Source organism: Natator depressus, chromosome 6, assembly GCF_965152275.1.
Source record: "Natator depressus isolate rNatDep1 chromosome 6, rNatDep2.hap1, whole genome shotgun sequence".
Taxonomy (NCBI): Eukaryota; Metazoa; Chordata; order Testudines; family Cheloniidae; genus Natator; species Natator depressus.
Genome location: NC_134239.1, coordinates 118892829 through 119020214, shown reverse-complemented (window position 1 = coordinate 119020214; position 127386 = coordinate 118892829). Strand labels below are relative to the sequence as shown.

The following is a 127386-nucleotide window of genomic DNA, read 5'->3' as shown; positions in this document are numbered from 1 at the left end:
GAGGGGTGGAGTGGGGGTGGGGGTGGGAGTGGGGGTGGGGCTGGGGCATAGCAGGAGCAGGGGCCATGCGGAAGAGGCGGAGCAGGGGCTGCAGCAGCACACAGCTGTGTAGGGCACCAGGAAACTATAAGGACATTCCTAGAATAGGAATTAAAGGATACAAAATATTCATCTTGAAATAACAGAGATATTTTGCTATCCCCTTTTTATCATTTTGACCGTAATATTTCCCTGTTTTGTTTTCAGAGCTCAGCTGTTCCATATTGGTATCTTTGGGGATGTATACAGTACACGTCTTTCATGTTAGATTCTTGCTACTTGTAAGCATGTGTTTCATTCCTGTTTGACTGTCCATAGGTGCAGATAAGAGGTGTTGGTTTGTTTAACTTAAATGCTAATTAACACATTTCCCCTTAGGGTTGGTCTACGCTTACAGCAGCGTGTAGGGTATGCAGAGTACATACACTGCATGCCCAGCTACCACGGGTAGAAATAGCTGTGTAGATGGTGCGGCAGTGCTTAGGTGAGTAGAGATACCCCAAAGACCTAGAGTGTGTATCCTACACATCACAGTGTGGACATAGTCTGCCTTTTTCTGAGGTGTGTAGCTATACATATACAATATGCTGCCGCAAGTGTAGACAAGGCCTCAGATTTGTTTTTATAAATTTCCATGGAAATGGAAATATTTTATTCAGTAATTTCCTTTCTGCTAGCACTGTCTCCCACAATTCTGATACATATGGGCTATTCCCTTCTGGTCTGCAGTTTCAGGGAGGTAGTTCAAAACTGCAGCACAGCCCATGCTGGCCACGCCCCCTTCTCCAGCTTGCCACCAGATGGTTCATTCCAAAGGTGTGTAAAAACTTGAAGAAAATAATTAGAAACAAAATTGGTCCAGATGGTGGAACAGACTTAGCATGGAAAGTCTCCTGGACGAGAGCAAAGCCCTGATCGCTTTGAAAGATAGGCAGGCTTGGCAGAATTTGATTTGTATTTTTTTTTTTGTAATTTTAATTATTTTTATTGATGTTTACTTTTAAGGTTTTTTCCCTATCTTTAACTATTTTTATTTTTACAGTTGTGGGGGGTCAGCTCAGGATTAGGGCAGTGCTGACAGTGGCGGTGTGGAGGCCTCCCTGTGCAGCCAAGGGGCCCAAGACACCAGGGCACAAAGCAGGGGCAGGCTGCAGTCCTGGTGGGCATAGCAGAGACCCCCCAGTCAGAGCCATGAGGAGGAAGAGTCGTCCCCAGCTGTGGGGGAGACCACCTCACTACTGAATGGCTCCTGGCTGGGGACGGAACCATTCAGCAGCAGGGTGGTCTCCTCCACAACCAGGGATGACAACCTTTCCTCCGTGCACTTTGTGCCTGCAGGGATCCAGTGTCACTGTCCTCAGAGGCACGCAGGGAGCCCTCTGCTGTCATGACCCCACTTGCTCACTCACCAGCCAGGGGTGTGCAAGGTATCCAAGGGCAGGAACCGTTCAGGGGTGGGGTGGCCTGGCCTCCTCTGCAACCGGGGACTCGTCTTCCTTCTTGCAGTCCTGGCCAGGGGTCTTTGCTCCACTGGGCCAGGACGACTGCAGCCTCCTCGCACCTTCTGCTTACAGGCATCCAGTGCCTTCTGCCAAGACCTGAGCCCTCTAGATATGTCTCCTTTGGCACCCTCCCCTGCAGGCTTCCACTCTTCCTGGTCGGGGAACTGGGTCTCATTGCGAGAGCTCCCTAAGGCTGAGAAGGATGGGGTCTAGCTCTCTCCAGAGAGAACTTAGGACTCATTTTAGGACTTGGGAAAGGGGCTGGGAGCCATGTGAGTGTCTCATCTTTGTGATCCTGTATTGCCCCAGGACTTACCCTCCTAGGCCAGCTGAATGAAGTCCTCTTTGTCCTTAGCGCTTTTCCCTGTTCTGCTCTGTGTCTTCTGGATGGGCTTCTCTGGGGTGAGTCGTGGCTTTGTAGGGTTATAGGGGACCCTACATTCCTCTTGGACTCAAAGCTCCATGCCCTAGCAATGTTAGAGTCAGCTGGCTGCGAACAGGCAGGGCATAATTCACCTTCTGCAGCCTGTTACAGGTGCCTTACCATTGGAGCACCTTTCGGACTTAGCCTGGTGCTTGCATAGTTGCTCTGCCATGCCTGAAAGGGCAAATAGGAGCCCAGCAAGGAGGTGCTGCAGCAGGGACTCCAGGTGACTACAGCCACTCTGCTGCTGAATGCCTAGTCCAGGAGGAGAGAGAACAAAGAATGCTGCTTGCTATTGCCTGAAAACTATTTAAAATAACGAAGCAAAGGAAAGGATGGGAGCAAGAACGGCCACTGACTGCTGCCACAGAGACAAGATCAAACTGGAGAAAGGAATAGGGTCAACCTGGCTGTGCTGCAGCTTTAAACCAGAATTGTGGGAGACACTGGGCTGCAGAAAGGTGTGACAGACGTTGACATGTGTTTGGTGAAATTGTATCAAGAAAATATCTAGATATGAATTACAAAACAAAGGCAGTCCTAGCATTTTACAGTTGTAATGACAATGAACAGAAACATCTGGCCTCGCTCTATGGGACTCAGTGTGATTTGACAAAGTAGTAAGGGGCATAAAGTGCTATTCCCTTGTGCCGGTGGGATGCATTGTTGGTCTGTGTGTGGATGCATAGAGCAGCTGATGCTGAGCCACCTGTTCCTCCTCTCACACAGGCCAGCTTTGTGCCCCTCCTACGCACTGACCTGCTGGAGCAGTAGGGGAACCAAGGTGCCTTAGGTATTAGTCCCTGCCCCTGGAGCAAGAGGGAAGCAAGGGCTGAACTGTGACTCTGAATCACAATTCAGCCCAGGGTCTGCTCCTGGAGAAGAACAAGTCTGCACTGCCCTGACACATGGCTCCTGGTAAAGCCACAATCTAGCCCTGAGTAAAATAACTAGTCTGTCCCTCCACTGCATGGGCAAATACCCATTTCATCTCCCTTGTCACCTTTCCTCCTCATTCCTCACTAATAGTGTGAATGCTAATAAAAGTGATTTTAATACGCAGAAGACATATAGGGCAACATTTTCAAGTCTTGAAATTTAGGCATTTAAATCTGTGTTTAAACATCTAAATAAAAGTGAGGTGCCCAACTTCAGGCGGCTGGCGTGGTGTGAAAAGCACCAGGCTCTAAAAGGTATGAAAGTACTATACATTCCTGCCTTCACAAAGACAATCACTGGAATGATGCAACTTCCACACATAAATATACTTTTTCAAGGAGCACATAGCTAAGAACAGTCTATGCTGACTATAAAAGTCGTATAGAAAATATTGTTTATGAACAGTGAATATTTCACAAGCTTTTAACAAGACAGAACTGCAAAATGGAGACTTAGAACATTCTAAAAGTCCTTTTTTCACCCTTTACATGTTTCTATTTTCTGTACCTCGCTAAAGTTTACACCAATCTGTTAATCAGTAACTATAAAGGCTATCTGAGAATCAGCCTAAGAGTAAACCTGGACAGAAAATTTATATGCAGTACAGAATTTCTTAGAGAAACCATACAAAATCTGCAGCCACAGAGAGCTATCCTAAACAACCCGAACACTCATTCTAGTATTCAGGCCTTGTCAGTATTCTTCAGAGGCTGTAATAACATTATAATGGGACTGGTAAACAACACTGTCAAATTCTTTCCAAGACAATCGTCTAGGCTCATCAGCATACACAATCATTCCTTTCATTTCTACAGTAATAGGAAGATTTTAAGCCATATCTTTTGATTGGAGTTGGACTTGAAAAATGACTTAGCTGGGGGCCTTATTTTAAATGCAATGAGACTGAAATGTAAAGTGCAATTTCCCATGCAGTCTCTGCAGAGAATGAGGCACTTGTCCCAGTTCACTTAATTGTCCCTGATTGCTGTTTGTGCAGCACAGTCACTTCTCCATCTTCAAAATCACCTTCAAGGGTTCCAACATTTTTCACTGCTGTTTTAAATCAAGAAGGGCTAAACACCAAATCATTTGACCATTACAGGTCTTTATGTTATTTATGTCTTTATGTCATTAGGCTTTAAAATTCTGTTTATTTAATTGACCTTAAATGGTATTTAAGTAACAGTTTTGAGAACACATCAGAGGTACTCCATGCATGTTGATTACAGTGGGACACAGAAGATGACAGTTAATATTTTGTACCATTTTTTCACAGGATTAGTTACTTTTATGGAAAAGGTGCTAATTTTCTAGAAATATTTAGGGCTTGATGATTATGTTTGTTCTTTATTCACATGGTACCATTATTTTTGACTTGCTCTGTGAGAGATGAGGCAGAGCTATTGTTATGCTTCCAACGCCTTTCTATCTCAGGCCCCAATCATCTAGGCACACAAATAACTTTGATCACATGAGTACACCAGTGACTTCAAGGAGCCTGTTCATGTGAATAAAGTTATAGTTGAGCTTGTGTTTTCTGATTTAGTGTTCTTCCATCTACTCAAGAAAAGTAGCTCGTCTTAAAAAATATAACAAAAGCCATGACTAGCCATGCTGAGCTTGGTGAACAGGAAACATTAAAATCGTGTTCTTGTGTCACTCCAAATCTTTTTCTTAAAAGTAAATTATTTTAGTTCAAAACAGAAGTTCAGTCAGATGGAAGAAATCAAAGAGCGCTCTCCAACTCCTGGGCGAATGAGCTGGGCAGCATGAAGGATTTGGGTAGCTAATGGAGGCAATGCACAGCAGTGGGTGTTTCAAAGACTGGTGCTGTCTGAGGATGCAAGGAGACCACTTTGGTCTCTGAAAAGGGGAGAGCTATTCTGGGTCTACAGTGGAGTGGAGTGCAGAGGCCTGTACTCTAACAAAAGTCCAACTCAGTCTGTTACGTAAAATTGTTCATGAAAGTCAGCAAAAATTGGAGACAGACTGAAATGAAATTAAGTTAAAAAAACCGTGCTAAGTGGTCTTCAAGGCTTCTAGTAAAGTCACAGGTTGATGAGCCAACGAGCAGAAAAATTCTAGAAATGGGAGGAAATGTTCATAATTGAAATCACTGAAGTATGTTTTCTTTGGCTACTTCTAATGGAATGAGGTTGCCACCCCTGCTTGGATATTGTTTAGCTTGGGGTCACTAAATGGGAATAGAGGGGGATGTGTGGACTGGAAAGGAGCAAGCTTTACTATCATGGCTGCTACCCCCACTGTCTCCTGGGACTCCACGATCCACCATGACACCACTGGGTCTTCGTGATCCTGATCCTGAAAGGCAGCCTGACCAGACTGGGCCAGAAAGAGGGGAACTGATAACATCATCCTCTACTGGCTTCAGCTAAATCCTGGACAACGCCAGGCATGTGCATCTTGGGTGCCTGCTGTCATCCACTTCCTTTTGTGTCATTTTCCTTCCTCATCTTATTTATTCTCTCTCCTATTTTTCTCATATTAAATAAAGGCAACCAAAAAAAAGAGCCTGGCTTAATCGCTAAGACAACACCTTTTGCAACACTGCCGGGGCCTGTGATAGCAGGGGCAAGATAAAAGCAATACTTTAAACAGCATGATGCTGGTACAAGTTTGCCAGATCTCAGAGTGGCTGATCAGACCACGTGCTGGGCCTGTGTTTCTCCAGCAGTGAGGTTGCAAATAAAAATCAGCACCAGCCAGAAGCTGCATTTTCTATCTTTGCTATTCTTTTCTCTCCTGCTTTGTGAGTTTGTCCTGTTTTGTCACAAGAAAAACAGGGTCAGACTCCAACAGCAGCCGCTGACCATCTCACTAAATTTTTATGTTTTCCCCTCAAAAGGACAGTCCATATAATCGAAAAATCTGTCAAGCATGACTTTCTCCCTATAAAAGGCTCTATGCAGGAAAAGGAAATAAATTATATTTTTAAAATAAAAACCTTACTTAGAGCACTTTAAAGCTAAAGTATTAACTGTTTTTCTTCTCCCTCCCATTTATTAAAAGTTTAAAGAGATTTTTAATGGTGGTTGGTACAATGCGAATAAGCCAGTGACCATTTGACATGAAACCCTGAACTACACTTAGCTGTTCCTTGTAGCAGTGACCAAGGCTAACTCTGGGCTCACATAGCAGTGTAGAGAGACCCCCCAACTCTTGACTCTAGCAGAGCACTTGGGGTAAGTGAATTCTAAAGGCAAGAACCCCTCGCTGAGGACAGCCTGCGCCCTGGGCTTTGCTGGTTGCAGCTGTCATGGTATCACAGTTGCTGCCATTTCCAAGTGGTTTGAGCACACGGCAGTTCTCCAGTTGTGAGGTGACAAACATATGAGTAACCATGATAAGATTCACATTTGAAAAAAAGGAAAAAACTGTATCGCGAGATGCAAATGACAGGCTCTTCACAACTGTTATGGCCTGAGTATCCAGAAGCAGCTGGAAACCCAATAAGATACACCCCTTCCCCCCAACCCCCACCCCCAGATTGGAGACCTGATCAACGAATAGCAAGCAATCTCCTACTCCATTTGGGGATGCTGATATAATGTTTGATGTTCCCTCCTTCCTCCAAGCATTATCTCCATCTTTTCTTAGTTGAGCCTCATCAGCTAACCCTCGTCCCTACTGCAATTTCCACTGGGTAAGTCACCAAGCTGCACCAGCCAGGATAGGAAGAGATGGGAATATGAAGACTGGAGTTCGACACATGTTTAAAACACTGTAGCCCACACACACTTACTAAAAGGCCCATTTGTACACTGAGCGGGAACAGTGAGAAAATGCCCACAATTTCTGTACAGAATCTTTTGGAAAGAGGGGAGTGGAGCCACTCGAACAGACCCATCTGCCCCTGCGAGTCTTCACAGTCATGCCAGCAATGCCCCATAGTCAACTACATTGGAAGCAGCCAATAGAGCAAATAAAGAAATAAATCAGCGTGGTCCCCTGATCTTCATACAAACCCTAGCCCAGTCTAAAACCTAACTGGCCTGGTTCAAAGAGGCCTGAGATAACTCCAGATTTTGCTAGACGTATCATCCCTAACCCAGGCTCAAGACTAGGCAATATCTGGAGGGATTGCTTGTGGCAAGAGATGGTTTCTGGAATAGGGAGCTGACAATCAGTTCTTTAAGAGAAGTTGGCAGCTTGTACTTCCTTAAAGAAATACTGGCAATCATATGCAACTCAATACCTTCCCACTGGCTTTCACCAGGCACAGGGACCATAGATCTGAGTCACACAACACACTACTCATTTAACATGTGCACACATGTCAACACTGAATAGTTGGTAATGCTGCTGAGGTTGTAATTAAGATTTTGTGCCAAATTGTGAGAGATTACTGTGTTATTTTTAGTGTGGTTTCTTACCTTTTGGAGGCAGAATGTAGTACTTTGCAATGATTCAGAGTCTTAATGTTACTCTCAGTGGGAACATGCTGTTTGGGCATTAGAGTACAGTTAAGAGGTGTCCCATAACTTGGCTTTTCCTTGCTTTTAAGGGTTTATGGTGTGGAGACATTACACTTAACCAACCTTACTTCTTTTCTCAGTGAAGCTTTTGTGTATGGCATTACACTGGGAATGCGTAGGAAACCCTATCAAGAGGCAAGAGCTTCTTCTGGACTGACACATTAGAAAATGTGAATGATGGCACTAAAATAATAGAACCATTGAAATGTAGGACTGGAAGGGCCCTCAAGAGATCACCTAGTCCATCCCCCCATGCTGAGGCAGGACTAGGTATAAAATGGTCCACTGATTTCATTTTTAGTTGTTTATGTTACATGGAACTTTGCTTTAAAAATTTAAATGATTTTCCAGCTACATACACTAAGAATTGTGTTTTTACTTCTGCAGTCCCAAAAGCAAGGCAAGCTTCTGTGACTGAATAAAGTGTGCTCATGTTTTTTGAAATTTTCTGTCCTCAAGAGGGCACTAAAAGACAGTTGGGAAAAAATGGAAAAGATCAACTTTATGTCAGACTAGAAACACTCCTGCAATGAGGATATTCTAGTTACGGTAAATAAAAACAATACCATAGCAATCAGCTCGTCCCTCAATGCTCCTCCCCAAAGAAAAGAGTCTGCAGTTCCCCCTAATTAAAACCTCAGGGACAGATTTGTATTCTGTCAAAATATACTTCCTTCTGTAAAAAGAAAAGGAGGACTTGTGCCACCTTAGAGACTGCTCAGATAAACTGGTTAGTCTCTAAGGTGCCACAAGTCCTTCTTTTCTTTTTGCGGATACAGACTAACACGGCTGCTACTCTTAAACTTCCTTCTGTGTAAGGGTGCATAACAAGAGCATAGTAGAGAGCGTCAGCAGTAAGACTCCTTCTAGGCTCAGCTCCTGGGCACTTCTTCTAGAAGCTGCCCCACATTTCATAGTTTTTTTGGGAGGAAGACAATGTTCAGCCCAACTGTGAATTCACTATCATTTGCAGACTTATGAAAGCATCTCACAAATTGGAATCAGCGGTTACTTGTCACAAGGGAATATGTAATAATATTTGGTTACTCTAGTTACAAGGTAGGAGGGTAGACCTCTAGGTCTTACTTTAGCTGCTCACCAGTTCACCAAGGATGTTACCAAAATTAAATGAAACAGACTTAGGAAAGAATAGTGCATTGAGGTTAATCTGGTGTCCACTTTCTTGGTCTTATTGGCACAGAACATTAATAGAATAATAATACTTTGCACTTACATAGTTTCTTTCATTCAAGGATCTCAAATCACTTTTGCATGCATTAATTAAGCTTCACAAGACCCCTGCAAGGTGGGTATTTTATCTGTTTTACAGATGGGAAAACTACATCACAGAGAGGTTCAGTGTAGAGATAGTCCTTAGCTGCAAGAGTTGGATCTCAATTTTGAATGCTCTCACTCTTAGGAGTGATTTGGGTAATGTTGAACTTTTTTAATAGATGGGGCCTATAGCACCAGAAATTCAGTGATAGAAAAGGACAAGAAAGTAAGATCAAATTATTCCCCTCTCTGATTTTTAGAGTGAGGGGTTTTTTTGTTTACCCAACCATATAACACTTGTGTTATAGCAGTGGTTCTCAACCAGGGGTACACATACCCCTGGGGATAAGCTGAGGTCTTCCGGGGGTACAGCAGCTCATCTAGATATTTGCCTAGTTTTACAACCGGCTACATAAAAACACTAGTGAAGTCAGGACAAACTAAAATGTCATACAGACAATGACTTGTTTATACTGCTCTGTATACTGTACACTGAAATTTAAGTACAATATTTATATTCCAATCAATTTATTTTATAATTATACGGTAAAAATGAGAAAGTAAGCAATTGTTCAATAATAGTGTGCTGTAACACTTCTGTATGTTTGTCTGATTTTGTAAGCAAGTCGTTTTTAAGTGAGGTGGAACTTGGGGCTATGCAAGACAAATCAGCCTCTGGAAAGGGTTACAGTAGTCTGGAAAGGTTCACCAGCATTCCACACATATTTTGCTGGTAGAATGCTGAAAAGCTCCAAGACAGTTGCCAACACAGGGGAACCAAGGTGCTGCATAACAATACGCACATCTGACAGCTCTGAGATTTCCCCTTTTGGTAATGAGGGCGTACTGTTAAGTGGGTTTCATTAATAATCTTGCATTTGCGGCAGAAAACCCAAGAAAGAAGGCCAAGAAATTTTATCTTGAGTGACTGGAAAAGTGAATACAGTACATTCATCTGTTGAAAAAAATATGATGCTGCTGGATAAAAGGAAGGGAGCTGGAGGTTTCTGAAGTAGCCTAAGTTACTTCGGTAAAAACAAAAGTAGCCAGCTGGAGAATTCAGACCTTAGAATGGGCCAAAGGCACAGGCCCTACTGAACTCAATGGCCAAACTCCCATTGACTTCACTGATGGCCAACATTTCACCCCAAATGGCCTTGATGAAGGATTTTGGTTCATCCATTATAAAGCTAAGAAAGCTGGATTCAGGTCGGAGTCCAAAACACCAGTTCTGGGGATTTAGTTCTGAGTCTATCTCTAGTAAAGTGAATACTCCAAGGTAGGTGGCAGAGCTGGGGAAAGAACCTGAGAGCTCTGACTACCATCCACTGCATTAACCACTAAATACCACTCATCCCAAGAGGGACAGATGGCAAGGCAGGGGTAAAGAAGAAGATGGATTCACTAGGCATTTAATAATCTGTTTTATGGAGAGTCGAGTTTATGAGAAATTTCACAGCCTCAGTGTCCCCATATTTAGCATAACCAGAAACACCCAACAGGGATGATGTCGCACTTTCCCACTATTGTTAGATAAGAGTACAGAACCAGTGGGTCCTGGCTGGATGGATGAAAACCCTTATAGAGAGAATATACTTGGTGAGAGTTGGTATGAATTATGTATGCAGAAAATATTTTTATTAAATTAACTATTGCAAGAACAGGATTTTAAGATACAAATGAAAATATAGGAAGTTAAATATCCAGGTCAATGCTTTTTGCAAAGGTTATTCAGCCAGTCATTTTCTTATTTACTTTTGCTATCAAGTCAGATATTTGAGTTTTGAACAGGAACATCCTGCTTTATGACCTGGCTACTCCTGCATGACACTGCAATGAAGTCATATTCCTGGACTTAGGATGGCATGGCATGTTGTCATGGACAGGAGTGTGGTGGCACAAATTCAGAATTATAGTGTCATTGAAGCAGTAACAGGATGGAGCAAACCGTTTTTTCATCAGAAATCTTTAATTATTGCGAAAGAGTCACAGAAAAAAATATTAAAACAACTGAAGATCCATAGACTTTTGCTGAAGTCTAACATAATTAAGACTCTCTTTTGCCCATCCCCAGTCTGGAAGGTTCTCTTTAATTATTTTTTATTAAGGATTCCCTTTAATACTCCAGGTTATTGATCTGAGTAGATTATGAGAGTACTAAAGTTCTTGTTCTGCAATAGGAAACAATCATCGGTCAAACTGGTACCACAGTTGAAAGTGGTTGCTAGAAATTCACCAAGAAATCTGAGGGGAGTAGTGCAGGTTTCTGTTGGAAGGACTTCCAATGTAAATGCTACAGGGGCAGAGTCTGAGGCCAGACACTGGATTTCTTAATGTGGCTCAAGAAATGTCTGGAATGTTACTAATCACAACCAAATAATTGCACATGACAATGACTAGCCCACGTGCTGGGAGTCAGAAAGAACGGTGAGAAGTCTCTGTGCCCCCACTGTGCACCCAACACAAGGGCATGTCACAATTGAAGTCCCTGTGCTCTGGGGAGTATGTGATCCGGTCCATCAATGTGCCCCTGAGGGTTCACATCACTTCCACAGCTCTACCCTTTTCCACAGCAAAGAAAGCAGGTTGCACCATCCTACATGGTGGGGTGACCTGTACATTGCCCAACCCGTGCACTGGGGAAACTCAATCCTTTTCCGACTGATCTCTCCCAGGATTCCACCCACACTGTCCCTAGTGTGTGCCAGTCCTTAACAACGATGCTGTAGCCATCAACATTAACTATTTCACTGCTGGTCATTTTAGCAGAAATATCCAGCTACTCCAGAATTGCGACTGTAGCAGAGAGAGGGGAGAGGACTAAGCAACACTGAGCATGTTTCATTTTTCAAAGCTTTTATGTTGTAGTACCTGAGCCTCTTAGTGCATGAGGAAAGAAGGGTGGTGGAAGAATTGTGCATGGGAAGTTCCTTCCCTCTTCCTTTTTCTGTTTCCTGCTTAGACTGTGAAGGGTCAGTGCAGGGACCTATCTTCCTTTATAGCCACAGATGATTTTGTTGCAAGTCTCAGGTGTTTTTGTTTTTGTTTGGGGGGGGGGGGTCGTAAAGACCCAGCTCCTGTAATATGTTTCAGCTTTCTTTCTTTTTTTAAGTAGATTTTGAGCCCTCATGGTTCCATGGAAAAGCTTGAAAATGTGACCCCTAAAGACTCAAAAAACAGAAGTCAAATAAAAACACAATGTGTTTTTTTAATCTCATAATTTTTAAATCAGTCTGATAATTTTTGGGGATTGACTCATGATTTTTGAACATTTGTGTTTGGGAATACTGCATAAAGCAGATCCTAAAATACATCAAATATATCCTAATGTGCACTTTTGGGCTCTACATAAATAATACCTTGCATACAATTGTGTGCTGTTACAATAACCATAGAAGTTTATTCTTGTATGACAACATGGTAGCATTGACCATTATATAAACATTTCTGTTCATGGTATTTAATGGATTTGATAATAATGCCCATCTGACCCCTACTGTATGTTTGACACTAAATTTTGGGGAAGTTCTATGATCTGTGATATACAGGAGGTCAAACTAGATTATCATAATGGCGGTCCGTGCTGGCCTTAGAATCTATGGAAATAATGAAAGAGATCTGGACACTGAACAATTACTTGTTTTGAATGATTAGCATGAATTTTTAAAAGTGACTAAAATGGTCATTAGAAAAGAGACATTTGGGCCGATATACAACTTTGGGCAGTATTTTGTAGCCTGTAATTGTTTTTCATCTAAGTACTCTATATCTAGCTTCTTTCTATGTTCACATTATATTGCTGCTTTTGTAGTCCATTCCACATGTTAAAATACAGCATGGAAAGGAAGGTCTTTTAAATTCCCTTAGTAAGTTTCACTAAATCCCTTGTTGCTCTTTTGCTTTCTTGTACAGTTTTGCACAACAGATTTCTACTCACATCAGAGTTTTATGCCCCTCAGATTAGGAATATAGCTTGTTTGCTTCACTTATTTGAGAGGATTCTGGGAATCCTAGTATTTAACATTCAACTTCACCAATGCAAGCATAATTTAAGCTCATTGGAACTATTCCATGAGATCCTGATCTAGCAGAGCACTTAAACACATGCTTAACTCTAAGCATGCGAGTAGTCCCATTGCCTTCAATAGGACCAGGCCTTCAGTTAAGGCATCAGTAGGACTTATCATGCTTAAGCTATGCACAGATCTAAGTGTTTCACTGAATTGGTGCCTGAGTGCCTGGCAAACTGTGTGTAGCAACTGGACTAAAATAAACTGCCATTTGTTTTTCAACAACTAAATTTGCTACTTTTGTTATAGCTACAGTATGCAACAGACTCCTGAAACTCAAACCAGAATTTGCCAAAGATGTTGCATGACTAAAATAAATGAGATTTAGAATTACATGGAATTTCAGGTTTATGGTTTTCTGATTAACAAAAACAACTTTAGTTGGGATAGTTGATTTTTATAAAATTACTTGAGATGATCATAGAATCACAGGACTGGAAGGGACCTTGAGAGTTCATCTAATCCAGTCCCCTGCACTCATAGCAGGACTAAGTATTATCTAGACTATCCTGACAACTGTTTGTCTAACCTGCTCTTAAAAATCCCCAATGATGGAGATTCCACAACCTCCTTAGGCAATTTATTCCAGTGCTTAACTACCCTGACAGTTAGGAAGTTTTTCCTAATGTCCAACCTAAACCTTTAAGTGAGAATACTTTAATATGAGGAAAATAGTTGACAGTGAGGATGGGAAAGAAGTGCATTTTGTATGGATAAAAGCAAAATATGAAAAAAACTGCCATCATATTTATATCACAGACAGGCATCAGATATCAAACAGTATTTTTGGAAGGAGCTGGCACACCTTATGAGCATGGATGGTGTTTACACTAGATCTTGTAATGCATAACTGTCAAGAAAGTGAAACAGGCATAGTGCTTATGCCTCACATCATTCTCTACACTTTTTAAACTACATCACTCCAGGGGGCCATTTCCATATTCAGAAGAACCCTAAATACTAAGAGCAATGTCACTACAGTTTTAAAGTTGATGTATACAGAAACCATAGTGAAGCAGCAAATCAGAACAGAATATGGGATAATACTTTGAGAATTACAACCATTAAACCTCACAATAGCCATGCAAAATGGAGACTAAAGGACACGTAGTCTAAGAGACTTGCTCAATATGATACACCATGTTCCTCGAAGAGCTATGAATAGAATTTGAGTCTTGTTTCCCAGTTCCCTGTTCTAGCCATTAGATAATTCTCCCTACACAGCTCCCTTATCCATATCTACCATACTTAACTCAAGAGTGGTATCATCAGCACTGAGACCAAACACAGGCACTAAACTGAAGAACAAAAGCGACAGGTGTCTTGCAGTTAAATATCAGTTTCCCACTATCTCCCCATGCAAATGTGAGGTTTCCCATCAAAATATCACCTCAAAGAGTACAGAGGAAATAGGGAAGATCCTACTACATAATTCTGGCCTGTCACTGCACGTGAACCTAGTTTCACACAAGACATATTCCATGAGGGTGACTGACTAAAACCACCACAGACATTGAGTCATTTTGTGAGTCAAAGCATACTAAAATATTTCTGTAAAATTAGACTTTAATAAGCAAAAAGTACATATAACTACATTTTCAAAAGACTTTTCTGTACTGCAGTGGAAGAAGAAAAGCCTTGGTGGCACAGTAATTAAAGAACATATCACATAATTCCCTTTCAAATGAAGAACTTCAGATTACAAGAAAAAATAAGGCATCACCTATTACCGCCAAGACAGAAAGGAGTATAATTTGTCTTCTAGTTCCATGCTCTTTCTAGAAAGTTAAGAACTCAAGAAGAGAGATGAGCCATACAGAACTAGTTAAGGTACCTGTTCAAGATTATTTGGAAATAGATTGATAAACTTCCCAACTGTTGCATACTTCTGGATGGAAGCTATCTAAAAATCTACTGCGTGAAGTTCTCAATGCACAAGAATTCAATTCAAGATGAAAAGAAGCAGTGTTGGAAGAGATACTGACATTCAAAAGGGGAGGAGAATAAAAGAGGGAGTGAGGTTACATAGGCTCAGACTGCACCATTACTAAAATTAGATCATTCCTTTTGTTCTCCTGAACTTTCTGCTCTATTTGCTGGGAATTGTATTAGCAATAGAAACTGTGAGAATCTGTCCAACCTTATTAGAGAAGTTAGATACAAAGAAATTATGAAAATCCATTTTGAATTCACTCGCACACACAAAAAGGCAGTGTTTTCTAAGCTTTAAAGCGTAGACTAAAAAGAAATCGTGACCCATTTTGGAAAAAACCAATATCAACCTGACAAAGGTTATTTAATCTTATTACAGTACATTAGGCACCAGACCATAACCAACGAGTACTTTATAATTTGTGCACATATATCTTTTTACCATTTAGGCTCCATTGTGCGCAACTATATACAGGGATATTTCCTACATCTCCCCTATAGCAGTCTGCTTACTCAGGAACTTCCTCTCATGTGCAAGCAACCCATCTAATACTACAGTGGCTATCCAGCTGAGATCTAGACAACGTTTTTAATACCTGCAAGCATTTTGATGCTTTGTTCCTCAGTTTCCAGAACAATGACTCACTTCTCCATTCTCTTCCAGTCGCCCTGCCCCATCTTCATCTGTCATATTTTCTAGGTTTTTTTTTTATGATTTTAGCACAGTAAAAAAATATAAGACTTCCTTGTTGCCTGGATGACAAAGCATAGCTCTCTAAGAGTATTTTAGGTGTTATAGCAGAAATGTATTTAGAGAAAGCTGCAGATTTACCAGTCAGTCTAATGGTTTTTAATGCCATGGCAGCAAGTGAAGATTGTGATGGGGATTGGAATGCAATGGTTGATCTGTAAGTGTTCTGGGAATTTTACTTAAGAATTTTTCTAATGAGATCATACCCTTATTCTTCCGCTTGTTTTTGGGATACAATCAGAAGAGGAAGGTAGGTATTAACTATCAATTTAGGGAGAAAAAAACAAACAACTACAGTAGAATCTCAGAGTTATGAACACCAGAGTTATGAACTGACCAGTGAACCACACACCTCATTTGGAACCTGAAGTATGCAGTCAGGCATTAATGGAAACAAACAAAACAAAAACAAAAAAAGGCAAATAAAGTACAGGGCTGTTACACATAAACTACTAAAAAAATAAAGGGAAAGCAGCATTTTTCTTCTGCATAGTAAAGTTTCAAAGCTGTATTAAGTCAATGTTCAGTTGTAAACTTTTGAAAGAACCACCACAACATTTTGTTCAGAGTTACGAACAACCTCCATTCGCAAGGTGTTCGTAACTCTGACGTTCTACTGTATCTATACAATGTGTGTGTGTGTTATGCACACACACATATACTACCTGCCACTAATTATCTTGCACAAGGAAAGTAAAATAGTGTAGAAAAAGGAAGTATCTGATACTATGTGCCTAAATGTGTGCAAGATCAGGACCTTAGAGTGGAGCAGGTCTGCAGCACAGTTTACCCAAAACAAACATATATTAGATTTGTTTGACTTCATTTTGGTTTAAATAAATGATCACTTCTTTACTAATTTTTAGTAACTCACAAAAGCAAACCAATTCAGAGCTATGGTTTCTAATGCTGGTTAGCTAAACCAAACTTGCTGCCAAAAATTTAAAACAACTTAAAACACTTGGAGGAAAACATCAGCCTAGTATGCTGTATGTCAGTTTTAGGCTTCCTGTAGAGCAAACGCTGGTCTCCTTTCCTAGAACATTGAGGCAGGTGGGAAACCCAATCATAAATATGGTAGCTTGGAATGGATCACAGAGTTTGGTAATTTACTAACTAGAGCGTATGTATACTACTGCCCTCTACTGAATGAAGTGCACAAGGGCACGTGATGTAGTAGCTTGCACACAAATAAATACACACTAATACTACTGCTGCAGCTACAAATTGTCCTTAAGTTCTAGTGGTGGGGGTCTGTGTTCTTGGAGCAGAAAGTCTTGCATTCTGTCTTCACTTATATAACCATGAAGTCTATGTGGCCATGGAACAAGGTATAAATGACTACTGTAAAGTCTATGCGGCCACAGAACTGTTACACTCTGTCAGACTAAAGATAAGGAATATACCTGAGTCAATACTGGGTTGTCACTTGTGATTCAAGTAGCACACAGATTAGCAATTTGTAATTCTCTCTGTCCTCAGGTCAGTGATAGCTTTTCAAAATACTGCAATTGAAAGAGCTTTCCAAGACAGGAGAGCCTTTCCCAAAACATTAAATATTTAACTAAACTGCCTCCATAATCTGAGATTTTTGCATTAACTGCAAGCAAGGGAAAGGGGAAAAAAATCTAGCTTACGTAATCAAAAAAATATATCATTTTTCATTTATCCTAAATGAAAACTGAGAAGATGAAAGGAAGATAATTGCAAACTTTTAAGTGGTCCTTTGTCCATTTACAAGTCTATTCTCATTCCACTTGACAATAATAATATTGGTGGTATTGGTTATTACCATCTTTAATAACATCTACAAGACTGTCAAACAATGGGAATGGGTGACGGAGATAGATCACTTGATGATTACCTGTGCTGTTCATTCTCTCTGAAGCACCCCGGCATTAGCCACTGTCCTAGGATAGGATAGGATAGGATCCCAAGATAGGATACTGGGCTAGAAGGACCTTTTGTCTGACCCAGTATGGCCGTTCCTATATTCTTAAAACAAGGTGGGTTTTTTTCCAAAAACTCTCTAGAGCCAAAGGGAAAGGGAACAAAAGATGTTAAAATAAAAGCCTTATTTTTATTTCATATTTTATATTTCAGATGCTTTAACTGTTTTCCTTATTTTGCTGTATCTTTAATAAATGGTTTAAAAGAATTGTTAATGGTGTGTTTTCCACGTTTCTAAGCAGGCTAAGGTCTCTATACACCAAACTCCAAACCTTGTTTAAAACCATTTCATATTGGACAGCTTCAGGGTCAAGTTAACATCTTTGATTCTTGGACCCTTTATTCCATATCAATTAACATACGTACCACATCTTCCTGCTGTCCCAGAGCCAAGTTGTCTACAAGACTTATTTTCAATGCAGTGATAGAGAAGCAGGCGTGAGTGCACCTTTCCAGGATTGTGTATGGCGTGGGCATGACATCTAGAATCAAAAGTCTATGTAAAACGGGAACAAATTAGGGTTGCAACACATCCCTGATTTCACTCAGACACATTAATTTAGAGATTAAAAAATATCTTTTAGTTTGCTTAGGAAAAAAGAGAGAAAAACTTTGACTCCCTGATTCAACCTGCAAGCAACTGCTGGTTCACCCAACATTTATTATCTTTAAGAACAATGGTTATTAATCTTTTCTACAACTGTTGTTCTTCGAAATGTGTTGCACATGTCCATTCTGATTTAGGTGTGTGTGCCCCAAGCACAGCTGGCAGAAATTTTTCCCCTAGTGGTATCTGTCGGCTCGGCTCTGGCGCCCCCTGGTGTCATGCACTCATAGCACTGGTATAAGGGGGCCCTGCCAAGCCTGTGCACTTCAGTTTCTTTTTACCAACCTCTCCGAGAGAGGGGCCGGAGGGTGGGTCTTGGAATGGACATGTGCCACAAATCTCGAAGAACAACAGTTACAGAAAGGTTAGTAATCAGTTTTTCTTCTTCGAGTGCTTGCACATGCCCATTCAGATTTAGGTGACTAACAAGCAGTAGTCTTGGAGGTGGGCTTGGAGATTAAGGACAAGGCAACTGTAGAACCACTCTGCCAAAGCGGGCGCTGTCTCTAGCCTGTTGTGTGATAGCATAGTGCGCCGAGAACATGTGTCCCGAGGATCAGGTTGCTGCCCTGTATATGTCCTGGATCGGGACCTGAGCTAGGAAGGCCTCTGAGGAGGCTTGGGATCTTGTAGAGTGGACCATTAAGTTCGATGGAGGGGAAACGCCTGTGAGGTCGTAGCATGTTCTTATGCAGGTTGTGATCCAAGACGAGATCCTTTGGGCAGAGAGAGGAAGCCCTTTCATTCTCTCGGCAATTGCCATAAAGAGCTGTGGTGACGTACGAAACCGTTTGGTCCTTTCAATGTAAAAGGCTAGAGCACGTGTGACGTCCAGGGAATGCAGGCATTGTTCTTCCCTATTTGCATGAGGGTTGGGGTAAAAGACTGGCAGAAAGATAGGTTGGTTGTAATGGAATTGGGACACAACCTTCGGAAGAAACTTAGGGTTTGGCCAAAGCTGTGCCTTGTCCTTAAAGAAAACCATGTAGGGGGGGCTCCGACATGAGGGCTCGAATCTCTGAAACCCTCCTGGCTGAAGTAATTGCCACCAGGAAGACGGTCTTACATCAAAGATGCAGCAGAAAGCTCGTTGCCATCAGCTCAAAGGGTAGCCCCATTAGTTTCGAGAGGATAAGGTTTAAGTCCCATGGAGGGAGAGGTTCTCTGATCTGCAGAAAAGTCTTTTCTAGGCCTTTGAGGAAACGGATCACCATTTCATGTGAAAACACCGATCTATTGTCTACCTTTGGGTGGAATGCTGAAATGGCTGCCAGGTGGACCTTTAAAGAGGAAAAGGCCATGCCCTGCTCTTTCAATGATAAAAGGTAGTTCAAGATAAGATGGACTGACACTTGCATTGATGGGACCCCATGAGCTGAAGACCAGAGGGAGAACCGCACAATAAGCTGACCTCATGGACGATTTTGCACACCTGTTCTGAATGAGCCGTTCCTTGGGGTTCAGCCACGCAGATTCCAGGCCATCAAATGCAGGGAGCTGAGGTTTTATTGGAGAAACTAACCACGATCTTATGAGATAAAGTCTGAGCACAGAGGAAGCTTGACTGGGGCCTCATGGGAGAGACAGACAAGCAAGGTGTACCAGTGTTGCCTGGGCCATGATGGAGCTATCAACATGATCCGAACCTGATCCTGCTTGATCTTTGCATGTACCTTGTGGATTAGCAGGATGGGCAGAAAGGCGTAGAACAGATGATGAGACCACTTCATCAAGAAGTCATATGTCATGCAGCCAGGGCTGTGACCACTCAAGGAGCACAAATGCTGGCACTTCCTGTTGGACTGTGTGGTGAACAGGTCTATGTGGGGAAAGCCCCATCTGTGGAAGATGCTCATCGCGACATCCGGGCATAGGGACCACTCGTGATGTGTCAAGAAGGACCTGCTGAGCCAGTCTGTAAGCTGGTTCTGTACCCCTGGCAGGTACAAGGCCTTGATCTTGATTGAGTGTTCAATGCAGAATTCCATAGACATGCAGCTTCCCAACACAGGGGAAAGAATGAGCCCCTCCCTGTCTGTTGATGTAGTACATGGCTGATGTATGGTCTGTGAGGGTTGAGACTGCTGTGTTCGCAATATGGGGTAAGAATGCCTGGCATGCCAATCAGGCTGCCCTGAGCTTCCTGACATTGATATGAAGCAATAGGTCCTCCACAGACCAACGACCGTGGGTCCTGAGCATCCCTGGATGAGCTCCCCAGCCCATTCCTGAGGCGTCGGAGACCAGGTGTGCCAATGGCTGAGGTTTTGTGAAGGAAATCCCTTCGCAGATCACTTGAGGATCCAACCTCCATGACAGAGAGCAGAGGATATGAGGTGACACCATGTCTGCCTTGTCCAGGCGATGTCTTCAAGGTGAGTAGACCATATGAACCAGGATTGGAGAGGTCTGAGTCTCAGCCTCATGTGATGAACAACCTATGTGCACAAAGCCATATGACCGAGAAGGTTCAAACAAAGCTTAACCGTGGTGATTGGTTGAGACTGCATCTGACGTATTGACTCTGTGATCGCTTGGAAACAACTCACTGGGAGGAGATGTTGGATCATATTAAAGAAGTTCTGTATTAAAATCACAAATGAGTTTGAATCCCCATAGTTTAAATTCCAGGGTATTACTAATTAAGAGGTCTCTTGGTTTTTGGTACTGTTTCTCTCCATGTGTGAAACTTGCAAGCTGCTAATTGTGTTAGTACATTCTAAGACAGAGTCTGTTCTCAAAGCAATTATTTGTAACAACAACTACTCACAGAGAGAGAGAGAGACTCAAAGCAATACTCTGTAACAACAGAAACAGCACCCAGAGACTCCTCGCCCTTTTGTTGTATTCATCTCACTTTGTTAATTGTGATTAAAATAGAGACAGAGGATGTATGTGGATGGATGCTTGGTGTGGATAATAATTGAATGATTAGGGAGGTGCCAGCCTAAGAATCCAGTGTCCATCGGCTGAAGAAGGCGTCAAGTGGAAATAACCAGAGGACCCCCAGAGGGCAGACTGGAATCCACCCAACAGCCTCAAGAATGGGAGAACCAAAGAACAAGATAACATCTGGCAGCACGGAGCCATCAGGAATGTGCCATCTGCTGATTGATTCAGCAACAGCATGATGAAGCAATCCCCATAGACTGACATAGGAAGAAATTCCTATAAAAATGGACTCTGGAAAGTGAGAAATTTCGGGTCTGATTCCGCAAACCAACTTCCAGGAGCATCAGATGTGCATCTGATGAGGCCCTGCTCCCTCCTCATGCCCAGGCCACCTGGCCAGTGGCTTGGCATGAGCAACTCTAAGGCTGGTAACTATGATAACAACCTTGCAAAACCTGTGTGTGTGTGTGTATGAATGAATGTGTGAATAAATATGAGATTGAATGGAATGTTATAGCTATAGCTAACTGCTTACTATGATTCTTTCTGTATTCACAATAAATGTGGTATTTTGCCTTTTCCCCTTTAATAAGATCCTGCTGGTTTTTAATTTATTGGTATAACAGAGAGCCCTCGCCAGTTCGGAGTCAAGAACCACCCTGATAAATTCTATTCTCTGAATGGGTATCAGGGTTGACTTCTGAATGTTTATGGAAAGGCCCAATGCCTGGAAGGTTGACTGGATGAGGGCAATGACCAACTGCACTTGCACCTCAGACCTGCCCTTGATGAGCCAGTCATCTCTCCTGAGGAAGGCCGCTACCACTGCCATGCATTTGGTGAAGACTCTCAGGGCCATCGAGAGGCCAAACAGCAAGGCCACAAACAGGTAATGTCTTTAGTTTGCCATGAACCTCAGGAATCTTCTGTGTCCTTGGAAGATCAATATATGAAAGTTTGCATCTTTTAAGTTGAGGGCAGCATACCAATCCCCTGGATCCAGTGATGGAATGATCGACTCCAAGGAAACCATGCAAAACTTCAACCTCTTGAGATAACGGTTCAGTCGACACAGGTCTAAAATGGGTCTGAGACCTCCCTTGGCCTTGGGTATTAAAATGTAATGGAAGTAAAACCCTTTTCCCCTTAGATGTAGTGGAACCTCCTCCACTGCTTCCATGCTAAATTTCGGGTCTGATTCTGCAAACTTCTAGGGAAGGAGATTCCACCACCTCCCTAGGTAATGCATTCCCGTGTTTCACCACCCTCATAGTGAAAAAGTTTTTCCTAATATCCAACCTAAATCTCCCCCACTGCAACTTGAGACCATTACTCCTTGTTCTGTCATCTGCTACCATTGAGAACAGTCTAGAGCCATCCTCTTTGGAACCCCCTTTCAGGTAGTTGAAAGCAGCTATCAAATCCCCCCTCATTCTTCTCTTCTGAAGACTAAACAGCCCCAGTTCCCTCAGCCTCTCCTCATAAGTCATGTGTTCCAGTCCCCTAATCATTTTTGTTGCCCTCCGCTGGACTCTTTCCAATTTTTCCACATCCTTCTTGTAGTGTGGGGCCCAAAACTGGACACAGTACTCCAGATGAGGCCTCACCAATGTCGAATAGAGGGGAACAATCACGTCCCTCGATCTGCTAGCAATGCCCCTACTTATACATCCCAAAATGCCATTGGCCTTCTTGGCAACAAGGGCACACTGTTGACTCATATCCAATTTCTCGTCCACTGTAACCCCTAGGTCCTTTTCTGCAGAACTGCTGCCGAGCCATTCGGTCCCTAGTCGTAGCAGTGCATTGGATTCTTCCGTCCTAAGTGCAGGACTCTGCACTTGTCCTTGTTGAACCTCATCAGATTTCTTTTGGCCCAATCCTCCAATTTGTCTAGGTCCCTCTGTATCCTATCCCTGCCCTCCAGCGTATCTACCTCTCCTCCCAGTTTAGTGTCATCTGCAAACTTGCTGAGGGTGCAATCCACACCATCCTCCAGATCATTTAAGAAGATATTGAACAAAACCGGCCCCAGGACCGACCCCTGGGGCACGCCACTTGATACCGGCTGCCAACTAGACATGGAGCCATTGATCACTACCCGTTGATCCCGACAATCTAGCCAGCTTTCTATCCACCTTATAGTCCATTCATCCAGCCCATACTTCTTTAACTTGCTGGCAAGAATACTGTGGGAGACCGTGTCAAAAGCTTTGCTAAAGTCAAGGAACAACACGTCCACTGCTTTCCCTTCATCCACAGAGCCAGTTATCTCGTCATAGAAGGCAATTAGATTAGTCAGGCATGACTTGCCCTTGGTGAATCCATGCTGACTGTTCCTGATCACTTTCCTCTCCTCTAAGTGCTTCAGAATTGATTCCTTGAGGACCTGCTCCATGATTTTTCCAGGGACTGAAGTGAGGCTGACTGGCCTGTAGTTCCCAGGATCCTCCTTCTTCCCTTTTTTAAAGATGGGCACTACATTAGCCTTTTTCCAGTCATCTGGGACCTCCCCCGATCGCCATGAGTTTTCAAAGATAATGGCCAATGGCTCTGCAATCACATCTGCCAACTCCTTTAGCACTCTCGGATGCAACACATCCGGCCCCATGGACTTGTGCTCGTCCAGCTTTTCTAAATAGTTCCGAACCACTTCTTTCTCCACAGAGGGCTGATCACCTTCTCCCCATGCTGTGCTGCCCAGTGCAGTAGTCTGGGAGCTGACCTTGTTAGTGAAAACAGAGGCAAAAAAAGCATTGAGTACATTAGCTTTTTCCACATCCTCTGTCACTAGGTTGCCTCCCTCATTCAGTAAGGGGCCCACACTTTCCTTGGCTTTCTTCTTGTTGCCAACATACCTGAAGAAACCCTTCTTGTTACTCTTGACATCTCTTGCTAGCTGCAGCTCCAGGTGCGATTTGGCCCTCCTTATATCTTTCCTACATGCCCGAGCAATATTTTTATACTCTTCCCTGGTCATATGTCCAATCTTCCACTTCTTGTAAGCTTCTTTTTTGTATTTAAGAGCAGCAAGGATTTCACTGTTAAGCCAAGCTGGTCGCCTGCCATATTTACTATTCTTTCTACACATCGGGATGGTTTGTCCCTGTAACCTCAATAAGGATTCTTTAAAATACAGCCAGCTTTCCTGGACTCCTTTCCCCCTCATGTTATTCTCCCAGGGGATCTTGCCCATCAGTTCCCTGAGGGAGTCAGTGTCTGCTTTTCTGAAGTCCAGGGTCTGTATTCTGCTGCTCTCCTTTCTTCCTTGTGTAAGGATCCTGAACTCGACCATTTCATGGTCACTGCCTCCCAGGTTCCCATCCACTTTTGCTTCCCCTACTAATTCTTCCCAGTTTGTAAGCAGCATAAACACTAACATAAACATATAGCAGCAGGTGTACATATTATTTTTTTTTAATCCACACTGCACGCACTTCTCCTCCTGGGAAACAGGATGAGAGAACAAACACATGACAGCTATTAGTCACATTGCTTAATGCTCTACTGGGAAGCACTCGTCCTAGGGTCATGAGCATAGTACAAGAACCTAGACAACAGAATAGAGGCACTTAGATACAAACTCCTTCCCATTACATAATACTACAATAACTGGCAACTCAGACATTCTCCCCTTTCACAAAAAGGACCCTTTGAATGTAGATCTCTCTTCTAGGATTACTTGTAGATAGATGTTGCTGATAACCCATTTTACCTGATGATGCTGTAGAATTATAATGTTAAGATGTTCCTCATATAATAATTAACAATATATTTGATATTATTATGCTTAGGTTGTTTAAAAATACATTTTTAAAATATTTTAATAAAAAGATGGACTAACATTTACAAATGAAAATCACCTACTAAGGACAACTTTAAATGTGTAGTATAGTATGTAAGGCTGACAATAGCTATATTCCTGTATATGTCTGAACACCCTTTAACACACCCATATATTGAACATTTTTGTCTCATCATCAGCAAAACAATCAACACTCCCCTTGCAGTGACACCAACCTCTCATCTTCGTTTCTTTCATACCTAAGGCCTGATCCACCTAACCCTTATTCATGCGATGAAAGACAGGCAGGAATCAATAGCTTCAGAAGTGCAGACTATGGCTGTCTACATCTTACATTTAGAGAGGCCAATAACAGGGTAAATTTAGAGTAGCCACTAGCCATCTTCTCTTCATCATTTAATTTCATAACTGGCTTAAGAAGTCTGCAGCATACATTTGCAGAATTCTTAAATTTTAAGAAAAAACTGTACCAGTAGATACTGATGTATGAAGCCAGTTACAAGTATATGATTTGTCAAATGGCTAAAACTGATTCTCTTTATGTCAATGTTATAATTTCATGATGTGGGCCTAGGAGGTTTGCATACATAGATACATTAGCTCTGTATGTAGAGATACTTGAATTGTGGATGTCACATCAATTAGATTTGTGGTTAGATACTACACTGATAAGAGCCTTACAAAAACCTATGAAGAGATGAACACATGGAGTCTTAATGACGAATGGAGAATGATGGTCCGTAGTATGCTGCTTGTCTACTAAGGATTTTATATAATATCTATCATGCGGATGGTGGATAGGCGTAAAGAACAGTAGAGTCGGCACATCCACTTTGGAGCTGAAAGAAAAGGACTGACAGGTCAAAAGAAATTGTTCATTATGGATGGATAAAGTTGTTTCAAAGACCCCTCTCCATTCCATCTCCCACTTAATTACTGCTGCAGCAGAGTTACGGTTGTTCTGTTGCATAGTCAAAAATGCCCAGTGTATAGATGTGTATTAATCAATAGTGTGTTATAGTTGGGCAAGAGCTATATAATTAACCTTAGCTAATGAATTCCAGAGTTTAATATTTGCAGCGATGAATAATATTTGAACTTACAAGTCACAACTTAACTGTTAGCTAACTAATGTTTTCTTTGGGAATGCCTCTGGTTTTTGTAGTAGTAACTAATGTATCTGAAAATAGCAACAGTGATTTTTTAAAAATATAAATAACTGGATGGGGTAAGGAGACAGCAGGAGTATGTAGATCAGCAAGGTGTCTCACTGGCCTTCCAATCTGTTTGTATCCATCTGTTGTCTTATCTTATTGTATGCACATTGTGGCAGTGACCATCTTTTGTTATGTGGTTTGTACAGTCCTTAGTACAGGTCTGCTCAGGCCTAATTTTAAAGCCTGACCCAGACCCAGAACAAACCCGAGCACAGGTAATCCAAATTCCACCCAAGAGTAGCAAGTTATTTTCAGATCTGACCTGACCCTGACACTTCCCCCCAAACCTGCTCCCCACACTCATGATACGTCTCTGGCCCCCGCCTGCCCATAAGGCTGGCATGACAGCACCTGCATGGCCCTTCCCTCCCCCCACTGGCCATTGCTGTCACCTCACTGTGGAATGAGAGACGTTGTGACTCACTGGCAAGGTAACTCCACAACGCACACAGCGCAGTGAGATGGCGGTGGCCAGCAAGAGCAGGGCATGCAATTGCCACCACACCAACCTCCTGGGCAGGAAGAGATCAAAGCCAACCTAAGCCTGAGATGGTTGGGTTGTTTTCAGAGCTGACCCAAACCCTATAGTCAGGTTGCAATGCCCTGGTGCAGTGGCTCTCAAACTCTGGGTCAGGACCCTGAAGTGGGTTGCGACCCCGTTTTAATGGGGTTACCAGGGCTGGCTTAGACCTGCTGGAGTCTAGGGCCGAAGCCCAAGCCCCACCACTGGGGCCAAAGCCCAAGGGCTTCAGGGTTCAGGTTACAGCCCTTGGGCTTTAGCTTTGCTCCCCCCTGACCAGGGGCGGTGGGACTCAGGCGTCCTCCCACCCCCAGAGTAGCAGGGCTTGGGCGAGCTCAGGCTTTGGTCCCCCTTTCTGGGATCATGTGGTCATTTCTGTTGTCAGAAGGGGGACGCAGTGCAATGAAGTTTGAGAACCCCTGCTCTAGTGCCTAGCACAATGTGATCCTCACTCATGAGTAGGGCCCCAAGATGCTACCAGTGGGTCTATACAGGGCCTTGCGTGTGAGGGTGGGGTGGGAACAAAGGTATATAGTTCAACTAAGCGTTAAGAGTCACCACGGCTTGGTTAGGACGAGTGCTCTTCATCTGCAGTGAGCCTCAGGGGACATTATGACATAAATAAGGTGAGGAACGGGACTGGCAAAGGCAGGGCAGCAGGCAGTGCCCACCACCCCCATTAACCCGCCCCCCTCAGCGCACAGGTGTCTGTGGGGAGACCCATCCCCCTGCATGGGGCGAACCCAGCCTCAGGCCCCTGCCCGCTGGTGGCCAACCTCAGCAGGCGGAGCAGCAAAGGGGTCGGCCCCGCAAAAACAGCACGAGCGCTAAAACCCACCCAGGGTGCGGAGGCCCCACGAAAACCGCCCGCGCGCGGGAGCTGCTGTTTGTACAGACCCTACGGCCGCGGCCTGGGACTAGCCCCCCGGCCACGAAGGTGCGGCACGTGCAGCAGGCAGCTCGGGGCCCTTTCCGCGGACAGAGGGCTGCCTCCGGCGGGAAAATGGCGGCGGCTGTGAGTGGCGGGAAGGGGACGCAGCTCCCTCCGTCAGCGCGCGGGGCCGGGCGCCCGGGAGCCAGCGCCGCCGCCGCCGAGACAGCGAGAGCGGCCCCTGCCGCCGCGTCTGCGCCTCGCGCCCCCTCTTCGCTGCAGCGGCCTCGGCGGAGTGGGAGGGATCTCGCGCCCGGCGGCGCCCGCTCCGGTTAGGTTCCCTGTGGAAACCAACGGAGGCGCAGCGGGCGGGATTCGGGCCCGCGAGCCGCTGCTGGGGCTCCGCCGCCGCTCAGCCTGGGGCTAGCCCCGCCCGGCGCCGGGCAGCCCGCGCTGGCCCCAGGTACGCGGCTTCCCCAGAGGCGCTGGCCGGCCTGTGCTGCCCCCAAGCCTGCTGCCCTCGGGGCTCAGCGCTGCCCACGCCCGGGCACCCTCAAATGAGCTGTGGGGGGAGACTCTGAGCGCCGTGGGGAGTCAGGCTCGCCAGACCCCCGAGGTCCGAGCTGGGATGGCCGGCCTCAATCTCCACTGGGGCCGAGCCCGGGGGCTGGTTCGAGAGCCTGAAAGTGCCAGGGTTTGTGTGGGTTTGTAGCGGCTGTGTCCCTGCGCTGGGTGGCCACTGCAGACAGTGGTAGGGCACCCAGGCCTGGATGAGGAACCTGTTGCGCTAGGCGCTGTACAAACACCGAACAAAGAGACAGTGCCTTCCCCCAAGGACATTTGGGATGTTGCTGTGGGAGCTGAGAGTGGGATGTGAATGCTGGCCCTAGGACTAAGGTTTTGCTGTACCCCGGGGCCTGGCACTTCAGCTTAAACAAACTTGACCTTATATTTTCTAGTTTTTAGTACAAAGGCTGTTCAACCCTTGTAGGTGACCCTTGATGTGACAAGAGGTTTGTGTGTATGCAGATATGGAGCTGTAGTGTTAGCTGACAATCTTCCAAAATTGTCAGGATCAGTTGCTAATCGAAGCACAAAATCTACTTCTGTTTTTAGGGTTTTATATTGCCTCCTCCTCCTCATGGTATCTGAGCACCTTCTATGAAAATTTCATAGCAGTAATTAAGTCATTAGTGGACTTCTTGAAGTCTCTCAGGCTTAAAACTCTGCTTGGGGGTAAGGGTGTGTTTATTTTTTCTGTATTTTATTTGTTTATGGTTGGTTGATCTTATTGACTCATAGTTTCTTGTGATGAGAGGTGTTGAGTATTGTGGCCTGGCTTGTACTAAGCAGATAGTTACAATTTTAATTTATTGTGAAGATAACTTTTTTAAATAATCCCAAGCCTTATATGATGTAATTTAAAAAATGAAAATTATACAAATATAACTCTATGTTTTGCTGTGAAATATTAGAAGTAGGCATTCATTCACCTCACCCTTTCAGCCTCTCAAAGAAATTTAAAGCTGCACTTAACGGTCTAAGCCCTGTAAAGGAAGGATGACCTCATACATAGGGCACTAGCCTGGGACTTGGGAGATTAGGGTTCATGTCCTGACTCCACCAATAACTTCCTGTGTGACCTTGGTCAAGTCTCTGTGCCTCTGTTCTCCACCTGTAAAATAAGGATAACACACGTCTACCTCAGAGGGATATTGTGAGGATAAACACCTTAAAAGATTTAATGGTGTTCAGATAATGGGGATGATATAAGCAACTGAGAAATATAGGTGTAGAACTACCCTGGTTATGCCCGATTGTTGTTGTTTGGGCTCCTAGGTACTACTAGGATACACTGTGCTAGTACAAACGGAACAAAAAGCTGCAACCCCCCAAAGATCTTGCAATCAAAGTATAAGACAAGGGACAACAGATGGATACAGATTGGGGGAGTACACGGAAACAATGAGACAATATCGATCAGTATGATAGGCAGTGGTGTTAGCACCCCAGTGGCCTACCTATTGTCATTTTTTTTTTTTGTAGGCATTATAGCAGAAGAGGCTAATGAGGTAGCTTGCAGATATTTGCAGGTATTTTGTGGGATACTTCTCCAAGATGAGGGACAGCCTGGGAGAAAACATGACAGTTTAACAAATGACATCATGGGCTGATCAGAGGTGGGAGTTGATGCTTCAGTAATGAAAGAGAGAAAATAGGTAGGCTGGAGTTAGGCCATGAAGGGATTTGAAAGTGGAGAAAGGTAGCTTATGTTTGATGTGACTGTTGTCACCCAGGCCAGCGGGGTAACCAGGCAATGTGGTCAATCTAGAACTGTCCACTTACTTCAGAAATGCAAACTAAGGGCAGACCCTGCAAACAATTACTTTTGCTGGGACTCGTGCAGAGGTAACTATACATATGTAAGCTCCTGTTTGAAAATCTGGCACCAACATATTTATCAACTCAGGTCAGATAGAGGTATTTAAGATTACATGGTTTCCCATATTTGTTGGGCTTAGTCTCTGATTTCTCTTATAAATATGTTTATTGCTTTTTTTTTATCGTGCCTTACAATGCTTCTGTTTTGCATTGCACTCAGGTAGGAGAACTGTCTCATTTATACACATAGATTTTAAATTTTATGCAAGTATGTCTATTATTTATGCAAAACTTGTAGTTTAAATATGTTTATTTAACATTGGTTAATACTTTGTTTATGATTTAGCAAATATATACTTAGAAACAACGCAGACTAAACTTGAAACAAATAACACTGTAGGGAAACAGTAAAATCACAGCTGCCAGGGAAATTTTATTTAAAAAATAAAAAAAGTAAAACTTTACCTTGGTTTATGTTTTTCCTTTTAAAACTGAATTTCTCTCCTTTACATGCCCCCACAATTTTTTACCTATCAAACTCTCTTTAACCTGGCATCATTGCACACACAGCACTTTAAAACATTCTATTTATAAAGTTTCAGTGACTTGTGAGCAAGCTTAGAATGTACTTTTTTTTAGTGTACTTTTAGAACATTTTTACTATGGTGTGTCCGTATTGCATTTACAAACTGTAGAACTGATTGTAATGAATGCCCTATCCAATATCTGTATGATTGGCAGTATTTCCACATTACATTTTAGTTGCTTTCAGATATGATTGCTGTTTTCACCTCAGTTGCATGAGAATGCAAGTAACACAATAACATGCAAAGTTACAATAGAAGAAAGAAACGTACAGTACAATGGAGAGAGTGCTCTGTGTTATAAGGGCAGCAGATCAACAGTACCTCATGGCTCTGCATTTTATTACTGAGTATTATGTGTTGATTTAGCCTAATATCTTTTAGAGAAAATGCAAATTATTGGCCAGTAACACTAATTTAGAGTATCTGGGTGCCTCTCATTTCCATTATTTCTGACGGAATGTTGTGATGCCCAGTGTATGCTTGCAGACCATGTGACTGTTTCCTTGGTGAATGTAAACTATACATTGTGCACTAAAGCACTTACAAGTATTAAATACAGTAGTGAGAGGATACATGTCAGTGGCATTAGCACATTTGTTTTTACTACACCTGTAGTGCTGTTAAAAATGGGGTGCAGTTTACTTGTCAGAAGGTAGCTAATATAAAACACTTTCTGCATTAAATCTTCTAGCTACGCTCACAAGTATCTTTTTTAAAACAAAAATAGTGAGTCGCTACACAGTAGTTTTTTCTGAGTCCTGTTTTCTAACCAGGCCCTCAGACTCAGTACTCCTGTCTGTTGCCTCAAGATCCTTGCTTCTGTGATCAGTAAGATAAATGGTTTCAGAGTAGCAGCCGTGTTAGTCTGTATCCACATTAAGAAAAGGAGGACTTGTGGCACCTTCGAGACTAACAAATTTATTTCAGCATAAGCTTTCTTGAGCTACAGCTCACTTCATCGGATGCATTCAGTGGAAAATACAGTGGGGAGATTTATATACACAGAGAACATGAAACAGTGGGTGTTACCATACACACTGTAAGGAGAGTGATCAGGTAAGGTGAGCTATTACCAGTGGAGGGGGGGGCGACACCTTTTGTAGTGATAATCAAGGTGGGCCATTTGCAGCAGTTGATAAGAACGTCTGAGGAACAGTGGGAGGGTCAGGGGAATAAACATGGGGAAATAGTTTTACTTTGTGTAATGACCCATCCACTCCCAGTCTTTATTCAAGCTTAAGTTAATTGTATCCAGTTTGCAAATTAATTCCTATTCAGCAGTCTCTCGTTGGAGTCTGTTTTTGAAGTTTTTTTTGTTGAAGAATTGCCACATTTAGGTCTGTAATCGAGTGACCAAAGAGATTGAAGTGTTCTCCGACTGGTTTTTGAACATTATAATTCTTGAAGTCTGATTTGTGTCCATTTATTCTTTTACGTAGAGACTGTCCAGTTTGACCAATGTACATGGCAGAGGGGCATTGCTGGCACATGATGGCATATATCACATTGGTAGATGTGCAGGTGAATGAGCCTCTGATAGTGTGGCTGATGTGAACAAAACCCGTTGCCAACTGTGTCCACATATCTATTCAGGGGACACCATCATAGGGCTTAATCACATCAGCCACACTACCCCTGCTCTCCTGCTGGTAATAGCTCACCTTACCTGATCACTCTCATTACAGGTTGTATGGTAACACCCATTGTTTCATGTTCTCTGTGTATATAAATCTCCCCACTGTATTTTCCACGGCATGCATCCGATGAAGTGAGCTGTAACTCACGAAAGCTTATGCTCAAATAAATGTGTTAGTCTCGAAGGTGCCACAAGTACTCCTTTTCTTTTAGTAAGATAAATACGTGTTTTGCTCTCTCATTACGTTTGTAGAGTACAAAGATACTCTCCTTTTGAAAGTTTCCTTACCCTTTGAGTAATAATTCCTTTTGGATGTCTACCTAAATTCACAGTTGGCCCAGAAAAAATCCAAATGGAAGCAACAACCCTGTAAATAGAAAAGGTGCCACAAGTACTCCTTTTCTTTTTGCGAATACAGACTAACACGGCTGCTACTCTGAACCCTGTAAATGGTTTGCTGGCCTTGCTCATTCGTATAATTAACAAGCATATGCTGAATACATGTTGTGCCTGTTACAATTAGGTCTTCAGTTTTTTTCTTTCGCATTGCAGATGGGAAAGAGGGTATGTCAGCCAACGGCATTCATTGTCTACTTATTAAATTTTCAAACAAGCACCTTGTGCTTTCTCCCATGCTGTCCCTTGCTGTTGCATGGAGCTCCCCATAAACATCCACAAAGCGACCTCATTGTACTCCTTAAAACTCTTGTTTGCCATGCCTACGAAAACACTGACAACAATTAGGCTAGTGGTGTGCTGAGGCTACTGCCCATCATGCTGACCAATATTGTCGCACTGTTTTCTTGTACTTCCCCATCTATCTCTTATCTTATACTTTGATCGTAAGCTCTTTGGGCAAGGGCCATCTTTTTGTTCTGTGTTTATGAAGTGCCAAGCACAACTGGATCCCGATCAATGAGTAGGTCTCCTAAGCATCAGGGTAACTGAAAAGGGCTTTGATGCCACTATTTATTTTATTTTATTTTTACAGTTAAGATGTTATATGTTTGATCTAGACAGCCCTAATTTTACAAGGAACTCGATGTGGAACCCCTGCACCCACATGGGTCCTTATTGAGATTGAAGGGGTTCCTCCTGGACATGGGTGGCTTCTCATTTGGAAGTCCTTGGAGGATAGAGGCTTAAATCATAAGCTGGAATGGGGCTAGATGTAAATTTCAATTCTCGACACGTGCTCTGTTGTGAGGGTAAACAATTAATTTTATTAACTCCAAAGAGTAGAGGCCATGTTAAATTAGTCCCATAATTCTTCACATAAGTTCTGCAATGGTCAGTATATTCTGTCTTTAAAAATATGTTGTAAAGTTTTTTCCCATTTTAATAGTTTACTTATAGTCCTTAAAGTTCAGCATATCCTGCAAGTAGGATAGAAGATGTCTACTGAAATTATTAACGTGCAAATTCACTATGATTTTAGAAATGAAAACAGGACAAAACAATTATCTTTATTGCCTACTTGTGAAGTTTTGAATATGGCATTTAGTAACACTATCTTATTTTTCTTTATCTGCTGCTGTTGTGCTACAGGAAAGATGGGACTCATCCAAGATTCCTGAGTAATAAGAATGGGTCCAGATGTACCTCTCCTGAATGATTACAAACAGGAGTTCTTCTTGAAGCGCTTTCCACAGACTGTTTTGGGAGGTCCCCGGTTTAAATTAGGCTATTGTGCGCCTCCTTACATATATGTGAATCAGATCATTCTTTTCCTGACACCATGGGTTTTGGGAGGAATAGGAACACTTTTGTACCAGTTAGACATTATGAAAGACTATTACACTGCAGCACTTTCAGGAGGACTAATGCTTGTTACAGCACTTATTCTCCAGATGACAAATCTGAATGCAAGACAGAAAACAGTGACAGTAGAAAGAATGCAAATTCAGAATACCCTAAGGGATGAAGATGAGTATGAATTTTCCAGCTGTGTGGGTTCAGAGACAGTTAAATTTATTATTTCAGGCAAGAAATATATCGTCAACACTGTATTTCATTCGTTTCTTGCTGGGGTAATGTGTGGGTTGGGAACTTGGTATTTGCTGCCAAACAGAATAACTTTGCTGTATAGTAACATTGGAGGAACTGTTGTGATCTTTGTGTTTGGATGGGTAACTATTTGTATAGGAGAATATTCTTTAATCATAAACACAGCTACAGAGACAGCTACTTTTCAAGCACTGGATACTTATGAAATTACTGCTCTGATGAGACCTTTCTATATTTTTGTCTTTATTGCAGTGGATCTTGCACACAGGTAAACGTCTATAATGTTTATATAACTTTAATGTTGGCTTATGTATGCAGTTTGTTGGTAGATGCTATGAAATAACTCTCCTGAAAGATTTATATTAGAGATGTCAGTCAATTTGAAAAATCCAGAAGAAGCCTAGAAAATTAAACAATAGAACTTAATGCTTTTCTTTTGCTTTTATAGAAAATTAAGAACTTGATAGCTTTCAAGAAAAGTTAGGCGGGAGACTAAGAAGTTATAAGGTTAGCATAGTTAAAATGGTCACCCTCAGTCTTAAATTCAATACTATTGGAAGTAGCTGTTTGCCTCACTGTCCTTTTAAGGATTAGTTATCAAGAAATATATTTTTAGGGCTTTTAAATGTCTTAAAATAATTTGTACCAAATATAGTACTTTTAAATTTGAGATAGGCCTGATTTGGAAGTATAGATCAAAACACTGTGAACTTCAGAAAAATTTAGATACCAATTCGAAATTTGGGCTTCTAGTTGTTGTCAGTCTGATAATGTTCAGGCATTAATTTAAGTATATTTATTTTTGTGTGTGTGTTGTTTTTTTTAAAAAAGTCGAACTATTCTGACATTTGAATATGGGATACATAACTTTTATACTTCTGGATTTATCGTGTGTGTTAAACTTGAAGTAAATCTGTACATACGGTATCTTCCTTTCATAGGAGTCAAATACATTTCCTTTTTCATCCAGGTTTACTGTTAACATGCCAGTTTTAGAACAGACAAACCAGATTTTGCACATCATATTTCTATTTTTGCCATTTTTATGGGCATTGGGGATTCTGCCCCCACTTGATGCACTTTTTCTATGGGGAATGGAACAAGTGTTGGAGTTTGGCCTAGGAGGTTCACCCATGTCAAGTAATACAAGGTAAATTTTATTGACATAATGATCAAATATAACATTGTAGTTTTGTAACCTTTTTTCTTTTCAATCAAATATTTTTGTTTTTTCTCTCCTTCGCAGGTTGTTAGTAATGTTTCTCATTTCTGCTGGAACAGCTATAGCATCATATTTCATTCCCAGCACTGTTGGTGTGGTCCTCTTCATGACTGGATTTGGGTTCATACTCAGTCTTAACCTAAGTGAGATTGGTCTAGCCTTCAAGCACACCATGATCAGCCATTTAGCTTCCAACAAGTCTAAGTGCTCTAAGTCCAGTGATCCTAGGATACACTTTGGATGGAGGGAATTCTTTTTCTATTTGACTGTCTTGACATTGGCTCTTATAGAAGCCAGCTTGCTGCATCACTTTGCTGGTTTTTCAGCATTTTCCAAAGCCAGTCCCCAGGCTATAGTGAGTTACATTCTGATCATATTACTTATAGTTATGTGGATTCTTAGAGAGATTCAGGGAGTGTACTTGTTTGGAATCTTCCGAAACCCTTTTTATCCAAAGGATGTCAGGACTGTGACTGTTTTCATGGAGATGCAAAGAAGGCTTATGAAAGTTGGTGTTGTCAGAAGGATTTTACTAACACTAGGTAGGAATACCTTCTATGTACTATATGTAAGATGATTAAAGGAAGATTAAAACATGGCAATAACATTTCTCTATGTGAGTTAAAATGTATGTGCTAAGAAGATTTAAAGGGCTTAGTTTTCATTCAAGTTTTACTTTTAGCCTTGTATGCACAATTAATGGGTTCAGATTTTCAGAAGTGACTAGTGATCTAGGGTGCATGAATTTTAGGGTGCTCAATTTGAGGGACTGACTTTCAGAGTGTGGGTGCTCAGTGCTTTCTGAAAACCACCCCCCTTTAAGGAGTGTAGGTTTGGAATCCAAAAATTGGAACTAGCCACTTTTGAAAATCTTTGCTGTAACTTTAATAAAATAGTTCTAAAAGAAAATTGAATTGACTCTGGAAGTCCATCAAAATATTTGTTCCTTGCAACTTCCTAATAAAAGGCCTAATCTTACTTCCATTGAAGTCAATAGCATATTTTCCACTCTCTTCAATGGAACCAAAATTTGGCCCAAATTGAGTTTGTGTAGATCTACTAGTTTTGGGACGTAATCTTGGAGTGCTTATTCACATGTTTCACTCATTTGAGTATTCCCATTAACTTCAGAGAGACTAATCGCAAGTTAAGCATGGGCATAAGCGCTTGCAGGAATGGGCCCTTTGTGTGAAAATGCCACCTAATTTTAACTTTTTTTTTTTTTTTTTTTTTTTGAGGGGGAGAGGGAAGTTCACAAAAAAATTACTGGCTTAGTGGTGGCAATTCCCATTCACAAACTAAGATTTCCATTCTGCAATGAGCTCATTGCAGGATCTGGAGCCAATTTATGGACTTTGGTAGACACTGCAAAGAAAAAACATTGATGTTTCTCTCATGTTTTCTTTTTTTTTCTTTTTTTTTTTTTTTTAATTGCAGTGTCTCCATTTGCTATGATAGCATTTCTTTCATTAGACAGTTCCCTACAAGGTCTTCATTCTGTATCTGTTTGCATTGGATTCACCAGAACCTTTAGAATGGTAATTTTAAATTTTTCTAATTTGTTACCTTGTAGAAGAAACTTTTTCCAAAAGAAATAAGAAGTGACTTGGAAGAAATACTCCAGGTCAAGAAGAGGGAGAAAGGGCAGATGCTTGGTACAACAAATAATCAGTCTCTGTTTTAGGTTTGGCAAAATACAGAGAATGCCCTGTTGGAGATGGTGATTGTATCGATAGTGCAGATGTTGCTATTTAATACTGATGTGTGGTGGAACAGAAGCCTTGATACAGGAATCAGACTCTTACTGGTAAACCTAATTTTAATTTTGATTAAGCAGCTAGCTATTGCATCCTATTCTTTTCTTCCCCACTTCTTCCAAAATTAGGGCTCAGGGCTTATGGATATGGAGACTGAAACTCTGTAGGCATGGATTTTCTCTTGGTTTAATAATTAGTTTTATTTAGTGCACTTAACATTATGTAAACCTGAAAGCTCTAACAATGCTGAATGTGACCAGATACCTAAGAAAAATATTTGATTATTGTATGTATCTCAACAGGCTGGTGTCATTCGGGATCGATTACTTCAGTTGATCTCAAAACTGCAGTTTGCTGTAGCTGTTCTCTTGACATCATGGACAGAGAAAAAGCAACGTCGGAAATCTACTGCAACCTTAATAACACTCAACATTGTTTTCTTCCCAATTGTACTGGCCTTCATAGCTGTCTCTGCACTACTTTCTTCCCCCATGCTGCCGCTCTTCACTCTACCAATATTTTTGATTGGGTTTCCTAGACCTATCCGAAGCTGGCCTGGACCTGTGGGTGCAACAGCATGTGTTTGTTCAGATACCATGTACTATCAGCAGGTGGTTCCAAGTCTGGCCACTGCACTGCAGTCTGCACTAGCATCAGGTAGTCTAGGTAGGTAAACTGTAGCTGTATAAAATAATTTGCAGATAATATAGTTAAATGCTTTAATCTGTGTAGCCTCTACTGGAGAACATTGTGATTTGCAACCTCTACGTTAAATAGATGTGCTCACTACCTAGATTAAAACTTAAACAGTGCAGTGTTCCAGGGTTTATTCAGCTAAGTAAAAAATGGGTGGTTTCAGACCTTGCTGCATTCTCTTAATAGAGACTGCTGTGATTTAATACAATGACACAGCGGTGGCAAAACTGTGTTGCACTTGGTATTCCTTATACTGAACAACAGAAGATGTCTTTCTAAAAGATCTACGTAGGCTTAACTAAAATCTATGGGCTTAATACATGAACCACTTTGTCAAATTCTGTGGCCTGTGTTATGTAGGAGATGAGACTAGAGGATCATAATGGTCCCTTCTGGCCTTACAATTTTACAGAAGATTGTGACATATTTATTTTTTTAATGATACTAAAAGAAAACAAAAACCAAGATTTTTTTTTTCTTCGCCAAAGAAAACATAATTGTTGAAATTGCAAGAAATTCTTTTGAGAAACACTTGGCACGCACAACCAGAATAATCAAGAGCAGGTTGCCCCACTGATAAGTTATGAGTATTTACTTTTGCTGTCTTACACTGATGGCTAGTAAGGGAGGCATCTTAGTATTCAAAGGTAATTGAATCTAACTTCAGTCACTCTTTTTCGGAGGAAGAGATAAATGCAGAAACTTTTGTCAGCAGACCTATGCAATGGATTTGGTACAAGGGCTGAAGAAACTTGAAGTAATTGTAGGAAGCGTCCCCACAAAAGGAGAAACCCCACTCGCAGTTCACTCTGCCAGTAAATAAGAGAACATCTTTCTTATTGCTACTATGAAAGTCAGGTGTTGTGGCACTCATGCCTCAGATTCAATATTTTTTTTAAAAATAGAAAAAATTACTTGCTTTTTAAAGGGATAATCTTTGAATGGACATCTCCAAGCAAGAGATCCTGTTAGGATCTTAGATCATTTAAAGATGAAACGATAATGCTCTATGTGCCACTATTTTAATTTAAAAATAAAAAAAATAATCTACAGAGAGGATTTGTAGTAGCTTTGACAGCCCAAATTTAAAAAAAACTTTGCAAAAATGGTAGCAAGAAAGTGCACTTCATTAGCACAGTGGAATATAAGGTTATTTTTAATTTTAACTATAATCTAATGGCTGGTTTTACTGATTGTATTTTACAACGTTCTGAAACTAAAATTCACTGTACAAGTCAAAGATGATTTGAACGTGAGTGAGGATGCAATGTGCTGGCAGCAAACATGCACTGTCCTGTTTTGGAATATCACAGATGTGCTGGAGAAGTGACAGCTGACTGTAATCTAAGGTCTGAATTAAGAAAATCAGTTAGACGGCAAGTTTACCATCACCCTCTTACATCTAAACAGAAAGAGAGTAGAGGAAAGAAATGTGATGTTTCTGTGGGAGGGAGGGCAATCTACTGACTAAAGCAGTGAGCTTGATTTCAGGACTCTAAGTGCTAGCATTGCCATTAACTTGACATGTGCAAGTCATTTATGCCTTAATTTTCAAATGCCTACTAATTTTGGTTGCCTCGGGTTTTTTTGATATCTAGGGCCTGATTTTTCTACCTAGTGGTGCTGAGGAACAGCAAATTCCATTGGATCTGTGGGTGCTTAGTACCTCTGAAAATTAGTCCATTAGATTTTCATGTGGGACATCCAAAAATGGATACACTTGCAAAATTTAGGCCTTAACATCTGCTTAAGTGTCTGTAAAGAAGGCATGATAATACCTCACAGGTGGATTGAGGTTTAATTGATATTTATAAAGCATTTTGAGACCTTAAATAAAAATGCCATAGAAGCATTCCTCCTCCTTCCCCCAGGCCGACCTTGTGCTGCTGGGGGAGTCTCAGAATTCCCTTTTGTATACACATTGATTTTTCACAAAAGCAAGAAAACATAGGACCTTTCTACTGGCTGAGGAATGCTGGATATGACTCCTACAAGAGCTCATTGCTGCTGCAAAAAAATATTGTGAATTCATGAAAAAAGTTGCAAGGCATGCCTTCCTCTGTCTAATCTTCAGGATCATCAGTCCATGCTGATATGGGGAGTAACAGAAGAAACATGATCCTACATTTTAAGAAGTCTGCCCCCTTTCCTATATTTCTCTCTCATCCCATTCCCACCTTCCTTTTGGAGTATTTTAAGTACCTTGCACTCCTTTGCCATTTCTCACTTATTTTATCTGTGGCTCCCTCTGTCTTCATGCCCCACAGTTCTGTTCCTTGCTGTGCCCCAGACACAACTATGTGATGTTGGACCAAGCCACTTACTTCATTTTCCTGTTGTAAAAAGGTTAACATCTCAAGGTTGTCATGAAGCTGAATTAATGTTTGGAAAGCACTTTGAGATGCTCTGCTGAAAGATTCTATAGACATGCATTGTAGTAGTATTCTACAGCTTATGTATATACGTAATCGTGTAGGCAAGAAAATTAACTTGGTTTCCACTAACTTTTCCCAGCTTGCCTCATCATTTCTATTTACACTACCTAAGTGTTTCAGAATGTACTGTAGTCATTGTTCTGGACACAGTATTTGGATCCAGATTTGCACCTTACTTGCTTTGGTTTCTACTCTTGACCTGACACAAAGTAGTGTAATATAAGCAGCAGTCGATAATCTAACTAAAGTTGTAGACGCTAATGCACAAAGGCTCAATCTATACCGAAGAAAGTATGGCAAAAAGCAGTGCTTGGAAAGCTCTCTGTGTACACAAATTCACCAAGTATTTCAAGCTGTTTTACAAGTTCTGGTTGTTCCAGCTGATTGTAATATCCAGGAATAGGTCTCCAGCTCAACCAGTGTAGTCTACAGTAGTTTCTTCATATTGCAAGAGGAAACCACAAGCATTGCAACTGTCCTAGTTCTAACCCCATTCCACCAGGCAATGCCTCATATTGGCAAGTTGCCCCAAAGCTCCAGCTAGTAACAGTTGCGGGCACTCTGGGATATGTACATCAGGAAGCCACTGAAGCAACACCTGTGCTGTGCTAGGCCAACCCAAACTGGTTCTGGCAGGATCAGTGTTGCTGTGTAAATGTCCTTGCAACAGCCTAGCACATCACAGGCCACAAACTTTCATACAAGAGTGTCTTTGCAATGGTTTCCTCAATGTACAGAAGAAACCTTAATCAACAGAATCCAACAGTAAAAGTTAACTTTTTCTGCATCTTTTTTAGGTCTCTCTTTACCTGGATCACACTTCTTGTGCCGTTTTCAGGACAGACTGATGTGGATATTAGTACTAGAAAGAGGCTTCACATACTGCTGTGTTAATATTAAGGTGAATATTTACTGAAAACTTATGTAGTCATGTTTTGGAAACACACATTTGTTTCTGTATAACTTCCTGTAATAGCACAAGTAACACAACTTACGTTACATAAGGTTAACATATTTTGGGTGCGTAACTGATTTAGTTTTGCAACTGATAGGGCCTTTTGTGTTGCACCATTAAGTCTGTAATAATACATTTGAAACAATCTGAAGCACATAAGCAAGTTATGACATAGAAGAAGTTGGGGGTGGGGGGGGAGAACCTACTAGATTAGCAAGTATGGAAGTACAATATCACTCGTCCTGTGGCTACAGACTTTTTTTAAAAAAAACAACCATATACAGTTGATCTGTAAGGGGCAAAGGTAACATGGCAAATAAAATGCAAGGTTCTAAAGAAAGTTCAGATTTATCATGTCTGTATTTAACATCTGTAGTCAATCTTAGATACTATGATGGGTGCTATAAAAAAATCTTCGCTTCAGTGGTGCCAGAAATATTAGAAATGGAAGTGTCTCTTCAATTGCTGGGAATAATTTTTAATAATAAGAAAATAGTATTCGTTAGCATTGCTTGTACAGCCAAAGAGCAAAGATGACTTGTTCCCATTTGTGCTATAGGGGCTAGAATTGCAGGAAACTTCCTGCCACACTGCTGAAGCACACAGAGTGGATGAAGTTTTTGAAATGGCCTTTGAACACCAGGAGCATGCAGAGACTTTCTCTCTCAATCATCATTTTGGAAACATTTTAACCCCTTGTACCACTCTACCTGTGAGACTGTATTCTGATGCCAGGAATGTCTTGTCTGGGATCATTGATTCACATGAGAACTTAAAGCAACTGAAAGATGATTTCCTTAAAGTGCTTGTATGGATACTTGTCCGGTACTGCTATAAAAAATCAAAAATGTGCGAGAAGCTGGACAAAACAACCAAGAACAAAGAAGGGTCATTTCCATTAATCCAGCCCAATGCATTTGACAGTGCAGTAGAAAAGCCCAGGCCCATAAAGGATGAAGATAGCTTTAGTGTAGATACAATTGCGGATTGGACCGATGATAGTGATCTTTTTGATCTTGAGCCCAGCAGAACAAGAAAAAGAAAAGAGACCTTGGTGCAGCTTCCAATGGCTCGAACACTTTTGTCTGTTCCAGGGTCAGTAGAAATGGAGAGCGCAGTTGGTGCTCTGCAGGAGACAGCCCCTGAAGATAAACTCTACAAAGCTGTTGTGCTTGGCCTCCCTGCTGTAGACAAAGGAAAGAAGCAGGAAGTTGTAAACTTGCCTTTAGTTGCATTTAGCTGCTCCTACTCTGAGTTGCTAAGCATACCTGAAGAGTGGAGAACTGCACCCATACCTACTTCCAAACTCAATGAGATGAGGCAGAGGTTTCCAGAAGACTGGTACCATTTTGTTTTGAGTCAACTGGATTTTTTTCATTTGAAAGAAAAACCTTCCAATTTACTTGATGACATAACTAAAGACAAAGCTTTGAAAGAGTTGTACGTCCATGGTGTATTGTCTTGTTGTTTTGGTTTGTTTGGACTAGACAATACAGTTCCTGCTCCTAGTCATGTATTTAGAGCATACACTGGTGGCATCCCCTGGTGTGTTGGTTTGGATTGGCTAACTGGAAAACCAGAGCTGTTCCAACTAGCACTGAAAGCATTCAGGTAAAAAGCCATGCACATTATAAAACATAGCATAACTCTGTCGGAAGAGAGCATTTATGCTTTCAGAGTTGGCTTTAAACTATATGTAGTGAAGAGAGATATGCTAGCTAAGTGACCGTAAGTCACCATATTCATTGCCAAATAGTATAGCAAATTAGTTCTGAAATTAAGTATTTTGCATTTCCCATGATCAATCAATAGTGCCAATGTCTGAGCTAATTGAAACAACTATAACAACCTGTAAGTGGGTTATCATAGCTACACTGCTTTTGATAACTGCTTTGTCCCTCTCTCTGAAGTGTATACTTACTCTAGGCATTCTGTTATACATCTTTCAGGTATACGTTTAAGCTCATGGTTGACAAAGCAAGCCTGGGTCCAGTAGAGAACTTCGAAGAGCTGATTAACTATCTGGAAGAATATGAAAGTGACTGGTACATTGGTTTAGTATCAGATATTGAGTGGCAACAAGCAGTTTTGCAGGAAAAGCCATACCTTTTTTCTTTGGGACATGATCCTAACATGGTAAGGGGGGGAATGCTAGCAAGCAACATTGTGTTTTTTCCACTGCTCATTATTTTAATGTGTGTCTTACTTCCAAGACTTTACAGAGAACTTTACATCCAAAGAACAAATGAATGCTTGACAAAATTTGGCGTTAGTACTGCTGCAAATTGCTAGACAGCTGTTCTGTAAACGCAGCAGCATTTGTTAACTATGACATGGGGATATTCAAGCATTGGGCCATTAAAGATTCAACAGTTCTAGTTAATTATATGCAACAGCATAATATAGAGGCCTATACGCCTTTCATCTTACACTAAATATTGTGAGGGAACCAGGGCATGTGACATTATTTGGTTCAAGGCACTGCAGTGTTGAAAGTCTCACTTACTAAATTGCAGTCTCAACCTGTTGTTGAAATTATGGAAGAGGCAGTTTTAAAAAGACAGTACCCAGAATGATGCTAACTATTCCCTTTATGCTCTGTAACTGAAACATTTTTATTTGTCTGAATTCTATTAGTGTACTGAAAATTAAATGTTTTTTCTTTCAAAGGGAGTTTACACTGGGAGAGTGCTTACCCTTCAGGAATTGTTAGTGCAGGTTGGGAAGCTCAACGACGAAGCTGTCCGAGGTCAATGGGCAAATCTTTCATGGGAGCTGCTGTATGCTACCAATGATGATGAAGAACGCTACAGTATACAAGCTCACCCAATCCTTCTGAGAAACCTTACTGTGCAAGCAGCAGACCCACCGCTTGGCTACCCTGTTTATTCATCTGCATCTCTCCATGTGCCTTTGTTGTAGGCTGTTGATTTGTAAGGTGTGTTTTTTGTATTTCCTATCTGTAAGTAGGAAACCAAACACTAATGCTGCATTTGTACAACTAGAAATATGAAGATCGCATTGGATGGCAGTTGCCAAACCAAGGAAACCTAATTTGCACAGAAAAGGTGCTAGCTGGAGGCAAGAACTTTAGAATCTGTTTTTGCAGTGCTGGAACTTCCTAAACTCCATTCCCTGTGTGGCTGCCACATGTCTTGATCTCCACTTCAGAGAACAGACACTTAGCTCTGGCCACTAACTGGTGGTGGTGCTTTTTTTTTTTTTTAATAGCTTGACGGGTGACTTGCATTTGTAGGCAGGTTACAGCTCATTGTAGTATAGTGAACTGTATTGTTGGTAACCAAAGTGTACATATGAATATTTATATGAAATTTTTATTCTGATTTTATATATTGATGTATTTTGATATTTTAGAACTTGTTATAATGTATAATTTCATATCATTTTTTTAATGTATATTACCTGCTGCCCTTTCACAAAGGAAGCCTTGGAGTGTTTCTATAGAAAGGCACACTAGCTACTCCAGGCTTTCCCCTCCCCCAGTGTAAACAAACCATTATAGGGGCTGTATGCAGGCAGAGGGGTAGTTCAGAATGCAGGGAGAAGGGTAACTAGGGGCTGTGTGCCAGGAGGGCTCCCCCTTGCAGCCCCTGTGTCTCTCCCCCTGCAGCTCCCTCCCAACTCTGCCCCCAGCTTTAGCCCCATAGAGGGCAATAGGGCACTGGACTTCAGACTCCTGGTTGAGAACTGCTACTTTGCTGGACAATCTAGGTGTGTAAAGCTATTTCACTTGAATCTCTTTGACTGCTCAAGCCCTTCAGCAGGGCAGTCAGACTCCTCCACTTTCCTATGTACTAACAGGAAGGAGATCTCCTAGCAGGAGATGCTGACTTGGTGTCCAAGACAGCTGAGACATTTAGAACTATTCACCCTAACTACCTGAGTAGACTACTAAAAGGAGAGAGGGCTCAGCTGACAATTACTTCTCCCTGATGTAGAGAGGGGAAGTGCCTTCCCCTAAACAACGCAGGGCTACGGGGAAAGCCACAAGCCTGCTGCATCCCCTCCTATCCAGACTGATCAGATGTGTGCGCAAGTTATGCAGCCCCTACAAGCAATAAACACTCTTCCCCTTCATGCATTGGTTGATATTGGTCCTGAATGTCAGCCCAGGGTGCAACCAGTGGCTAGGGACTTTTAGGCTCCAGGAAGGGAAGAATCTGGGCTGGTGGGTGGGGTCTGTAAGGTGTGAGAATGGTGGAAACAAGATCAAGTAGCTTATTGGGTAAATTCATGGCAGCAGAAAGATCACAATAGGGTTCCTGTCCTCCTACCATTAGTTTTTTATAAACCTAAAGAATGACTTTATAGAAGGCCCTGCAAAAGTAAAGCAGATATGTTTAGAGACATGCTTTTATTCAATAAATGTTCTTACAATGACATTAGGTTGCAGTTGTCAGATTACATGATAGCAAAAAAAGTAAGGAATAATTAAAAAAGGCCTTAACTTGCAAAGATGAACAGAGGACAGAACACTCCCCCAGCTACAGTTACTAGTTTGGTTTAGTGGGGTTTTGTGCAGGTTTCTCCTCAAGCTTTCTTCTTTTGAGAGTAGGAGACATCAGCATCCTGTAATAATGAGAACACAACACCTTTTAACCAATGTTTTCCTCCATTTTCTATTTCATTTAGATTTGGAAATCCTTCACACAAGACAGAGTTAAAAAAAATCTCATTCTACTTGTATGTGATCAGATACTGACAATACAGTTGTGCAGGAGGACAACTTTAAGTGTGCACATGAAATTTTTGCTGCTTGGCTTTAGAGTGCTTAATACAGGTTTTTCTGCCTAAAATGAGGCTTTTGTCTCAGACACAGCTTAAAGTATGTGACACAAGCCCTACTTGCAAGGAAGTGAGAGATTGTCAGCCTGTCTGAATTTCAAATATATTGCTCAAGTCACTTTAATATTATAGTAGTGACAGAGAATAGTGCAGGCCAGGTCTGTAGCAGCTGCTCAGTATCCAGCTCTGAACCTACATTTCTGCAGTGCAGACTAGATACATTTGAGGTGAAATGTTTTGTCATAAGCATACTAACTTCACTGTTCTGCTGCTTGAACAGCAATAACCCATGGGGCTGTATATTCTCATGTAGTGTACAAATGTGGTACCAAGCAGGGAGGAAGATGAACAGCAGACCCAGAATGCAGCCTACATTGATGGCTAAAGTCTCTCTACAGAGAGAGGAAAGGATATACAAAAACACCTGCTTAGGAATGGCTTACCACTCCACACTTGAAGTTTTGTATTCTTATTTTGCCCATCTTGTTCATAAGCCACCATGCCCAGGTGGGTGCATATTGCCAAAGGTAGCAGACTGCTAGATATGGGTGATCGCTGATCCAGGCTTCTTTCAGATCATTTACCATGCTGACCAATGTAAGCCGAACGCAGCGATCCGTTGGCATTTTGTGGGACTGATCACCGGTGTTTTCTAGTGACTGGGAAGAAAAGAGGAATGATGAAATGCTACAGAACTTTTGCATTGAGAAAATTACTTCGTTCCCCCATCTTTGGATTTCCTGTGTATCCATCATCAGATCATTTAAGCACTATGTACATAATTTAAAACAAAATTTCTACCTCAGTGCTGTTCTCCCTTCTTCCCTCATTTATGCTGCATCCTTAAGGGGGAGTTATACTTTGGTTTTAAATGGATCACAGCTCACTGCATATGTATCCCTAAGGATAATAAAATCAAGTCTCTTGTGGCTTCTGGCAAAGTAGGCTGGCCAGAGGACCAGTCTATTTATTTTAGATGAATAGTGTAGGACTTTGGGTAAATGAAGCCTATATAATGCCCCATGGGCCCAAAGCCCCACCCAAGCAGCTAGATGTGTGTGCTAAGGAGAAGTAATTTTCCTCCAAAGGCTACAGCTGCTCTACCAGGCTACTTCATCCCAACAGCTACCTGGCCCTGTGTCATCCTAATGCATGGCAGTGGGCTGAAAGATGTGCATAGCAACCTTGGGCCTATACCTGCTACTGTCAGAAAAGAGAACGACTGAACTAGGCTCCATGCAGAGTGTATGCACTTGCTACACATTCAGACATTTCAGCCTCTCTTCCACACAGCAGAACCACATGGATTCTGCTGGGGGGGGGGGGTCTGCTCCAGCCCCCTCAAACTAGAATATTATTATTGTATTGATTTCTGAGTGGGAACAGCTTCATTTAAGAGTCATGAATAAGTAAAGCACACTCATCTTTTTTTATGCCATCCCCCTTTATGGTAGCTTTTAAGCTGAGACATTGTGCTCATAAATTAAGCCTCCAATCACTGAGAAGAAGTCAGTTCAGGTGTTAGACAACTTGATATTGCAGGGCTGAATAAAATTGGATTTACTGGTATTGAAGTCAGAGGTCAGCAGTCCCACCACCCTGCAGGCTTGAGGACTAGAATTCTAAAGAAGCTAGTGTGAATTGTGTTGATGTGCCAGTGGAGGCTTCCACTGCTGGCAGGAGCCTTGCCTTACATAGTTTCAGCAAATAGAAAGCAGGAAATGCTCTTGACCAGGATATTATAGCTGTTCTAGTTCATTTAAGATGTGTTGAATCTGGCTGTGATGAAGGTGAAAGATGTGTATTATATGTACACTTGTTTTGAGTGTCCTTTATGAGACCCTCTTAGCCCTAGGCCTACCTTCCCAAAAAGGAACCCCACACCACTGAGCCCCATGTTCACATCAAGGACACTTCCCTGTCAAAAAGCCCAAACAGAATGCTTTGCAATCTTACATGCTAATGCTATGATAAGTATGTAAATTTTACCAGCCTTTGAACCATTCTTTAAAACCCAATTAGGTCCAAAATCTGACATACTTAAACATGGTTTATAATTTGGTATAAGAGCACATACTACATTTTAGAGTGGATATTTAAGTTTACTATACTGCAACTGAGAAATTAAGTACACTGCACCATTAGGTGGTCCACGGCACCAGGCTTTGCTGCAGCAGAAGCTGTTGGTAATAGTCTGCTTTCCGATTCCAGGAGTGAAAAGGACCCTGGGGCAGGCTGCTAAGGAAAACACTCCCTGATTGATTGGTTTTGGAGGGAGGCAGGACCAGACTTCTTTTCCCCAGGCATCTGAGAAATTTTTTATTTTTAAGACTCAAATGAAGGTTTTGCTCTCAGTAGGGTTTTAATAAAATAAATAGCTTTAGACACGTTTTATTTTTTGTGAAAATACAGTTACACAAACACCTGCCAGAACCTGGCTCGAATGTACAAGAGAGGTGGACTGTTCCCCACATGGCATGGAATTACCCTAGGTATTATGTTTGCTAGGTAGTTTGTAGACAACAACAAAAAAAATGTTTACCAATTTCAGTTACTAGGGGTTTTTTTGCTGGATTGTTTAGCTGAAACAGTTTTGAAACTTGAGAGATTTTCCTTGGCTTTCCATAGGAAATAAGAATGAATGCTTTGAAGTTGATGACAGAAGGAGCTTTGCCAATGATTGCATCATAGAGTCAACAGAATAGGGAACTTTGTGTTGAGCAGACAGAAGTTGCCTAGATGGCACCTAATGTATTCTGCATTTCAAAGTTCTGTGGGACTAATCCAGACCCTTCCCTTGCAGCTGCAAAAGGGCTTGTATGCAGGAGAACAGGGTGATTCTGTGAGTAAAAGGTGACTGTACAGGGAGTTTGCAACCACTGGATAGCTGCATAGTGGCAGGTACCAGGTTGCCCAGAATGGGAGAGTGTACACCAAACCAATCACCTACAAAGGAATTAACACACCTGTGCATGTAGGAAAGGGAAGGTTCACCATTTGCAAAGGTGAGTAAGGATGTGATTCTATATGAAGTTAGGGACGAAGGCCCAGATTTTTAAAGGTATTTAGACATGGTGGTGTTCAGTGTTGCAATGACTAACTGATTTAGGAACCTAAAATCCCATTGTCAATGGGATTTTAGGCTCCTAAGTGCCTAAATCACTTATGAAAAATATTTTAGACTCCTAAATCTGTTAGGCATTGCAACGCTGAGCACCACAGTGCCTAAATACCTTTAAAAATCTGGGCCTATATAATGTTCCTTTATTACACTGTAGGTTATTCATCTCTTTACTGCTGGAAGCTTAGTGTTTGCCAGCAGGAAGGAGCTCAGTTCTACATTGAAAAATGATAGTTTTACTGGGCACTAACAGAATTAGCTTCTACTGTAGCAGAGTTTCAGCAGGAAAATATCTGCTCCTTACCTTTGAGAGGTCTTCAGTAAAGACATTGTGTATAATTTTGGATTGGACAGGTCCTGGACAGATGGTGGTAATGATTATCTCTGGGTATTCACCAAGTTCAGGCCGAAGAGAATTAAAGAAACCCTAGAAGAAAGGAAGTTATGTTGTTATTGCCCCATGCCTCAGTTTCCCCATTAATAGAATGAGGATAATGTTTATGTAGTTCACTGTGGTATTGTGAGGTCTCACTTATTTTAATGAGCATTAAGCTCTAACTCTGCTGTAGAAGTTCCAGGTATTGTACTAAATGCGATCACCACCACCAGTCTTCAATCTTTCATGTTCAGTGACCACTTTGAATATTTACTCCTAGTTCAGTCTACAGCTAAAGGGCTTGGATAGTAAGAGATTGTCTGCAGTCACTGATGCCTCTTTCCGTCAGCTCTCAGAAGCACAAGGGTTTCTATACCAGAAGCTTTCCCCACTCTTGCAGCTCTCAGGTCCGCACAATGCCCACCAACAAAGTATTATGGGGCCTGAATTTTAGAGGTACTGAGCATCTCTAGCACCAAGCAAAGTTAATGGCAGCACATAGTGCTCAGCGCCTCAGAGAATCAAGGCTCCTGGTGTTTTGTCAAAGGGAGCTGTGCAGGACTAGGAACTGCAGAATCACAGAAAGGAGTAGACTACTGCAATCAAATGCCTATTGCTTCTCCCAACGCCTATGCAGAGAGTAAAGAATAGTTTCTATCATGTTTTAAGTAAAGGACAAGGATTTTGTGTCACAGGGAGGAGGGTGTGACAGATTGGACCCCCCCATCCAGGATGCCTCCTGATGTGCTAGGGTCCATCCATTCCACCAGCCTGGGTTTCCCCACCCTGTCCTAGCTGTGCCCAGCCCTCAAGCTTTCTCCAGCACACACAGGCAGGGACACACGCATCAAATGGACACAGACATGGAGATCAACTCTGTGTGGGAGGAATCAGCTCCGGGATTCACCCAGTACTCATGTGCACATGCCCTTTGGGGAGTAAACCCAAAATAATATTGTCTTGCGCTGTATAGAAAAATCTGCACAGCGCAAGCTCATAAAAATCACCCTCTCCCTCAATGTGGAAAGAGAGATGCACAGCTTCTTGCCCCTCTCCCCAGCTATGAATTGCACAAACTGGGTTATGTTATGAACAAGAAATAAGTTTATTAACTACAAAAGGTAAATTAAGTCATTATAAGGGATAGCAAACAGAACAAAGCAGATTACTGAGAAAATAAAACAAAACACACAAACTAAGCTTAATACACTCAAGAAACAGGTTACAAAGTGTAATTTCTCACCTTAAATGTTATTTTAGGAGAGTTGCAGAGTTTCCGGAATTTAGAGTTCCGGTTATTTCCCTTTACAGACTGGACCCTGTCTCAGCATGGACTTAACTCTGCCTTTCCCTTCAGGTGTTTTTAGCAGTCTTCCTTCCTGGGAAGGCAATAGAGGACAGTCCAGACTGCCTTGCTTCCCAGCCTTAAATAGAATTTACATAAGGTGGGAAGCCTTTGTTTCTAGTGGAAAAGTACCAGCAGTGCCTAAGGTGGTATTTTGTACCAGGTGACATTATCACATGACCTTGCAGTCTCAGGGCAACCATGAGACAATGTTTAATTGCAAGGTCCACAGGAAGGAATTCTTGGGAAGATGGGGGGGGTCCACATCTTTGAACACTCATTGGCTTTTCCTAATAGCCCATTAAGGCTGATTCTGGTGGGAGTTTCCCCAAGCACATACATAGACAATATTTCTGTGTGGGTAACAATTACAACTAACTTTAGATACAGAAAAAAGACACATGCATACAAATTGGATAAATACATTCAGTAAATGGACCTTTTCTAGGACACCTCACATGCCCCATCTTGCATAAGACATATAATATGAATATGGCACAATTAAGATATTTCTATGAAGAATACGGGGTGTAACGTCACAGAGGGAAACAATGTTCAACAAGATCTTGGACCACGTGCTCTAAGTGTCCAATGCTGCACCACTGAATTCAATAGAGAATTTTGCCCTTGGCTTCACTTGGAGCTGGACTGGGCTCTGACTTGAACACACTGCAGACAAATGCAAGAGCGAAGCTGAGCTTTACAATGTAGACCTACCTCTCGTGTTTGTAATTAATCAGGTGATGTGATGGCAGCATGTGTAGCAAGATCTAGCTGGTTACTCAAGCTAGCTTTGAACAGCAGTACTGAAACCTGACAGCATGGGTGGCAGCCATTCAAAGCACCTACCCAGAGTCCTGAGTGGATGAGGGTAGCCTGTGCTGTCAAGACTTCACTGCTATGGCTACCTGAGCTAGCTTTGATCTAGATCTAGCTTTGATCAAAACTAGCGTGGGTATGTCTATGCTTGCTGCAATCACACCTCCAAAGCGCAGTGTAGACAGAATCTCAGATCCTGAGTCCACTGACCTGGGCTCTGAGACTCGCTGCTGTGGTTTTTACTGGGGGTTTGCAGTGGCTGAGAGTACAGATTAGTGATTTTATAATATTATTGCTATTAAAAGACAAGCACTGTCAAAAAGAAACCTAGATATTAGGATAGGTTTCAAAGAAAGCCCAACATTTGAAAGTATAGAAATACACAGTTAGGCACCCAGCAACCCTAACACTGGCCCCTGGTGACACCCTCACTGGAGTGCATTTGGGGAGTGGAAGGATGGTGTTAGAACAGAAAGTGTTATCCATCCATACGAACTTTCAACTCAATGTCCAAAAACATTAAGATGTTCTGCTCCTAATTGCAGTGCTATTGTGCAAGAACTAGCAGCCTTTATGTCTAGCAAAGGCACCTATTTTAGAAGTTTTTGATTAGGCAGCATGCGAAGACATCACAAATCATTCTTTAGTGCAACTCCATGTGCCACCAATTATACAAATGCCTAATTAGGGTGAATACCGAAGGCTGTCATTGCGCCATTGAGGCACCATGTGCTACCAATTATCAAATTAGGAATTTGTATGAAGAGCATACTGAAGTCCATCATTCTGCATTCTTTATTAAGACTCCATGTGCCACCAATTAAGAATCAACAAATACAAAACAATTACATGTAGACAAACTTCCTAGACCCAGATCATGGCATTAAAGCCACTTCAAAAACCTAAGGTAAGGGTGCTCCTCTGCCATCATGTTAACTAGCATTATACATACAAGTCTTTACAAATACAGTGTCTTCAAATTGAAGGTTTGTGCTTTTAAAGAATACAAACATCTTAAAATGTCTGTGATGTGACAAAAGGAGGATGGTAGTAGGGTGGTCAATGAATCAATACATTGACTCTTACAAGAAGATATCCACTAACCTATCCTGAATTTCTTAAAAGCCTTTGGTAAAAATTAAATAAATAAATACATACTACATCTTGTAGGATAAAGCCCTCTGCTTTGCAACCCTGTGGGAAGCTATATGAATAGCAGTTTGTAGAACCAGGCTCTAGCTGTGAAAGAAACAGAGGAAAGGCGACTTGAGGCTTGTTTTGCTATAGATTAAGGCTGTTGGAGTGCTTTAATTGGTCATTTCCATACTTTCAAATGTTAGATTAAGCTAAGGTTAACTTTCAGTGTCCTGGGGCTTTTTTTTTTTTTTTTTTTTTAAATAAATAGCCCAACCTTACCACCACTTGCAAAGTGCTCTACATCTAGGGACTAGATGACCTCCTGAGGTCTCTTCCAACCCTAATATTTTATGATTCTAGGAATTTAGAGACCCTTGTGTGCACACATAGTGATATACAATGGTTGAATTGTGTTTAGACAAAAAAGCATTCAGAATTGAGTTTACAAGACTACAAGAAACAAGACTACAGAAATGACCCTGGGGGAGGGTGTTCACATTTATATGCTTTTTCTCTCAATGGACTTCCAGATCAGCTCTCCACAGCATAGAAGTCAAAAGCTGACTTCTTAATTGAGAGCTCGAACCTCCACCTAGGATTTCAGTGGTAAGAGTTTTCAGTAACACCTGACAACTGTCTTGTGCCTCCTCAACAGAATTGGCCTCATTCTTTCATAGCTTATTGACGGGCTTATTATGCCAGCCCTTTGCTTTATAGTATTTCATACACTAAACAAATATCTGCTATGTGCACCTTCAAGTCAGGTGTTGAGTAAGGAGGTGCCATTTTATAAAGTCACTGACTAGAACAGTCACTGCAGTTTAAGTTGAAAACAAATCACACTTTAGCAGCAGTTCACAGAATAGTGTGGAAAGCAGATCATATCTAACCCCATAAAGTTATACAAATTCAGATGCAACCCTTACAGACATTGTTTCTTGGTCTATTGCTGTGAGAGCCTTCTACACTGGTGAAGATAAGCATACACATCCCCAATTTGTTGCAAGAAATGGTGAGAATAAAGGGCAAGATGCTGAAAGATACCAGGTACTTCATGAGGTGCCATGAGCCACAGATTCTCTTTGAAAGTCATGAAAGTGCTCAAAATTCAAAGGACTGGGCCCACAATTCCCTCAGTTATTCTAGCCCATAAACATGAATGTCAATTCCCTTCTTCACAAGGAGTTCCCATTGCCACTCATGGCTTTCTCCTTCGGATATATGTATTTCAGCCAGTAAGGCTGTAGGTCTCATATGGGGATTATTTCTATTTCAAAATATAAATAAGGAAACCCCCATATCAAAGTGAACAGAGTGTACAGTAGACCCTCAGAATTACAAACACCTTCGGAACTGAGGTTGTTCATAACCCTTTTATATTCACACCAATATAAAAAAAAGCCTTGCAAGGAAACAGGGCTGTAATATAGTATGTCCTATAGCAACGGTTTCTGGGGTTTTTTTTTGAGGATTTCACTGTGCCCCTTGACATACAGCATTGCCAAAACCTATGATTTTATTAAGCCCCAGCTGCTGGAGTCAAGCAATTATTAGAAATAAATAGTTCTCTGAAACCATAAGGGCCAGAAAAAGCTTGAAAGGGGGCACCCTAAAGGCTCCAAAGCCACAAAGCAAAGAATTTAAAAAAAACAAAACAAACAAACAAACACACACACATACACCCCTCCCCCCAAGTTCTTGTGATGTTTTGACCACTTATGGTTTTGCGCATAGGTGCGGACTTTTGTTTTTGCTAGTGACTGTTTCTGAAGGGGTGTGTGTGTTGGGGGAGGGAGGAAGTGTTCTGCCAGTTTGCGGGCAGGGGAGAGGCTATTTTCAGCCTATTTTAAACACTTCTTTTATATTCTAGTTATTGAATGTGTATTGTTGGTATCTTTACTGTTTTAATAATTAAGTTATGAACTACATAATTACATCATGAATTACAGTATATTAAAATCATTGCAATCACCTACAAGCTGTCTTCACTAACGTTGCAGTTTAAAGACATTACGTCTCACTGTAGCTTTCTGGATGAAACGGTCAGCAATCTTATTTGATATCTAGTTCCCTGATATGGTCTTGATGCACGTTAAGGACAGCTACATTATTCAGTTGCATCTGTCCCATTGATGACTGGAGATAATTTTTAAGTCATTTGAAGCTGGAGAATGAGTGTTCCACAGTTCAGGATCATAGAGGCACAGTGTTTCCAGAGTACTGCAGATTTATGACTCCAAGATCTCTTTCTTGAAGGGCAACAGCTAATTTAGGCCCCATCATTTTATATGTATAGTGGGAATTATATTTTGCCCTGTGCATTACTTTGCATTTAACATGTAATTTCATCTGCCATTTTGTTGCCAAGGCACCCAGTTTTGTGCCATCACTTTGTAACTCTTCAGTCTGCTTTGGACTTAACTATCTGCAAATTTTGCCACCTCACTGTTTACCCCTTGTGACAAAGCTCTGTCCTTGCCTCCGTGGGTCCCACATTTCCTGGCAGATTTCACTAGCCTCAGAGGCTCACTGTGACCCTCCACGTAACCCTTCTCTCTCTAGAGACAAGGGTCACAGTCTACTGAGCCATTTTCATAAGCCAGTGAGGGAAGTCAGGAGAAGTTATCCTGCCTTGCACACAGTCTCTGTTGTCTCCCAGTCTCAGTGATTAATCAGGGAGCTGGGGGGGGGGGGTTGGGAGAGCCCGGGCCCACCCTCTACTCCGGGCTCCAGCCCAGGGACCCTAATAGTATCAGCTATGGTAGCTGACCTTTTAGAAACAGGACATGTACAATTCCCTGGGCTACTTCCCCCACAGCAGCCCGCATTTCCTCAAGCTCCACTTCACTCTTACCTCAGGGCCTCCTTCCTTGTGCCTGATATGGTGTGTACTACTCAGTCTCTCCAACAGCACAACTTCCTCCCACAGCTCCTGACATGCACACCCACCTGACTAACTGGGAGGCTTTTAACTAGTTTCAGCCATCCCCTGATTGGCTTCAGGTGTCCCAATCAACCGAGCCTTCTCCCTGCCTTCTGGAAAGTTCTTAATTGGCCCTAGGTGTCTTAATTGACCTGAAGCAGCTGCCATTTCACTTATCCTGGTACCAGGGATTTGTTTAGCCTGGAGCTAATATCTCTATCTCCCACTACTTTTCTATAGACATCTGGCCTTGCCCTGTCACACCCTTTTAGAGATCATTTATGAATGGGTTGAACAGCACTGGTCCCAGTCCGTGCCCTTGGGGATCACCACTATTTACTTCTCTTCATTCTGAAAATAGACTATTTATTCCTACCCTTTATTTCCTTAACTAGAGTACCTGGCACTGCTTTCAGGATCATCTTATGATCCTTAACAAAAGGCTTATCATTAAATTATCTTAATCACCCTGCCTCTGTTTACAAAAAGCTCCCTGTCCCAAGAGCAGAAGTTGTTAGCAGCATGGAACTCATCACATTCCACACTTAAGCTCTGGCTCATGGGTGCTGAGCACCCCTTATTCTCTCCCCCCGCATCCTCCATGAGTGTTTGAGCCCCAGAGCACCCACAGAGTCGGTGCCTATGATTTTGGGGGCCTAACTCATGGGTTTTGGATCCCAATACTACCATACTATTTCACCTAAAAACCCTGGGAAGACAGACAGGGAAAAAATGGTGATCTTATTTCAGTTGTAAATCTGTTAGACCTACCTGAGGCCCCTGCAGTCCCCACCAGCGAGTTGTTGGCTATCCAAAGAGGAAAGGACGGATGGAAAGGAGACACTTTTCCTGGTCACCAGTTGTGCCCAGGTTTGGGAGGGGAGTGTTGTCTATAGCCAGCCCCTTCTGTTAATTCTGAGGAGCTTTAAAATATTTAGGCAGGGGCCCCACAATAAGCATACACTTCTTCAGCCAAGTCTCTCTCCTTGCTGGATGTTGGTTGGAATAAAAGCTTCAGCAAGGACTAGCTGCTCCAGCAATAAAGCTTCCTGGAGATACAAAGTCACTATGTTCCAAGACTGCTAGTTTAGCGAGCCAGATGGAATTTAGCTTACCTGGAGGGCATGCTTGCTGGCACAATATCCCGTGGCGAGGGGGGCTCCCATGATGCCCATTACACTGCTCACAGTTACAATCTTCCCTTTTTTCCTTTGGACCATGTGATTCAGGACATGTTTAGTTAAGGAGACTGTACCCAGGTAATTAAGTTCCATTATGGCAGCATAGACATCCACCTTCGTATCCACAAACAGTGAGCGCTGGGAACGTCCACCATTGTTCACCAAAACGTCAATCTTCAGAAAAGAAACAAATTAATACAAGTCTTAACCACCAACATTTTTTCCCTGAGGGAGCATGAGTCTTGCCCAGCTTTTCTCTCCCTAATATCGTCTAGCTTTTGTAGCATTGGGTCACTATTAGCTGCTGCAGAAGATGTTTTAGTCACTCTAGTGGCAGAAACCCACAACAATTAAGTCTAAGTTGAGGTTTGGCTAATTTTGGTGCTGGGTTAGCAAAAAAAAAAAAAACTGACAAAAATAGCTCAATGTAACTATGCTGAGCAGTAGACCAGGTCCATTAGAGGAACACTTGTAGATGGAAACCACATAGCAGGATAGTTTAATATAAAAGAAGCCTATAATCTTGTAGCTAGTAACATCTAAGGCCCTGGTCCTGCAAGATGGTCCATGTGGGCTGACTCTTTGGTCTGCCCAGAGTTCCACTGGAGGAGACAGCAATGGGGGGTGGGGAGAGAAAGACAACTACAAAAACAGGACTGTAAAAGCATAAAATGACAAGGGGACTATGGGCACTATATAAAACTTCCCACTTTATTACACTGCCTGGATTTCAGATTATGTTTGAAGGGACAACCACAGAGCCAGGCATCTGGAGCAGAACACCTACGCACAGGAAAATATTTTATTTATTCCCCCCCCCCCTTATTCTTGATATGAACAGTCAGCTTTTGAGTTATGTACATTTCTGTTGTGCACGTTAGCTAGCACAAACAGATATTACTAACACTGCGACATGAAACTCTCTGAATTTGCTTTCTTGTGTTCAACTTTCAGACCAATACACACACAGTTATGGTTATTCCATTTTCAGTATGGATCTAGAAATGAGATTATACAACCACAGATCAGGAACAATCCAAGTAGATTCTTAGCTCCTTACTCAAGTTATTTGCTCATTGTTGCACCTGTGCAGAACCCCCACTGACGTCAATGGCATGCCCACAAGCAAACAATTGTAGGATCAAGGACTTGATATCCACACAAACATGTGTGCATACACACAAAAACATACAAAATGGGTAGGTAACTTTGGTTTTGTTTTTATTTTCATTAATTCAGAAAAGAATAAAGGTGGAGGGATGGGGGTGGTTGTAAACTGGGGGGGGGGGGGAACGACAGCCCAAAAATTCAACTCACTCTGCCAAAATGCTGAAGAACGATTTTAGTTGCAGTTTCATGGAAGCTTCTATCAGTCAAATCAAGGGGCAAAACAAGGATATCTTTACTGCTCAAGTTGGAGATCTCTAAAGTAAAAGAAAGTATTTAAAAAGGAGCATTCCAGCCAAAACACCAATAAGGCACATTTAATTCCTGATATTTTAAAATAAGTAAATCCAACAGCCTCACCACCAACACAGCTTCCAAAAAGGAAATTCCATTAAGTGGGAAGGGAACAGATTTTGTTTTCTCAAACACAGAATCAGCTAATGGAATGCTATCATAACAGTACCAACACAAAGTACTCTTATTAAATGAAATGGGTTTGTGTATCTTGAACATACCAACACACTCTAGTCTACAAGGCATTTACACATTCCTTATAACCACTGCAATATGGCTTTTTAAATTAGGATTTTAACCAAGGCCTTCAGAAGCACAGGGTATCAGGATCCTTCACATTTTGCCTGTAGGTTAAACTGTTCAGCTGTGTGCATTCCTGAGAGCATGCAGGGTATTGTCCTTTCCATGACAGCCAGGGGGCGGTAATGGCCAACCTACATACACAATACCTGAGCCAGAAGCTGGAGAACCTTGAATATGGTTAATGCTATTGGACTACAGAAACAGCTCCTAAAGGCAGAAAAAGGATTAAAATAAAATTTGTATGTGTAGGTACATTATTTGGGTGTTAAACAAATGAAAGATACTAAGCCCTGGTCTACACTATGAGTTTAGGTCGAATTTAGCAGCGTTAAGTCGATTTAACCCTGAACCCGTCCACATGACGAAGCCAGTTTTGTCAACTTAATGGGCTCTTAAAATCTTTTTTGTACTCCTTCCGAGGGGGATTAGCACTAAAAATCGACATTGCTGGGTCAAATTTGGGGTAGTGTGGATGCAATTCTACGGTATTGGCCTCCGGGAGCTATCCCAGAGTGCTCCATTGTGACCGCTCTGGACAGCGCTTTCAACTCAGATGCACTAGTCAGGTACACAGGAAAAGCCCCAGGAGCTTTTGAATTTCATTTTCTGTTTGGCCAGCATGGCAAGCTCATCAGCACAGGTAACCATGCAGTCCCAGAATCGCAAAAGAGCTCCAGCATGGACCGAACAGGAGGAACTGGATCTGATCGCTGTATGGGGAGACGAATCCATGCTACCAGAACTCCGTTCCAAAAGATGTAATGCCAATATATATGCCAAAATCTCCAAGGGCAAATGCGAGGTGTTTACAATGCTCACAACTGCAGCAGTGATCGGAGCTGGCTCCCGCTTCCAGTGCTCTGGCATATGCATGGGTAATCCAGGAAAAAGGGCAAGAAATGTTTGTCTGTTGTTGCTTTCATGGAGGGAGGGAGGGAGGGAATGGTCACTGACGACGTACCCAAAACCACCCGTGGCTACCTTGTCCATTATCTCAATTTTTTTTTTTTAATTAAGAAAGAATGCGTGGTTTCAAAACAATAGTTACTTTATTTCAAAGCAGGGAGGGTGGTTGGCTGACAGGGAATTAAAATCAACAAAGGGGGCAGGTTTGCATCAAGGAGAAATACACAACTGTCACACTGTAGCCTGGCCAGTCATGAAACTGGTTTTCAAAGTCTCTGATGCGCAGCGCGCCTTGCTGTGCTCTTCTAATCAGTGTCTGGCTGCTCAAAATCGGACGCCAGGCGATCTGCCTCAACCTCCCACCCTGCCATAAACGTCTGCCCCTTACTCTCACAGATATTATGGAGCACACAGCAAGCAGCAATAACAATGGGAATGTTGGTTACACTGAGGTCTGACCAACAGCGCCAGCGAGCTTTTAAACGTCCAAAGGCACATTCTACCACCATTCTGCACTTGCTCAGCCTATAGTTGAACTGCTCCTTACTACTGTCCAGGCTTCATGAGCCATGGGAGCAAGGGGTAGGCGCGACTGCGCAGTGCTGCTGGCTGGGAGTGCAGCCTGAGGCAGAAGCCTCCTGCTCGCAGGAGATCAGGATAGCAGAGTTGAGCGGAAGCGGTGGAGCGAGCAAGACACCGTTGATGAGGACGGCTAGCAGTCCTACTGCACTGTCTCCTGCAGAGTTGCAGCAGATCAGGATAGCAGAGTTGCAGCGGAAGTAGTGGAGCCGTTCACCATTGATGCGAAGGCACCCAGGAGCTGCTGCTATGTGGCCAAGGCAAAAGAGCAGGAGCCCTGGAGCTGTTACACGTGGAACGTACGGCTGAAAGATTTCTTCACCAGCGACAAAGGACAGGAATATGATGCACCTAAAAATCTAAAAAGGCCCACACATTTCCCAGAGTCACTACCCTTGATAACAGAACGTCAGTGATTCCACTGGCTACTTGGATCACAGCAGCCCCCACAGTAGTCTTGCCCACAACAGCAGTGGTGACAGTGAGCTGAGCGGGCTCCCACTTGCAGTGCTATGGCGGCTGCATGCTTAATCCAGGAAAAAAGCTGCGAAACGATCCTCTGTGAAAGCAACGGCAGACAGAGGGAGGGAGGGGCGACTGACGACATGTACCCAAAACCACCCGCGACAATGTTTTTGCCCTATCAGGCATTGGGAGCTCAACCCAGAATTCCAATACCCTCAGTGTACCGCTCCGAAAATTGACGCTAGCCACAGTACTGTGGACGCACTCCGCCGACTTACTGCGCTTACTGGGGACACATGCAATCGACCGTATAAAACTGCTTCCAAAAAATCAACTTCTATAAAAATCGACCTAATTTCGTAGTGTAGACATACCCTTAGTGTTCTGTCTTTTTAAGCTGAACATTAATTTTTTTTTTTTTTAAATGTTTTATAGTCATGAAAAATTAAGGCACAGTGGAAAATTCACAAGCGTAACCACTAGAGCGTGCTCATGAGTTTCATAGGGAGTAAGGCCTCATTCACATGGCAAGCTAGTGTACAGCAAGCTGATACACAGTAGATTCACACCTGGGCTTGCCACACGTTAATTTGACATGTGGGCAAGCCCTCAGATATTAAGCGTTACTTCTAAGTTTTACAAAGAGAGAGAGAGACACACAAAAACGAACATTAAGGCCACTTGAGATCAAATCCCAGTAAACTTGTAAGGTTAATTGACAAGAACCAGAGAGTCAGGGAAGGTTAGTGTGACTTCAGTGGCTATTTTTAATGCCCTCTGCCTGGGAAACATGTGAATGATCTTAAGTACTTCCCACAAGAATAAGAAAAGCATCAGAAGGCCATGCAGTGCTCCAAGACATCCTATCACAATCTTATCACTAATGAACCACATAGGCCTTACTGCGAAGGCCATTCAGACAGTATATTTTCTGAAGACAGGTTCTTTTCCTTTCAAAAGGAGAGAAAGGAAGCATGTAAACACAAAAACCTCAACTATTTCTGTAAGAGTTTTAGTTGGCAAACCAAGTACTAAGCAAACGGCATAGACGTTCAGTAACAAACTGGCTTCCCTCTTATACATTAAGACATGGTTCCATCCTCAAAAGTGGTTTTGTTTGTCTCAGTTTCCACAGCAAGTTCACTCAGATTATATAGCTTAAAATCTGTGCTGGCAACTTTCTGCTTTTATTTCAGCAGCAGAAAAATTTAGTGTAAAGCTAGCCAGAGTTTGTTCCATGCCAATCACAGATCCCAAAACTTCTAAGCCCGCCCTGCCATTCTGAGCAGTTTCATCAACTTGAGCCAGAGAATCCACACTCTTCGGGAGAGGGCAGGGGATGGACCCTATAGACACCACCTCTCCTCCTGGACCAATCCCCAGTCCCACACTGTCAAGCTGCCGTTTCTTTTGTTAACAGTACTTTTTTATGGTAAAGCAGAACGCCTGCGTTTGTTAATTTCTTCTTGTTATGAAGAAGGATTTGAGGAGGCTTAAATGCATCTCATAAGATATTTTCACTATTGCATCATATATGTCTGTTTATTACACTGTGTGCTCTTTAGGATGCTTTCAGGCTGATGAATATGTTAGCAAAGCCAAGTGCCATCAATTCCAAGTCTTCATGCTGCATGCATCAGCTTTTCTGTTGTTTTGAACAACTGACCTTTCTCACAGTTGCACTGAGCTTGCTTCCGAAATAGTGGCTTGAGAGTCTTCTTCACACAGCAAAGGCAACAAAATTATTCCCTTCCCCCACATTTTAATGTCTATTTTTGTGTGTTTTAAGTGTTTTTAATTAGAGTCCACCTGGTAACTAATTCTCTTTCATCTTTGATTGTTTCTGGGCCATAACTACATTAATCTCTTTCTCCTTCCATCATCTGCACACTAGAGAGCAAGTAGAGGGCTGCAGCAGGATTTGTTAATGATTACATTTATAGCAATCCAATATATGCAGGCTAGACTGACCTTGTTTCCACAATGCTGGGCAAATACTGTGTTGGACCTTGTCCCTGCCCCCAGCAAGTGTTTTTTCATTAGACCTAACCTTTGCCACAAATAAGGAGTCCCTACTTGTGCACCAGGATGCAGTAACCTCATTTTGTTGAGATTGAAGTCACTGCTGTTGGCATGTCATTCATCAATACCAGTAAAATATTCCGCAGGGTAAACGATTTCCTCAGGGACACCTGTGCAACCTTGCAGTTACCCTGTTCAAACATGTTGAAGGCAGACTGGACCCCTGAATGTTTCTGTTGTTTAGTGAGGCCACGTCTACACAACAGGGACTATAGCAGCATAGTCTCACACCCATCTGTAACAGGGAGTCTGAGCTACTTACACCCACCAAGAAGTTTAGGTGCTATAAACAGGGGCAGGCAAACTTTTTGGCCTGAGGGCCGCATCGGGTTCCTGAAATTGTATGGAGGGGCGGTTAGGGGAGGCTGTGCCTCTCCAAACAGCCAGGCATTGCCCTGCCCCTGCCCCGTCTGACCCTCCTGCTTCTCACCCCCTGATGGTCCCTCCAGGACTCCTGCCCCTCCTGTTCCTTGATGGCTCGCCGGGGACCTGCTCTCGGTCCCCTGACCACCCCCAGGCCCCTCACCCCTAACTGCCCCACCACCCAACCCCTCTTCTCCTTCCTGACTGCCCCCACACAGGACACCCACCCCCATTCCCCACCCTCTGATTGCCCCAACCCCTGTCCAAGCCCCCAACCACCCCCCAAACTCCCCTGTCCAACCCGCTCCCTACCCCCTTACCACGCTGCCTAGAGCACCGGTGGCTGGCAGCATAGCTGCACCAGGACAGGTAGCTGTGCCGCACAGCACAGAGCACGGGGTCAGGCCGAGCTCTGCAGCCCTGCCACCCAGAGCATTGTGCCGCGCAGCGGCATGGCTCCGGGGGAGGGAGGGACAGCCTCCCGGGCCAGGAGCTCAGGGGCTGGGCAGGACGGTCCCACGGGCTGGATGTGGCCCGCAGGCTGTAGTTTGCCCACCTCTGTGCTATAAGATGGTACTGAAGATTACAAACTGCCACAAAGACAAGTTTAGCTGCATATCTTGGATGGCTCAATTATTGCGTAACTTTTACACTAAGAGCCTGCCAGAATTTCCACATGACCCCACCCTGTTGGCACAGTGCCTTGTGTTCCTTTTGAAAATACCCTCTTATTTTCAAGAGAAAAAGGCCCAGACTGTTAAATTGCCTAAAATTGCAGATAAGTGCTTTTGACAATCCCACTAGGTGCCTACGCATGCAACTGCAACTTTAGCACCTAAACATTTTTCATTTACTGCTCCTGTAACATTGCATCCTTCAGCTCGAGCTTTCTAAAAATACACAAAACTCAAAGCAAAGCATCTAGGTTATAATAAATGTAAGTTCATAACTGCCTTTAATTATGAATGTATTCCTGTTGTATGGATTAAGTTTTTTTACAACACTTCTACAATGGCAAAAGCCAGATCAATAATATGGAAGTTACTTTTTTACTTACCAAGACACTTCTGTTTCACCCTTTCCAATTCATTCTCTCTTCTTGCAGAAAGCACAACTAGAGCCCCTATCTTTGCTAGCTGGTAAGCTAACTCTTCTCCAATTCCACTTGAGGCCCCTGTCACCCAGACGACCTTGTCAGGCAGTTCATTTTCTGTTGAAATGACCAAGAAAGCAGTTTATGAATCACTGTTGGCAGCGATTCAAATTTGCACAGTTTATACAGAAACATGGAACCTCACAATAGCATTATTATAAAGTCACTTGTCAGTGTATAACCAGCTATTAAGGTTACATAGATAAGTGCTCAGAAGATCAAGAAGTTCCACAGTTAAAGGCACATGCAACCTTAATTTCACCCTTTTGCACATTACAGTGCAGTCTTTAAGTTATACAATCATACTATTTTTATACATATTTTCCCCTATAGCTTATCCCAACACACCCCAAACTCTGATTTTGTTAGCCATCTTGAGGACACACACACACTCACTCTTCCTCCACCCATCCCAAAAAAAGAAAGCTACATAATTAAATAATATTTGTTGAACCACCAAAGATATTGCATGTGTCCTCTCAGCATAGACACACTTTTGTCCCCTCTTCCCTTTGCTGTTGAAAATTAATCTCCTCTCTCCTACTGGTCAGATTTCCCATCCCCCAGCTATTTAGGACTGATTCACTGCTGAGGTTAAAAAATATATATATATTCCCCTATATTATGGTTGTTACCATGGTCACTGAATAGGCCATACTGAGAATGCTCAATCAGGGCAAACAGCAAAGAATAGGGCAAAGGATCCCCCAAACTGGTGGTTTATTCTAATAATTAGCTCCAATTCCCTCCTTGTCACAATTTTCTACATGGGTAGCGGGTAACAGTCCAATCACCTTCATGCTTTCCTTGTGCGCCCTGGTCATATCAGCCTGATGAAACAAAGTTGTCATATCCTTACCCAACAACAGGCAAGATGGAAGTGTCATAATCACCCGGTCCCTAGTTATGACATTAAACTGGATGCAACCTAGTTATAATGTCATTGCCAATCAGAACACTGGCCGGAAGATGATCTCAATCACCAGGACAGGCATCCTCTGCCCATCTGGAATAGGATGAACTTCACACAGACATTCAAAGATAGACAGAAATTCCTCTATATCCTCAGTATCTTTGTAAACAGGACAAATCCTTTCCAAATTTTTGCTGTTGAGATGAGATCGATTTCCAGGCTGTGGCAGATTCTTTTGTTCTCTCAGGACTTAGAGCTGGAGTGTGGCAGCTTCTACCTGCTTTCTACGTGCCTGTTCCAGCCTCCTTTGAGCAGCTTTTTCAATTTCAGCCTCTGCTAGATGTTGGTAGTAAGCTTTTTTGGCTCTCCTGTCAGCTTCTTCTGTAATCTTTTGCTTTTCCTGCAATCGAAGATCTGCCAGTTTTGCTTCATGCTCTAACTGCCATTTTTTTTTCACTGCTAGTGTTCTAACTGCTTCTATTGCAGCCACTGCATCTGGGACAGATGAAGATGGAGACCCTGCTTTCTGGTTACGGTCTTTTAAACAGATTTTTCAGGTCTTGATCTGAGAACATTTTCCTTAAACAGCCCCTTTTGTGAGCACAATTTTTCAAGGGTTTTTCTGAAAGATCATCATATGAATGTGGCTCACTTGTAATTAATCTTTAACCTCTCAATATCAATTAACTTTTGACAAGTATGTGTTTCTGATCCAAAACCCAATTGACCTGTGGTAATGTATATCCTAACCAGACTACACCAAAGTGATCATGGTCTCTGGAGGGGCCACACTGAGAATGCTCAATCTGGGCAAATTGTGAAGAACAGGGCAGATGATCCCCCAAACTGGTGGTTTGTTCTAATAAATAGATTCACCAAGCCAGTAACAAAACTGCTTCTGTAATACCTAACTGGTCACTATGGAGCCAAAATACAGTTCCCTTTAAGCAATCCAGCCTTTGGCTCCCACCCAGTCAAGCCTACATAGTGAGGGTTATTTAAAGCCTTATTCACCAAGTTCTACCAGTCCCAAGAAATCAGACACCATATCCTCCAGGTCAACTGATATTTCAGATCTCACCTAAATACATGCTTACGGCCAATTCTTATTAACTAAAAGAAGATTTATTAAAAAGAAAAAGTTACCGTGGTTAAAAATTATTATATATACAGACATGAATAAAGTTCTTAGGTCAGTTTCATAGCAGAGATGGTGAACTGCTGATCTGTAAGAGTCCTTCCAAAAGCAGTTCAATAGGTTATAGTCCAATAGGCAGTCCATGTGCACAGTTTGTTCAAATTCTTCCATGAAAAGTTGCAGGGATAATCCAGGACATACACGGAGACCTCAGTCTTGTGGCTTGAGTTTCCCCTGACAAAGTTTAAGCAGATCTGAGATAAAGGATGAGGCTCTAAAGTTTTTATAGCTGAAGCTCAGCTGACAAACCTCTTGGCAGAAAGTGACCACAGCAGGCATTCCTTGGATGATGAATAGGTAATTACATTGTTGCTCTGAAGTAAATCTCTTTCCTAGGCATACACTGATAACCAGTTGCATTGATTAGCATAAGGCAATTAACTTTTGAAAGGTTCATAGGTAGCTTACTACAAACTTCAAAGAGAAATAAAGACAATGATATTATTGCACCACCAGTTTCATCTAATTGTTAATATTCCCTTTTGATCTCTGAATCAATAGAATATAATAATGAAACATTACAGACAGAAACAGAAGTTTAGCATCTAAAAGTTTATTAGATCACATTGTTATACTTCTAACAGATCTAGGTAAACACAAATACAATTAGTATTCTCTTCTAGTTCTCCAACAATACAGAACTCCCATCTATTTAACATGGCTTTGATAACCATCTACAAGGAATGGCCCTGGTTACCATTTCAATACTTTTCTAATGTCTTAAAGGTTGATTTTGGATCACTTAGCCTGCTGGCTGCTTATCCCTCACTGGCTCAGCGTCACAATGGTATTGCATCTTGGCAAGTACATTTGGATCAATTTGGGTGTTGCTCTTCACAGAAGAGCAAGGAATAGAATACTGTTGGAGACCAGTCATAGAACTGATATGTTCCAGTATGTGTTTTTGTTGAGAAGAACTTTTAATGGTTCATTTTTAAATGAGTGTTTTAAAATAAAGAATTACAATAGAATGGTGTTAATGGTTAACTATTGTGCTCTGAGACACAACATGCATGAGAGGTTGTGCAGCATAGCAGTATGTGTCAGCCAGCTAAGAAATCCCTCTGGTGCAGTTTGGACTTTTTCCTGGAGTTTCATAGGTCCTGTATAAACACAAGGCCTTGATTTCATTTCACCAGTGGAAGAGGAGGAGATGGGAGAAATTTAGAGATCTGAATCACCATAGTTTAAGAGAGTGTTCACACTTCCCAGGGTAGGTTAATCAGATGGAATTGTTCTTCATATTTAGACCAAGTGCAACAGTCACCTTAAACTGGCTATACTTATCCACTCTGAGGAGAGCACATTTCCCAATCCATGTTCATTCTCTAGAACAGAGGTGGCCCGTGGGACTGTCCTACCTGGCCCCTGAGCTCCTGGCCTGGGAGGCTAGCCCCCAGCCCCTCCCCTGCTGTTCCCCCTCCCCTGCAGCCACGCCGCACGGGCAGTGCTCTGAATGACGGGGCTACGCGCTCAGGCAGGGCAGTGCAGCAGTGTGTCTGGCTCCAGCCGGGTGGCCCAGCTGCCAGACATGCTGCTCTGAGCAGCATGGTAAGGGGGCGGTTGGATAGGGCAGAGGTTTGGGGCGAGGGGGGGAGGGAGGTGGTTAGGGGCAGGGGTCCCGGGAGGGGGCAGTCAGGGGACAAGGAGCGGGGGTTGGGGGGGTTGGATGGGTGGGGGACCTAAGGGGGGCAATCAGGGGGCGGGAAGTGGGAGGGGTCGGATGGGGGCAGGGGCCAGGCTGTCTGGGGGGGTAAAGCCTTCCCTACCCAGCCCTCCATACAGTTTCGCACCCTGATGTGGCCCTCGGGCCAAAAAGTTTGCCCACCCCTGCTCTAGAACCAGAGCTATCAAGCATTCAGCTACATACATGGGTGACAAACAAATGCCTACAACAGGGACTGGCAACCTTTGGCACACGGCCTGTCAGGGAAATCCGCTGGTGGGCTGGGACAGTTTGTTTATCTGCAGTGTCCACAGGTTCGGCTGATCACAGCTCCCACTGACCGCGGTTTGCTGTTCCAGGCCAATGGGGATGTGGGAAGTGGTGGCCAGCACATCCCTTGGCCCACGCTGCTTCCCACAGCTCCCATTGGCCGGGAACGGCGAACCGCAGCCAGTGGGAGCCATAATCGGCCAAACCTGCGGACGCTGCAGGTAAACAAACCGTCTCGGCCCATCAGCGGATTTCCCTGATGGGCCACGTACCAAAGGTTGCCGATCCCTGGTCTACAGTCTGAGACAAACTCCCCTCATCTGCCAATGATAGAGCTTACAGCCTGACTCCAGATGTAATGTATACCCTGGAACCTTATATTAACTGTTTTACAGCTATTAACCTGCCTTCCCCATTCTTACATGCGTTGTGTATACCCCTCAGATTGCAATCTGTGTTTATTACAAGCAGCAGCACCACTTGGGCCAGATTCTGCAACCTTTACTCAGAGGGTATATCTACATAGCCGTGGGGAAGCAGGATTCCCAGCTCAAGTAGAAGTATATGCCCTAGTTCTGATGGAGCTAGTGCCTAAAAATAGCACTGTACCCATTGCCTATGCTGCTGCAGCTGAGACTGAGCAAGTGCAGACCTAGGGGATTGGGCAGGACTTTGCTTCGGCAGCTAGCCTGAGAAATGGTGGGCAAACTGCTGTTTTTAGGCACTAGCTCAAGCAGAATTAGCATGCGTCTATCTATTTAAGATGGAAATCATACTTCCCAGTGGCTATGTAGATGTATCCAGACTGAGTAGTACCTTCATCTGCAACTATTGCAATCCATGCTATTAAGTGAGAGAAGCGATTACTCAGCATGAGAATGGGTGGCAGAATCTAGAGACCTTTTTACATTAAGCCCAGATGTTAGCCCCTTCGTACAGTACACATCCCTCCTCCCAAAAACACCACAGAGCATGAGCTGTTTAAAAAGTGTCTGTTTAGTTGGTAATAAATCAGAATTGACACGGACTTGTGATTCCTCTGAGAGTCCCTACACGCCACGGTCATATCTTTTTAGAAGCACAGTGACCACCAGAAGGTGATTTTAAATAAGTTTCAGTTATAGATTTCAAATGTGATCAAAATTTAGTTTAGAAAGCACTTATTGCTACAAAAGCACCAAACTGCTGTGCTTAAGACAATTGACCATAGCTTCCACTTAGAAGGCCGCCAGTTTCTAATCCACTGGGATAATATTCCCATGAAGACTTACAACAAGGCTCAGTGATTCCATTTTACTTTGAGAGATCCTTAGCTAAGGCAGTAGTCATCAATGCTCCTTTCCCACATTTGCATTCTGCTTAAGTCAAAGAGGATACCTTTGATGCATTATAAGAAGTTCTACTCAGTTATAATTATCTTTTCCTCAGGTTTGGGGAAAACTCTCCTAGTTTGTTTCAATAGACGAGACGCACCCAAAGGATACACTGCTCTTGCTCTCCTTGTCACATTTATAGCACAGAAAGTTGTTTGACTCTAACTGCTTGGCTTCGATTGCATCCTCAGAATATTGCTATATCCGCTAAAGTATGGTCCAATTCTCAGAAACTGGAGATCCTTTTAAGTAAGCTTTAGTGAAACTGAAGACTACACTCAAAGAAATATTAAGAAAGTCTGAGACCTCTTCTTATTCCTCCCTTACATAGATGATCTCCATTATATTTGTGTTGTATAGCATACACACGTTATGGACAAAGTTCAATACATTTTGTCCTGGGACAGGAGGTGGAAATCTATGTGCACAGTTTTAACCATGTTTGAGTTGGCAGGCTTATCTTGTGTTTTTCTATCACTTGTATCCTCTGATCTTTGGTCCAGGTTTGGTTTTGGTTACGTTTGTTTGTTTGTTTTTAAACATAACTTAATAAATGTTTGCTTAATTGATAAAGTCGTGATGTTCAGTATTTTTAGACACGTGTCCGAAAAAGGTCATCCTACAAATAGCAAATACATCTAAACAATTTCATTTTCTTGCAGTAAGAACATAACTGATAGGGCAGCATGACACAGGTGTTGCCCTGTAATTGGGGGTAAAGTTACCCCAGAATTTGATCAAGCTAATTGCAATCATACTGTGTGCATTCAGCCACCATGAATTAATAAAACAGAACACCATATAGGTAAGGGTTCATTTGAATAAGCAGGGCTTCTGGAGGCAAGGTCAAACGTTGGCTGCAGGCTTGCAGTTTCTTCTAATCAGAAAGAGAGGAGCGGAGAAGAGAGTCAACAAATTGAGACAAAAAAAGTAAGTGGTTGAAGATCTTGAGTTTGGGCACCTTTGATATAGCAGCTTATGACTAAGGCTATGTCTACACTGCACTCCTTACAGTGGCGGAGCTGTGCCCTTACAGCAGAGCTGTTGTAAGGACCACAGTGTAGCTGCTCTTTGTGCCAACAAAATAAAGCCACCCCCAACAAGGGGGCGGTAGCTTTGTCGGCAAGAGAGCGTCTCCCACTGACAAAGCACCATCCACACCAGCACTCTTCATCAGTAAAGCTTTCGTCAGTCAGGGAGGTGGGTTTTTTAATACACTTGACCAACGAAAGTTTTACTGATGTAAGTGCAGTGTAGACATACTCCTAACAATCTTAGGCTGTTTTGTTGGTAAGTAGTTTAGTGAAGTTAGGAGTGGTGATGACCCAGTATGAGCTCTGTATTTTGTAAAAGCTAGTTATAAAAAGACTAGATAATAGAGTGTGCTTTGGAGTAGTTATCTGAAGCTATCCTGAGAGACTTTTTGACACCATACTCCGTGGCAGGAAAGTGACCAGCTATCGCTGACTTGCTGCTAATTATTCAATAACATCTCACAGATTCTAGGTAATTTGGGGTGTTCTAAACCTATTGTTTCTGTCTGTGTGTGCTTAAATCGAATAAACAGTAGTTTCAGATAAGAGCTACTCCTGGGAGAATTTTGCACCACTGCGCATGTACAGAATTCATGTCCCCTGCAGACTTCTTCACTTTCCCGTAGAAAAAGATTACTGACAGGGAAGCAAAGGGAAGCTGCAAGAGCAGTCATGCACCACTCCCTAGCTGTGCAGGTACATTGTTTCAGGTACCCGGAGCAGCCAGCTGGGGTGTCACCGCGGGGCTGGGGACACCCCAGCCTGTGGCTCCTACCCTGAGCCAGGATCAGCTGCTAGTCCCAGCTGGGCTGGAGGCAGGAGAGGATGGGACTTCCTCTTCCCCTGCAAGAAGTGACTGGGGCTGTGTCAGACTCAGACCCACGCCCAGAAACGTCCCCCAGCTGCAGGAAGCACCACATCCTCCCCTGCTTCCTCCCCATTGCTCCTCAGCTGTGGGGGGAGGGGTCACTGTACAGGGATCTGCTCACCCATTCCAACCCCTGTACATCTGGATCACCCATACCCAGACACCCCTGCCAAGCCTCACCCAGTACATCCAGAACCCCCCTACCCCTCCATACCCAAACCCCACCCGACTGAACCTCAATCTGGAGCCCCCCTGCACCCAGAACCCCTGCCTCCCGACCCCCACCCCTGCACCCAGACCACCACCCTGAGCCCCCATATCCACACCCCCAACCAGCTATACCCAGACCCCCACCCCACCAAGCCCCACTTCCCCACCACCAAGACCCCTCTGCTGAGCCCCAACCACCTTCACCTGGAAGCCCCTGCATAGTCCAATTGCCCCTGCACAGTCCAATTTCCCCTGCACTTTGAACACCTCCCCCCCCCCCCACACACACACACACACCACAAGCCTCTGTGCATCCAGATCCCCACACCTAGACCCCCCCCACTGAGCTGCCTGTACCTAGATTGTCCCACACAGAATCCTCTCACCCCACACCTGGATCCCTCCACACTGAGCCCCTCCACACTTGGATCCTACCTGGTTGAGCCTGCCTGCCCCAAACCTGGTGTGCCTGGCACAGAGAGGCAGGGCTCCATGGTGTTTCTGGGGCAGGCCCAGGCCTTGTGCTGTGTCAGGATCAGATGCAGCCTCACCACTGAGCCTGTGTCCCAGGGGCTGGGAGGGCTGCAGGGTGATCTCCCACCTTTGTGCAGCCAGTGGCCTGTGCTCCCCACTGTCATGCTGGAGCCTCTGCATTTATTTATTGACAAATAAAACTTGCAGAATTTTAATATATTGTGCACAGAATTTTTAGGCACGGAATGCCCTCAGGAGTAAAGAGCACACTTACTTGTATCAATATTTCAATCAGCCAGAAGCACTGTGTTTCCACTGATTTATTCCTGACACCGCCTGAAGTAAAACAGTTAAATTACCACTGCTTTGGGTTCTGAAAATCCTGGGTAACACAGGCAGCAGATAACTAACAGATGTTTATGATGGTGATGATAGGCATGCTTCCATCACATAGATGGAACACACACACATGGAAAGACACTTTGGAACTGAACATAAGAACGGCCATACTGGGTCAGACCAAAGGTCCATCCAGCCCAGTATCCTGTCTACTGACAGTGGCCAATGCCAGGTGCCCCAAAGGGAGTGAATCTAACAGGTAATGATCAATGATCTCTCTCCTGCCATTCATCTCCACCCTCTGACAAACAGAGGCTAGGGACACCATTCCTTACCCATCCTGGCTAATAGCCATTAATGGACTTAGCCTCCATGAATTTATCCAGTTCTTTTAAACCCTGTTAATAGCTGACTTCCACCTGTATTTGTATGGCCCTACCAATTTCACTGCAGTGAAAAATGTGTCACGGACCGTGAAATAACACCTTCCATGTGAAATCCCATCTCCCCCCGGTGCTAGGAGAGCCCCAGCCAGGGGGCTCCTAGTTCCAGCTGGACTGGGGAGGGACAGGACTTGTCCATACCCCGCACAGCTGCTGAGACCCACCTCTGGGTGCCTCCCCCTGCTGTAGGATGCTCTGGGACTGGGCAGCAGCCCCAGAGGTTCTTGCAGCTGGAGAAGGCTTGTGGAGTTGGGTCTGATCTTCCCTGTGCTGCTGGGAGTGCCCCAGCATGGGGCTCCTAGCTGGTAGTCCAGGCAGAACTGGGGCAGGACAGGACTTGCTCTTTCCCTGCAGGGCTGTTCTTAGGTATCTCTCCACACCCCTCCTCCCCACTCACTTCCTGTCCCCCTCCCTTTGCAGCTGCCTGGAGAGAGAACATTGTACAGGGAACTGCCCCTGATTCCAGATGCAATTATTAGCTAATTTAAAAAGAGACAGACAGACAGACATACAGATAGATAGAGTCACTTCACAGAATTTTTTGATTGACACTTTACAGCAGCAAATCACACTCAGGGCTCAACTCTCCGATTGGCAGATACGGCATCTGAAATGGTTTTGTAGGGTAGTGATCTCAATGGTAACCTCAAACTTCAGAACCACAGTCTTAAGATAACAAAAACAAGTGTGTGTGGGGGGCGGGCTGGTCTGGTTTCAAAGCTCATCATTAATTGAATGTCAGCATGGAGCATCCAGCAACTGTCTTTCCCTCATTCCCAGTCTCTGTGCTGAAAACACCTTTCCGTGGTTAGACACGGCTGTCTCTGCATCCACAGAGTTTGTTGGATTTGTCAGACAGCGCTGAGCTAGCCTTGCAAGATGGGGGATTCAGCCTTCCACTAAGTTCCAAAACTGTAGCACAGGCAAACTACAGTCCATTTCTTTTGCAGTATTTTTGTAAGCAGGCATCTCCAGCCTACAATTCTTATCAAAGTCAAGAATTATAGTAAGCAAGGTTAAATCCACCTTCTACAGGTGCATTTTTGCAGGGTCAGAAATACGCACTGCTTTTAGGAACCCTGCTTCAGGTTGTTGAAACTTTTGAGCCTTTTTGACAGGTATCAGAGCACTCTGCCATCTTCTAAAAAAGAAGAAATTGTTTGATTTTTGTTTTAAACGTTTCGTTTACCAGCAGTGCACTATCTGCAGCCGTCTTTTATGGGTTTCCGAGTCTAAGAGGTGCTGAACTGTTGCCCAACGTGTGTGATCCAATGAAACACTGCAGCTTGTACAAAATAGTTTGTCACCATCGGCATGTAGAATTTGGCTTCCAAATTCTTTCACACGATCTGCTGCAGTAATTATTTTTGATTTACTTTGGACACTCATTTTACAGTAATCCAGGTGTCTTCTGGTAGGCAATCAATTGAGATCACTACACTACAAAACCTCCCCAATGACCATATCTAACAATCAATGAGTTGAGGTCTTGGTGTGACATGCTGCTGTAAAGTGTCAATCAATAAATCCTGTCAAGTTCACAGGACCTTTATTTTATTGATACAAGCTAATGATTGCATCTAGAAGGGGGGGACACACCCTGTACAGTGACCCCTTCCCCTGCGGCTGCAGAGCGAAGAGCTCAAGAAGTTGGGGGGGGGCATGCAGAGCTATCCGCAGCTGGGAGAGGTACCCAAGAGCAGCCATGCAGAGGAAGAGCAAGTCTTGTCCCTCCCCAGCTGGCAAGGACTAGCAGCTAGGGGACCCGGGCTGGGGCACTCCCAGCAGCACAGGGGAGATCAGACCCCCTCGATGAACCTTCTGAGGCTGCAGGAAGCTCCACAGTTGCTGCCTTTGGAGTCCACCTCTGAAGACAGCACAGAAGCAGGGTGGCAATTCCAATAAACCCCCCCCCAAACAAGTTTGCAACCCCTCTTCCCCCCCCCCCACACACACAATCCCCTTTTGGGTTGTGTGGGACCCCCACAGTTACAACACCGTGAAGTTTCAGATTTAAACATCTGAAAACGTGAAATTTACCAATTTTCAAATCCCATGGCTGTGAAATTGACCATAACCAACTGTGAATCTGGTAGGGTCCTACCTATTTGTAGCTTCATATACTGAATATTAAAAAGATAAGAATGTACAACTTTATATCACTCTGCTTTCATTCAGTATGCATCCGATGAAGTGAGCTGTAGTTCACGAAAGCTTATGCTCAAATAAATTGGTTAGTCTCTAAGGTGCCACAAGTACTCCTTTTCTTTTTGTGACAGATTTTTGGGCTCTATCAATCTAGCATATGCTAAAGTTTTCCTTTTGTTTTTCCAACACCAAGACAAATACTCAACTAGTGTTTACTTCATTAACAACAGCTGACAATTTGACCCGCAATACGCAAGTGGAATGGAAATAGTTTGTCCAAAATGTGAGAGTTTAGCAGTTCAGAAAGCCTTTAGCATGGAACGTTGATCTTATTTATGGTCTAAAGACACCACTGTTATTGTAATGTTTGAAAAAGATCTGTCAATAGCTTTCAGAGTAGCAGCAGTGTTAGTCTGTATCCACAAAAAAAAAAAAAAAGGAGTACTTGTGGCACCTTAGAGACTAACAAATTTATTAGAGCATAAGCTTTCGTGAGCTACAGCTCACTTCGCTGGATGCATACCTCACGAAATCTTATGCTCTAATAAATTTGTTAGTCTCTAAGGTGCCACAAGTACTCCTTTCCTTTTTACGGATACAGGCTAACACAGCTGCTACTCTGAAAATAGAGATTATCATTGTAAGTAACTTGAAGGACCTCAAATGACCATCTCTCACTGAGGGAGGTGTCTCAATCCTCTGAGTTACACTTCTCAGGAGTGAAACAGTCACTCTCAAGGGTCAAACTCCTGAAAGCAGGGATAACACTTTCCCATCACCTGGCGCAAGACTATGGAACACACTTCTGGAAGAGGTATGAATGACCACAAACCTCACTGTCTTCTAAAAGGTGTGCAAGACTTATCTCTTTAGCCTAGCCTTCCCCCAATATGTGCAACCAACCACTAAAAGAGACTGAAGTGGGTAAAGAGAGGCACATGTGTGCATATGTACACACACACGCTACCTAGCAACCACTTAGGGAGGCGGAAGAACGTCAGCTGGTTGGACCCAGCCTTGCCTTGGTCCTTTTTGCAAGGCATCCAGAGACTATCAGCCAACCATCACCATAAAAACCTATGCAGGGAGAGAGAATTTGAAGGTCTGATTGCTGAGCAAAAGCATGTTTAAATTTCACAACTTGCAGCTATTTGTCTCAACACCTTTGGAACAGCCTGTCCTATACACAGTAGGGAATTCCATAGGAGGCAGGCCCCCTTGCAAACTTTTAAGGAGCGATGCAGTTCCTAACATGCTTCAGAGAACGGCTCCCACACACATCTTAAAAGGCATGCTGGAGTCCTCCTTTAATCCTCTGGCACCACAAGAGGTTTGAGCGAAGGAATCAAGCCAAGGAATCCTATGGAGATCTTGCCTCTGCCAAACTGCACATACTAGGTATGTCTAAACTGCAACAAGAGACCTGCAGCATAACCACAGATAGCCCGCAGAAGACTTGGGCTCAAGGGAATGAAGCTGCAGGGCTATAAAATTGAAGGGTAGACACTTAGGCTGAAGCCCAGGCTCTGAGATCTTCCCCAAATGTGGGATCTGGGCTTCCACCCGAGTGTCTACACTGCTATTTTTAGCTCCAGAGCCCAAGCCAAAGTCAGCTGACCCAGGCTCTGACATTCAATGTCACTGTTTTTGTTTTCTTTTAAACTATTGCAGCATGTTTAAATGCAGCGTAAACATACCCTTAATGTTTCAGTCTACAGCTTAAGCACAGCCTTCCTTAGCTATACACCAGTGGTTTTCAACCTTTTTAGGGGTCTGCAAATGAAAAAAAAAAAATTCAAATGGATATGCAATCTTAGGCATAGTCTGGGGACCACTAGGGATCTGCAGACCCCAGGTTGAAAACCATTATCGCCTTAGTGAAAGAGTTACACATAGAATCATAGAATCATAGAATATCAGGGTTGGAAGGGACCCCAGAAGGTCATCTAGTCCAACCCCCTGCTCGAAGCAGGACCAATTCCCAGTTAAATCATCCCAGCCAGGGCTTTGTCAAGCCTGACCTTAAAAACCTCTAAGGAAGGAGATTCTACCACCTCCCTAGGTAACGCATTCCAGTGTTTCACCACCCTCTTAGTGAAAAAGTTTTTCCTAATATCCAATCTAAACCTCCCCCATTGCAACTTGAGACCATTACTCCTCGTTCTGTCATCTGCTACCATTGAGAACAGTCTAGAGCCATCCTCTTTGGAACCCCCTTTCAGGTAGTTGAAAGCAGCTATCAAATCCCCCCTCAATCTTCTCTTCTGCAGACTAAACAATCCCAGCTCCCTCAGCCTCTCTTCATAAGTCATGTGCTCTAGACCCCTAATCATTTTTGTTGCCCTTCGCTGGACTCTCTCCAATTTATCCACATCCTTCTTGTAGTGTGGGGCCCAAAACTGGACACAGTACTCCAGATGAGGCCTCACCAGTGTCGAATAGAGGGGAACGATCACATCCCTCGATCTGCTGGCTATGCCCCTACTTATACATCCCAAAATGCCATTGGCCTTCTTGGCAACAAGGGCACACTGTTGACTCATATCCAGCTTCTCGTCCACTGTCACCCCTAGGTCCTTTTCCGCAGAACTGCTGCCTAGCCATTCGGTCCCTAGTCTGTAGCGGTGCATTGGATTCTTCCGTCCTAAGTGCAGGACCCTGCACTTATCCTTATTGAACCTCATCAGATTTCTTTTGGCCCAATCCTCCAATTTGTCTAGGTCCTTCTGTATCCTATCCCTCCCCTCCAGCGTATCTACCACTCCTCCCAGTTTAGTATCATCTGCAAATTTGCTGAGAGTGCAATCCACACCATCCTCCAGATCATTTATGAAGATATTGAACAAAACCGGCCCCAGGACCGACCCCTGGGGCACTCCACTTGACACCGGCTGCCAACTAGACATGGAGCCATTTATCACTACCCGTTGAGCCCGACAATCTAGCCAGCTTTCTACCCACCTTATAGTGCATTCATCCAGCCCATACTTCTTTATCTTGCTGACAAGAATACTGTGGGAGACCGTGTCAAAAGCTTTGCTAAAGTCAAGAAACAATACATCCACTGCTTTCCCTTCATCCACAGAACCAGTAATCTCATCATAAAAGGCGATTAGATTAGTCAGGCATGACCTTCCCTTGGTGAATCCATGCTGACTGTTCCTGATCACTTTCCTCTCATGTAAGTGCTTCAGGATTGATTCTTTGAGGACCTGCTCCATGATTTTTCCAGGGACTGAGGTGAGGCTGACTGGCCTGTAGTTCCCAGGATCCTCCTTCTTCCCTTTTTTAAAGATTGGCACTACATTAGCCTTTTTCCAGTCATCTGGGACTTCCCCAGTTCGCCACGAGTTTTCAAAGATAATGGCCAAGGGCTCTGCAATCACAGCCGCCAATTCCTTCAGCACTCTCGGATGTAACTCGTCCGGCCCCATGGACTTGTGCACGTCCAGCTTTTCTAAATAGTCCCTAACCACCTCTATCTCCACAGAGGGCTGGCCATCTCTTCCCCATTCTGTGATGCCCAGCGCAGCAGTCTGGGAGCTGACCTTGTTAGTGAAAACAGAGGCAAAAAAAGCATTGAGTACATTAGCTTTTTCCACATCCTCTGTCACTAGGTTGCCTCCCTCATTCAGTAAGGGGCCCACACTTTCCTTGGCTTTCTTCTTGTTGCCAACATACCTGAAGAAACCCTTCTTGTTACTCTTGACATCTCTTGCTAGCTGCAGCTCCAGGTGCGATTTGGCCCTCCTTATATCTTTCCTACATGCCCGAGCAATATTTTTATACTCTTCCCTGGTCATATGTCCAACCTTCCACTTCTTGTAAGCTTCTTTTTTATGTTTAAGATCCGCTAGGATTTCACCATTAAGCCAAGCTGGTCGCTTGCCATGTTTACTATTCTTTCGACTCATCGGGATGGTTTGTCCCTGTAACCTCAACAGGGATTCCTTGAAATACAGCCAGCTCTCCTGGACTCCCTTCCCCTTCATGATAGTCCCCCAGGGGATCCTACCCATCCGTTCCCTGAGGGAGTCGAAGTCTGCTTTCCTGAAGTCCAGGGTCCGTATCCTGCTGCTTACCTTTCTTCCCTGCGTCAGGATCCTGAACTCAACCAACTCATGGTCACTGCCTCCCAGATTCCCATCCACTTTTGCTTCCCCCACTAATTCTACCCGGTTTGTGAGCAGCAGGTCAAGAAAAGCGCCCCCCCTAGTTGGCTCCCCTAGCACTTGCGCCAGAAAATTGTCCCCTACGCTTTCCAAAAACTTCCTGGATTGTCTATGCACCGCTGTATTGCTCTCCCAGCAGATATCAGGAAAATTAAAGTCACCCATGAGAATCAGGGCATGCGATCTAGTAGCTTCCGTGAGTTGCCGGAAGAAAGCCTCATCCACCTCATCCCCCTGGTCCGGTGGTCTATAGCAGACTCCCACCACTACATCACTCTTGTTGCACACACTTCTAAACTTAATCCAGAGACACTCAGGTTTTTCCACAGTTTCGTACCGGAGCTCTGAGCAGTCATACTGCTCCCTTACATACAGTGCTACTCCCCCACCTTTTCTGCCCTGCCTGTCCTTCCTGAACAGTTTATAACCATCCATGACTGTACTCCAGTCATGTGAGCTATCCCACCAAGTCTCTGTTATTCCAATCACGTCATAGTTCCTTGACATCACCAGGACCTCCAGTTCTCCCTGCTTGTTTCCAAGGCTTTGTGCATTTGTATATAAGCACTTGAGATAACCTGTTGATCGCCCCTCATTCCCAGTATGAGGCAGGAGCCCTCCCCTCACAGACATTCCTGCCTGTGCTTCCTCCCGGTATCCCGCTTTCCCACTTACCTCAGGGCTTATACATAATATACTGCACTTGAGCAAAACCTGATTTTCAAAGGCTCACAGTTAAGAACCAGTTCTTACTAGAACACCCAAAGAAATCACTCAGTCTGTTGCAGAACTGGGAAGAATTGCCCTGGTCTTATAATTTCCAGTCCAGGGTCTTAACCATAAGACCACCTTCCTCTTTATATTACAGGTGCTAATCTTTTGTCCAACGTTCTAGTTAAGATGTTATAATCAGCTTTTAGAATGCTGCACTGAGTAGAATAGGAGGAAGGGACCTCAAGAAGTCATAAATAGATTTCTTGGCAGTGCTTAAATAGGGCCTCCCTTTATCCTCAAAGCAGGATTTTAATAGTAGTCTCAGTGAAACTGAAGTCATGAGCAGATTCCACAAAGCTGCCTGTATGTCTATGGCCAGATCATCATTTTGACCTTTCTATTTGCATCTTGTACCCTTATTCTTTGGCCCCAATCCTACAAACCACTTGGAGCAGCTGGACCCTCTGTCCACGTGGAGCCCCATAGGCAGGGATGAGCTGGAGCCGGTTCGCAAGAACCTGTTGTTAAATTTAGAAGCCCTTTTAGAACCAGTTGTTCCGCGAGGGACAACCAGTTCTAAAAGGGCTTCTAAATTTAACCGGCCAAAAGTGGCGCCTTAGGCACCGACTCCACGGGTGCTCCAGCCCTGTGCAGAGCACCCACCAGCAGCTCCCCGCCCCACCCCCGGCCCCAGCTCACCTCTGCTCTGCCTCCTCCCCTGAACGCGCCGCCCCGCTCTGCTTCTCCGCCCCCCCAGGCTTCCCGCGAATCAGCTGTTCGCGTGGGAAGCCAGGGCAGGCTGAGAAGCAAGCAGCGGCTTCCCGCTCAGGCCCAGGGAGGCGGAGGTGAGCTGGGGTGGGGGGTGCGTGAGGAGGGCTGCCTGCGCCACAGCAAGTAACCCGGGCCGGGGGGAGGGGGGGGCGCCGCACAGGGGAACTGCTCCCCGCCCCAGCTCACCTCCGCCACCCTCGGCCTGAGTGGGAAGCTGTGGCCTGTTTCTCAGTCCTCCCAGGCTTCCCGCCTAACAGCTGATTCGCGGGAAGCCAGGGGGTGGGCAGCGCGGAGAAGAAGAGCGGGGTGGTGGGTTCAGGGGAGGGGACGGAGCAGAGGTGAGCTGGGGCGGGACGGGGAGCTGCCGGTGGGTGCTCTGCACCCACCAAATTTTCCCCGTGGGTGCTCCAGCCCCCAAGCACCCAGGGAGTCGGTGCCTAAGGCGCCACTTTTGATGTGATCAGTAGGGGTGCGGCCGCTCTGCTGCCCCTAGGAGCCAGAGGGACCTGCCAGATGCTTCCTGGGAGCTGCCCCAGGTAAGCACCACCGGGACTCCCCACCTCACCCCCCAGCAGGTGCCTCTAGCTCTCAGGGGTGGGGTGGGCACCCACTACGGTGGCCCACGAGACCCTCCCGCCCAGTTCTGGGGGCAGTCAGAGGACAGGGGAGGGAGGTGGATGGCGCAGGGGTCCTGGGGGGGGCAGGGGGGGCAACAACCCCCTCATAGGGTGAGGAGGGAACCTGTTGTTAAGATTTTGGCAGCTCATCACTGCCCACAGGCATAGGGTTTGACCACACAAAGCAGCCTGCAGTATCAAGCCATAGGTTGTCAGCTCTTTGAGTCAGGGACCATGCCTCCTTTATGCTTATACAATGCCCAATATCTTGTGAGCCTTACCAATAAAACAAACCACAAGGCATCCATTTCTGTAGTATCAACATTGCTTTCTACAAGGCCAGTTTTGCTGGCCTATGTCCAATCAAAGAACTGAGAATATGTTGGTTGCATCTGCACCTGAAAACAGGTTACATGTAGCTACTAAAAAATATGGGAACCAAAACAGGACCAAAAATATATATAAGTGGGAGAGGGACTGATGAACAGCTATAAAACAACCTGACAGCACTAAAACAAAATGTAAAACCAAGAAAACTACGTTAGAAAGATCCATCAGATAGTTATAACTGTTATTTAACATTGAACTTTTTAACATTGATGCACATGGCACTGTACAGTGTAAGATACTTGTTATCTACCCTATTGAACTTAAAATCAAAAGGCACAGGTTGTGAAATCCTTCTGATGTCAGGATGTGCTGAAAGGCAATAAAGAAAGGGAAAACTCTTGGGAGGACTTTATACAGAGAGCTTGAAAACACACAATCTGTTCATGTTGTGTGCTTAATTTCCTTATTGGCTTTTTAATTAACAGTTTTTATGAGAGTGGAAACTGAGCGCCTGGGCTGAATTTAATTGATAAAGTAAGACAGTCAGTTCTGAAGAGAGATTTGAAGAGGGGAAGCTAGCCTGATACACAGAGAAGAAAACTTACAGAAGGCCTAAGCAGCTTGCAAATTCAGGAGCAGGAGGGGACAGAGGGAACAGTAACACTTTCTTGTAAACTGTTGCAATCCTTGTCCTATCTCACCCCATCCCCTCATTTTATTTGTTACCCTTATTCATTCTGTTCTTTCTAAATAGTGCAGTCTCTTATTTGTTCTGTAGCAAGCTTGTGATGCTATAAAAGTAACAACATGAACAAATCAGACATAATACTAGAATAAATCTAGAAAGAGAATTATTAGCACTGTATTGGTGGGCATGTATTTAAAACAGACTAAAAACTAGACTGAAACCTCTTACAGAAGTTTCCATAACTATCTCCATTAGATCTTCACGTGTCCACCGATGAGAACTCAGACGCTAGGGAGATGGACAAATCTTGCTGATTAACTTTTCTGCCCTAATGTCAAAATGTTTAAATAGCTGGCCTTTTTCAAAAGGTATGAGTGTGACTTTTTTAATTCCCTGCACATTTGTGAAGCATCTAGCAGTTGGTTGGCACTAATAAGGAATATAGAAATGTTTTCAAGAGACCTCTTCCCCATTTTTTCCACAGCTGTGCAGGGCACAAACATCAGCATTATCTGGTCAGAGGCAGGTTATTGCCAGCCTTCAGTTTCTTTCAAAAGGTAGTATAAATAGGGATGTGGCAGAGACTCCTAAATATCCCACCCCTACCTACACTTTCCTGTGACTATCCCACTCTTACTCCAGGGCTTTTCCTCACTACCATTACACCAGGACCCCCTTCTCCTCCTCTGGCTTCTACACCATGACCACAGCCCTGCAACGATCCCAGCATTCTTCCCATAGCCTTACCCCCCATCCCCACACACTCCTTTGAGTCTACCCCAGAGCTTGTCTACACTGGGGCACTTAGGAAAACAATCCAAATTAACTATAACGTGTGTATCCAAAGTGGATTAGTTAAACTGCATTAAACCCCGGTGTGAACACTCTCTTCACCATCAAAGTGGCAGCGATTCCGTTCAGTTGAATCCAGCCACGTGAATGGTGAATACTAGGGTCCACCAAGGGGTTTAACGTAGTTTAATTAATCCACCCCTTTTTAGCTAAATCGGATTAAAATGAGCGTCCCCGGGGCACAAAAGCCCCACTGAGGCACAGGCTGGCGCTACCCACGCCAGGCTTTACCCCACTGGCTCTTGGATGGGGCCGGGCTCGGCCCCGGCCCCCTGGCGCGGCCCGGGGCACGGCACAACCGGGGGGTTACCTGGCCTCTTGCCCCGCCACTCCGCCCACAGCAGGGTGAGGTCGCCGTCCAAGCCCAGCAGCCAGCGGCCCAGCAGGTAGAGCAACGCGCAGAGCGCCAGTGGCAGCAGGAGGAGCACGGCCCACTCCATGGCCGGAGCGCACTGCCAGGGCCCGCTCAGCCCTGGGGATTTATGAAGGGCCAAGGCCAGCCGCCTCCTGGACGAGCGCCCCCATTCTCCCCGCCCTGCTCCAGTCCCGCCGCGGCGCAAAGCCCGCCCCCGCCGGGGAGTGGCCGCTGCTCGCCTGGCGGGCAGCCGGGGACAGGGCCTGCTGCCCGCGCACGTCGCGGCGGGGTAGGCCGGGGGGAGCCCACCCCAGCGACAAGAGGCGGGGAGCTGGGGCAGCCCCTCTGAAGCGTCCCAGAGACCCGGACCCCTGGTTGTGTCCTCCACTCACCCCGCCCCCCGCGGGAGCTGCCCCCACTCCCCTCCTTCCCCCACGGGAGCTCCCCACTGACCCCCACTCCCCGCCCCGCGGGAGCTGCCCCCCTCCCTACAGACTCCCCGCACGGGAGCTCCCCTCTGCCCCCCGACCCCTGCTTCCCCCCCGCCCCCACTCCCCTCCTCGGGAGCTCCCCTCTGCCCCCCGACCCCTGCTCCCCCCTGACCTCCTTCCCCCCCGACCCCACTCCCCTCCTCCCCCCCTCGGGAGCTCCCCTCTGCCCCCCGACCCCTGCTCCCCACTGACTCCCCTCCCCCACTCCGAAGCTTCCCCACCTCCCCCTTGACTCCTCCTCTCCCCTCCTCCCTTCCCTTGCTCACGACCTAGTCCCTCACTTTATTTTAATTCCAGTATCTGCACTCCCCCCCCCGTAACTCTCCTCTGAGGCCTTTCCACAGTAACCCCAGCCTCGGAATTCTCACACACTGATGCCGGGCTCAGCTTCTGGCCAGCAAGTTGTCCTGCCAACCACCTGGAGGCTGAGCCAGCTGATAAATAGTGGGTGAGAGGTCAGTCGCATGATACAGGATTAGAACTAGGATCAGTAAACGCTAGCCCTGTCCCTGGTGTTAACTTTCCTCTGCCTTGAAGGCTTGCCATAGTGGTAAGTGGAATGGGTCATTTCTATTGTGGGAGAAGGGGGAATTGATTGATATTGTTTACTTGTTCCATAAACAGAAACAGCCTTTGTAAGCCCACAAAGCATGGGGCTGCCTTCCCTCTCCTCCTTGCCCCTGCTCCTGTTTTACACCTGGAAGTGTAAAGGAGCATACCAGCTTCCATTTTTTGTCTTTTAAAAAGTAAAATAGCCTTGCAACTGCACACTGATCACTAGGGTTGGCAAGTTGGCAATATGTTTTCCTGAAGATCACAGGTTATTCACAGTCCTATTACAGACACCTGAGGCTGGCCTTTAGGATCCAGGAAAAACACAATCATGTGTCCCTTGATGCTGGGGAAGAACCCAGCTTGGTTGGCAGCGATAAGGAGCAGGTCCTTCTGGACTACCACTGATAACAGCACTGCCATCACAAGCTCCCTGGGCCAGCTTTTCTGCCGAGCAGCCATTATGACATAAAAAAGAACCTTACAAGAAGTGGAAGGTTGGGCATATGACCAGGGAAGAATATAAAAATATTGCTCGGGCATGTAGGAATGAAATCAGGAGGGCCAAATCGCACCTGGAGCTGCAGCTAGCAAGAGATGTGAAGAGTAACAAGAAGGGTTTCTTCAGGTATGTTGGCAACAAGAAGAAAGCCAAGGAAAGTGTGGGCCCCTTACTGAATGAGGGAGGCAACCTAGTGACAGAGGATGTGGAAAAAGCTAATGTACTCAATGCTTTTTTTGCCTCTGTCTTCACGAACAAGGTCAGCTCCCAGACTGCTGCGCTGGGCATCACAGCATGGGGAGCAGATGGCCAGCCCTCAGTGGAGAAAGAGGTGGTTAGGGACTATTTAGAAAAGCTGGACGTGCACAAGTCCATGGGGCCAGACGAGTTGCATCCGAGAGTGCTAAAGGAATTGGCGGCTGTGATTGCAGAGCCCTTGGCCATTATCTTTGAAAACTCATGGCAAATGGGGGAAGTCCCAGATGAATGGAAAAAGGCTAATGTAATGCCAATCTTTAAAAAAGGGAAGAAGGAGGATCCTGGGAACTACAGGCCAGTCAGCCTCACCTCAGTCCCTGGAAAAATCATGGAGCAGGTCCTCAAAGAATCAATCCTGAAGCACTTACATGAGAGGAAAGTGATCAGGAACAGTCAGCATGGATTCACCAAGGGAAGGTCATGCCTGCCTAATCTAATCGCCTTCTATGATGAGATTACTGGTTCTGTGGATGAAGGGAAAGCAGTGGATGTATTGTTTCTTGACTTTAGCAAAGCTTTTGACACGGTCTCCCACAGTATTCTTGTCAGCAAGTTAAAGAAGTATGGGCTGGTTGAATGCACTATAAGGTGGGTAGAAAGTTGGCTAGATTGTCGGGCTCACGGGTAGTGATCAATGGCTCCATGTCTAGTTGGCAGCCGGTGTCAAGTGGAGTGCCCCAGGGGTCGGTCCTGGGGCCGGTTTTGTTCAATATCTTCATAAATGATCTGGAGGATGGTGTGGATTGCACTCTCAGCAAATTTGCGGATGATAGTAAACTAGGAGGAGTGGTAGATACGCTGGAGGGCAGGGATAGGATACAGAGGGACCTAGACAAATTGGAGGATTGGGCCAAAAGAAATCTGATGAGGTTCAATAAGGATAAGTGCAGGGTCCTGCACTTAGGACGGAAGAACCCAATGCACCGCTACAGACTAGGGACCGAATGGCTAGGCAGCAGTTCTGTTGAAAAGGACCTAGGGGTGACAGTGGACGAGAAGCTGGATATGAGTCAGCAGTGTGCCCTTGTTGCCAAGAAGGCCAATGGCATTTTGGGATGTATAAGTAGGGGCATTGCTAGCAGATCGAGGGACGTGATTGTTCCCCTCTATTCGACATTGGTGAGGCCTCATCTGGAGTACTGTGTCCAGTTTTGGGCCCCACACTACAAGAAGGATGTGGATAAATTGGAGAGAGTCCAGCGAAGGGCAACAAAAATGATTAGGGGTCTGGAACACATGACTTATGAGGAGAGGCTGAGGGAACTGGGATTGTTTAGTCTGCAGAAGAGAAGAATGAGGGGGGATTTGATAGCTACTTTCAACTACCTGAAAGGGGGTTCCAAAGAGGATGGCTCTAGACTGTTCTCAGTGGTAGCAGATGACAGAACAAGGAGTAATGGTCTCAAGTTGCAGTGGGGGAGGTTTAGGTTGGATATTAGGAAAAACTTTTTCACCAGGAGGGTGGTGAAACACTGGAATGTGTTACCTAGGAAGGTGGTAGAATCTCCTTCCTTAGAAGTTTTTAAGGTCAGGCTTGACAAAGCCCTGGCTGGGATGATTTAATTGGGGATTGGTCCTGCTTTGAGCAGGGGGTTGGACTAGATGACCTCCTGAGGTCCCTTCCAACCCTGATATTCTATGATTCTATGGTGATGAGGGGCACCTCAACAGAATGAGACAGTGTGGACTAAGCAAGGGACTAATTTCATCAATGACACTGAGTCCCTATCTTCAACAAGTCACATAGATCAAAATTTTCAGACTCAGATGCCTAATGTTAAGCTCCCAAGTCCAGGAGTGCTGAGCACCACAGATCCAATTGACTCCAGAACTTCTAGAAATCAAATCACTTTTATATAGATGCCTGAATATGGATTTAGATACCTTATCTTATATGCACAAATTTGAAAATTCTAGCTTTAATCTTTCTGTGCCTCCATTTCCAGATCTGGTGAGTGTAACAGCCACCCTTCGTTTGGAGTAAATGTAGGACAAAATTAAGCTGCAGTGTGGAACCAGAAAGCTGAAACAATAGCAGCCTCCTGTCAAAACACAGATGCAGGTCATCACCCAAAACAGAAGTACATGCAAGGCACATAGGGGAGGAGGGGTGTCACTGGATATTGTTTGGTGGAGGTACCTGTGTCTGTGGAAAAGAAAGAATCAGGAAAAACACCAGAGAAGTAGAAAGACCAGGAGCAGAAAGCCAAGGAATCAGAACATCCACTGGGATCATGGCCCTGAGAAAAAGGTTAGAGAGCTTTTTGCACTGAGTACTGGCTGAAAGAAGTTTAGAATTGTGAGCAAATAAATTATTTCCTGTTTGATTCCTGTGGTGCTCAGGGAAACAGGACTTTGTACACTCTTCGTAAATAAATAGGATTGCACCTGGCCAAAGAAATATCTGATTCCAACATCAGTTTCTACTCCTAATCAAAACAACCCACGGGGCTCCAAAAATTGGCTAACCACTTGGGTCAAAAGGGGAAAACAGAGGAATATACGTCAATATTTTTTACTCTTTGTGTAAATAGCCACTATCCTCACTTGGCCATTGAGCTAATCATTATTAGTGGGCTAATTTCTTGTGGACATCACAGTATAAGTGGGTCTTGGGATGGATTTGAAGGAAGATTACCACACTTTTCATATCATAATCATCTCATTCTTACCTTCCCACAACTTTTGTTGTAGCCACCTGTTCTCTCTCATCTTATATTTATGCCTTGTCTACACTACCAAATTTTGTCAACAAAAACTGCCTTTCGTCAACCAAACAGTGAATGCGTACACACTGCAATGTGACTTTTGTTGAGGAAAATGTCCAGTTTTGGTGACAAAATACAACCACCCCAACGAGAGACATACGTCTTTTTCCTCTAAATTTTTCTCAACAATGTGCCAGTGTAGACACCATGCTTGAGTTCATCACTTTAATTGGCCTCCAGTACGTGTCCCACAAGGCCCATGCTGACCGCTCTAGTCAGCAGTTTGAACTCCACTGTCCTGCAGCCAGGTAAACAACCACCCACCCCTCCCCCTTAGAAGTCCTGGGGATTTTTGAAATTCCATTTCCTTCTGGCTCTGCATGGAGAGGTCTTATCGCATCTTCCCAGGTAACCATGGCGGGTTATCACACCAAACGCTCTCCCGCTTGGACCATTGTTGAGCTGTTGGATCTGATCAGTATATGGGGAGAAGAGGCTGTGTAGTCACAGCTGCATTTGAGCCAAAGGAATAGGGAAACCTATGGGCACATTTCTCAAAGCTTGTGTGAAAAGGGCTATGATCAGGACACGCTGCAGTGCAGAGCGAAGATAAAGGAGCTGAGGTAGGCGTACCATAAGGCGAGGGAAGCAAACCGTCAATCCGATGCTTCACCTAAAACCTGCCAGTTCTGTAAGGAGCTGGATGCTATCCTCAGTGGCGACCCCACCTCCACTGCCAAGAGCCCAGTGGATACTTCAGCGGACCAGGAGGTAGTGGAAAGAGGACCTAATCCGGAGGACAAAGTTATTGAGAAAGAGGTGGCATTAGATGACAATGTGCAGCTCCCTGTGGGGTCACCCGGTGCGGCAGGCAGCCAGGAGCTGTTCTCCACTCCAGAGGTGTCTAGCCAGTCTCAGCAGTTGCTCTCAGGTGAGCATGAAGCAGGAGAGGAGATGCCTGGTAAGTGGCTGTGGTTTGTGTAGTGCAGAGTTGGGTTCAGGGTATAGAAGTGTGGAAGGCTGGCTGTGTTTCTGTGAGCTGCACATTTCGCTGTGTAGCTAATCGGTACGGCAGAACAGGGTGTTGATGCAAGCCAAGATCTCATGGGAATCCTCCAGAGAGATCTCCAGGAAAGTTTCCTGGTGGTACTCTGCAATCCTCTGCCAAAGGTTCCATGGCAAAGCAGCTTTGTTCCTTCCCCCATTGTAGGAAACTTTCCTGTGCCATTCGGCAATCACTTGTGCAGGGACCAAAGCTGCAACACATGAGCAGCATAGGGAACAGGGTGGAAGCCACAAGCATGGAGTAGATGTACCCTCGTTTCCCTGTTTACCCATAGCAGTGAGATATCTGCTAGAATGATCCCCGCCTGTGGAAAAGTGTGGGAGAATTTTAGAATTTTTTTCCTAGCATGCTGCACCACAACCCTTGCAAAGAGAGTATGCTCTTTTCCCCATGAGGCGCTCCCTTCTTCCCCCCCGCCCCCCAACACTCACCATGCTTTTGGTGTTCACAGAGATGTTTGCCTGGCTAGGGTCAGTGAGGGTGATTGCAATGTTGCAAAATGTTTATTTAATTGAAATTTCAGTGCTGTGTGTGAATTTAAACAATCCTGCTTCTGTGCATTGTCCCATGTGCTTCACCAGATGTGGCCTTCAGGAACACCCCAGCTGAGCATATGAGCCAGATAAGAAAGTGCCCACAATGCAGCAAAGAAGACATGTTCTGGGAGGTACTGCAGTGCTCCAATGCAGAAAAAAGGGAACGCAAGGAGTGCTGGGTAGCCAAATGGCAGGACATAAAAGAGAATCAGGAGTTTAAGGATGCAACTGAGCGGATGATTGAAGTAATGGAGGAGCAAACACAGATGCTAAAGTCCTTAATAATGCTGCAGACTGAGCAGATCCGTGATCGCTCTCCCCTGCAGCACATTCAGAACTCTTTCCCATGCCCCCCCCCAACTCTGTCCGCACATTCCTTTTGCACCGGGACTTCTCGGTTTCCCATTCACTCTACCCCCTCAGACAACTTGCACAATGATAGATGGATCTACACATATCTGTGAAAGTCTGTCCTTCCTTGGTTCCTCCTTTCCCACCAACCGTCTTTGTCTGTTTGTGTGTGCTATTTACTGTGCAATAAAAGCAAAGTTTTCAAATGGTAACTGATCTGTATTTGTTCTCTACAAACTGAGATTGCAAGCACTACCAATACATGCACAAGCATTTTAATCATTTGCTTACTGGAATATAAGGCCCCAAATGTCACCATTGCTTCCTAGGAAAACTACATGTAAAGTAACATTGAAGCACCAATCGCAGACATATACATTATTGGTTCTCATTTTCAAAGTGTTGCCTCAAAGCCTCCCTGATTCAAATTGCCCCCCTCGGGGCACCTCTGATAGCCCTGGTATCTGGCTGCTGATTTTGAGCTGCCAACTGGTCTGCCTCAGCACCCCAGCCCTGAGCAAACCTTTCATCCTTAGCTTCACAGAGCTTATGCAACATACAGCATGCGGCTATGACCATGGGAATATTATCCTCATTAAGGTCTAAACTGCCATAAAGGCATCGCCAACACGCCTTTAATCTGCCAAAGGCACATTCCACTGTCATCCAGCACCTGCTCAGCCTGTTGTTGAACCGCTCCTTATTGCTGTCCAGGTTTCCCGTGTAAGGTTTCATGAGCCACGGCTGTAAGGGGTATGCCGGGTCTCCCAGGATCACTATGGGCATTTCAACATCCCCACTGTAAGCTTCTGGTTTGGAAAGAAAGTCCTTGGTTGTAGCTTTCTATACAGTCCAGTGTTGCTGAAGATGCATGCGTCATGCATCCTCCCGGACCATCCCGCATTGATGTCAGTGAAACGCCCACAGTGATCCACAAGTACCTGCAACACCATGGAGAAGTACCCCTTCCTATTGATGTACTCTATCGCAAGATGGTCTGGTGCCAAAATTGGAATGTGTGCGCCATCTATCACCCCTCCACATTTAGGGAAACCCATTTCTGCAAAGCCGTCCACTATTTCATGCATATTTCCCAGACTCACGGTCCTTCGTAGCAGGATGTGATTAATTGCCCTGCACACTTGGATTAACACAGCCCCAACAGTCTACTTCCCAACTCCAAATTGATTAGTGATCAACCGGTAGCAATCTGGAGTCACCAGTTTTCACACAGCGATTGCACATGCTTCTCTACCAATCAGCGCAAGGACTCCAGAATGAGAGCTGCCCTTAGTGCTGGGGCAGTGAGCTCCGTTCCAGGAAGGTGGCTTTCTGCATCCGAAAGTTCTGTAGCCACTGCTCTTCATCCCACGCCTGCATGACGATACAATCCCACCATTCAGTGCTTGTTTCCCGAGCCCAAAAGCAATGGTCTACCCTACACCCTGTTCTGTGAATGCCAAAAGTAATCTAAAGTTGCTCTTATCCATATCACACAGAATTTCGGGCACCTGCAAGTCTTCTTCAGTAAGGAACTGCACGATTAACTGCACTGACAGTTAACAGAACATAGGAGAGCAATGCAGGATCCATCCCTTCTCACAAAGATGCCGGGTTACACAGCAAAGAAGGTCCATTGCAAAAATGCTGCAAAAGAAAGCTGGAAACCCATGGAGTGCTGGAACAGCAAGCAATGCATCGTGGGACATTGAGCCCAGTCCCAGGATGTGCCGCAATCCACTCCACTTTCTCACAACACCTAGCGACAGAAGGTGTTGAGCTGGATTGTGGGATAGGTACCCACAGTGCATTGCTCACACTGTCAATGATAGTGCCCCCACTATGGATGCACTCTGCCGACAGAGAGAGCAAGTGTGAACATGTGATTCCGATTTTTATTATGTTGACTTTTGGGTGTCAGATTCACTTTTGTCAACAAAACTTGATGGTGCAGACATGGCCTTAGAGTGTAAACTCACCAGGTTAGGCACCTTCTCTTTGTTCTGTATATAATGTCTAGCACAATGGGGCCCTGATCAGGCCTCCTAGGTACTATCCGAATACAAATAAAAAAAATAGTAAGAGAAAAGATGGTTTTATGGTAGCTTGCATAAGAGATGGAATGGGAAAAAAGCAGATGGTTTGGGAGAAACAGACTGACCCTTGCACCAGAATTTGTCAAGGTGTTGGGGTAGTAATGAAACAAAGAAAACATCTGTGGCACATGGGCTTTGAGGAGAAAATACTGGCTCCCATTCAGTAGCCTGCAGTTCAGTTGAACTGTCTGCAGGTTCGCTGCGTTACTCCTGGGGGAATTCTGTGCCAAAATATAAAAAATTATCCACACAATATTTTAAAATTCTGCATATTTTATTTGTCAAAACAATATAATCACACCATAATATAATTCCCCTGTGGCGGGAAAAACACCACAGCCACCCAACACTGTAGCATTTATTTTCAGAAGGGGGACTACACAAAAATGAGGCAATTAAACAGAAATTACAGTGCCAAAAGTGAAACCCTTGCAAGCTGCATGGAAACTTAAAATACACCATAATGGAGGCTCAACTTAAATGTATACCCCAAATTAAAAAAACCTAGTAAGAGAACCAAAAAAGTACCACTGTCGCTAAACAACAAAGTAAAAGAAGCAGTGAGAGGCAAAAAGGCATCCTTTAAAAAGTGGAAGTTAAATCCTAGTGAGGAAAATAGAAAGGAGCATAAACTCTGGCAACTGAAATGTAAAAATATAATTAGGAAGGCCAAAAAATAATTTGAAGAACAGCTAGCCAAAGGCTCAAAAAGTAACAGCAAAATTGTTTAAGAATATCAGAAGCAGTAAGCCTGGTAAACAACCAGTGGGGCCACTGTTTTGGGGGAGATTTTGGCAAACCAGTAAAGTGCCTAAACCACTATCGCTTGTTGCTAACAGTAGTCAAGTTAGCAGGCCATACTGAACCATTCTTGCTTATTGCTAAAAGTAGCCAAGTCAGCAGGTCGTAAATTGGTCATGCAGAGGCCTCAGCGTAACCAAAACTGGGGGGAGGGGGTCTTGGGTGCCACAGACAGGACAGCTTGACCCCGCGCCCTTCCTGCTAAGAGTGTTGAAATTGCTGATGCATGTATTTTAGAAAAACAAGAAGTCTGTTTATACGTACCCCCGGGAATGTTTGTCAGGGCCCAAAGGCATGGACACTGAAAAAAAAAAAATCTCTGGCTAATTGACGATCATAAGATGTTTGACCTTTTAACCCTGCTTGCTTAGCAAGTTTTCTTTAAGGGATATGTCATTGTATTACTAATGTATAAATAAGGGGGAAAAGTTTGAAGTAATTGGACTTCTCAGGAGAGGCTCTTCAGGGACGTTCCCTCTGGACGCATCTTGGTCCCCACCAACAGATGGAAACCTGGCCTGTAGAAGCCTGTTTCGGTGCCACCCGAAAGCCACGCTCAGCTTCAGTAATTATCAAGGGTTGAAGGTGTTTTACTAACCTGCTGCAGACATGTGTAAGTTCTTGAGACTAAGTAAAGTTTAGCTTTAAGTGAAAGCGCTCTTGTGTTGTCCTGTTTGTGCCAGCCATCTATCGGTCAGACGGCCGTGTCTCCCCGATTTATTTCCTGACACCACCTCACACAGAGTAAACGTTACCAAGAGCTTTGGGTTAAAAGAACAACTGGATGATCGAGATGCTAAAGGAGCACTCAAGGACGATAAGACTATTGCTGAGAAACTAAATGAATTCTTTGCATTTGTCTTCACCGCTGAGGATGTGGGGGAGATTCCCAAACCTGAGCCATTCTTTTTAGGTGACAAATCTGAGGAACTGTCCCAGATTGAGGTGTCATTAGAGGTTTTGGAACAAATTGATAAACTAAACAGTAATAAAAGTCACCAGGACCAGATGATATTCACCCAAGAGTTCTGAAGGAACTCACATGTGAAATTGCAGAACTACTAACTGTAGTCTGTAACCTATAATTTTCATCAGCTTCTGTACCAAATGAGTGGAGGATAGCTAATGTGACGCTAATTTTTAAAAAGGGCTCCAGAGGTGATCCTGGCAATTACAGGCCGGTAAGCCTCACTTCGGTACCAGTCAAACTGGTTGAAACTATAGTAAAGAACAAAATTGTCAGACACGTAGATGAACATAAATTTGTTGGGGAAGAGTCAACACGGTTTTTGTAAAGGGAAATCATGCCTCACTAATCTATTAGAATTCTTTGAGGGGGTCAACAAACATGTGGACAAAGGGATCCAGTGGATATAGTGAATTTAGATTTTCAGAAAGCCTTTGACAGATTCCCTCAGTAAAGGCTTTTAAGCAAAGTAAGTGGTCATGGGATAAGAGGGATGGTATTCTCATGGATCAGTAACTGGTTAAAAGATAGGAAACATGGTAGGAATAAATGATCAGTTCTCAGAATGGAGAGAGGTGAATAGTGGTGTCCATCAGGGGTCTGTACTGGGCCCAGTCCTATTCAGTATATTCATAAATGATCTGGAAAAGGGGGTAAACAGTGAGGTGGCAAAATTTGCAGATGATACAAAACTACTCAAAATAGTTAAGTCCCAGGCAGACTGCAAAGAGCTACAAAAGTATCTCTCAGAACTGTGTGACTGGGCAACAAAATGGCAGATGAAATTCAGTGTTGATAAATGGAAAGTAATGCACATTGGAAAACATAATCCCAACTATACATATAAAATGATGGGGTCTAAATTAGTTGTTACGACTCAAAAAAGAGATCTTGGAGTCATTGTGGATAGTTCTCTGAAAACATCCACTCAGTGTGCAGTGGCAGTCAAAAAAGCAAACAGAATGTTGGGAATTATTAAGAAAGGAATAGATAATAAGACAGAAAATATCATATTGCCTCTATATAAATCCATGGTACACCCACATCTTGACTATTGCGTGCAGATGTGGTTGCCCCATCTCAAAAAAGATACATTGGAATTGGAAAAGGTTCAGAAAAGGGCAACAAAAATTATTAGGGGTATGGAATGGGTGCGATATGAGGAGAGATTAATAAGACTGGGACTTTTCAGCTTGGAAAAAAGACGACTGGTATGGAGAAAGTAAAGAAGGAAGTGTTATTTACTCCTTCTTGTAACACAAGAACTAGGGGTCACCAAATGAAATTAATAGGCAGCAGGCTTAAAACAAACAAAAGGAAGTATTTCTTCACACAACACACAGTCAGTCTGTGGAACTCTTTGCCAGAGTATGTTGTGAAGGCCAAGAATATATGGGGTTGAAGAAGGAACTTGATAAATTCATGGAGGATAGGTCCATCAATGACTATTAGCCAGGATGGCTAATATTCATGGAGGATAGGTCCATCAATGACTATTAGCCAGGATGGGCAGGGATGGTGTCCCTAGCCTCTGTTTACCAGAGGCTGGGAATGAATGACAGGGGAAGGATCACTTGATGATTACCTGTTCTCTTCATTCCCTCTGGAGCACGTGGCATTGACCACTGTCAGAAGACATGATGTTAGGCTAGATGGACCTTTGGTCTGACTCAATATGGCCATTCTTATGTTCAGTTTCAATTATTTTGGCAATTTTATTTCAAAATACCTATCATCAAATGTCTATTGTGACATTACACACCATATTCTTTATGGAAATATGCTTATGTTGTGGATATGACATAACAGACATACTTTATGCAAGATAGGTCTTATAAGATATCATTGGAGAGGTTATAATTTACTGAATGTGATTATCTGATTTGTATGCATGTATCATTTCTGTATCTAAGGTTAGGAATATGGACTATGTAACAATTACAACTGGGTGTGCATTAGAAGACACCCACCAGATGACAGGCCATCAGATTTGATAGGCCATTAGGAAGTAACAACAAGACCATGAAGATACTAATCTCTTCCCCTCCTGGGAGGCATCTGGGGACATAACTGTGACACTACTAGGTGAGGTGGTCTTGTCACTTGATACTAAACATTATCTGGAACTTGTAACTTTCCACTAAAAGGGAAGGGGGGGGTCAAGTTTGGGAAACAAAGGATTCCTGCCTTATGTAAATCTTATTTAAGAGTGGGGAGGAAGGCAAACAGGACTCCTCTCCATGGCCTCTCTGCCCAAGAAGAAAGGCTACTAAAGACACATGAAGGGAAGGCAAGGGGGGAGTCCAGACTGAGACAGGGGTCCAGTCTGAAAAGAAATATAACTGGAACTCTGAACCACACAAACTTTGCAACCTGCCTAAAATAACATTTAGGGTAAGAAATTACATTTTGTAACCCGTTTCTTAATTATATTGAGCTTAGCTTGCATATGTTGTTTTATTTGCTCAGTAATCTGCTTTGTTCTGTCTGTTATCTTATATTCACTTAAAATTCACCTTTTGTAGTTAATAAACTTATTTCTTGTTTATAATATAACCCCATTTGTACAATTTAAAATGGGGGGGGGTAAGAGGCTATATATACCTTCCTCCATGTTGAGGGAGGAGGTGGACTTAATAATATACCTTTGGGTCTGCACTCGAAGGGAGGTGGACACCTGAGTGCTGGGGCAAATCCCTGAAGCTGAGCCTTCCCAGAACAGATCTCAGTGTCTGTTTTGTTCTGCAGTTGCGTGTGGCCCTGCCTGTGTGTGTGCTGAAGGAGGCTTAATAACCTGCCTCAGCAAGATAGGTAAAAAGGGTGCCCAGGCTGGCAAACAGGCAGGCTCAGTGGTATCTGAGTACATCAGGTGGCATCCTAAGGGAAGAAAACAGTTACATCTACAACAATGGAGACAAAAAAAGATTCGGGAAATGTTTTTTTGACAAATAGATTCCTTACTAGGCATATTAATATAGAACTTTGAGTAATAATTCATTTAAACTACAATACAGAAACATGTTTCCTCAGAAGCAGTGCAAAGGCTTGGGGGAGTCAGGGGTAATGGAGGAGTTGAGAGAAAAGGACGTAATTTCTGGGAAGGAGCCTGGGATTGAACCTGGAGGGCTGTTGGGTGTGGGTGTGAGACATATGGAACAGGTTGGGGGGGGGGTTGGCGCGGGGTGGAGGAATTGTTGGGGTGCCTCCCCCATACAGACCCTGGCAGAACCTAGCCTCTCCCATTCAGTCAGGCACATCTGCCCCTGGCCCCATGTCCCCCTGCAGCCCCTCTGATCTCCATGTGGTCCTGCACCCCCACTCCTCTATTCCTATGGGGCCCTGCACCCTCCCTCTGATTCAGCCCCTGACTCAATGCTGTCACCCCACTAGCCCCTGAGCCCACACCCCAGTCTGTCCCATTCCCACACTAGCCCTTCTGAACCCCAGTCTTTGACCCCTCCAGCATCCCCATATGCCCCACTCTGTCCATTCTGTTCCTCCTCACATGGTCCTACTGTGAGGAAGGAAGCCTCTTGGTCAGCTGGCTGCCCTCTCTTCTGGTCCCACAGCAGCCCCTGGTGGGCAAAAGATGTAACTGCACTGCCTCTCCAGCAGAATCCATATTCTGTAGAGAAAAAAAATCTTCAGCGGACATGAATTCCCCAGGAGTGCTACATACAACTGGGTTCTGTGTCTTAGACTCTGAATGGATTTACATGGGGGTAGAGGGCAGGGCTGGGCAAAGGTATGTGGACTAGAGGGTACAGTGACCTTATTTTCAGACAGGCCTGGGAGTAGTCCCTGAGGTGCATCACTGTGGGCAAGTAAGAATATTTTGGAGGTGGGGTTGAGGGAAGGGTAAGATAGGAATCCATAGTGTTTGGAGAGGGGATAGAGAGTAGGTTGCTGATGGTGAAACATTTTGCAGGCTGGACAAAAAATTGCTAAGGCCAGCCCTGCCAAGTGCCACAGTTAAGCATCTGTGCAGTTCATCTTCTTGTAGTATGCCATTTGATGAATTGGGAACATGCCTGTATTGTTTCCTATGAATATTGTATGAGATTTGGTTTCTTTGTTGGATTTAGTATTGTTGTCTGCCTGAATGCACAGAGTTAAGTCAAAGGAAGCTGTTCTTTTTTGTAAAGGAGTTCTTAAAGAACCCAGCAGGAAAGGTAAATGACAGAGATAAGGTAGCTTCAGTACATATCTTCAAAGCAGCTAAGAAAACAATGGGGCATGTCACAAGGTGCCTCTGTTGCTACTCAGGGTACTTCACTACTTGTCCCTTTCACCTGATCTCATAGTCACAAACACACAGCAGGCTGTGACCCTTTCACCAAGTGTGTATTTAGTCTTTTCTTATGCAGTATTACTGTATAATGCAGGCTTACAGCAAGAGGCAGCTTCTCTATTCCCTCTAAGCTTCCCCAGCTTCCTGTTCCTTCCATTTATATCCTCCCAAGTACATTGTTAGCCCAGTGATTACCACCCAGGTGCTCATAAACCCCCAGTAGAAAGTATTTAATTGCTCATAGCTGGGCCTGTAGCTTTCTTTCTGTTGCATCAATATCAGTGGTCAGGATGCTATTAATAGCATCCTGTCACAGGCTATTATGTGGAGATTCTACTTACAGGTACTGGCAAAGGTAATAAGTTTTGTTTTGCTAAGGCTGGGATACTAAAGGATTGAAAGATGCTGATCAGTTAGAAAAGTGCCTGCAGCAGGAAGGGAGAGGAAAGTGATTAGAGAGGCTGGCCAGGATGTGAGAAGGCTGGTGAGGTAATAACTTTTATTGGACCAACTTCTCTTGGTAAAGGAGACAAGCTTTTGAGCTACACAGAGCTCTTCTTCAGGTCTCAAAAAAAAAAAAAAAAAAAAAAAAAAAAAAAGTCTGACTGAAGCACAGAGAGATGGAGGGAGGTGATTAAAAGCAGTGTAGACTGTTTTCTCTCAAGTCAGAAACAGGAAATAAGCCAGACCTGCTTGAGTGGTGTTAAGCTTCAGTAAGGGAATATGCATGTAGCAATCTTTGTATGCAGTGTTTGTTGGTCCCAGGATATTAGAGAGACAAGGTAGGTGAGGTAATGTCTTACAAGACCAACTTCTGTTGATGAGAGAGAAAAGCTTTTGAGCTACACAGAGCTGACTTGAAGAAGAGCTCTTATAAGCTCGATAGCTTGTCTCTCTCTCCAACAGAACTTGGTCCAATGAAAGATATTGGCACACCCACTTTTTCTCTGTAGGAATCTTTGTTATGTTAAAATCCACTTCTCTAAGTGCTGTGTGCCTTTGGAGCAAAATAAATTATGCTTTGTTTTGAAGAAGCTGTTTCTGTCTCACTGCAAACCGGTGCTGTCAGAGGCTCCTGCAGGAAAATTGCCGGTGCCAAACACTCTGAAACCTGAAAAAATGCAGTTGGCAAACTGGAGTAACCCGGAGACCCAGTCGGAGAGTGTTTGGGTTGCAGGATCCCACCTCAAAGAAGTAGAGGGACTGGCCTTCCACTGAAAGGGGTTCACTCGAGGGACTGGAAAAGGCTCTCCACAGTGACAGCCTGCCCACAGATTATGACAGCCATTATTTATGTTGCATAATTCTGTGTAGGACTACAATTTGGCTAGACAGCTAAGTACTGGTTTCTATTTTCATTAACTAGAGAACTTGATGTTATGAATTTTAGGCATGCATGAGATTTTCAGCATGTGAGTGGGTGTGCACAGATCTTCTGCAGGCTGAAGGACAGGTATGGGCAAATGTCTTAGCCTATTTCAGAATTGCTTGCAGTTCATGCAAATTAAACATGGTTCAGGAAGATGCAAGCCAAGAGATGAAGATGGAGGGGTCTTTCATCAGCTCTTCATGAGTACTGGAATACCCATTACTGTTCTAACAGAGCAGTAACTGAGGTACCTTCTGTTATGTCCACAGTATGTACACAGAGAAATTGAATAAAAACATAAATACTCCTGCTGAAAGGTTGCAATATAATACTAATCTATTTCTTAAAATTCAGTAGGATAACAGAGAAGAATCCAAAAACAGAGAGAGACAAAACAGGCTGCTCCTTCAGACAATGAGGCACAATTCACTCCATCTTGCTTTCAGATGGGTATTTCCAGACTGACTCTGCTCCAGTGCTACCAACCACAAAGCTTGCGTTTTCACCAATAACATGCAAAAAGTAGTCCAAAAATCACAGAATGACATCTCAATTCAAAAATTCTGATTCTGCCATTTCAAAAGAAATCAGAGAGGTTGGCAACACCAACCTTATAAGCAGCTGTCAGTCACTTCCCCTAGGCTGCTGCCGGTTTATACCCCACCTCCCTGTTGGCTGTGTCCTTACCCAACTGAATACATCCCGGGGCCAATAGGAAGCCCTGCTTTGCTGCAGCCAGTGAGGCTCTGTTCCCAGTGGCATGTGTGCATCTGCTGGCTAGACGGGGTGGATTTGTTCCCACTACACATGTGCTTTGGTGGTTGCTCATTTTAAAGGCCACCAGGTGGCAGCAAAGAGACAGGGACTGGAGAGCAACAGAGCTCTAAGTAAAATCACCCATATTTCACTACAAGAAAGTGATTTGTATCCCAAAAAATCACCAATTTGAGGTTTTTGGTCACTGAGGGCTTTCAAATGAAGGCCAATTGGCAAAAAAAAAGGGGGGGGGTTGTTTAGTCTGAAAAAGAGAAGACTGAGGGGACATGATAACAGTTTTCAAGTGCATAAAAGGTTGTTTCAAGGAGGAGGGAGAAGAATTTTTCTTCTTAACCTCTGAGGATAGGACAAGAAGCAATGGGCTTAAATTGCAGCAAGGGAGGTTTAGGTTGGACATTAGGAAAAACTTCCTGTCAGGGTGGTTAAGCACTGGAATAAATTGCCTAGGGAGGTTGTGAAATCTCCATCATTGGAGATTTTTAAGAGCAGGTTAGACAAACACCTGTCAGGGATTGTGTAGATCAGCGGTTGTCAAACTTTAGCAACCCGAGGACCCCCATTTTGATTTAAAATTTTTTGCAGACCCCTAAGCCTCCCACTCAGCCCCAGGCCACATCCCCACTCCACCCTTTCCCCCAAGGCCCCACCCCACCTCTTTCCACCCCACCCTTGCCCCTCCTCTTCCCTGCCTCTGTCTGCCCCCTCCCCCCGAGGGCACCCCATCCCAGCTCCTTCCCCTCCCTCCCAGTGCCTCCTGCATACCAGGGAACCGAGGATACTCCAGGGGGTCTGCCGGCCCTGCTGATCGACTCCTCCCCATCTCTCCCTCAACTCCTCCCACTCCCTCCCAGCGCCTCCTGCACCCCGCTGAACAGTTGTTCCCTGGCATGCAGGAAGCACTGGAAGGGAGGAGGAGAAATTGAGGGAGGGAGGGGGAGGAGTTGATCAGTGGGCCGGCAGACCCCCCTGGAGTACCCTCACGGACTCCAATTTGAGAAACGCTGGTCTAGATAATACTGAGTCCTGCCATGAGTGCAGGGGACTGGACTAGATGGTCCCTTTCAGTCCTATGATTCTACATACTGTTTGTTAATTTACATTATCTCTGGCTGCTCATTATTATCACGAAGGTGTCCAGACCACTGATCTCATAGATAATTTTGGTTATGAGTCTGGGTCTCCTGCTAAGTCAGCCACTGCTCTCCTTCACTTTGGACAGGTGGGCCTTCCTCAGCTGCCCTTTTAGTGGCTAGCTTGTCTTTTGCATGCAGACAGAGGTCGTCCCCCCCCTCCTTCTTGATCTCCCTAGTCCTTCTGTGAATCTGACAGCTAATGCGTCCCTCATCTTTTCCCACTGAGCAGGATTCATTTCATGGGAATAGAACCTCCTGACACTTTGGCTTGTGTCCGCATTTGTGCTCTTTGAGGAAATCATAGGACTGGAAGGGACCTTCCTTCATCGAGAGGTCATGTAGTTCTGCCATGAATGCAGGGGACTTGAGTAGATGATCTCTCGAGGACCCTTCCGGTCTTACGATTCTATGATTTCCTCAATGAGCAAATTCACCGTTCAAACCTCTTACCTTCTTGAGATACAAGTTCTTTTGACTGTTGAATTATTCAAGATGTTTCTCTTACTGTTCAGACCCAATGTTTCTGTTCAAGCAAAAGGATTTTTTTTTACTCTTCCTGATTGAGATACACAAACTGATCACAATATTAAAGCCACTCAAAATCTGTCTTGATTTTTTTTACAAGAAGTGAAGAAAGCACAATCTATTGTTTGCAGCACTAATAGTGGGAAAAGAATATTTTTATAACTAATTTTAAACATGTAGCTGAAATTTGAAGTTCAAATCTGAAAATAATTTTTTGTGGCAAGTATAGTCAGATGCTGAATTGTGTGAGAAATAAAAAAAAATGTGATAGATCTAAGCTAGGTCAGGAAACAAAGGTGATGAAAGTTAACAGATTTGGATATGTTCTGCCCCAAATAAAAACCTAGATCAAATATGGAGAATAATTTTACCAAGATATTTTTCTTTAATGCCAGTCATTGGTATACATTACAAGGTAAGGTGACATTACAATAAAGGGTGACATTTTTATCAAGATACAGAAACAGAAACCCTGCTTGGGTTATCAGTGGGGTCTGAAGCCAGAACCTTCAGAGCTAAAAAGCGTGACTTGAGCTAAAGCTAAATTCCTTAAGGGGCTACTAAACCCTGTATGTGGATCTGCCTTTAGATGGAGACAAGGGCCACATACTTTACAGTTTAAGAAGCTCCAGCTGCTAACGGAAGAGTTGTTTAACAGAGTACCAAAGCAAGATGAAACACCTTAAATAGGAAGGAATAAAGGCCCCAAATTTGACTTATATGTAAGAGGGAAAATGGTCCTGCTATTGTGGGGAACTTTCCCGGCTTATACACTATCCTGGTGAAATGGGCTAGCAAAGAGATCTGAGTCCCCACTCCCACTTACTCACTCCCACTCCCTTTACCCAGAAGCCTGCCTGACCACTCTCCTTCCACTCTCCTGGGCGGCAGAGTCCTCATAACCCTGACAAGGCTGGGCCCAGGATTCCTGGGGGTCTCGACCCCCAACCTTGTTGTGGTCATTTAGGGCTGGGGCTCAGGTGTCCCCACTCCGGAGTGCTCTCTCTGCTTTGGATGCTTCCCTGACCCACTGATTATTACATACAGTTCAAAGCAAATACAATTTATTAAACAGCAACTAATTAAAAATAAGGAAAAAAATTGAAAAGGTTAAAGGAAAACATGTAACTAGTCTCTGGAATGTAAGGGAAGTTCACAGTCTGTCCCTCACGTGTCCCCAGCCTCATCCACAGGACCTGGCTGTGCTGAATGGATGCAGCGGGTCGGACTTTCTCTGGGGGTAGACACACGCCCTCAGGCTCCTCTAGGTGGCAGGACCCTTCTTCCCAGCATCGGCCCTGTCATGGTTATGATCCCCCCACCAAGTCTAGTGGCATCTCCCTGCGCTGGGCCCTCTGCCCAGGGTCCACCTCGCTCTTCCCAACTGCTCATAACACTTGGCTCCGGACTGCCCCAGCTCCTGCTCTGCTGCTGCAGCTCTCCTCCTAGCACAGTTCTGCTCCCTGGGCTGCTTCTCTGGTTCTCTCTGGCTCTGGCTGACAAGGCTCTGCTCCCCATCTCAGCCCAGGCTCCTGTTGGCCTCTCCTTAGCTCGGCCCCACTCAGGCCCAGGGAGCACCAGCTCACAGGGAGGATGGGAAACCCCCTTCCCATGCCTTGGCCTCCTGACTCCCTCATTAGCCTGCCCACCCTGTCCATCAGGCTGACCTGGAACGTTGGCCTCTCCCCATTGCCCATGAGGGACTGTCTGTCCCAGGGTCCTGATTTCCCATCAACCCTTCCCCTTGCTTTTGGTACTGGGAGCTGGCCAACCAACGACCCCCACTAAGTTTTAGTAAGGTGCCAACAGTCCCCTTACATATATTTAAATCCCAGATAAGATGAATGAAGATGGTGTTAGAGATTGGGAATACATATTAATAATTTGAGGGTTAAAAATAATTTTAAAAGATTTTTTCCATATTTTCCCCCTCATGGTGCCTTGCCTTATTTCACCCTTATGAAACTAATTTTCACTTCCTGAAGGAACGATGACTCATAATGCTGAAAAAAATAGTAAAAGAATTAAAGCCGGAAGGCAAACTAAATCAGGCTGAACATCAGTAAAGTGACAGTTCTGGTGCCCTCAGTGCAGTGCAGTGAGTGATACAGACAGCACTTTGGAGAGCAGTGATCTAGTAATCACATTTTTGATGACTACACAAAGAACACAAAGGTGTGGTTGTCAAGAGCAATGGGAGGCAAAGGGAGGATGAATTACAAGGCTGTGAAAACAAAATGACAAATAGCTACCAATACTGTATATGTGCAGTCCCAACACTTGTCCACTATTCACTGTGAAGTCTGGTGAGCTCCCCCTGCTGTCTCTAACAGCAGAAAACAAATTAATGAAGCTCTAGGAATAATCTAACAAGATAACACATATTACTCCTGGAGTTTCACTAATGATACTAATGCACAAAAAGACTATAAATAAACAGAGCTAAGCTGGCTTCTGTTCCAACCAAAATAAGAGAAATAAATGCGTGGTGGTTTTCATTAGATTGTTGTTTCCATATGTTTATTTTATTATCGAACTATTGTACAGTATCCAGAAGGGATATTGGGTTTCATTAAGGCTACGATTTTGTCACAAAGGTCACAGCAATCATTAATTTGAATAACATACATAAAATCTCAGAAATGGCTGTGAAAGTACCTTTGACAGCCCCAAACTGACTGGCGTTACAACCTGGTGCGTGGGGTTACAGTGACACTCAGATTTGACCTGTCTGCCCCTCTGTCTCCATCTACAGAGGGGCAGATGAGCCAAACGTGAAAGGCACTGCAACCCCATGTGTAGGGCCCTACCAAATTCAGGGTCCATTTTGGTTAATTTCACAGTCATAGGATTTTAAAAATTGTAAATTTCATGATTTCAGCTATTTAAATTTGAAATGTCACGGTCTTGTAACTGTAGGGGTCCTGACCCAAAAAGGAGTTGTGGGGTGTTCACAAGGTTATTGCAGGGGTTTTGCAGTACTGCTACCCTTACTTCTGCGTGGCTGCTGGCAGTAGTGCTGCCTTCAGAGCTCGGCAGCTGGAGAGTGGTGGCTGCTGGCTGGGAGCCCAGCTCTGACGGCAAAGCCACCACCAGCAGCAACGCAGAAGTAAGGGTGCATGGTATCATATTGCCACCCTTACTTCTGCGCTGCTGCTGGCAGGGTGCTGCCTTCACACCTGGACACCTGGCCAACAGCCACCACTCTCCGGCCACCCGGCTCTGAAGGCAGCGCAGAAGTAAGGATGGCAATACCACGACCTCCCCTAAAATAACCTTGCGACCCCCAATTTGAGAAACGCTCGTCTTCCCCCATGAAATCTGTATAGTATAGGGTAAAAACACACAAAAGACCAGATTTCACTGGGGGAGACCAGATTTCATGGTCTGTGATGTGTTTTTTCATGGCCGTGAATTTGGCAGGGCCCTACCCATGCACCAGGTCACAATGCTGGGAGCAGGGAGCCAGGTCCAGCCCTGCTGGACAGGAGTCACAGCTGCAGGTGAGTGCAGGATGGGCTTGCTCTCCAACCCTCTCTCTGGGCCTCACCTTTCAGCATCCCCGCTATGCTCTTGTGTATGTTGATGTAGTGAAAGGTACATTATTTGGTGACATTTCCGTGACTATTTTCCCCACACCTCTGCCATAACATTCATTAAAATTTCTGTACCAAAATCATAGCCTTAGGCATAATGCAATCTCTCTGTCCATGCATTTCACTTTTGAATAATTCATTTTTAATGTTATTCATATTTTTTAATGGGAAAGGAAAATCTGTTTATTGTTGAGACTCTAACAGAGTAAAAAAAGGCAAAAATCTAAATTAGGAGCTCTTGTGATGGTTTGCTCTCATGGTGTGTGTTTCCTAGTGGTCAGGGTTTAGGCCTTTCAGCATGCAGGGTAGGGGGTTGCTAGGGGAGCCCAGGCCCTCCCACTCCACTAGGCTCCGTTCAATTGCCCTATAAGGGCTATCAAAGGTCTGACACCAGGGGTGCCTAAAGGCTGCCCTCCCTAGGCCACTTCCTACCACCCCACTATTGTCCAAAGTTCACAGCCTATGGCAAGGAGGTGTGAAGCGGATCAGGTCAGCGCCTCCTCATGGCCATGCTTGGCATAGCAGATTGTGGTCTCTCTCAGGGCAGTGGCTGCCTGCTCTTGTGACTTAGCTCTTTTGCCAGGTCAGTTCCCACTCTCTCTACTGTCGGAGTGAAACAAGTGAAATTATTTTAAAATGAGTGTCCAAAATAAATAAAAAACCTCTACAATCATTGCTGTAGCAGATCGTGTGAAAGAATTTGGAAGTCGAATTCTACATGCCAGGTGACAAACTGTTTTGTACAAGCGGCAGTGTTTCGTTGGATCACGCATGCCGGGCAATTGTTCAGCGCCACTTAAACTCAGAAAACCATCGAAGCAGAAAGGGGGCTCTACAGCATAGTGCATTGCTGAGAAACAAAAAGGTAAAAAAACAAAAACCAATTTCTTCTCTTTCTGAGAAGATGAGAGAGAGTTCTGAGACCCTTTATTTAGCTAGAATGGAACTTTTGGAAACATTTGCAAGAGCTAATATACTACTGGAAAAACTTGATCACCCAAAGCTACATGAATTCATTCAACAGAATGTACAATATGCTGGTTGCTAACCAAATGTGAATATGCTACGACAGGACTATCTTCCAAAGGTTTTGCAACACATTTTGAGGAGATGAGGTCTCTAACTCATGTGAATCTTTTGCAATTATTTCTGCTGAGTTCACTGAGGAGCAAGACAACTATGTACTACATGTTCTGTTTGATTTTATTTCTGACCAGGCCAAAGATATACAAACAGGAAAGATAACAACAGTGCTCATCAACTATATTTACCTGGATGCTGTTAACTCCACTATAGTTTCTCAAGTGATAATTAAAACTGTTTCAAAATACGGTGCGGACTTTGACAAAGTATCTGCTTTCACAAGCAATGATGCAACTTACGTGATGAAATCTTTCAAATCGTTTCTCCAAGGTCTAATGCCAAATGCTCTCAATATTACATGTAATGCACATATAATTTCTCTTGTCAGTGAGGTATGGAGATGCGAGTTTGGTGAAGTTGATAAATTGGTCACTATATTAAAAGGATCTTTAAACACTGCCCAAGCCGCAAACTTCAATACAGGCAGTACATTGCAAATGCAACTGAAACTGGAGAACAAAAAATTGCACTTCCCACAGAGCCAGTAATTACTCATTAGAATTCTTGGTTTTGAGCTGTACAATACTAAGCAGCTCACCTGAAGTACTGCTGAGAGTTCATCTCAGAAGAGCTCACACTGACTCTGAAAACACAGGTTTTAACAGAACTTTCAACCCTTCTAAACAATGCTCAGCTGAATGAGGAAGTTCAGTTCATTGCCAAGAATGCCACAGGACCGATGGACTTAATCACTTGGTTCGACTCTCAACATGTCATAATCCATGAAGCTTACCACCAAGTAATGGATGTACTGTTCTGGACTGAAGCTCAGTCAAATGAAAATCACTCTGACAACGCTGAGTTAAATGCCAGTCCTCAGCAAGTGTTTTCTTGCATGGACAATACTACTGCTATGGGGAAGAGTCAAGTGATGTAGTAAAAATGGCTCAAAAGTTTCAACAACCTGCAGTAGGGTTCCTAAAAGCTGTGCATATTTTTGACCCTGCATAAATGCACCTGTTCATGGGGGATTTAACCTCACTTAATGCAATTCCTGGCTTTGACAAAAATTGTAGGTGCTTACAAAAATATCACGAAAGCAGCAGACTGAACTTTGCCTGTGCTACAGTTTTGGAACTCCATGGAAGGCAGAATCCCTCACCTTGCAAGGCTAGCGCAGCGCTGTCTGACAATTCCAACGTATTCCATGGGTGCGGAGAGAGCTGTGTCTAAACATGGACAGGTGTTTTCAGCACAGAGACAGGGAATGAAGAAAGACACAGTTGCGGAATGCTCCATGGTCACATTCAACTAATGACATTTGAAACCAGAACTTCTTTTTTCCTCGCCTGCTTTTGTTAACTTAAGGGCTTTACATGATTATATTTTTGCTCTCTTTAAATACATAGGTTTCAGAGTAGCAGCCGTGTTAGTCTGTATCCGCGAAAAGAAAAGAAGTACTTGTGGCACCTTAGAGACTAACAAATTTATTTGAGCATAAGCTTTCATGAGCTACATTGGATGCATCCGATGAAGTGAGCTGTAGTTCACGAAAGCTTATGCTCAAATAAATTTGTTAGTCTCTAAGGTGCCACAAGTACTCCTTTTCTCTTTAAATACATAGTCATGCTTTGTTACAACACTGTGAAATTTAAGATTTAAATATCTGAAACTGTGAAATCCAAGATTTTTAAATTGCTATGACTATGAAATTTACAAAAATGGACCATGAATTTGATAGGGCCATGCACATAAGGGTACACTTAACTATTAGCATGTGGTTAAGTCCCATTGGCTTCAATGGGACATGAACATGTACTTACTGTGAAGCATATGCTTAAATGCTTTACTGAATAAGAGCCTATAACTGTAATTCTGGGGAAGCTTTTTCAAATTAAGACTTAGTTTTGCTAGTAATAAGTTGTTCATGGTTCTCAAGTACCAGGTGACTTTCCATCTGAAGATCTCAAAGCACCTGACAAATGTTAATTAATTAAGTTAATTAAACCTCACAACACCAATGCAAGGTAGGTAAGTATCTCCCTGCCTTCTTGTGTCTTGGCCTTTGCTAATTATTTTCAGGTTTCCTCTGGAATCCTTGTAACCCTGAATTGTTTTCCAGGGCGAGGACATTCCTTCACATATGTTTGCTCCTTTGTTCAATCAGGAATGACCTTAAGTGCCAGCAAGCTTTACTGCCCTGGGAGATCCTGAGGGGATTTAGAGTGCTTCAATGGAAGTAAGCATGATGCTGGCAGACCAGATGCCAACGCCCCTAGCCCTCATCTGAACACTGACAAATGCATAGCTGGAAACCAGTCTGGCTCACCTGTGTGTTATTATTGGTAAAATAGTACTAGAGTTATAAAAATGTGTTTAGGCTTTGCGAAATGCTCGTAAATTGCTGCATGTATTAATCTCACTTCTACTATATGTATCCCAGGTTATAAGGTTATCTTAAGTGTTTGCATTGTAAACCTCTGTAACTGTGTAACTCACCAGCAGTCAGGAGAGCAGCATTACCTAGTGCACACCCTCTGTAAACACTCTTATTTCAGTTTAGCTTAAACCTGTTCCCAGTCAAGTTAAGCTACACCAATAAATAAATAGACTCTTATCCCAAAATAAGTGTGTCCGCACAGAGGTTTGCACAGATTTAGTTAATCCCACCTTTAATTAAACTGGTACAACTTTGTATGTAGACCAGGCCTTTTATGTTTTATCCTGGAGATAAATGTTAAATAGAAAAAGGAAAATAAAAAGACCTTGACAATCAACAAGATATAAAACAAGCATACAAAAAATCAATATAAAATATACAAATAATGATATATGTGCTAAATAGGCAGCCATGGATACTATAATGATAAATGCTTTATAAATGTCTATGGACACGTACAGAGAAACACCTGCTGCTTATTCGCTTGCTTTTTGTTGCATTCCTTCTCCCATTTTTTGCCTGTATGTTGTATCATTAGCTTGTAAGCTGCTCGGGGCAGGGACCTTGTCTTTATTCTTGTGTGTGTAGAGTGCCTGGCATGCTTTTGGTGCTATATAACTCATACTCTACAATTATTATTTCTATTATACAATGAGCTCATCTGTTGCTCATTGAAGAGTGAAATTCACTCCCATGCAGAGGGACCAAACAAGGCTTATATACTGCTCCAGTCTGCCTTAAACCCTATTTTGAGGGGTTAAGTGGGACTCATGCAGTGCACGGGTATGCTTTGTGCAGGCCCCCTGCACAAGGGTGAATTTCACCTCGAGGTGAAGTTTAAAGCTCAGGCTCTTTTGACTCACTCGCCTATGCTCATTTCTCCAGACTCCAGTGCCTTCCACTTTGTTCCTAGTTTATTGACATTCCATAAACTCTTGCCCTTGGTTATGAAAAAAATAACAATGCCTAGGAAAAGTCCAAGCATTTTTACAAGGGATGGGTAATTTATGTAAAGATCAGGTTTGTTTAGGATACATAAGAGTGATGGAAACCAGGAGTTCTAAAGTTATATCATGCATTTGCTTGTCATAACATACTGTCATCAGTTTACATAAGGCTCTGACTAAACCATCTGTGTTTATATAAATGCTAAAAATACAGAACATATTCAGTTTATTGTATAAAACTTCACCTGATTCTGATAGCATTTTGCTTGTGTCACAATATGGCAATAGAATTGTTTATGATTCCGTCAGTGAAATATTTAAATAGGTCAAGATACAAAAGTGTGATGGACTTTTTCTTAATATGAGAATTGTCCCTTTTTTTCTCACAGGTATAACTAAAAGAAATTAGTCTAGACCATATCTGGAATGATGGGAGAAAACAATATTTGCCCTCCTCTCATAAAACGTTCTTGTTTTCTAGGTCTGGGAGAGTTGTGTTGTATAAATAATAATAATCAAAAACTGGGAATTAAGATTTGTATATTTGATTCCCAGGACTGATGAGGAAATGCTGTGTGACTTTGGGCAAATTGTTATGGGCTTGATCCAAAGCCCAGTGAAGTCAGTGGAAAGTCTTTCTTGTGCATCAATTTTCCTATCCACAAAATGAATATAACAATGATTAACGCAGCTCAAAGTTAATCATAAAAATCAGAAGGCACACTGACTGGAGTTCTCACCAGCTCTCCTAATCTTGCCCATTTCATAAATATTGGGGAGGATACTGTTATGCAATTTGATTCTGAGTATACATATGATTAAAGGAACAATATCTGATAGTGCCAAGATTGTCAATAATTTCTCAAGGGAAATTTCTCAAGTTGAAGCCTCCTCTTGAGACATTTAAAACTAAATCGCATGAAATGATACTTTAGGGGACCAATCCTGTACTGGGCAGGGGAGGCATGGCTGGAATTAGATGACTCAAAATGTCTTTCTCAACCCTAACATGTATTATACTTTTATGTATTATATATTTTAATCTTCACTGTTAGCAATGCCCTTCTGAAAGCCTATTAAAAAGTGTCTCTCGTGCCCAGTTTTTTTCCTTTAGTTTTCAATTATATATTCCCTTTTGTTTCTACTGGAACACTAAATTAAAGTGGCTTTCCTGTGTACTTCCTTTTTTGTGAACCAGTATCGTCAAGAATGCCAGCATAAATCTGGGTATATGGTTTGTTAGTTAACTTGTGCACCCTCTGCTGGCTCTTCCATCACAGAGCACAAAGCATCATAGATCCTTCATATATAGTGACAATAATGTGATTGGATTTTAACAGAAAAATCCATATGTTGAATCTACAAGAGTTTCATCACCAGATTATGAATTATAAGGAAGATCAAATTTGAGGTCTGAACTGGCCTTTTAAAAAATAATACTTAATGGTGTAATGAACTCAGAAAATAATTGTTTGGTCCTACATGTGAGCTTGTTGACGTTTGAGACAAGACATCAAAGAATGGATATAGTCTGAAAAGCTGAGGAAAGCTGAATGGGCTCTTAACAGAGTTCTAAAACTGTCATTTTAATGAAGAGGTCATGAATGAAACTCCAGAAGCATATATTGTAGGGATTCTTTTTCAGGTAATCAAAGATTGCTGTTTTTCTCTGTATATCCCAACTAAAAACAGTAGTATTTGTAGGATGGGTAGACCAATATAAATCCCAGTAAGTACTCTGAAGGTGGTAGACAAGAAAGGAAACTCTGATATGATGGACAGATATTAGCAACCATTCCAGCTCCACAAAAAAGCAGAAAGTTGGCTTAAATCGCCAGCTGGGGAAATCCCTAAGTGGCATAGAACAGGCATAGACAGTGCTACAACATGTGCTCTTGGACGCTCTGAAGTATGGAATGTGTGAGGATGGGAGGGTGTGGCTGGAGTACCTGGCATACCAGCATTCTTGCGGGTAGCATGGCCTGTCGGGAGCCATTCCAACTGACACAAGTTAAAGCAACCCTGAGGCTATAACTTGCACCAGGGGCCACAACTGGCTCCCTATTTCCTGAGGATCAATGGAGAGAAAGATGGCAGAGTCAGGTATGCCCTTCTTCTCAGGTGTGCTAAGCACAGATTAGGTGGATCTGAGGTTTTGACCCATCACCTGAAGTGACAGAGTCCCAAATTGTGAGCCCAATCCTGCAAGTATTCCATCTGTACAACTCCAGTTGACTTTATGGAGTACTTAGTGTTGGGATAGATTATTGTTATTGGGAACCATTACAAGCAGCCCAGCGATATACTTCATTACTATCAACTTTGTGTCTACAACTGCCTGTGTCATAACCTCTATGGGTTCAGTAAAGTTGCACAAAAGAATAAGGTTTTGCTTTGTATGACTTGAGCAGAAGATCTGTTAGTGCTTTTTAATGATGTGAAAAAGCAGTTTATTCATTTCACAAAAAAATAAGAGTTTAATCATACTAGTCCCAAGTGTTTAAATAAAAACTTAATTTAGTCAGCATCCTGTTATCACTTGCTAATTATCTACATGATCGTCCTACAAGTGACCCAGGCTATAGTGATGAAAGTCACCTTGTCACTGCTGCTGTTTTCCCTGAGCTAGTATGAAATATAGGCCTGATCCAACTGCAGTGAAGTCAACAGGAGTCTTTGATTCCAGCAGATGTGGATCATGCCCTTTAAGAATGGCTTTCAAAAGAGAAAATGAAATCTTCTTTTTCTAGCCTGCATTTTTAAAATGTATTAGGTTTTTTTCCTCGTGTAATTCTCAGGTTACTTTTGCAGTCAGAAGACAAAATGGAAGCTCTCCATTAACAATACCTCTAAATTTTCATGGTGTCAAGTATCAGGGGGTAGCCGTGTTAGTCTGTATCCACAAAAACTAAATTTTCACAAATTTTAACTAAACAGTAACTGACATAATGGTTTCAGAGTAACAGCCGTGTTAGTCTGTATTCGCAAAAAGAAAAGGAGGACTTGTGGCACCTTAGAGACTAACCAATTTATTTGAGCATAAGCTTTCGTGAGCTACAGCTCACTTCATCGGATGCTTACTGTGGAAAGTGTAGAAGATCTTTTTATACACACAAAGCATGAAAAAATACCTCCCCCCACCCCACTCTCCTGGTGGTAATAGCTTATCTAAAGTGATCGCTCTCCTTACAATGTGTATGATAATCAAGTTGGGCCATTTCCATTTCCCAGCAGGAGAGTGGGTTTGTGGGGGGGGGGGGTGAGAAAACCTGGATTTGTGCTGGAAATGGCCCAACTTGATTATCATACACATTGTAAGGAGAGTGATCACTTTAGATAAGCTATTACCAGCAGGAGAGTGGGGTGGGGGGAGGTATTTTTTCATGCTTTGTGTGTATAAAAAGATCTTCTACACTTTCCACAGTATGCATCCGATGAAGTGAGCTGTAGCTCACGAAAGCTTATGCTCAAATAAATTGGTTAGTCTCTAAGGTGCCACAAGTACTCCTTTTCTTTTTGACATAATGGTGTAAGATTCTGCTTCATGTTTCAAGGATATGAATTACTTTGCTGTTATGAGTGCGCATCTATTAAAATGTCCATTATTTTCTATCCGTTATCAGTAAGGAGCCTTTCATCTCGAGACTGGGTCCAACCCAGATCAATTTCAAGTCCAGACATTGTCTGTAGTAAGCAAAAATTGTACCATCCAATGACAGTTTTATGACCTCCATGAAATGATTTAATAATGGTTTCAGTCCAGTTATCATGGATGGATGTCCACTTTACCACCTCACTTTTCTAACATAATTGTTTGTTTGTTTTCCCCACATATTATAGGGCAGAACTATTTTTTTTCTAATTTGGTTCTTTTAAAAAAAGATTATGTTCTAGGTTTTGAACACAGAATAAAACATTACAAAGGGGCAGTTAGAATACAGCATGACAAGTGTCGGGTATCAGCAAACAAAGTTACATTGAGGTACCATGCAAAGGTAAAAAGGTAGAGGTATGCAAAAGGGAAATAAACATGGTATGTATATAATGGAAGTAAGAATTGATAAACCTTATTTAATAAACATATGACTGGTAAATAATAAACTTTAATGACAGGAGACAAAGCAAATGCATTTTTAAATCCTTAGAGAAGCCATAGTCCCAAGCCTCTCTGGGTTTTTTGGTCTCTATGTGTATGGGACTAACTGACATTTTTATTTTCCTGAGGAGCGCCAGCCACTATCAGTTCTGTACGGAGAATCAGATTATTTCTAAGGGTGAGGATAGCTCTCTTGGCTACAAACAAACAGGGTCTGTGGTTTTTTTTGTGTGTGTGTGATACAGAGCTGCACTGCATTATAACTTGTCTGTTTTTGTGAAACGTGAAATGTTTTGACTCACGTACAAGAATAGCATGTCTTGGGATATGAGGGTTTCCTCTTCTGATAGGTCACCTGCTCCTGGTATACTGAGTTTATACAGCTGCCTTAAGCACTTTCTCTTAAAAACAGCCCTTAGTGCTTGGCTAATGTTTTGTTTCACTCCATCCCCAAAGAAACACATACTGATGTGGGTTACATAGCATATTTATTACTTAGAAAAACAGAGAGAAGCATAAAAATGCTAAGAACACAAATTCCTGGCAACTGCAGTTCTTCTCTAAGGAGTCAATTTGATCCCAAAGCCATTTTCTGTCCACAGTCCTCTTCTGCCCAGCAGGCATTAACAATGTTTTTATTTTTGGCAGCAGTCACACCACACCAGCACAAAAATAATTAGACTAAATTTAACCTCAGCAGTGTTGTCACTAGAGAAGGACTTAGATGGCAAAAATCCAGTGGAATATTATGAACACCCCCCAATTCAAGACTATTAAGGAGTTTTGGTACAGTCCCTTGTAAACACAGGGGCTGTTTGCAAAATATTGATCAAGGTTCAGATTTTAAATATCTCCAAATATTGAGTGTTTGAATCCAACATTTTGATTCCAGCCCATCTCTAGTTGTAATTGTTAATTTATGCAAAAAAGTCTTATTAGCTGTGTTGTAGCTAAGAGGCTTGCTAAACGAGAGCAGTGATTGATTAGATTTACCATTAATGAATGTGGCAAAAAAATAAGTGTTTGAATGTACAAAGATGCGAACCAGAGTCAGGTACTTAAAGGAGAAAACTAGTCATACAAGAGGCTTAACTTTAGTAAGCAGAAATCTCACCCTCTAGTCTGAACTAATCTGCTGTACTTTTGGGAATTCTTATCTTTATAAAATTTTGAAGTTTCTTGCTTTAATATTAACTTATCTCCAAAAAACCTGAGAAGGTTGCAAGGCTCTCAATGACTCAATCTGAGGTATCTTCATGGGCCAGCAGGTTTATACAGCTATGATTGAACTAGAATCTGAGTTATTTTAGGCTAAATAAAATCCCTTGAGACAATCCTATGACGGGTTATAAAACTGGTTGGGACTACAGACATTTTACACCCTCAAATATCTTAGTGACTATGGGCTTGATACTGCACCATTGAAAGCAATGGACACTTTTTTACTGAGTGTAGGATCCAGGCCTCCATGCACAGACTGCTGATAGCAGACAGTAAGCAAAATCAGTGGCTTATATAAACACTCATTTCGATGACAGAGACACTATCAGATAAATTAAGTAAAGACTAAAGCTCTAACTGGTAAAACATGTGAGTTGTTCTGTGCTGCACAACTCTTCCTGGGAAGTGGAAAAATCTTCTGACCAGAATAAAACTTCTAGCAATTGTGCATCCAGGCATTACAAATGCTCATCAATGAGAGTTCAGCATTTTGACAATTCTGGAAAATAGTATGCATCCCTTTGTATCTGAAAGAGAATCAGAAAGACAGCAGGTCAAAAAAGTAGTATCGTGCACTGAGTTTATCCCAGCCTTTATGGAACAGTACTTCTAAATCCACCTAAACTGTTGAATAGTGTTGCTTTAAGATGTTAAATAGCTGCCATGCTCCACCCCATTGGTGGAACATGTCATGCAGAATTCCCACATGAGATCCAATTAAAAACAGTAAAAACCCATGTTATTGTGTATTTTGTATATGCCACATATCTCACAGAAAAAAAAGATTTGAGAAATGTTTGATTTTTGGAAATGTTATTGATGCTATTTTTGATATTCCTTTATATTTAGGGGAAAGAAACAAATATTTCTGGACATTCAGCTCTTCAGTAACCTTTTATTACTATCAAAAGGAACCCTCTGAATAGACGGTGTTTTGCAGATGTTGGTGAGCTGTCAAAACGCTGTTGTCAAATGGTATTCACCCTGCACTTTCTGAATTTGAGCCATATTATCTGTGCCTCTTGAGTTCAGCTTTAGAATTCTTACCTGGAAAACTGAATGGGAAGAAGACAGCACTTTTTCCCCTCTAGATCACCTGGTGCAGGCTAATAGTGACCGGAAGTCATTTGACAGCTATTTAGTGTGGCCTCTCTGAAATAAATTGTAACTCTCCGTCCTTTTCCTACACAAGACCCAATCACACCAAAAAAAAATCCCACGGCAAGGGCTCCTTTATTGTTAGAAAATAATTCAAAAGCTCCACAGACTGAACTAGCTGCCACCTCGCCCACAAAGGGTGAGGCTTCAGTGTTGGGTTTCCCCAAGCTCTAGCCCATGTGTTTCACTTTAACCCCTTTCCAGCCACACAAAAAAACCTCTACCCTGAGCTTGAGAGTGCTTTAAGCCTGGGCTAGCAGGCATGGCTGAGGGTATAGGCTCAAACTTGGGTTTCGCTTCAGCCTGAGCAGGCAAACCACCAACTTTGCTGTGTGGACGCAGGCTAATCAAGCTGGGGTGCTGTTAGTCCTCCTGTCCTATCCCACAATTCCACCTGGAGTGTATTTCTTGTCTAACTCCTCCCTTATTCTGCACTATGTTTTAAACCTACATTTGCCTGCTCCATTTCTGTTGCACTTCCACAGCATTTACAGAGATGCCATTCAATAAATCCCTCTCCTGTGCTGTCAGTTGGCCAGAAGCTGACACCAACCATGTGGTAAAGCTGTGGCGTGACATCAGTAAGACCCACAAGAGCACTTCCACAGGAACCCAAGAAGGACAGACAAGTTGTCCCATGACACACTGCGAATGAATACACAGAGTGGCCCAATTAAACGTACTACTAAGAACTGTGAGTCATTCTGCTAGAAATCCAGCCCAGCAAGTTCTGCACAATCCCATGGATCTGGCACAGGTAGGGCTTTGCAGTGGGGATGCTCCACTCATGCTAGGCTAGCCCAAGCTAACACTGCAGTGAAAACATACTCTAAAAGTGGCCCCTCCAGAATATAATAAAAGCTCATTGGCAGAGCAGTGTGGGGAAATTTGCCCCTCCTGTACCTTTTGTAGGACTTCCATTTCCAGAGCTATCAATCCAGCATCTTTACCAAGCATCAGCTTAATTTTCAAAAAAGGAAAATGATGTTCTAGTTTTGCTATCACTACCTCACTTTTGAATCTGATATTCCTGAGCAGTTGCCAAATACTGGCTAATAACAATTGTGAGTTTGGAAAATGGGGTCTAGAGTTAGCACATACCAAACCTGAATTCTGATTCCCTGTAGCTTTAAACAAAGATCCCCTATCAAAGGCAGTATTGGATGCATGGAGAACATCCAAGATGTTCTTACTGTACGTTACTGCTTCTCATTTAGATATATGAATGTGAGTGATAAACATGGTAAGTAATGGTTATTAACAACTGAAAAACCTACATATAAAATATAAATATTGTGAGGAATAAAACCAAACGAAACAACCCCCCTCACCATCACCACCATTCTAGCATAAACCCTCTGCTGGTACAAGTCCTCAAAGTAAAGGGTTTTCCATCCTTTTGAAATGTAGGTGCTTATTACATTTTAATTTTCTTGATTTTTCTGAACTGTTGCTTACTTCCAGCAGAAAATTTTCACTAGAGAAATTCATACATTGATAATTACTTTCTCTCATTCACAACTAAAGATGAAATAGGAAAATTGCTTCGTGAGCCTCCTACTGAATTTGTGCCTAATTAGTCAGACTTAAAGAGTCTTAGGTTAGTGACTGCTATTCACAAAAAAAAGTCACTACCACTCTGCACAACAAGGTATTTGTTTTTAAAAAATACTAGTAAAACACAAAGCTTGACCCATAGTGGCCAGAGTGTGAGGTTGTGTGTAGTGTTTCTTAAAAAACTGTATCAGGAAGACAAATTGTAATGGAGCTGGTACATTTCAAGAACGAAGAAAATGTATACCCAACCTTTTCTCAAAAGGCCAAGCTCTTTATGAAATGCTTAAAGGAGAATCAGTTTGGGTGTGGATAAAGCACAGGCATGCAATCTAAACCATCTAATGACTACTTCTTCACTACTGGCATTTTATGAAGTTTCCAAGTGTACAGCTGTTTCAGCAGATGCCTGCAGATATAAACTTGCCCGGGTGTTACTGAATTTACACTGAGATGATTGGAAGCATGTAGCATTTTGTTCCAGATGGCTTTTAGATTCCAAGACTAGGTATTCCCCTATAGAGAATATTTTGCAATCTTATGGGCATGACGGCTTCACAAGATATTTGTAGGGTCTTAGCAATGTCAAGATCATGAGATCACAAGCCCTTGGTATCATTAGTAAAAAGTTTTAGACATGTTATCCCTGAAGTACCAAGCGATTACTCATGTGTTTGATGAGATTTATACTTACAGCAGAGTATGCATCTGGGCAATTTTTAGTGGTGGTTGACATCTTACTAAGAACCCTGTTAATCATTCATGTTTTCTAGAAGCTTGAGATGATCTAGAAGCACACATGGGTGCCATTTTTAGTGGCCTTCCAGCCTCATCCTGAAGATCAGGACTATGATCTTAAAATGATCACCAGTGATGGTACACAACTGCAAAATGCATCTCAATTTATAACATAGCACAATTACTTAGCAGTAAGTCTCACATCCAGTCTGTGACTTCCATGCAATGACAGGGCAACTCTCCAAAACTGGAGGACTGATTGCCATAGATAGATAATACTGTAGTCCCACAAAGATGACATTGAAAAGGATACATAAGGGACACTGTGTCAAGTGTCAAGAATCCAAATTGCAGTGTGGCAGAATGACCAGAAAGACACATTCTAAAAACCTCTCATGCACAAAGCATTACCCTTGGAAAAGAAGAGCACTAGGTCTGTCTAAAGAAAGGAATATACTTAACTACTAGCCATTAACTATTTTTCTTATAAAAATATATATTCTAGTTCTCACTAGAACCAACAGCTCACAGGGAAGTTAAAATATATCTTGTCTCACTCTGGCACCCAGAACGAATAGTCACTGACTATAGGCCAGAGTTTGTCATCTTTTAATTTTAAGCTTTTGGGATATTGTGTAATTTCAAGCATATTACTTCCAGTTCCCATCATCCACTACTGGCAGATTGGAGGAGATACCAATACAGATTACTAGTAGAAATCTACAACAACAAGACTGTTTATTTGATTTGCTGACCTGTATTCACTGGAGTAAATCCAGCTTAGCTACTTTTGGATCAATATATCAGAATGATGCCAATGTTACAGGTAAATTTGGCCCTCCTTAAATAACATGAAACCAAATTTAAGGCTTTCTTCTTAACAATTGGAATGCAGCCTAAAATTTACCCATACTTTGACCAGGACACCAAGTCTAGCTAAGACTGGATGAGAAAAAATACTGGAAACCACCAACACACACAGATTCTACCCGGTTAACACTGATCAAAATAGTCATTACAAAGGAAAAAGTGGAATCTTCTGCTGGTTCCAAAACCCAGCTGAATTGCTACATGACCCTAGTATCAATGGTATTCAAACACACTCTTCGTGAAGGGAGATAGTCTTGTTGAGAAAAATCCTAAACCTAATGAACATGTTTTTCCACCTTTGCAATCTGTCAATCCAAGTGAATCAACTGGACAAAACCCACCTCATTGCTAATAGATAATTCATTGTGGAATGATGGTGAAGCTGACACCTTGTCTTGAACTTTAACTTATTAAATATTCTTGTTAAATATCGTGTATAGAAGATAGTTCCTTTAAAACTTTAGCAGGAAGCTAGGCAGGAGTAGGACTAGAAAAGGCTCTAAGGAGAAATTCTACAATGAAGCAGAGAGACAGACAGATATAGCAGCTTTAGGGATGTTTTCCTTTTTCCTTGTTCAGTGCCATGGAACAGGACTCTTTCTGAATTCACTTTTGTCATATGACACATAGTACTGTGGAAGTTCTACAATGAAGCCTGGGCTGTCCTCCTTAATGTGGAGGTTCTGCCTCCAAAGACTATAGGTCCCCGCAGTCAATACCTTATCTTTCTCTGGGCCTACATAGAGAATTGTGTGCTGGGAGTTGTAGTCTCTTCAGGCTACAAATATGTAGTAAAGAAGAGTGTAGCTACATAGCTCTATTTTATTCAAATTATTTGTGGTCCTTGAGTTTCTGGTAAACTGTTGCCAATGCCAGTAAACTAGGTCTGACAAACTCAAAGTTACCCTTTAAGAATGTACTTTGGTTATTTGACTCTATCCCATTTGCAGATAAAAACATATAAATAGAAAATGACAACAGCAAAACTCTGTACCCATGCATTCCTGAAGCTTAAACCTAGGGCAGCACTGAAAAAGCTAAACCATACTTTTGTTCAGCTTCTTAACATTTGCCGTCGCATTTAAAAAAAATACAACCAAAAGCAGTAAATAATACTAATTCAAATCTAAACATTCATCATGATGATATATAATTCAAGGAATTAAAACAGATTCAGCAAAGTATTGTGTGTGTTCATGAGAGGAATCGAGGCCAAAGAATTTTCTGTGTGTTGATTTGGAGCCTTCGTTTGGAGAAATGTGTGTGTAGTTTCAGGGCCAATGTTTCTACAGATATGCATAAGCTCTCCCTTTTGAAAACATGGGCATAGAGGATCATTCCTTTTATTCAAGAAGCTTTAGAAAATTAAATACACTTTCTAAAGCTTGAGCTGATTCAAAAATGTTTATAAATTGTCTGGGTACTGCAGAAGACCTCATGTCTCATAGATAGGGACATGGTGAGTTAGGTGCTGACCTGTCAAAGTCTCATTCGTTGTGGGGTACGGCGAAGACTCTGCCTGCGGATAGATTTTCAGACGAATGTGTGCTATAGCTCCTCTATTGGTTTGGCTTCACTAGAAAATTTTATTGTATATGAACATGATTGTGAAGAGCTGAGTTAGCTGACACATTGCTCATTGACATGACTTACTGGTCTACGTAAATGAGGGCAAATTGTGTTCAGTATCATGTTAGTAGTAACAATTAGCTGATGCAATGCTGAACACAATTTGGTCTGGTCTACACGCACTCATCAGTCATGGTCCGCAATGCCAGCTAACTCAATTCTTTGCAATTGCATTTAAACACAGTAAACTTTTCTAGTGCAAAAAAGCTCTATGGGGATGAGATTTTGCTGTATGTGTTACAATAGCTCTACCCATCTCTGGGAATTGAAAAGGGCAGAATTATTTTGCTCTATGTTTTATGATAGGCCTTATTTACATTAGAGCAGTCACTCAGTGGGGTTTCAGGTTATGGTATGCACAGGCTGAAGCCTCATGAATTGAGTGTGTCCACACTAGTCATCTGCATTCAATTTAAGGCTTTCCCAGCTTTCACATTAGGGCAACCTTAATCTGATTTAAGATGTGTGTGGCTGTCATGAGCACCATCTCTGATGGCTCTCAAAGATGACAGCTGCCTCAACCAGTGAACCTCCTTAGTCCTCCAGCTGAGTCCCCATCCTATACTTAGCCCTCCACAGTATCTCTCCTGCTCCAACCCTCCAGCCACAGTCCCAGCTCCATTATCCCTCTTATTCTCCCCCGAGAAATGTTCCCCTTCTAGACCCACCCCAGTCCTGAAAGTCCTCAGCCTGTGCTCCAGTTGGGGGCACAGAGAAAACTACACACGCTACCCCCACACCACTCCCCAGTAACCCTCTGGCCATACCCCATTCCCATGACAGCCTCCTTGAAAATTCCCCTGCCCACCCCTGCTAAGTTAATACCCCCAGCTTCAGCCCTGACAATGCAATGCCAGTCCAGCTGTAGCTTCCTAGCTACAGGTACCAGTTTGATGATCTACAGGAGGATTGACAAAGTGCTGCTTGCATCTGGTGATCCACAGTGGGATTGTCATTTTAGACTAGTGTGGGGGGATGATGGGAGTATTGGTGGAGACTGGGAATGAATATTTGTAGAGGAAGCATTGGAGGGTTCCTGCTGGCTCCATTAGGATGTCAGCTACAGAGCTGGAGGAAAGTGCTCCTTGTGCTCTGTTGAACCTGTTCAGCTTCCCTTTGACAATGATCAATTTTTTCAAAGGATTCAAAAACCACAGGATTGTCCAACCCATACTTGTTGCTGGCGATCCACAGCTGGATTGCCAGCTTTGCACTTTCAGGTCCATGAGAGGGGCTGCTATCATAGAAAACCCTGCCATGAATCAGTGGTCATAACGTGTGAGCCACCCAAGCCCTTTGGATCTGTTTCTTTGTTGTTGGGGCTGGGCATGCTTTCATGGCCTGTACTTAGTCCAGTAGGGGCTGGATCAGGCCCTTCCCCAAAATATACCCCAGGTAAGGGGTTTTTTCCTTCCTGATTTTACACTTTGGTAGGTTTGCAGTTAGGCCAGCCTCCCACAGGGATCAAAGGACAGTGGCAGCCTGCTCTAGGTGGGCCTCCTGTCTCAACTATAGATGACCACATCATCTAAATAAGCTCCAGCATACGAACCATGTGGTTGGAGGACTTAGTCTATGAGCTATTGGAACATCACTACGATGCCATGGAAGCCAAAGGGCATAGTCATAAAGTGATATATGCCAAACAGAGTCGCAAAAACAGTTCTTATGTGATTCCACTGTGAGTAGAATCTGCCAGTATCCCTTGGAAGCTCTAATATTATAATATACTGGGCCTCACCCAGCCAGGCTAGTAATTTATCCACTTGGGGCATGGGCTAGGAATCAGATTTGGAGATAGCAATGATTTTTCTCAAATCTATGCAGAACTACATAGCACCACCCAGTTTAGGGATCAGTACCACTGGGTTTCGCCAGTTGGTTTGGGATTCTTCGATGACCCTAGTTCCAATGGCATAGAGCTCCTGTTTCACTGCATCCTGCATTTTTTTGGAGAGCGGCTGAGGGTTCTCCCTGATATTTTACCCTGGCTTCATCTGGACATGGCGTTGAACATGATGAATTTATCTTGGCTGTGATGAACACACCATTGTGAAGGCATTCAATTGGTGTCTCACTTAGGCCCTTGGCTCCAGGTCTAGGTTCTCTCCCCAACTGCATGGGGTCAGGGTTTGGGGAGGCGGATGCTTGGGGCCACTGCTCTGGCTCAGAGGAATAAGGAGTGATAAATGAGCTCTCCTGCTCCTTCCAGGGTTTCAGGAGGTTAATATGGTAGATCCTCTTGTCAGGTTGTCAGATCTCATAATTAACTAGCCCTATGTGATGGACTACTTCATATGGTCCTTGCCATTTAGAGAGTAGCTTTGATATTGGCTCACTCCTGAGGCTGCTGAGCACCAAGGAGGGTTTTTTTTGGTGAAGGTCCCTAGGGTCTTGAGCCTCTCCTGGAGCTTTAGTATATACTATACAACATTCTCTGTTCTAGGAGTTTGTTCCTCACACATCTGATGGATCAGAGGAAGAAGACGCTGGGATTGTCTGAATGGGGACTAGATGACTAGGAAACCTCTCAAATAGACAATAAAAGGGAGGGATCAGCTGATCCCACTGGCAGGGGTCCACAGCAATACACTTTTTCAACATCCTTTTTAAGGTCTGATAAAACCATTCAACCAGATCTTCAATTTGCAGACGATAGACATACATACACAGTATTTTTATTTTTAATAGATCACACACCTCCTTCAACAGATGAGATATGAAGTTGGTGCCTTGAATGGTGATGATCGTCATAGGTACCCCAACTCTGGAAAAGATCTTTAGCAGTTCCGTTGCAATAATCTTTGCATGAGTGGGAGTGTAGCAGGATTGCCTCCAGATACTTGGAGGCATAATCACTATTACTAATATGTACTCTTTTCTAAGGGTCCAACTAGATCCATCCCCATTATTTCAAATGGGACACTTACTACAGGGAGTGGAACTAGATGGGCTTTGCCCACCCCTTAAGGTCCTATGAGTTGGCACTCAGGACACGGGCTGCAGAAGTCTTTGTCCTCTTGATAAATCCTGATCCAGTAGAGGTGGTCCAGAATCCTGGCCAGGGTCTTCTCATGGCCACAGAAGGGAAAGCATGAGCCAGTCAGATAACCTCACACTGATGAAGCCAGGGAACAAGGACTTGCAATCAAGTTTCAACCATCCAACAATCTTTCTCCAGATGGTACAGTTGCTCTGCCTGAAGCTCAAACTGAGGGTACTGCTCTGCTTGATGTGGGCCTATTACCTCACTGTTGACCACTGAGAGAGGTCATAGGCTCAGCTCAGGGTTTTGCCCTTCCTCTGATCCCTCATGAAGTCAGTCCCTTTAGTTATGATGCCCTCCCCCTTCAGGGTCCAATAGGGGTATCCAATATTGTTTCATCATTAGGGTGAACCTCTGTGGGAGATTCTGCTGGGCTGGACCCCAGTCATCAGGGTCCAGATCCTCACCTATAGCTGCCAATATCCAGACTCCACTTCCCAGAGTCTCCTCAGTTTACCCCTCTGAGGGCTTAAATTCTCCCAGTACCTCTGAGAAATGTTCCCAATCCCATCTCAAGATAATGGTGTAGGCTAGCATCTGGGGCAGCTCCACTATAAGGGACTTCATGTTTGCTGTCAATTGCATGTGAGCACTGGGATAACATTTAAAGTTCCCATGAATACATTGCAGAAAGATGGTCCCAAACCTTATAGCCCTGAGGGAAACTAAGTCATCCCAAATCAGGGTTTGATCACACCCAGAATCCACCAGGCCTTTCATCTCTGTCCCGTTTATCCAAATAGGGATAGTTAGTTCAGTCAGGGTCTGCTTATGGGCTTGATTTTCCATCATCCACATCTGTCCATAACCACACTCCACATGTGGCCTAGAGTGAGACAAGTGTCCTGTGCGCCCACACAAGAAGCAAACTCCCACAGCTGGCATGCTGGGCTCCAGCCTTGTGCCTAATATTCAAGGTGACCCCTTCCTTTGTGACTTGTCTGCTCCCACCCCCTTGTTTTCCTGAAGAAGAGACTGGGGTAGTCCCAGAAGCCTTTGTCTGGGCTGGGGCCCAGGGTGACAGGGTTTTCCACAGGGAGCCAATCCAGGGCCCTGTGGCCCGCTGTGTCCCCTAGGGATTGGCACTTCTGTGCCCAACACTGGAACATCAGTCTGCAAATTGCCCCAACTAGATTCTCCTTTGAATAGAGGGACCCCAGTGGCTTCAGGTGGTCTCTGGTATGACACAGCCAAAGCCACTTCAGCAGCCAGATAGTTTTCCATAAGACAGACTACATTGGCTAGTGTCTCAGGACAGTGTCTGAGTACCCAATCTCTACCCCGAGCCAGAAGTATGTGGGCAAAATGCTCCCCCAAGATGAGTTTGGACACCTCGACTCCAGTCTGAGTCTCGGGCTGGGCTTTTAGTCATCCACTTCAGAAAATGCTCTAGGTCCATGTAGCCATTGTCTTACCAAACCAAACACTTAGGCCTAGGTTGTTCAACATTCTGGGTCAATCAGTCCTCCCACTCACTTCTCCAGGGGTGGGAAGGTCATGCCTGCAGTGTCTACCATTTTGTCACTGATGTTTCTACACACTAGGGCACCCATAGGTCCTAAACCAGGCCCCAGAACTCATTTAGGCCTCTGCTCTGCAGTGACCAAGTGTTTCAGCGCACCAGTCCAATCCTAAGAGTCTCAGCCCTGTGGCTGAGCCCAAATAGTTCACCGCTTCCTGAATGCTTCCTTCTGTTCCCTCAGAATAATTCTGTAAAGCTGTGGGCCCAACTAGGTTCCCTAGCTAAGGTCAAGATGCAGTTCCAATATAAGTTGATTCAGTTGATTCATCCTCCCTCCAGGGTTGCTGTGCATCAATTGGCTGAGGAATCCTTGTCTTGCTTCATCCCAAAATATTACCCGGGCTCCCATCATCCGCCTCCCCATAATATAGCTATTTGTAAATATATACACACAGCTATAGAATATTTCACACCTCTCCCATTGACCCCCCAGCCACCAGGAGAATTCAGGGTGGGCTTCTCTCTTCCTCCACAGTGTTGGGGTGAAGAGGTTGTGGGGGAGGAGCACCCCTCTCAGTAGAGGATGCAGCAGGGGCAGCTCTCAGACTCTTTATTTGGAGGGGTGCACTGTGTGAACAGGGGGGTTCTCCAGCTCCTGGGACCTCCTGAGGACTCTGATGACGTTGTGGAAGGACTCATTCATGTTGAGGCAGTACCCTCCGTGTAGGGGGATGCAATTCTCCTGGGCAAAGGCCAACGCCTCCTCTTTGGGCACCTGCTGCTGTAGGTCCAAGTTGACCTTGTTGCGCACAAGGATCATGGGAAACTAATCCTGGTCTTTGATCTGCAGGGTTTGGGTGTGGAACTTGCTGATTTCATTGAAGCTGCTGTGGTCACTGATGGCACAAATGAGCAGGAACCCTTTCCTGGGCACATGTACTGCTTCCACAGGCCCCAAAACTCCTCCTGCCCTGCCATATCCAGGAAGTTTAGCTGGGTCAGGGTCCCATCAACGCTACAAATCTTCATAAAAAAAACAAGGAGTCCTTGTGGCACCTTAGAGACTTAGAGACCATAAGGACTCCTCGTTGTTTTTGTTGATACAGACTAACATGGCTACCATCTGAAGCAAATCTTCATGAACAAGTCCTCAGTTGTGGGATCATAGACAGAGACAAAGTAGAACTGGATGAACTCAGGACCTACTCTCCTCACTAGTTGGAGCTGAATTTCTTCCTTTTAAGCTCCTCCCTGCAATTCTGACATCTCTCATATGAGCCTTGGCGTAGGGCCACCTGAGCCCATATTAGCTTGTTAGCCCTGTTGGGGATTGTATATTTTATCTCAAGGAGATGTTACTGTGAGCAATGCGGGGGAGGGGGGAAAAGTGTTACTGGGAGTGGTGTGCTTGTGTACAGGGGTTGTTATTGAGAATGGTGTGCATGTGTGTGTACATGTATTATTTTTGTGTACGTTACAGAGTACCTTCCCTGTGGGGATGGTGTATGTATTGAGCAGGATGTAGATTTTGCTGTGTGGTACAGTCTCTCTTCCCCTCTGGGGACTGAGAAACGGTTTCCCCATGCATGTTACACTCAGTCCCCAGCCACAGCCTCAAAACAGGCGAGTATCTTGATCACAACAGTCTGAGCTGGCTACACCACACAGCAGCATAGGTCACTGATCCCCTGAGGGGCAGCG

At 43.6% G+C, this 127386-nt stretch overlaps 2 protein-coding genes across 3 annotated transcripts; one reads left to right on the top strand and one right to left on the bottom strand.

Moving 5' to 3' along the window:
- Positions 1-27687: 27687 nt before the first annotated feature.
- PCNX4 (pecanex 4) lies at positions 27688-44195 on the top strand. Its single transcript, XM_074956417.1, has 13 exons — positions 27688-27753; positions 28407-28526; positions 33444-34170; positions 34873-35052; positions 35149-35479; positions 35582-35666; positions 36562-36662; positions 36809-36931; positions 37184-37547; positions 40810-40913; positions 41527-42578; positions 42917-43103; positions 43638-44195. The coding sequence occupies exons 3-13, from the start codon at positions 33482-33484 to the stop codon at positions 43887-43889; spliced, it is 3468 nt and encodes a 1155-aa protein (XP_074812518.1). The 5' UTR covers positions 27688-27753; positions 28407-28526; positions 33444-33481; the 3' UTR covers positions 43890-44195.
- A 476-nt stretch (positions 44196-44671) lies between these two features.
- Positions 44672-83631, bottom strand: DHRS7 (dehydrogenase/reductase 7). 2 transcript variants are annotated; one of them, XM_074956419.1, is made up of 7 exons: positions 64847-65050; positions 63892-64044; positions 57993-58099; positions 56610-56849; positions 49199-49321; positions 46217-46432; positions 44672-45557 (listed from the first exon to the last, which is right to left on the bottom strand). In XM_074956419.1, exons 1-7 carry the CDS (start codon positions 64872-64874, stop codon positions 45519-45521), a joined length of 906 nt encoding a protein of 301 aa, XP_074812520.1. In that variant the 5' UTR covers positions 64875-65050; the 3' UTR covers positions 44672-45518. The 2 variants fall into 2 exon arrangements, with proteins under 2 accessions (XP_074812520.1, XP_074812519.1); XM_074956418.1 differs by lacking the exon at positions 64847-65050 and adding an exon at positions 83378-83631 and having other exon boundaries at positions 45158-45557.
- Between the last annotated feature and the right edge of the window lie 43755 nt (positions 83632-127386).

Bases quoted from the DNA above. Each gene is read 5' to 3' on its own strand.
- PCNX4 (XM_074956417.1), top strand. From the start codon at position 33,482: ATGGGTCCAGATGTACCTCTCCTGAATGATTACAAACAGGAGTTCTTC. The intron at 36,932-37,183 runs GTAAACCTAATT...GTATCTCAACAG, and splicing joins CAGGAATCAGACTCTTACTG to GCTGGTGTCATTCGGGATCG. The intron at 37,548-40,809 runs GTAGGTAAACTG...CATCTTTTTTAG, and splicing joins ACTAGCATCAGGTAGTCTAG to GTCTCTCTTTACCTGGATCA.
- DHRS7 (XM_074956418.1), bottom strand. From the start codon at position 83,507: ATGGAGTGGGCCGTGCTCCTCCTGCTGCCACTGGCGCTCTGCGCGTTG. The intron at 64,045-83,377 runs GTAACCCCCCGG...TCATTTCAACAG, and splicing joins GTGGCGGGGCAAGAGGCCAG to AAAATGAACTGCCTGACAAG. The intron at 58,100-63,891 runs GTAAGTAAAAAA...CTTTTACTTTAG, and splicing joins GGTGAAACAGAAGTGTCTTG to AGATCTCCAACTTGAGCAGT.